Source organism: Malaclemys terrapin, chromosome 1 (assembly GCF_027887155.1).
Source record: "Malaclemys terrapin pileata isolate rMalTer1 chromosome 1, rMalTer1.hap1, whole genome shotgun sequence".
NCBI classification, from domain to species: Eukaryota; Metazoa; Chordata; order Testudines; family Emydidae; genus Malaclemys; species Malaclemys terrapin.
The window spans coordinates 211,387,198-211,531,376 of record NC_071505.1 but is presented as its reverse complement, the minus strand read 5'-3'; the positions used below and the strand labels follow the sequence as shown (position 1 = coordinate 211,531,376).

Here is a 144,179-nt window from a genome sequence, read left to right as displayed (position 1 = left end):
AGCTGCAAGTTACATCTCGATAAAGCTGCCACAGTTAATACATCACTTTTGCCCATGCATACTTGGCTCCCAAACCCCACCCCACCCCCGCGCGCGCGCACACACACACACACACACACACCTCTGCGTGGAGGAGTCCAGGGCCAGCTGCAGCCGTGCCATGCCTCCCCTCCCAAGATCCCAAGCCGCCTGGAGAAAAGCGTCTCTCAGACTCTCCTTCAGAAGAAGCTTTTGATATGCCCCATACAGGTTCTAGGGCGGCTGAGGAGGCAGTATTTGCTACTCAGCTTCCTGGGTTCATCAATAATCTCCCTATTACTGATGAACCCAGGAAGCTGAATAGCACATACCACCTCGTCAGCCACCCCAGAACCTGCATGGGGCATAATAAATCTAAAATTTCCCCCCAAAACCTTGCAACCAGGGGTCCGGCAGCCACAGCAGCACCTATTATTCCCGCTGCCCATGCTTGTTTCTATTCACAGTGTGATGCACCATGGGTAGGTATCCCAGTGTGCAACTCGCCACTGTCCAGTCTTTTGGAAAGTTTTGGCAATGCATGATATGGCAAAAACGAGTCATGTAGGGATGACTGGGATTGCAGGATCAAGTTCCCATCATGTAACTTTCTCCACCCCATAAGGCCATCTCTATCCCATAATTGTCGGACCTATTTTTAAAATCCCACGAATCCATGCAGGACTTGTGACTGTCCACTATCTCTGACAGAAGCCTGGAGCCTGCATAGGTTTGCACTATTGTCATGAACATTGCAAGCACAGGACGCGGGATCCTCTGGTATTTGCAGAGCTGCAAGAAGAGCCACAGGGAACATGACGATTTCCTGAAGGGCAGGTTGCTGTGAGACATGGTGAGAACCAATTCACGGTTGTTGCTGGCATTCATGGAGCAACTGCAAGTGATGGAGCTCTGTTTCTGGGCCCAAGAAATGAGCACTGATGGTGGGATCGCATCATAATTCAGGCTTCAGATGATGAGCAGTGGCTGCAGAATTTTTGGATGCACAAGGCCACATTTCTGGACTTGTACACTGAACTTGGCCCAGCCTGTCAGTGCAGAGATGCTAAAATGAGAACTGCACAGACAGTGAAGAGAGTGGCAATCGCACTGTGGAAACTTGCAACACCGGATTACTACCAGTCAGTGGGAAATCATTTTGGAGCTGGAAAATCCACTGTGTGGGCCATTGATCATCTTCTGCTACACAAGACTGTGACTCTCAGCAATGTGCAGGACATAATGGATGGATTTGCAGCAATGGGATTCCCGAGCTGTGCTGGAGCAATAGCACGCATATCCCCATTTTGTCACCAGACCATCTTGCCACAGAGTACGTCAACAGAAAGGGCTATATTTCTATGGTTATGCAAGTGCTGGTGGATCACTGGGGACGTTTCATCAACATCCGTGTTTGCTGGTCAAGGAAGGCGCATGATACTAGCATCCTTAAGAATGCAGGACTTCAAGCTACATGCAGGGACTTTCTTTCTCGACTAGCAGATTACCATTGGTGACGTTGAAATGCCAATAGTGATCCCGGGGGACCCAGCCTACTTTCTGTGGACAGTTCACATCTTACATATACTGGTGCCATCACTTACTGACAACATTGTCTCCTTTCTGCTGGTGCTATTACATAGAGTAGACTAGTTCACATAAATACAGTAATTACTACTTCTAAGGGCATTCTGCACCAAAAAATTAAAAATTCTGCGCACAGCATTTTAAAATTCTGCAAAATATATTTGTCAAATGTGGAGGCTCCAGCATGGCATTGGGGAGCACAGGCCACTGGCTGCACAGAGGTGGGAGATCACTGTACAGCTCCTGCCCTGGGACACAGACTCAGTGGTGAGGCTGTACCCAACCATAACACAGTGCAAGGACTGGGCCTGCCCCAGAAATACCCCAGGGCCCTGCCCCTCCGTGCCAGGTGCACCAGGTGTGGGCAGGCAGGATCAGCAAGGCAGGATCCAAGTGTGGGGGGAACCAAGTGTGGGTTGAGAGGGTTATTTGTGGGGCAATCTGGGTGCAGACAGCTCAGTGGGGGATCTGGGTGTGGGGGGATCTGGATGCACAGGAGTTTGTTCTGGGTGCAACAGTAATGGGACTCTGCAGGGGGGTCCAGATGAAGATGGTTGGGGCTCAGCGGGGGGGTCTGGGTGTGGGGGGTTCTTTGGGGGGTCCAGATGCTGGGGAGTGGGGCTCAGGGGGGTGGGGATCCAGGTGCAGCTGGTTGGGGCTCAGAAGGGTGGGGATCCAGATGTGGGTGACTGGTCCAGGTGCAGGGGGAATGGAGCTCGGAAGGGAGTGTTCTGGGTGAGGGGGCTGAGGCTCAGCGGGAGGGTCTGGGTATGAGGGGGTCTGGATGCCTGGGGGTTGGGCAGATGGGGGAGCAGCTCTCCATATAGTGATCCCTCCCCCTGCAGCTGAGGAGTAATGGGTGCAGGAAGCAAGGGTGGGGGAGTTTGCAGAGCATCCTGCAGCCTGTGGAGAAATCTGGGGGTGGGTCTAACCCAGACCTGGATGCTGTTCAGGTCAAGAGGAAGTCCCGTTCTCCTCAGCCCAGTTGGGACTAGCAGCTGAGCCCAGCACAGGGTAGGAGCCACCAGCCGAGTCTTCCCCAGTCTCACCCCCTACCCTATAGTGATTTACCTCTCTGACGGGTGCCCTAGGAATCAAAAACATACTGCTGGGGAGGGTCGCATGACTTCTCTTGTGGCTTCCCTTTGCTTCCTCGTCAGAAAGTCATTTTTCTGCTGGGAAGCAAAGAAATCCTTGGGGCACATGAATTCTGCACATGTGCAATGGCACAGAATTCCCCCAGGAGTAAATTACATAGAATAATGCACAAAAAAACCAAAAGAATATGCTTCTCCAAACTGGCACTCTTTCCACAAAATTTTACTTTCATTTACACTTCTCTGATTCTGGAGCAACTCCATTAAAGCAGAATTTGGCACATGATTACTAGTATCTACTGCACATTACTTTTGTGCTCTGCGAGCTGCACTAGCTTCCAGGTGAACAATATGGTGCTCATTTTGATCTATGAAGCCTTAAATAGTTTGAATTCTTATGAGCTGAGACTGGGTTTTTTCCCCTTTTCCTGACACATGAGTTAATCATAACCCTCGAGCTATACCTCATTTTAACTCACTAATGGAAACAAGCCCAAGTGGAAAACTACAGCATTTGCAATCAACTAAGGCATTCACGCTAACAGCTCCCTGATTTAAACAGGAACTGTGGGCTGGAAGCAAAGCACTCAGAGAAAGGAGGTCTGCCCCCCCTCTCCTTCTTGATCTGGCAGAATCTGGTTCTTATGACTCTCAGGGCAGGGGCGGTGAGTTGTATGGGCCCATGGTGCCTGTGCTCCAGGAATATTCAGAGCACGGGGGCACAGTTCCCCCAGTGTTTGGAGCTGGGTCTCTCCCCCGTCCCTGCCTGCCACCCCTGGGTGATTTAAAAGGGCCCGGGGCCCCTGCCGCCACCACCGGCAGTGCAGCAGGGCTAAAGAGACTTCCTGCTTGCCCACACAACATGCCTCTCCCAGAAGCAGCCAGCTATCAAGGGCTGCACAGTCACGCAGCGGGGAGAGGTGCCTCTCTCCCAACCCCGGGTTGCTGTGGCAAGAGAGGGCTGAGGGGAGTCCTCTCTCCCTGCCGCAGCCCCAGGGCAGCCTGCACCCCAAACACCTCATCCCCAGCCAGAGCCCTCACCCTCCCCGTACTGCAATCCTCTTCCCCAGCCCTGAGCCCCCTCCCACACTCCGAACCCCTCAGCCCCACCCCCGCCACACATTACCTCCATACTCATGCACACAACAAAATTCATTCCACACATGGATGTAAAAAATTAGAGGGAACGTTGGTCACAGACAGGTTAAGTAACTTAATCAGGGCTATGCAGTGAGTTAGCAGCAGTCAGAAATAGAACCTTAGGCTGCCTCCCAATTCACTGTTTCTGAACATTAGACAACCTGCCTCCCTGGGTGACTGAAAGGAATCTTGTCTTTTGTTTTCATTAGCTGGGAGATATCCCATCCTATTTAGACTTTTTTTATTTTATTTTTAAGGGAAATGAAAGTGTGGTTGTTTGCATGCATATGGTATGAGCACATTCATAAAGTCCACACAGGGAAGGTGCCTGAAAGAAAAATTCTCCAGGTTTAAACAGCCCTATGTTCTACATATTGTTGAATAAAGTGACCCAGTATGCTCTGTGTTCTACATTTAACAATTCTGAGAAACTTGAGATTGTCATCTGTAATTTCTTTCATCTGCAATTGTTAAAACTCTGCTTATCAGGAGAGTTGTGTCACAGTCTGGGTTGTCATAACTCTGTTGTGGCAGGAAGGGTTAGCCACCACACCCGCATTAAAATCTAAAGATGGAGTTTTGTAATTGCCTCTGAGGTTGTGGTTCAGATTTCAGATAACAATTTCAGTATTAAAATATTCAGCCAGTTCCAAGTTATAGATTTGATTGACTTTGGCGCACTCCTTTAGTTATATCCAAGTGGGCAGTCATCTCTTTAGAATCCACCTTAGAATTTATAAGAAGTGGTTAGTTTTATGACTAATTTGATGATTTAACTCATTAGCTGTCACAGCTCAGGGTTAGCTGCCTGCACCTTTGACCCCTTCTGTGATCTCTCTCTGGACACACTGTAGGAGTAGGATTTTATATTTGTATTAGAGGTTATAAAGATTGATGGTTATAATAATGTAGTATGTATTAAATGTATTAATGTATTATTTGATTTCATCCTGCCTGCCACCCTTTTTGATTTCAAGGCAGGAATAGACCAGAATAGTCCTTATGGCTGATTATGGTCACCTTTTGTTTTAGGATAAGAATTCATTACAGTATTTGCTATAAGGTCTTGCTTCTTGTATGCATTGCAAACTAAGTTGTATAAGGTTCTTTTGTAATCCCTTTAGTAACCATATAATCCTTTCTAAAATGTTATCCTTTCTGCAAGTCTCTGTAAAATTGTTTGGTGTGAGTAAAGGATGAGTGCATAGTTAAGGATGAGTGTGAAAGCCACCACAAATGTCCAGATGGTCAAGAAAAAGTGAGAGACTTGGAAACACCAGGAGACAATCAGAAAACATCCATTGTATCCAATGCTAAACATGTTAGCAGCATTGATGACCTCAGAGGTGAGGCAGGCACCCCGAAGGCGAGACAACACATAGAAGATAACGATGGGAAGCCCAACAATAACCATCAATGATAACAGCAGAAAACCCCAAGATTAACACCACTTAAGGACTAATGATTACGGGATGACATTGCAAAATGGTTACACCTATAAAGCTGGGATGTTTTGCCATGGAACTCTGGGTTCAGTCCTGCAAAGCCTCAGAGCATCAGATCGTGACCGACAGAACCCAGCTCCTCACTCGTGCTCAGTCTACCTGGCCATTAGATTGATTCAAGCTACGACAGACTGGTAACTATAAAGACCATCTGCAAGATTGTGTGTGTGTGTTGTGTAATTGAATGCATATGCTAACTATTGCATTTTCAATAAATGCAGCATATTGCCTATTTCCCTGAAAAAGATCCCATGTGCTTCTTATAATCAGAACAACACCCGCACCAGATTTTAGGCCTTGAACTTTCACCTCTCTGGGGTGGAATCCTGCGATTCTCCCACTCTCAGACCAGGTCTGAGGCTACTGTACCCTATGTACCAACTGGGATTCCTCAGCAGGAATGACTGGGTTCAAGACCTGAAAGCCTTCCCTTTAGGAGCGCTGATCAGTGTGTGAATACAGTGACCCAAAACAACCTTTTCCAAGTGAACAGTAGGAACACATCATGACAAGAATAAAGGGCTTTTAACATAAACAGTCTTCAAGCATATCTGTCTTACCTAAAGCATAGGGAGGCCTGGTTTCTCCCAGATAATCCACCTCTAGGGGCTGGAGGTTCACTCTGCTCCCCAGTGGCAGTCCCTGCCTCTCTCTCTCCCTTGTTCTTCAACATTTTATACATATTAATCCACCCCAAAGTTCTTTGTCTCCCTGTGTCTCTTGAACAAGATCAAACCAATTTAGATGGCCCACTAGGGAGGGCGGAGGTAGCATCTCACAGTTAATAGCCCTGGCTGGGTTCTTGCTGAGGAACTCTTATCTGGGTTATCAGTCTTCTCGGACAGTTGACTGACTATCCAGCTATTGAATTAACCCCTTGAAATCAAATAGTAAACCCCACAATAAAAAACAGACATATAATAGTCATAAAATGTTACAGGCAGCTCCTACATCCTTCAAATGGGGATTTAACCTCAATCCCATATTCAGGATAACTCGTTGCTTTAACCTTGATAGTGATTTGATAGTTGTATTGTTTTATTCTTAATTTAATAATATTAATAGGTAGCTTAGCTTTGATTAGAAGTTTTCTTGATTCTATTTTTCTTTTAGTGTTTGAATCAAATGTATAAAGAGATTCTGAGTCACACCCCTTTCAATAAGCAACATGGGTCCAAAATCTTTGAGGACCAGGGAGATACCAGCTGGCCAATCTAAAAGCCTGACCAGCTCCCCTAATTAGTTTTTGATTCTCACATTTCTTATACCTCTTTTTGGACTCTCCTCAGTGATGTAATCCAGCCTACTGCAAGGGCCATATGAAGCTATTATGTTGTTACTACGCTTTGATTTGTGTATGCCGTCTCTCCTCGTCTGTATGGTACCTATATTGACACTGGTCAATTGTGTTAATGATTTTCCCTTGTTCTTTTGAATAGCCTAATTCATTCCAGCCTCTCTTAAAGGAATGTAATGATCTGAAATTCTTAGCTATTCATGTTTGGCCAATTTAGGATGACCAGATAACAAGTGTAAAAAATCGGAAAGGGGGGGGGGGGGCAATAGGTGCCTATATAAGAAAAAGACCCAAAAATCGGGACTGTCCCTATAAAATCAGGACATCTGGTCACCCTGGGCCAATTACATCTGAAAGTGCTGAAAATTCTCTTTCTGCAGAGTATATCCATTTTTAGCAGTCTTTTTCCTGGAAAAAGGTTTTTATTGTTCTTAACTCAGAATTGCCTTTTTCTATGTTACAAGATCTTCATAACTTCCTAGGATTCCCCAGAGGACAGCTAGATGGAGATGAGCAGTGCCACTACAAAACCCTACATTTTTTAATATGGAGTTGTAAGAAAAATTGTCATGGATTCTTTTCAGAGATTAATAATCCCCACTGAACAATATGCCACTTTACGGTTGCTTAATCTCATAGTATATTTTGCTAATTTATTTTAAGTAGCAATTATTAGCTATAGATTTATTACCAATAGATTATAGGGGAGGGAGGTGGGAGTCACTAGAAAGGTACAATGATTGATGAGCTGTCTACTTATATCATTATCAATTCATGAATGGCCAGATCCTTGGCAATGGAGCTATACCAACCGAGGATCTGTTCTTAACACTTGAAAAACTTTTAACAAAGATGATTTAAATGATGAGACTACATAAAAATTTCTGGAGGTTATTCAATTCCCAAGCTTAAGTGAGGAGGGGTTTTTCCCTCTGGTTAACTAGAGCTCTGTCTAGATCTTCTTGAGAAGTTTCCTTTAACTCTTTAATTTACTGCATATTTTAAAGCTCAAAACCATCTTATTTCCTCTGAAAAACTATGGGTCAAATGCTGCCACCTTTACAGATGCTTGAAGAGAGTGGAACTACTCTTTAAGTGTTACCTAGTGTGAGTATATGCAGCACAATCTGGGACTCTAGATTTACGGGATTCAATCCAGAGAATTCCAGGCTCTCTTTTGTTACCAAAGGAAAGCCTGTGAGTTATTGGATTTCTGCTGAGACCAGATAAGTGTGAGGTCATTGTTTGTTTGTTTTTTCTATCTAGCAAGATGTTGGATGAAACCTAAACTTCACTATCTCCTTGGAAATACAAACATGAGCTGATCTCTTGAGGCAAGCTAATTTCATATGAAAACAGTCAGGGAGCAACCTTCTAGATTCAATTAGCTAATAACTCCTAATAGGTATAGGCCTATGGCCTACACCATTCCAATAAGTTCTTGGAATGTACTGAGGAAAACTTTTTGTTCCACACTAGCACTGGAAGGTGTAAATTCCAGTTCAAGGAGACCTACCCGCACTAGCTCTGATCCAGGTAACCCACTAAAAATAGAACAGTAACCGCAGCTGTGCGAGCAGTGGGAAAGGATAGCCAACCCAAGTACCTAGCTAGGGTCTCGGACAGAATCCTACTTGGGACAACTAGCCCCTCCCCCTACTCATGCTGCTGCAGCTACATTCTATTTTTAGTATGCCAGCTCAATCAAAGCTATAGGTATGTCCCCATAAGCTCCTTCCAGCTCCAGTGCAGACATACAGATGGAAGAGCAACATATCACATCGTTTTAGTTGAATATATTCCATCTAATACAGTGATTGCATATTTCAGTTTTATACTAACGCTTCACGATCACAGCTTCTAACCACCCCAATCTCCCTCCACAACAGAGACAAAGTAGTGTTTGGAATTAATCTACAGTAAGGAAAGAACCCAACAACAACTTTTGGCCCTATTGCTCTTTCAAAGGTTTCACCCTTTTGAATGGCCTTCTATAGACCACCAAATCAGGAGGAGGAAGTTGATGAGGCATTTCTAGAGCAAATAACAAATATCTAAAACACGAGACCTGGTAGTAATGAGAGACTTTAACTACACAGACATCTGTTGGAAAAATAATAAGGCAAAACACAAAATTTCCAATAAGTTCTTGGAATATACTGAGGAAAACTTTTTGTTCCGGAAAGTGGAGGAAGTAACCAGGGGGACAGCTGTTTTAGACATGATTCCAACTAACAAGCAGGAACTGGTTGAGAATCTGAAGATTGAAGGCAATTTGACTGAAAGTGATCATAAAGTGACAGATTTCATGTTACCGAAGAAAGGGAGAAATGAGAGCAACAGAATAAGGACAATGGACTTCAAAAGAGGAGACTTTAACAAACTCTGAGAATGAATAGGTAAGGTCCCATGGAAAGAGAATCTAAGGAAAATAGAAGTTCAGGGGGCTAGCAGTTTCCCAAAGAGACAATATTAAAGACACAACTGCAAACTATCATGATGCAAAGGAAAGATAGGAAGAATAATAAAAGGCTCCACTAGGAGTTCTTTAATGACCTGAAAACAAAATAAAAAAAAGTCCTACAAAAAGTGGAAACAAGGAAAAATTGATAAGGATGATTATAAAGGAATAGCACAAGAATGTAGGGACAAAATCCGAAAGGCTAAAGCACAAAATGAGTTACACCTAGCAAGGGACATAAAAGGAAATAAGACGACATTCTATAAATACATTAGGACAGGAGAAAGATGAAGTGAAGTGTAGGTTCGCTACTTAGCAGAGAAGGAGAGCTAATAATCAATGACATCAAAAAGGTTGAGGCATTTAATGCCTATTTTGCTTCAGTCTTCACTGAACAGGTAAATTGTGACCAGATACTGAATACAATATCGACAATGTGGAAGCAGAGAAAGAACTGTCATGCATTGCATCCCCTTCCTGTCAGTTCTTTCTCTGCTTCCACAACAACAAGGGGGAAGGAATGTATGCCAAAATTTGCAAAGAACAGGTTAAAGAACATTTAGGTAAGTAATAAGTATTCAAGCCAGCAGGGCCTGATGAAATACACCCAAGGGTAATTAAGGAACAAGCTGAAGCAATCTCAGAATGATTAGCAATTATCTTTGAGAACTTGTGAGGGATGGTGAGGTCCCAGAAGACTGGAGAACGGCAAACATAGTACCTATCTTTAAGAAGGGGAAAAAAAGAGGACCCAGGGAATTATAGACCAGTCAACTTACCTTTGATACCTGGAAAATTACTGGAACAAATTATTAAGCAATCAATTTGTAAGCACCTAGAGGATAACAGGGTTATAAGCAATAGCCAACATAGATTTGTAAAGAAGAAATCGTGCCAAACCAACCTAATTTCCTTCTTTGACATGATTACTGGCCTAGTGGATGGGGAAGGGGGTTGTCTACATCAGTGGTTCTCAAAGCCAGTCCGCCGCTTGTTCAGGGAAAGCCCCTGGCAGGTCTGGACGGTTTGTTTACCTGCCATGTCCGCAGGTTCGGCCAATCGTGGCTCCCACTGGCCGCGGTTCGCCGCTCCAGGCCAATGGGGGCTACGGGAAGTGGCACTGGCCGAGGGATGTGCTGGCCGCCGCTTCCCACTGCCCCCATCGGCCTTAAGCAGCGAACCACGGCCAGTGGGAGCCGCAATCGGCCAAACCTGTGGACGCGGCAGGTAAATAAACCAGCCCGACCTGCCAGGGGCTTTCCCTGAACAAGCGGTGGACCAGCTTTGAGAACCACTGGTCTACATGATATATCTTGATTTTAGCAAGGCTTTTGACACAGTGCCACATGATATTTTCATAAGCAAACTAGAGAAATGTGGTCTAGATGAAATTACTATAAGGTAGATGCAAAACTGATTGAAAGTCCATGCTGAAAGGGTAGTTATAAATGGTTCACTGTCAAACTGCAGGAGGGATGCATCAACTAGTGTCATGGTTCCCTCCCCACTCTGAATTCTGGGGTACAGATATGAGTACCCACATGAAAGACCCCCTAATCTTATATTCCACCAGCTTAGGTTCAAAACTTCCCCAAAGCACAAATTCCTTTCCTTGTCCTTGGATGGTATTGCTGCCACCACCAAGTTATTTAAACAAACATTCAGGGAGGGGCCACTTGGAGCCCTATCCCCCTCCCCCCTAAAATAGCCCCCCAAATCCCTTCATCCCCTTTCCTGGGGGAACTTGAGAATAATATACCAAAGTGAGCACAGACCAAATCCCTGGTTTTTAGGGCACTGAAAGTCAATCAGGGTCTTAAAAGAAGAATTTTATTTAAAAAAAAAAAAGTAAAAGAATCACACCTGCAAAATCAGGATGGAAGATAATTTTACAGGGTAAACAAAAAGATTTAAAACCCAGAGGATTCCCCTCTGACTCTGCTTCCCAGTTACAAAACAGGAATAAAATTACCTCTTAGCATAGGGAAAATTCACAAGCTAAAACAAAAGATAATCTAACTCATTTCCTTGCTAATACTTACAATTTCTGTAATTTTAGATGTATCATTCAGGATTTTTTAGGAGATTTTTTTCCTGCCCTGGTCCCTCTCTCTGTCTGAGAGGGCACACACAAAGAGAGCACAAACAAAACACCCCAGATTTGAAAGTATCTTCTTTCCCTATTGGTCCTTCTGGTCAGGTGCCAACTAGGTTAATTGAACTGATTAACCCCTTACAGGTAAGTGATTCTGTACCTCTGACCAAGAGGGATTTTATATTACTGCATACATAAACGTTGTTACCCTTCCCTTTATATTTATGACAACTGGGGTCCCACAGGTGTCTGTCCTGGATCCAGTACTATTCAATATTCATATTTTAATAAATGAATTGGATAATAGAGTGGACAGTATGCTTATAAAATTTACAGATAACATGAGGCTGGGAGGAGCTGCTAGCACTTTGGAGGATAGGAGTAGAATTCAAATGACCTTGACAAATCACAGAATTGGTCTGAAATCAACAAGATGAAATTCAATAAAGGCAAGTGCAAAGTACTACACTTAAGAAGGAAAAATCAAATGTACAAATACAAAAATGGGGAATAACTGACTAGTCGGTACTTCTAATGAAAAGGATGTGTCGTTATAGTAGATCACAAACTGAAAAAGCCAAATGGCACTTATACAATTGATCTAAACGTGCCTAAAAAGCCTAAATAATAAGTAAGGCTAAGATTTTGTCACGGGTATTTTTAGTAAAAGTCATGGACAGGTCACAGGCAGTAAACAAAAGTTCACAGAAGCCTGTGCCCTGACCCTAACTTTTACTAAAAATAACTGTGACAAAATGGGGAAGGAGGACTCCAGCACTCACCGCTGCCGCAGCTTCAGGGTCCCCCAGGTGCCCACGGCAGCTCGGAGATCCAAGGTCCCCTGCTGCCTGCAGTGGATGAAAGCATTGCCTGCCGCTCTGCTGCCCATGATGGCTGGGCACTATGGGGGGCCCCCTGCCACCCTCGAGGGCTGGGAGCTCTGAGGCTGGTGACTCTGAGCTGCAGGGCTCCCCTGCCACCCACACCGGCTGGGAGCTGTGGGGGCCCCCAAGCTCTAAGGCCAGTGGCTTGGAGCTGAAGGGGTCCCACCCATGGGGGCTGGAAGCTGTGGGGGTTCCCTGCTCCGGCTCAGAGCTCCAGGACCAGCAGCTGGGAGTTGTGGGGAACCCTGCCGCCTGCAGTGGCTTAGAGCTCTGGGACCCCCGCTGGCTGACAGCTCCAGCCCCACGGCTGAAGCAGAAAACGTCACAGAGGTCTCTGGAAATCACAGATTCCATGACTTCCATGATATAATCTTAGCCTTAATAATAAGCACTTTACTACATCCAGATAGTAACAAAACATTTATAAGCATTTGATCATGATACTTACAAACGGGCTACACCCAGGGGTGCTTAGACCTATATGGGTTGGCTACAATATGGTCAGGCAGATATTAGCAATGAACACTTCAAGAGTTTACTTTTTTATACTCTCAACAAACAAGTGATGCCATTGCCAAGTACTGACTTCAGCTAAAAGCCAATTTGAGACAGTTCACCCTTATTTCCAGTCTTATTCCAGATAAGATTTACAACCTCCTTTCTTCCCAAGCCCTTTCCTCCCATCCCGCTTGCTGTCCAACATTTATTCCATTGCACCTGTATTCACATAGGTATTAACACTGGTATGTGGGTTAGGAATATCCTTGTTGGCTCATTTTAAGACAAATTCTCTTTCTGTTATTTAAAAACCAACTGCAGTCATCCCTATAGGTCAGAGGCCTGCTTTTTAAAAACTTTCCCTTATCTCATTAGTTATTCTTTGAACCAGACATCCTCCCTACTTCATTCCTTCTGGCCTTATAACTTATTACTTTCAAGGCCTTCCTTCTATTTGCTAATCAGGTCTTTTCTTTACAACACATATATGTCTCCTGAACCAAACTTAAGCTAACTCTAATTCTTTAATTCCATATTTATCCTACAGTAGAACAAGTAATCAGATTGATCAGCAGCAAGAGAGATTTAGGGTAGAAGATATTAGGAAAAACTTTCTACCTATAAGGATAGTTAAGCACTGGAATAGGCTTTCAAGGGAGGTTGTGGAATCACCATCATTGGATGGGTTTATGAACAGGTTGGACAAACACCTGTCAGAGATCATCTAGGCTTACTTGGTCCTGCACTAGATGACCTCTCTTGGTCTCTTCCAGCCCTAAATATCTATGATTCTATTACAACAGTTGACAGGGAAAGAGCTTGCCATTGCATTAGGACAGCTGTACAACTCTCAGACAAGGCTCAGTGGAGTCCCCTACTGTCATTTTCAAAAGCTTGACCAATGTACTGTATGGCAATCTGATCAGGCAGAGTAAATCAGTAATTCCATTCTGCAGCAAGGTTAGGGCCAAATGGCTGAGGCATTTTATATTCTCTGAAGGAGAGCAGTTTCCTATAGAAACTCCAATGTGTCTGAAGAACACATGAAGCTCATCCATGGGTCAGTAGCCACAGGGCTATTGGGTTGAAATGAGCCATCCAATTTCACAGCCAACTTAGAAAATAGTGATGACACTGGGTACCACTATAATGAATTCGGACTAAACAGTGTAAAAGCTGCAAATTCTTATTGTTCTCACAAGAAGACATTGGCCTCTGGAAGACAAACTGCAGCAACATATCAGAGAAGCAATTTTTTAGTTACAAATGTGAAACCAAATTTCTTGCCAGATTTACCTCGGGTCATTAGCTGAATTATAATACTTCTGCTCTTCACAACTGATTCCCACTTTAATTTGATTTTGAGCACCTGATTAAATTTACCTTCTATGCAGAAACAGACATTTAATTTAGCTCCAGTTCTGTATTGTGCTCACACTGCAATGCCATTTTCATAGAAGCAGCTATAGTTAAAAAGTAATTCTCTCTCCAGCAACAATATATAGGTTGGCTTGGAAGGATAAGATTTTTATTGGTAAATGTCAGTAAACATCGATTTCATCATACACACACAAACCGATAAAAAAATATTTCCATCGATAAATGAAATTTACAGAAAGGCAAAGTAAGAAAAATACTGTTTGCGAACTTTTTACAGTTTGATTTAAGGACATTTATTTTGTATATTTTGACATGTGATGTTGACAATTTGTATTTTAATGGTTATAAGCTGTAGCGGGGTGATTACCCCGCTCCTGCCTGGAAGGGCTTAAAACAGTCCTGGCATAGGGCTGCAGCTCTAAAAGTTGGGCTGACTGGGGAAGTAGCCACAGCTGGGTCACGCCCCAATCAGGCCACAGCTGGCCTGTATAAAAAGGCTGGGAGCCAGGGGCCAAGGAGTCTCTCTTTGCCTTCAGAGGAAGAAGGGCCTGGCTGCAGCAAGCTAGACACAGGATACCTGAGTGGAGCAGGGCTGGGGAAAGGATGAGGAGCTGGGGAGCTCCAGGCTGGATAGCCCCAGGCTGCGGCCTAGTAGGAGGCCAAGGGGTACTGGGGGTTGCAGAGGGCGGCCCATGAGTAGGCCAAGGCAGCAGGCCCAAACCCAACCTTACCTGTGATGAGTGGCCTATACTGCAGTCTGCCCCAGGGAGCGGGGGATAGTTGGTGACTGGCAGTGGCCTTATTCTGAGGTGAGGTAGGGATAGTGGGTGGGGGTTCCTGGGGAGGGATGACCCTAAGACTGAGGAGTGTACTGCCAGGGGACAGCACCCCAGATAAAAGGGCACCGGATTCTGGGAGGGACACGGGGGCAAGAGGACAGGCAGATCACTGGCCTGCAGAGGGCGCTCCAGGATGCTGGAAGAGCTAATTCCCAGAAGTCACCAGCAGGAGGCGCCGCAGGGGTGAGTCTGCTCCTCTACATAAGCCTTAACTTTTTGAATCTCAATGTCTACGGTCATTAATTAATTAGTTTCTGACCCCCTCTCTTATCTGCCTCTCCATAATTTCCCTCAAACTGTGAAAATTTAAATTAATAAAAATTAAAAAACACAATTAAAAATAATCATCAATATTATCTGTCAAAAATGTAAGAAAAATAAAAAACAAATCCTGCCAAGCCTATATATGTTTGTTATTACACCCATCTGCTGTTTTGCTCAAGCTCAGAGATTTGTTAAGAGCTGGAGAATAAAAAATAAATAGGTGCCCCATTAAACATGTAGCAATAAACCATTAAAAACCTCCTGCAAACTGTAGCTTTATAAATCGAATGTCCCCAAATAACCAGTGTGAGGGAGTGCTTAGCACAACTTACCTTCGCTGGTTTACACTTTCCACTATGTATGAACCCACTACAGAATGTTATTCAACTTCCCCGGCACGCTCTTTGTTCTTGATGTCACAATCCTACTGAGGTTGGATCCAACATCTGAGGGTAAGGTACACCTTGTTTTGCTATAATATTGCACCAGGTTTTTTTCATTTATTTAGGACATTCTGGGTTGCTGGATCAATTTGTCATTTGGACAGAACATTGCCACCTCTGGGACAACCATCGGACAATCAGAGCCACTTAGGGTATGTCTACACTACGAAATTAGGTCGAATTTATAGAACCCGGTTTTATAGAAATCTGTTGTATACAGCCGATTGTGTGTGTCCCCACATAAAATGCTCTAAGTGCTCTAGTCGGCGGACCGCGTCCACAGTACCGAGGCTAGCGTCGACTTCCGCAGCATTGCACTATGGGTAGCTATCCCACAGTTCCCGCAGTCTCCGCAGCCCATTGGAATTCTGGGTTGAAATCCCAGTGCCTGAATGATGCAAAACAGTGTCGCGGGGGGTTCTGGATACATGTCATCAGGCTCCTCCCCCTCCGTCAGAGCACCGGCAGACAATAGATTCGCGCCTTTTTACCTGGGTTACCTGTGCAGACAACATACCACGGCAAGCATGGAGCCCGCTCAGCTCAGCTCATCGTCACCATATGTCTTCTGGGTGCCGGCAGACGTGGGACTGCATTGCTACACAGCAGCAGCTGCTAACTGCCTTTTGGCGGTAGACGGTGTAGCATGACTAATAGCCATGGGGCTGGCAGCCGTAGGACTGCATTGCACCAGCCCCTTGCCTTTTGGTAGAAGATGGTATATTATGACTGGTGTCCGTCGTCGTTGTACTGCAGTGGCTGTCAATCATGGGCACCTGGGCAGACATGCTACTGTCTCGATGATGATGGCTATCTGTCGTAGTATGCTATTTTCTGCCAATTGCCCAGTATTGTCTGCTAAGCACCCAGAAGAGGCCGAGGGCGATCTGGGTGCTGGCAGACATGGGGCTGGCAGACGTGGGGCTGCATTGCTACACAGCAGCAGCCCCTTGCCTTTTGGTAGAAGATGGTATATTACGACTGGTATCCATCGTCGTCGTACTGCAGAGGCTATCAGTCATGCTGCACCGTCGGCTGCCAGCTTAAGATGTAAAAAATAGATTTGTTCTGTATTCATTTGCTTCCCCTCCCTCCGTGAAATCAACGGCCTGCTAAACCCAGGGTTTTCAGTTTAATCTTTGGGGGGACCATTCTGTGTGACAGTTGTTTGTGTTTCTCCCTGATGCACAGCCACCTTTCTTGATTTTAATTCCCTGTACCTGTACGCCATGTCGTCACTCGACCCTCCCTCCCTCCCGTCCTCCCTCCTTCTCCTGGTCCGTCAGATACTAGTTTCGCACCTTTTTTCAGACCAGGCGCCATAGCTAGCACTGGGATCATGGAGCCCGCTCAGATCACCGCGGCAATTATGAGCACTATGAACACCACGCGCATTGTCCTGGAGTATATGCAGAGCCAGGACATGCCAAGGCGAAACTGTGGCAGGTTCATGGCGTGGAACGCCGATTCTGGGCCTGGGAAACAAGCACAGACTGGTGGGACCGCATCGTGCTGCAGGTATGGGACGATTCCCAGTGGCTGCGAAACTTTCGCATGCGTAAGGGCACCTTCATGGAACTTTGTGACTTGCTTTCCCCTGCCCTGAAGCGCCAGAGTACCAGGATGAGAGCAGCCCTCACAGTTGAGAAGCGAGTGGCGATAGCCCTGTGGAAGCTTGCAACGCCAGACAGCTACCGGTCAGTCGGGAATCAACTTGGAGTGGGCAAATCTACTGTGGGGGCTGTTGTGATCCAAGTTGCCAGGGCAATGAAAGACCTGGTGATATCAAGGGTAGTGACTCTGGGCAACGTGCAGGCAATAGTGGATGGTTTTGCTGAAATGGGATTCCCAAACTGTGGTGGGGCCATAGACGGAACCCATATCCCTATCTTGGCACCGGAGCACCAAGCCACTGAGTACATAAACCGCAAGGGGTACTTTTCAATGCTGCTGCAAGCCCTGGTGGATCACAAGGGACGTTTCACCAACATCAACGTGGGATGGCCGGGAAAGGTACATGATGCTCGCGTTTTCAGGCACTCTGTTTCGAAAGCTGGAGGAAGGGACTTTCTTCCCGGACCAGAAAGTAACCGTTGGGGATGTTGAAATGCCTATCGTGATCCTTGGGGACCCAGCCTACCCCTTAATGCCATGGCTCATGAAGCCGTACACAGGCAGCCTGGACAGGAGTCAGGACCTGTTCAACTATAGGCTGAGCAAGTGCCGAATGGTGGTGGAATGTGCATTTGGACGTTTAAAAGCGCGCTGGCGCAGCTTACTGACTCGCTCAGACCTCAGCGAAAAGAATATCCCCATTGTTATTGCTGCTTTCAGTGCGCTCCACAATATCTGTGAGAGTAAGGGGGAGACATTTATGGCGGGGTGGGAGGTTGAGGCAACTCGCCTGGCCGCTGATTACGCGCAGCCAGACACCAGGGCGGTTAGAGGAGCACAGCAGGGCGCGGTGCGAATCAGAGAAGCTTTGAAAACTAGTTTTGTGACTGGCCAGGCTACGGTGTGAAACTTCTGTTTGTTTCTCCTTGATGAACCCTCCGCGCCCCCCCCTACCCAGTTCACTCTACTTCCCTGTAAACCAACCACCCCACCCTCCCCTCCCCACTTCGAGCACCGCTTGCAGAGTCAATAAAGTCATTGTTATTTCACATTCATGCATTCTTTATTAATTCCTCACACAAGTAGGGGGATAATTGCCAAGGTAGCCTGGGATGGGTGGGGGAGGAGGGATGGAAAAGGACACACTGCATTTTAAAATTTTAACTCTTATTGAAGGCCAGCCTTCTGATGCTTGGGCAATCATCTGGGGTGGAGTGACTGGGTGGTCGGAGGCCTCCACACCGTGCTCTTGGGCGTCTGGGTGAGGAGGCTATGGAACTTGGGGAGGAGGGCTGTTGGTTACACAGGGGCTGTAGCGGCGGTCTCTGCTCCTGCTGCCTTTCCTGCAGCTCAACCATACGCTGGAGCATATCAGTTTGATGCTCCAGCAGACAGAGCATTGACTCTTGCCTTCTGTCTGCAAGCTGACGCCACCTATCATCTTCAGCCCGCCACTTGCTCTTTTCATCCCGCCATTCAGCCCGCCACCTCTCCTCTCGTTCATATTGTGCTTTTCTCATGTCTGACATTGACTGCCTCCACGCATTCTGCTGTGCTCTATCAGCGTGGGAGGACATCTGGAGCTCCGTGAACATATCGTCCCGCTTCCTCAGTTTTCTCTTTCTAATGTTCACTAGCCTCTGCGAAGGAGAAACATTTGCAGCTGGTGGAGGAGAAGGGAGAGGTGGTTAAAAAAGACACATTTTAGAGATCAATGGGTACACTCTTTCGTTACAAGGTCGCATTTTTCCTCTTATAGTGAGGGCCTGCCGGTTTGGTATGAGAGATCACTCACGCAGTGCCAGGCAACAGATTTCGGCTTGCAGGCAGCCATGGTAAGCCACAGTCTTTTGGCTTTTTTAACCTTCTTAACATGTGGGAATGGTTTCAAACAGCAGCGCCCTCATTTCCCATATCAAGGATGAATTGGGTTGGCCATTTAAAATGGGTTTGCAATGTAAAAGGAGGGGCTGCGGTTTCCGGGTTAACATGCAGCACAAACCCAAGTAAACCACCCCCACACACACACCTGATTCTCTGGGATGATCACTTCACCCCTCCCCCCACCGCGTGGTTAACAGCGGGGAACATTTCTGTTCAGAAGAGCAGGAACGTAATAAAATCACCCCATTTCAACCAGGTGACCGTGAATGATATCACTCTCCTGAGGATAACAAAGAGAGATAAGGAATGGATGTTGTCTGCATACCAGCAAACACCGGGACCATACGCTGCCATGCTTTGTTATGCAATGATTCCAGACTACGTGCTACTGGCCTGGCGTGGTAAAGTGTCCTACCATGGCGGATGGGATAAGGCAGCCCTCCCCAGAAACCTTTTGCAAAGGCTTTGGGAGTACATGAAGGAGAGCTTTCTGGAGATGTCCCTGGAGGATTTCCGCTCCATCCCCATACACGTTAACAGACTTTTCCAGTAGCTGTACTGGCCGCGATTGCCAGGGCAAATTAATCATTAATCATTAAACACGCTTGCTTTTAAACCATGTGTAATATTTACAAAGGTACACTCACCAGAGGTCTCCTGTGTGCCCTCAGGGTCTTGGGTGAATTCGGGGGTTACTGGTTCCAGGTCCAGGGTGACAAACATATCCTGGCTGTTGGGGAAACCGGTTTCTCCACTTCCTTGCTGCTGTGAGCTACCTACATTACCTCCATCCTCATCTTCCTCGTTCCCTGAACCCTCTTCCCTGTGTGTTTCTCCATTAACGGAGTCATAGCACACGGTTGGGGTAGTGGTGGCTGCACCCCCTAGAATGGCATGCAGCTCCACGTAGAAGCGGCAAGTTTGCGGCTCTGCCCCGGACCTTCCATTTGCTTCTCTGGCTTTGTGGTAGGCTTGCCGTAGCTCCTTAATTTTCACGCGGCACTGCTGTGTGTCCCTGTTATGGCCTCGGTCCTTCATGGCCTTGGAGACCTTTTCTAATACTTTGCCATTTCTTTTACTGCTACGGAGTTCAGCTAGCACTGATTCATCTCCCCATATGGCGAGCAGATCCCGTACCTCCCGTTCGGTCCATGCTGGAGCTCTTTTGCAATCCTGGGACTCCATCACGGTTACCTGTGCTCTCCACGCTGGGCAAACAGGAAATGAAATTCAAACGTTCGTGGGTCTTTTCCTGTCTACCTGGTCAGTGCATCTGAGTTGAGAGTGCTGTCCAGAGCGGTCACAATGAAGCACTGTGGGATAACTCCCGGAGGCCAATAACGTCGAATTCCATCCACACTACCCCAATTCCGACCTGCAAAGGCCGATTTTATCGCTAATCCCCTCGTCGAAGGTGGTGTAAAGAAACCGGTTTAAAGGGCCCTTTAAGTCGAAAGAAAGGGCTTCATCGTGTGAACGTGTCCAGGCTTAATTCGATTTAACGCTGCTAAAGTCGACCTAAACCCGTAGTGTAGACCAGGCCTAAGTCTACTGAGGGTATTTCTACACAGGGATAAAAGACACGTAGCACTGCTGCGGCTGGCCCAGGTCAGCTGACCCAGGATTGTGGCAGTCAGGCTGTGGAGCTAAAAATTGTTGGGTAGACATCTGCGGATCCTCCACCCTCACAAGATCCCAGAGCTTGGGCTCCAGCCTGAGCCCAAATGTCTACACCGTGATTTTTCAGCCCCAGAGCCTGAGCCCCACAAGCCCAAGTCAGCTGACCTGTACCTGCTGCACGTTTTTTATCCCTGTGTAACAGGGCCGGCACCAGCAAACCAGGCTGGGGTGGGGGGCAGCCAAAAAAATTTTTGCTTGGGGTGGCAAAAAACCTACAGCCAGCCCTGCTGCGTAGGCATACCCTAAAAATGTCTGGGGTCTTTTGCATCTTCCTCCCTGCTGCAAGTTTCCCAAACTGATGCTTTCCATCTCCGTTTTGAGATAGAAGGGAGGGATAGCTCAGTGGTTTGAGCATTGGCCTGCTAAACCCAGGGTTGTGAGTTCAATTCTTGAGGGGGCCATCTGGGGCAAAATCAGTACTTGGTCCTGCTAGTGAAGGCAGGGGGCTGGACTCAATGACCTTTCAAGGTCCCTTCCAGTTCTAGGAGATGGGATATCTCCATTTTAAAAAAAAGCTGCCTATTATGTTGAACTCTACTACTGCTGAAATTTTCTTTAAATAACTTCAGTGTGGTATACCATCTGGTACTAAGTTACTCTCCGTAAAATTAATTTTGCAAAAGTAAGCTCTACCACTTGTCAATTTAACTTACCATTCTGTTAACTGACTCATTCTTTTTAGCCTCAGATTTCTCATTAAATATCTTCCAAAGTCTTAGGGATGCTTAGCTTGAGCGACTTGCTGCCTCAGCTTCTCAGTATAAAATGAAATTCTTAGACGTGCAAAGGCAAAACAAAGAGCCACTAGTATCTTAAGTAGCACTTTACATATATAAAATCCTATCAGTAAAATTCAATTAGAGAGCTAATTAGAAAACACTCACACTGCCCCAAAACTACCATGCGTAGACAGATCTAGCAGCTGCAGCATACTATAGACAAAGGGTTGCTTTCCAGGACCCATCCAACAGCAAGAGAAGGTGTGGGAGTTAATGAGAAAAGAAAGTTCCCAAGTGAGAAACTGGGAAAGAGCCCATATTCTGAGGCCCAGGAGGTCTGCCATTAAAATTTAATATCAAAGTCCTGCAGTGAGCTCTGTGTAGATGGAGCTGTGCACCCATGCACTCATCGAAAGCTCACTGCAGGATCTGGGCCTAAAAATTTTCTTTCTGTGAATACAGATCATGTGTATTATGTCAATATGAGTTCAACATTCTGTATAAAAGAGCCACAAAGTCCCACTATGGAAAGGGAACTATTACTTCTCACTTTGTCCACTAAAAAAAATAAATTAAAAAAATTAACAGAGACCAGATCAATTTTTTTTAAAAAAACCTCAAATGCAAAACCACCAATCAGATGCTGTTTTCCATCCTAGCTACATAGCACTTAAAGATTTCATTTCAAATTCAAAGCTTTGGACCAGATCCTCAGCTAGAGTAAATTAGTGTAAATCGATTGACTTCACTGGAGCTAGGATGAGTTCTCAGTTAATTATTTTATCCTTATTTCAAAATTTTACTACATTAACATTTCCTGTCTGTATGTAACACATCTTGAGCAAACAATGCATACAAGGAGTTGATATTTCACTGCACTCTGGACCAGTTTCAATACTTAGTATTCAGAAAAGAAGAAAAAAATCAAATCAATGCTTGGACTGCAATTCCAGCCACATTAGGGCAATTACTTATAGGGTGTATAGCGTGGAAGAGTAGTTTTCAGGTAATTAAACACTGATAAACAAGGTAAAGTTTCCAGCTCAGGAGCTCAATAGGCTTCATTATAGCTTTTGTTTTTCATTGTGTTTCATTGCATACCATATTTTAGCAACAGCTGACACCAATTATATTCTGAGACCTGGTTTCTGTTGATTTATTTGTCTTTTTTCCCCTCCATTTTCTTTTTCTTGGGATTTTGATTTAACTTTTCATAGTCCATTGTTACTATAATAATCCCAGTCCTGTACTGAGCCTCTTGAGACATCTGACCAGAAAAGAAACACATGCTAGGTGTAATGGGATTAGAATCATTGGTGACTCTTCCTGGTTGCATTCTGTATATAGCTATGATTCTGTGAAAATGACTGTGGGGTGTGAACAACAGCATCAGGGATGATGGGGGTTGCAGGGAGCAGCCTGGGGAATCTGAGAAGGGGCCCTGAAGGAACAAGAGACAGTCAAAGAGACCCCACGAAGGAGAGTGAGGGGAGCAGAAGGGAGGGGCCGAGCTGTGGGAGTCCAGTGACGCGCCCCCCCCCCCCTACTGTCCTGAGCCTAGCCATGCAATGGCTGGCAGAGTCTCAGCAGCCCCTGTATCCAGGGAGAAAGCAAGTCCTGCAGCTGGTTCTGCAGAAGCTTGTCCAGTCCAGTCCTGAGGCAAAGACCTCTATGAGCTGGGCACTGCTCAGGTAATGGCAGCCCCATCTTGCAGCAGGCAGGGGAGTCCAGAGCTCAGAAGAGGACAGTTTGTTTGGGGGTTTTTTTGGTTTTTTTTTGGTGGTCTCTTTTTTTCTCCTTTTCAGTCAACCATTGACACGGGGCAGGGGGTGAAGGAGGAGTGGACCATTCCCCCAGTAGGGCTCAGCCAGTGTATTCACCTGTTTAGGACCTGGATCTTATCCATTCACTAAAACCAACTGGGGAATATCTAGTGACCTTTCAAACCACCATCTCTGTTGTAGAGGAAGATTTGGGGGTTGCACAAAAAAGAAGAAAAGAGGGGCACGTGTGAACACTGCTGTGATATTTTGTGTGGAACTCCAAGTGAAGTTATAGCTTGGTGGGTGGGGCATTATCCTCCTCACACAGCCCTTCTGGGGCTGTCAAACCAAAGAGCTGAGTTTCACCACTCCACAAAAGGGACTATTACCATTTAAAGTTGGGGGGGGGGCTTCTATACATATAGAGTAAATAGTTTAGTTTGCCTTTTCATTCGGGTGTAGGAAGTAGTGTTAGAATTCGTTTAGTCTATTTTAAAACCTTTCAGCTGCTTAGTATATTTTGAAACCCGCTAACAAGTTTTCTCCTGTTCCTGAGAAAGATAAATCTGTTTTACTTGATTTGGTGTTTTGTGTGTGTGCCCTTTTTAACAGTTTAATTAAGACACCCTTACCAGCATAGTAGCTTTATGTTACTTATTTGGAATTTAGTAACTAGGTGGGAGCACTTCACCTCACAGATGGATCCGACACAGGTCAGAGGAACAAGCATGGAGGAAGTATCCTGATGAGAGAGGGCAACGCAATTTGGAAGCTTCCTCACCACAGTCTCCAGTGTTCAGGCTCAGTCCTGGGAACTCACAAGCAGCTGTGATGTCCCTCAAGTAGGGTTGCCAACCCTCCAGGATTGGCCTGGAGTCTCCAGGAATTAAAGATTAATCTTTAATTAAAGATTATGTCATGTGATTAAATCTCCAGGATGACGTCCAACCAAAATTGGCAACCCTACCCTCAAGAGGGAAGGTAATTGGTTTGCAGTCTTAAACCCAATCCCAGAGTATTTTGGGTACCCAGTAGGAAAGACCCTGCTGGAGTAGTATCGGCGTGTCGCTAGACAGATGAGGGGAAAGGAAGTCCTCTGGAGTTACTAATGTCCCACCTGTTCCCATAGGTAGGGAACCATGGCTAGCCTGTTTCTCTGGGTAATGCCTGGGGCAGCGAGAGATGGGTAGCTTCTCATCCCACTAGGATAATTTAGGGTGAGGTAGGGTCCCATTTTACCATGCTCCTTCCCCTAATCCTGTTATATCTCATATGGAAACTTCTGTTGATTTTTTGAGGGGGTGGGAGCAGGGGAGTATTTTCCTTAATCTGAAATAAAAGTCATCTAGATAGCTGTCTAGACAATGGATTCTCCTAGGGGGGAAACAAACTTGTACAGAGCTAGTATTGACAGAGTTACAGCTACTTCTCTTCCTTGCCTCCTCCCAACAATGAAGACTCAACTGCTCTCATTAGAAGGTGCATCCCAACCTACCTCATTCTTAAAGCAATCAATTTCCAGGAGCTCACTGTAATCATATCATCAGCAAAGCCCTCATTGGGGATCAACGTAGGAGCACAGAGATCAGAATTTGAATGTGTTGAAGAATGCTTGACTGTAATGAGCCACCACTTTAATAAATAATTTGCTAAATATAAACATTCATGTGGTGAACTGTTCAATACATGTACCAAAGTAACAAGTCAGATGGGAACAGTGGGTAACTTGCGATGTACACTGCTTCTATCAGCAGGGGAATAAAACCCAATAACTTGAGGTACAGTCAAGCCTGATTAATGTCAATATCAATTTGCTACATAAATTTGAGACTTTACCTAAGGTTTTCCAATAAGTGAACTGATCTTCCAGATGCTGAAAATGAAATCACTGAAGCAGAGGCATTTTTTAAATAAACTTTAAGCTCAATAGTGAAATAATTATTCTAGTCTGCTCATAATGTTGCTCCATATAAAAATCACACACCAAAACTGAAAACATGGCACGCCTCTGTCAAGTGGTAGCAGATGAAGAGCACCTTGCATGTGGGTTTACTACTGCGTCAGAAGAGTGATGCAGAGTGAGGGTTTTTTCTTAGTGTAACTTCTTTTACACTGAACAGAGATGGTCAAACACTACACAGGCAATCTCTTCTTTCAGAAATCTCATCCAAAACACCAATGCCCAGTTCCCAGGAAGCAACTCTGCCCCAGGAATTGACTCTAGTTACAGAAGCTAAGGCAGAGAACAAATTCTTTCACTGTTTGCAGTGGCTCCCCCCAAAAGGAAAAACACCACAAAACTAACACTGCATTTCTCAAAGACAGCACTCACAATACTGAAGCCAGGTCCGCATTAAAGTTAATTTGACACAGCTATATCGCTCAGGAGTGTGAAAAATCTGCCTGTTCAGAGGGAAAAGAAGAAGAGTGCCTTTTGAATTGAGAGAAAGGGCATATGAGAGAGCATGGATGGGCTGGTTCAAACTGGAATGCTCCTCTATAGCCCAGAAGAAACCTTAGATGGACTATCTGATTCTCCGGGGACTGTGACACCAACCTTGCAATCTGGTGGAATGGGAGTTGATATGATGTTTATTCAGTCTAGATTTTGCCATTGGAAAAATGCACTCGCAAGGCAAACGTTTAATCAAACATGAAAACTGCTGAGTCCACTGATTGGACTGCAACAAGGAAAAGAGAAGCTACAGGTAATGTTTTGTTATTTCTACATTTTTATGACAATCGTGTTCCAGACACCCCAAGAGGGCATCAGGGTCTGACCAGCACAGAATATGCAATTGAATCAATTGGTTGTATACAATATTATTGCGTATAAATATATGTCAAATAAGATCTCATGAAAACTTGGCATGTTCTGAACCTGGTGGTCATTATGAGATAGTGGTGGTAGTCATCACCACCTGTCCTTTCCTTGCATAATTTGTTTCACTATCAGATTTCCCTCAAGTGAGGCTGCACTGAGTTGTAATGCCATAACCAGGTTTTATTATTAAACCAAGCATTCTCTTTTCCCTTTTTACTGAATTTTAGGTTTAGTACCTTTACTACACCAGCCTGCTTAATTATTTTATTTTACTATTTTGTAAAGTTTAACACTTGGCATAAAAAAAATTTTAACTTCTTACTTTTTAAAAAAAATTACTTACTTATTTTTCGACGTGACACAGTTTTGCAGATTTCTTTTAGTGTCTTTGTTTTCTGCTTTTTATGCACTTATTTTTTAGCTACAATTACTTTTTTTGGTTGCCCATGGGTTTTTATTTTAAAATTGTAATGACATTTAACACGTGTTTGCTATTCTCTACCAAGCATTCTTGTACACAAAGTATTTAAAATGCCTTTAAAATTTTCTTTTAAAATACCTTGTTAGACTGCATGGCAAGTACCTTATATATCTCTTTGCTTTTTTAGGCCCCCAATTTTATTTATTTATTTATTTTTAGACTTTTTTTTTAGATAACGGTTAACCTTTTTACTGTTGTTAAACAGGGCTCCTAATGTTCAGGATTAGTTTTTGCAACAAGTTTTTTGCTTCTTTGTTTTGCATTTTTTATTTAGCACTATTTGTTGGAGTTCCTTTTGTACTCAGCCCCAGTCTTCTCCTAATACTTCCCTGAGGAGTCCATAGAGACCTCATTTAGATCTAGTCCACTCCCCAGTGCTCTGGAAACCTTCTCAAGTTTACATTTGGATATTGCTAAACCGCTGGGTTGCGATCCTTGACAGTAAAGCTAAACATATAAGAAACTATACATTACCTGCCCAAGATGAATGGACTCTGATCATTATGTTCGGGTTCTCCCAAACCTCTTCCACTTGGTTCCCCAAGAACTCAGTTTGACTCCAGTCTTGTTACTCACTCCTTTATATGGCATACAGTAAAGCTACACAGCGTTGATTAGACTCAAATGTACAGGGTTGGTAGAGAGTATACCACCCATCCAAAGTTACACTGAAACTCCCTTTCTTTATATACCTTTACACATTAAATTACTTTACTTTCACTATATATTGCATTACAGGTTTGAAATTGGCTTGGTTACTTTGTAGGAACCAACCCCAGTACAGCATGCTTTGTCCCTGAGCAGACTAGAATAATTATTTCAATGTAGGAAATTTGTCCATTGTTTTATGCTACACTAATAGCAAAAGCCACGGAGAGACTTATTGGAGTAGCCCAATTTCGTGGCCTCACAACAAATTTTGAAAGACCTCCATGAACTGGGTCTCAATGAACGCGACTTTACTTTAGGTTCTTACCTTGAGGGAACCAATGTTATGTCAGGGTGCAAAAGAGGTGTACAAATGCATTTACACCAGAATTTAAACAAGCAAATACCTTACAAGCACTGCTTGAATCACCAGTTCCATCTGTCAAGTATCAGAGGGGTAGCCGTATTAGTCTGAATCTGTACAGACGTGTACCCAGAAGCCTCCTGCTACAAGACAGGCCCAAAAAAAGAAACCAACTGAACTCCACTGGCCATCACCTACAGTCCTCAGCTTAAACCTCTCCAACACATCATCAGTGATCTACACTCCATCCTGGACAATTATCCCTCACTTTCACAGACCTTGGGAGGCAGGCCAGTCCTCTCCCACAGACAACCCGCCAACCTTAAGCATAGTCTCACCAGCAACCACACACCGCACCATAACTCCAACTCAGGAACCAATCCATGCAACAAACCTCGATGCCAACTCTGCCCACATATCTACACCAGCAACACCATCACAGGACCTAACCAGATCAGCTACATCATGACCGGCTCATTCACCTGCACGTCCACCAATGTTATATATGCCATCATGTGCCAGCAATGCCCCTCTATGTACATTGGCCAAACTGGACAGTCACTACACAAGAGGATAAATGGACCCAAATCAGATATCAGGAATGGCAATATACAAAAACCTGTAGGAGAACACTTCAACCTCCCTGGCCACACAATAGCAGATGTAAAGGTAGCCATCTTACAGCAAAAAAACTTCAGGACCAGACTCCAAAGAGAAACTGCTGAGCTCCAATTCATTCACAAATTTGACACCATCAGATCAGGATTAAACAGACTGTGAATGGCTATCCAACTACAGAAGCAGTTTCTCCTCCCTTGGTGTTCACACCTCAACTGCTAGCAGAGCACCTCACCTCCCCTGATTGAACTAACCTTGTTATCTCCATACTGATTTATACCTGCCTCTGGAAATTTCCATTACTTGCATCTGAAGAAGTGAGGTTCTTACCCACGAAAGCTTATGCTCCCAATACCTCTGTTAGTCTTAAAGGTGACACAGGACCCTCTGTTGCTTTTTACAGTTCCATCTGGTGGTTATTCATGTGTGAGAAGAACTCAGTAGTGGCAGATGTTTTCTCAGTTATAAGTCTCTATACAAGCGAGCCTCATCTTACGCGGGGGTTCCGTTCTGCGGTTAGCGTGTGAAGCGAAAACCGCGTATAGTCAATATTACATTGAGTTGAATGGCGGGCGGAATCGCCCGCACTACAAGCACAGCATTAAAATTGTTATATTTATTTATTTATTTTGTTTTTGCCGACCGCGTAAAGCTGAAATCGCGCATGTTACATGCGCGTAAGATGCGACAGACCTGTACGAATTTTTTCACAGGCATGAAGTGAGTGTGCTGTACAAAGGCCAGCATCTGCAAACACTCAGCGAAACAAGATAAACTGGTCACCTGAAAACCTAGGAAATAATCCTCAATAATTTGGAAGAGATTCAGAGTATTCTGCCAAACTTTGCCATATCCAGTCACAATCTGCTCAATGAATCAAGAGGGCTGTTGGAAGTTGCAAAATCATCTGAATTCTTGTTCTTAGCTGAGGTTATGAGAATGATTTTGAAAGTTTTGCTCTTGTTCACAATTATCTTCAAAAGGAAATAATGCACCTTGCTAAAGGAGTTGAATTGATTGCTATGACCTCTGAAGAACTTCAACAAAAGACACTTTGGAAGGTTTTTTCTCAGAGATTTTGTCCAGGCACCCTGTTTTGAAAGATGCATGTAATGAAGCATCAACATTAAATTGTGCCACCAGAAGAGCCAAGGTATTTCCCCAAAGTTTCAAGATTCTAGGTTTCAACTTTCAAGAGTCACAGAGCACTTAGCAGGATTCCAAAGTGCAAATGAGCATAAGCAGTCCCAGATTTATCATGAACAGATTGATGAAACCAGTGGTGAATTGCAAAGGAGATTTTCTGAGAATAACTCCAAGTTATATAAAAGCTTGTCAGCAATCTATTCTACCAGCTCTTCAGACTTCTTGAAATTGGAATCATTGCACGCTTTGATTGACTTGCTTGGATTAGATATGAAGAAGGTGAAAGTTGAAATGGCTGAATTTAAGCCACTGATAGATAAGAGACATTGCAAAGAATTTGAAGATGTTCTAAATGCTGCAAAGGAATTAAAGGAGGCTTTCCCATATATTTTTCCTATATAGTGGTCTTGTTATTCAGAACATCAACTGCAGGTCGTAAGAATTCCTTTTCTTGTTTGAAAAGAATATTATCACACTTAAGGATGAGCATGATCCATACAAAAAGGGGGGTGGGGGACCCTATATCTCCTGTCATAGGAAAGTGATTTGACCTCAAAACAGAAACTGGATGTCTTTGAGGAAGAATTCAGACACTATTATCAGATTTCAGCTTTAGTTGCATGAACAGTCTATACTTTACACAGCACTTTCATGTGAAGAGCTATACTTTTATATTTCTGAATCTTTGAACATTTTGAATGCTTGAATATTTGTTATACTGAACAATCACATAAATAGGAATCTTATTTTTTTCTTATTTCACAAGAACAAAGTTTTTAAAAAGGCTTCTGACTGAGACTGCATGTTTCACTCAGTCTATGAACTCCTGAAGGCCACGCACAACTGCCCCTCTCATCAACTGCTCCCCGCGTTGATGTCCTGGCTATGGAACTGGATTTAGCTCTATGCATTCAGACAGGCCACAATACCATATTGAACAGAGACACTGACTCACACACAATAGTCTTAAAAATAATATACACTTTTCCCAGTTTGTCACAGCATGTACATAACGGTGGCTCAAGCTTTACTGGGGGCTGTCTCGTCATGAAAAATATGACCTCCTAATTCACAGTATCCTAAATATAAACAGAACTGCATAAAGGGGGGTTCAAAACAGTTCCAGTGGAACCAGGCCTTGGCCTGTCAAGGGCCCTTAAAGGGCTATGGGCTTTGGGAGCAGGGGTGATAGAAGTATACCCCACCCCCCCAAACAATCAAAGTCTTTTTTTTTCCTTCTGTCAAGGCCCTAGCCTTCTCTATTTAGTGCATCCTGAATGGTGTGTTCAGAGTCCTGTTTAGTGCTTTGTAGATTTCATTGGCATCCACACGAAAACAGGGAAGGGTATTATGGAGGCTGTTTTGGAGAAGCGAAAAAAGATGGTTTAGATATGGCTGATTGCAGAGGACAATGCTATGAGAACTAACTAACATGGCTGCACCATACAGTGATGTTCAAAACTGAATTCATCAGGTAAATCAGTATGCACCCTTCATCCCATATGCTATCCACTCACTGAATCTTGTTGGAGAGGCTGCTGCAATGTGGTTCTACTTTTTTTTTTTTTTTAAACTGTTTTAACACTGTATACCCCGTTTTCTGTTTCTACTAGTGGTTGGGATGTGTTGAAAAAGCATATTAGCATGACATTAAAATGCCGAAGTACGACAAAATGGTCAGCAAGGGTAGAGGCAATTCATCCACTACAAAATCAGGTTGAGGGCATTCTTGATGCTTTAGATGAGATCAAGGTTTCACATTATTTTATGCCAGAAATTAAGTCAAAAGCCAATAGCTTACAAACAAACATTTCAGAGTTTTCATTTCTTGTTTTGGCCAAGGTGTGGTATATTTTCTTATAAAAAATTAACACAGTGAACAAAAAATTGCAGAGTTCAGATCCGGACATTCAAATGGCTCATGGTTTAATTGGTGGCCTTCAAGACGCTTTGTCAGAATTAGTCTGCAAGGTTCATTGCACATAAGAAGGCTGCTTCTTCATAGGCTAAAATGTTAGGAATATCCACACCGTTCAAAGAGAAATGAGTTTGAAGGAGGCAAGTCATGCCAGGTAAACTGATGAAAGGTCATCAATCCTGAAGAGTTCTTGAATGTGAGGTTTTCAACCTCATCTTAGGCTCAGTACTAACACAATTGGATAATAGGATGCATAAGTACAATGGAGTAAGAGAAAGGATTGCTTTTTTGATGGGCAAGAAACTGAAGTCTCATCAGCGAAGGCATGCTCGAAACCTAGGAAGCGGCTACCCCGAGGATTTAAACTCAGAGTTTTGAGTGTAAGACCAAACTCTTTGCCAGTTTTTACAAGAAAATCTTTGAAAGTAACTTCAACTCAAAGGTGCCTATTGATCTCCTTAACTATATTCACAAGATGTCGTTGGATGTGAATTTCCCTAACACAGAAACAGCACTGTTTATTTTTGCTGTCTTGCTGTAATCATAGCAGTTAATGAGAGACAGCAAACTAAAATTACCTATGAGTGTCTGTAGTGATCTCAGAATCAAGGCAGATAGACTGTGATGGGCTAATTAACGAGATTTCTACAGAGAAGGCTCAAAAGGTTCCTTTGCAAAAATACTTAGTGGCGATTGTTGGGTTTTTTGCAGCAGACAAGCGGACGGGGGGAGAATGGGGGACAGATTTCAGTCATCAAACCAGGACCAGAACATCCTTGGCATGGAGCTGAATATTAAAAAAATAAAATAGGTATTCAAGCAAGCCATGTTGGTTGTGAAAGTCCAGAATTATTTGAACTACAGTGAATTGACTGCATCATTTTCACTGCTGGAGAAAGAGATCTGTACCTTACGCTCCCCACTTACAGAATCCTATGATCAAATGAAAACACCCCTCCAGCCTTAAGACCCTGGATCATCATAACTCCTACCCCTCTTGCCTAAAGGACTGGTTAGCACTTAACAGCATGACTCCACAGACCTATTGTTGAATAACACAAGGCAGGCCCTCCCTCTCTTGAGGGATATAACATTAATTTTCAATTTAAAACTTAGTTTCTGTTGCTTCATTCAAGAAGGGATTTTCTTCCCAGTACTTAACAATTCTGATGTCACTAGAAGGAGCTTGGTTTTCATACCTGCTTCCAAAGGATTTTAAAAAAAAAAAAAAAAAAAGAGCATGTTGATTAGTTTGATTTGCATAGTAATATTATTAATGAGATATTGAGACACCTCATGGCATATGCCAGCAGCAAAGAGAATACAGAGAGTGTCCTTTTCTTCCAACAATTAATTTTATTGGAATTAAGATTACAGCATTATCTCTAAAGCTAAGCAGTGTGCCGCTGCTCCCTTGAAGAGCTTCTGCTTAGAACCTTTGCCAGCCCCTCCAGCCTGGCTACTTACTAGAAATTTTTTTTAAAGTGTATATATATCTTTATATGTTAAAAGGTGCTTCTATCCTAAATAACACCTGCACAATAAGGATAGACTTACTGCCTTTTAAATAATGTTTAGATGAAAAATGATCATTTATCCAAGAGTTTGTTCTAGCCCCTGGCAGCTAGAGACTCCAAGGATCAGGACCCCATGGAGCTAGGCACTGTACACACACAGTCTAAAAAATACAGGCGAGTCTCATCTTACGCGGGGGCTCCGTTCCGCGGTTAGCGGGTGAAGCGAAAACCGCGTATAGTCAAAATTCCATGGAGTTGAATGGCAGGCGGAATCGCCCGCACTACAGGTACAGTATTAAAATTGATATGTTTCTTTTTTTTTTTTTTGGTTTTTGGTTTTGCTGACCGCGTAAAGCTGAAATCGCGCATGTTGAATGCGCGTAAGATGCGACAGACCTGTAGCTCTTTATCTGTTCCATGTAAAATTATAATTGCACGCTGTATAATGTAAGGAGCCTTAATTCTACAGCATGTACAAAATTGCAGTGTGTGAAGAACATGACAGATATCTGTAATATTTGTATGATTATTATGTGACTTTCTGTTTGCAGATTATTGTGTTGCTGGCTAAAGGATAAAAAGCAGGAAACAGTAGACAAAGAATTTAGATACGGTTAAAAGACAGCCCTGATGAAGAGGGGGGAGGAGGCAAGGGTCTGCAAGAAGCTGACAGATGCCTGGGTACCTGGGATAAATTGGGCCTGTGTAAGTCCTTAGGAAAATGCTAAGCTGTAGGTAAGACAATACATGTGTAGGCCTCTTGCTGTTTTAACTCTTTGCCCTCTGATTGCTATGTTCCCATGGAAAAATAAACTCGTTCTGGTGTCACTGCATTTTCCTGATGATCACAGCTTCTAGAAGGACGTGTCTGGCAGGCACCAAACCCAGCTGGGCCTGATAAGGAAACGCAAGTGGTGAACAGGGGTGCTGTCACCTGGAGACCCAGTCTAAAGGTGGGATGAATCACAGGATTGCAGTCTGAAAGAAGTGCAGGTGCTGGGCTTGTCAAAAAGGGATGCCCATGGAAAGACTGAGGGAGGGGCCAAAAATACAGCAAACCCTGAACCATAACACAGTTTCAAATGAAAACTCCTCTTACACAGTAGAATAAAATCACCTATTTGTCAAAATCTGTTTGAGAGCTGATGTAAGTGGTAGAGGAGGTTGGGGGCAAGATCAAATTGACCCACACACCAGGGGCGGCTCTATGTATTTTGCCGCCCCAAGCATGGCAGTCAGGTGGCTTTCGGCAGCACGCCTGCGGGAGGTCCGGCTGGTAACGCAGATTTGGCGGCATGCCTGCGGGAGGTCTGCTGGTGTCGTGGCTTCGGCGTACCCGCCGTCGAATTGCTGTCGAAGCTGTGGGACCGGCGGACCTCCCGCAGGCATGCCGCTGAAGGCTCCCTGACTGCCGCCCCCCCAGCAACCAGCACGCCACCCCCTGCAGCTTGCCGCCCCAGGCACGCACTTGCTGCGCTGGTGCCTGGAGCCGCCCCTGCCACACACACATTTTCCTTTGTTGTTGAAGCATTACTCAGAGTGGAGAAAGGGGAGGAAGGACTTTTGGGACCCCAAAGAATTGAGGAACATGGGCGGACTGACCATTTATACCCTCCCTCAATGGAAGCTCCCATTATAGTTTTACATGCGACAGATAAGAACCAAGAAAATAGTTTCTAGTCTGCACACCCATTACCTAACCCGATGAGGCCCTAAATTCTACTGTAATATAAATAATTAAAAATAATTGTAACAAAGTACTGATTTTCGGACACCTGATACAGACCAGAGACTGAAAATATGAGACCAAACCACTCTTAATCCCTATCTATGTGTATGAGTGAATTAAAAATACTTTCTCATAGTACCTATTGACAGCATTTAACTTTAACACCCAGTTTGACTGAAATTTAATTCACCTAATGCTGATTTTTTTTTTTATAAAGAAAGCTTAAGTTTTAATAGTGATAGCTAAAAATCTGCCTTCAATCTAAAGCTTTCTCAATGTCACAGCTCTGGAGCCAACAGACAAATAATCGTGTAAAAAAATAGTACTAAAAAACTAGAAACAAGCTCTTCTTTTTCCAGTTTGTTGTTGCAGATTGGGTATCCAGTATTTTTTCATCTAAGACATTTCTTCTTCCTGTGATACAGCATAGCTCCTATGGAACTGGGTCATTTAATAAAATTAGTTGTAAGGCTGGCTTACCCAGAACTTACTTTTCTTAGGAATACCAGCGGTCTTAAAATCTTTGACGTTTAAACAGTGCTTTTCTTCTATTAAACCAATATAAAAGCAGGATAGATCTAACACTGGCTCCCACCCAGTACTTATCACAAATGATACACCGTACATTTTGGTAAGATGGCTGCAGCCATGAAAAGACTCTGAACTATCAATTTCAGTATTAGGATTATAGTGTCACTTAAACTCAGAGAATGCCTTGCAGCAGTAATGAGAGTTGTGTGCATACATCAAGGAAAGAATATACTGATAACATTTTATTTTCAAATCAATTGCACAGTTGGTACTAGCCAATAAATGTTTTTTACCACATGAACTTTTAGCCTGCTGTGCTGAAGAAAATAGCCATAGCATTTTTTTAAAGCACTAATGTGATGTATTTCATTTTATTATATACATTAAAGAACAGAGCAGCAGTAGTAGGGAAGTCAGCTCCACTCCATTCCAATAAATATTTGAAAAATGTAAACTTATTCTTCTTTATTTTTTTCATTCCTTACAGATAGATAAAATTATAGGATAAGAAGGTGAACCCCTTAGATTGTAACTAGGGCAGGACGGCACAGTTTAAGCGTAGCATGTTGTATCTTGAAACTGTTCTGCTTTTGTTTTGTGTGCTACACCTTTACATTTTTTAACAAGTCTACCAGTCTGTAGAGACAGCAACCATTGTTGTTCTTACAACTGCTCTACCACCTTGTTATAGAGGAGATGTGCACAAAGCTCTCTTAAAGATTTTATTTCTGCTGATTTACTTGAACCTGAAATAAGTCTCTCATATGGGAAGGGTGTGTTTTGTTCTTTATGGAGAGAAATATAAACTGGCCTCTTTTTCAAACTTAGATGAGGGGAAGTAATGATGGATTCCTTTTTGCCTCCCAGAGTAATATTAGTGGTTGGCTACTGAGTGGTTGGCAATTTCTATAAGCATGGGATTTAATTCACAAGCTTTTAGGTGATCTTAAGGGATCTCTGGAATCTGTTAGTATGACAATCAAAAAGATTAGTATCTGAACAAAACATTGGGTGTTGAGTTCCAGTGTAGAAATTTCAGCCTTGAACCATGTAGAGGTTATCTCAGCATTGATGAGAGATAATAAGCATCTGACCAATAGATACTTAAGGATAAATGAACCCACTAGGGCCTGAGTCAAGAGATGTGCCTATGTTTCTTGGGCAATGGTGCCAGATTGACTTGGTTTACAATATCTGGGGTAATCCCCCTGGCCAACAATACTTGCAAAAATTACCACAAAAAGAAAGTTCTAAAACTGTAGCAACAGCACAGGTTGAACTTGAAATTTGTGGATCTCTACAATTTTATAGCAAAATATAGAGATGTTTGGAGAAGATGAGGATATTAACATTCCACAATGACAAGATCAGCAATTACTCATATTGGAACACACACCCCACTTTTTAAATACTGCACAGTGATTTCTACAACAGTAAAAAAAAGCTATTTTAAGATATAAGAATGAAGGCCATTGTGCTATACACAATCAAGCTATTTCCAGACTAGAGATGATGGCCTTTTGTTTAAGTCCCAGAAGAATGGATTAAATTTTACATTGTTAAAGCAGAAATTAAAAGCCAATATTAATTTCAATTCTCCAGATGGATCATTTTAAGAGGTATCTTTTGTTGTAAATTTCCTTCTCCTTCATCCAGAATTGTATAGCTATCTCCATTTTATTATATCCTTCTTATTGAGGGAATATTTGTGCTATTAAAATAGTCTCCTCAGTCAGAAACATAATGGAGAAGACTTGTTAATGAAAGATTTTATGGGGTTGATTTCATTTACTGTTAGGGAGAATTCTGAGGAATCAGAATAGCTTGTGTTAATGAGTATTTAGTATAGCTGCTTTTCTTCCAGCACATATCTTAGAAAAAATACTTTCTGATAGTAAATAATCACTTTTTTACACCTGATTGTAGGACATTCTCTCATCTATCATTTTAAAGTGTAAAAATAACAGGATGCTGCCATCTAGTGAGCAATGCAAACGTGAGGAGCACTGAAGAGTCTACGTAGTAGTTTAGACCAAAATCATTTCATCTATTCACACATGTCCAAAACACAGACACATTTAGATAAAGAATAATTCAGTTGTATAACGCTGTATGTAGAAAAATGGTCATATCAGAAAAGGCTTAGCCATTCCAATGGGATTCTAATATGTATCCTTGACTCAGATGTTTTTAATCCGAGTTGACAAATTACAGCCTCTCATGAGGTATAATAATTGCTTGCCAATGCCAGGACACTAGCATTAACATTTGCAGAGGATGTTGTTAGACAATTGTTATTGTTGCCTCTTGGCCCAAGTAGTTATAAATTAACCAATATTTAGGGCCTTGCTGGGTTGCTTCCATGAGGAGGAGAAATTGATTATATGAGACAGGTGTTTCTTTGGTGCAATCCTTTTTATTTAGAAAGAATGTACACAAAGTTCTTTTTCCATTAACACAGGAGGAACAAACAACAGGAGACAGTGTCCTTCCTCACAGTTCCAAGCCTGCCTTGCCAGACAGAAATGTGCCCAAAAGAAGCTCTCTCTCTCCTGGCCACCTTACAGGGCAATGTTCACACTGCTTCCGTGGCTTCCTGGTTCCTTTTACACACACTCAGACAGACAGCTGTAACCAAATTCATGTTCCAGAACCTCCCATTTGTAACCAGTTTCCTCCCTGCTTCCCCCCTGCAAAAAAAATAAAAGGAAAGAACAACCCAGGCCACACGTCTCAGCTTCTACTCAGAACTTGCCATGTGGGTCTGTTCTTTGGGTGGTAGCTTCTTTTCAGTTATCATGAAAGAAAGAGGCATTTAATTGCTTCCTCATTTAGCATGAATGAAAGGTGGCTAGCACATCCATCAGCTTCAAGTCAGAGCTGTGATTGTTCACAGATCAAAAATGACAGCCATTAACACCCTCCAATACAACACTGTTCTAGCCTGAGAGATTCTGGGTGTGGGTTTCTATAGGGCTCCATTTGTATTCTGTGTCTATGAGGCTTGTAGGCGAAGATCATGAGATATTTCATCTGGGATGTCATTGGCATCTGGATGAAACGCAGCTCGTTTTTGATAGAACCCAGTTGACGTGGTATTTCTATTTTCCCATTAACTGGCTCAGATAGGGACTTGGATAAGTTGGCTGAAGTTCAAGCCAGATAAGACAGAAGTGATGTTGGGCAGTTGAGGGAAGTGTCAAAGGTAGGCTTGGGTACCACTCATGACACTGGCAATGATCTTGAAAGCTCTACATGTCTCCTGTTCTGACTATGTGAGAGATCATCTATTTCCCCATAGGCTGCCTCAGCAGTTGAGGTTATTGAAGGTGCTTGTGCTAACAAGTCTCTAGATTTGAGCAGCTCAGAGCTAGAGTCAGTGTGTTGTCAGAGGAGAGACCAAGTTGCTAGCATTCTATTTCCCCTGCCCACTAATCCAACGGAGCCATGGTCTGTTGAGCTTCAGGGCATGATATAATATCATCCATCGCTTCACTCAAGCTTTTGTTGCAGTGGAGAGTGTTTATGGGAGTATTTTCAGAGTCTATCAGGCCTTCTCGGCCTTCTGTTGAATGCGTCAGTACTCCGACACACCCAGCTGAAGGAAAACCCTTTTAGGCAGAGCTACCAATAAGATGGCCTTGGCTTAAAGTGCTGCAACTAAGCAGTTGCCTTTAATGTTTGTTCGTTAGTTTAAAGGTGCAGACAGCCAAATTCTGAGTGTGATATTTTTTAACTGTTTAAAGACTGATCCTGAGCTTACAACATTGGCTGCCTTGCTCCAGACCTATAAACTGAGGCTGGGAGTACCTGCAATGCTACATTTGACCAGAAGGGGCATGACAAGGCGAGTGAGTTTTTTTCCATAAGTCAATATGATTACGGGTTCTCAAAAATTGTTCATATGCCCAGAGAGACCTGAGTTCTTTAATGTAGTTTTTGTTTGTTGTTTGTTTTTGTTTTAATGCCATATAACTTAGGATACAAAATAAATACACTTTTACCCCTCAGCTAAAATTCTAGTGATAGTTGACACTAAACCAACCGAATTCATTGGGGCAAGCAGATAACATTTGTATATCTTGCAGGTCTCCCTTATGCAAGCAGAGAGCTCTCAGAAGTGGAATGTCAAATGTAGAGGGAAGTTTTCGCTGTCATGTGAGTGTTGGAAAGCACTTTATGAGTTAACCTAGGACTCTCAAGAGCTAGAAGTATTGATTACTCTTCTTTGTATGCCAAGTCACCATTAATAAAACACTTATCTCTGTAACAACCACATGGGCCTCTCTGTGCTTCTGATAAACTACAACGCATGAGGTCAGAGCTGGCTAAGTCCCACTTGCATACAGAAGAAAGAACAAGAGGAAAGGAAGAAAGATTAAATGGAACTTCTCTTCAAAAAGGGGAAGTCTGTTTTATTTACTTCCAAGCACTGGAGCAGCCCCCACAACAGGGAGTATTTTAAACTAGGGAATAAGAACATTCTTGTTACACTTCTATACTATCAAAGATGACAGGTTTAAGAACAATCCTGTTATATTTAATCAGCCAGTTTACATTGTTTTAGCTTATTGTCAGCATTAGCGGTGGTAAAGAGTCAGGGTGAATTTACTGTCAAAACAAAGATCCTGCCTAGTAATAAGAACAGGAGTACTTGTGGCACCTTAGAGACTAACAAATTTATTAGAGCAGAAGCTTTCATGGGCTACAGCCCACTTCATCGGATGCATAGAATGGAATATATAGTAAGGAGATATATATACACATACAGAGAACATGAAAAGGTGGGAGTTGCCCTAGCAACTCTAAGAGGCTAATTAATTAAGATGAGCAATTATCAGCAGGAGAAAAAAAAAACTTTTGTAGTGAGAATCAAGATGGCCCATTTCAGACAGACAGACAAGAAGGTGTGAGGATATTTAACATGGGGAAATAGATTCAATGTGTGTAATGGCTCAGCCATTCCCAGTCTCTATTCAAGCCTAAACTGACGGTATCTAGTTTGCATATTAATTCAAGTTCAGCAGTTTCTAGTTGGAGTCTGTTTTTGAAGCTTTTCTGTTGCAAGATTGCCACCTTTAAGTCTGTTACTGAGTGACCAGAGAGGTTGAAGTGTTCTCCTACTGGTTTTCGAATGTTATGATTCCTGATGTCAGATTTATGTCCATTAATTCTTTTGCGTAGAGACTGCCCGGTTTGGCCAATGTACATGGCAGAGGGGCATTGCTGGCACATGATGGCATATATCACATTGGTAGATGTGCAGGTGAACGAGCCCCTGATGGCGTGGCTGATGTGATTAGGTCAGGCTCTGTTGCAAGGATAGGTTTGGGTTAGTGTTTTTGTTCTGTGGTATGTGGTTGCCGGTGAGTATTTGCTTCAGGTTGGGGGGGGCTATCTGTAAGCGAGGACAGGTCTGTCTCCCAAGATCTGTAAGAGTGAGGGATCATCTTTCAGGATAGGTGGTAGATCTTTGATGATGCACTGGAGAGGTTTTAGTTGGGGAGCTGAAGGCGACGGCTAGTGGCGTTCTGTTATTTTCTTTGTTGGGCCTGTCCTGTAGTAGGTGACTTCTGGGTACTCTTCTGGCTCTGTCAATCTGTTTTTTCACTTCAGCAGGTGGATATTGTAGTTTTAAGATTGCTTGATAGAGATCTTGTAGGTGCTTGTCTCTGTCTGAGGGATTGGAGCAAATGTGGTTGTATCTTAGAGCTTGGCTGTAGACAATGGATCGTGTGGTGTGTCCTGGATGGAAGCTGGAGGCATGTAGGTAAGTATAGCGGTCAGTAGGTTTCCGATATAGGGTGGTATTTATGTGACAATGACTTATTTGAGGATACAGACTAACACGGCTGCTACTCTGAAACCTGCCTAGTAATACTTACCTTTACGTATTTTTTTCTGTCTCTCTCTGCCCCCCTTCAGAAGCACTTTGCAGTCAGCACACACGCGACTGTTCCCATCAGTCTAGCCTTATTAAGAGCCAAAAAGGATATCACCCTTCTAATTGGTAATTTTAATTATAGTCATTCTACTCAGTCCAATAACACTTATGAAACAGCTGTTTTCTATCATCCTCTCTCCAGCAAAGGTTTTCTATCATCCTCTCTCCAGCAAAGGTTTTCTCTCATGCATGACAAGCAATGTCAGATATTTGTTAAAATGCCCTTGTAGACTTATTTACAAGGACAAAACCAGCTGCCAATTGCAACAAAGTATTATTGAATATCAGGGATCTGTTCCAAGAAATGGTGACAAGCACCTTGCTACAATACACTAATGCTAATTTTGTTCACAATATTTTCACATTAGGTAAACTAAAGTTAAAAAGGTACTTTACTAGTACACGAAAGTGGCCATAAATTCTATAACCTTATTCAAACCACTAGAATATCCTACATCCCTGTCTGTTTCAAGGACACCAACCTGGAACTGAGAAAGCAAGGGAGAGTCAAACTTGAATGGCTGAGCTATGGTGTTACAAAAGCAAATACTTTCTTAGAACAGAATAGATAAGTACAGTGGGACAAATACTGCTCTCCTTCCATTACATTCAGCCAACCCTGCTAACATCAGTACAAAGAGTAACCAAGCTGAATTTAGTCCATTGTTTCTACCATTACATTTTCCCACCATAAGTTAATTAGAACAGTTTAAAATTCAGTCTGTAATTCAAGGACTTCATCCCCTAGGGAAAGATGGTGTCTATGCCCTTTTGTTCATTGGGGGATGGGAGGGAAATCACACATCAAGAACTTGGATTTCATTTACAAAATGGTTAACGTTTATTTATCACTTTTAGAAAGAAAATCTTAATAGCTCTACAGTAGCCTAACCAGCTAGTAGCTTTGTCTCAATACCCTTTCCCACATCTCCATTATCTATATATATACACACTACATAGAAGCACATGAACCTTAAAGGAATGCTGTGTAATTTACACAAAATTCTGCAGGCATGAACAGCTTTTGCCATTGACCTGCAGCACTCTCGCTACCTACAAGAGGCCTGATTCTCCTCTTTCTACACCAGTTTTACAACAATTTAACACCACTGATCTAAGTGAAAGGAGAAAAGCTCAATATCACCAATGTATTTATGTTCCAGAATTCACCTTTTAGTTGCTGATGTCAATATTGTGCAAAGTACATACATCATAATCCCATCCATTTTTTCTGCTTAGAATAGCACAAGTCCATGGGCCTTCAAAACATCAGGAGAAGGGGAGGGGAGCAGGGATGATTTATATACTAGTCATCTTGCTAAATGCTACTGCATGGGGTGAAGAAAGGAAAGAAAGAGCACAGCTCTGATAAAAAGAACAGCAAGCAGAGAGAGAGGTCTACACTAGCACTTTTGTCAGTAAAACTTTGGTTGGTCAGGGGTGTGAAAAACACACCCAGCACCGACAAAAGTACCCGCTGACATAGCTACTGTCACTCACTGGGGGTGGTTTAATTATGCTAGCAGGCGAACTCTCCCGCCAGCATAGAGCAGCTAAACAGGAAACCTTACAGCGACACAGCTGCAGCAACATATCTGTGCCGCTGTAAGGTCCGTAGTGTAGACATAGATTGGGGGAGGGGGGGAAATCTAGTGGTCAGTTTCACTATAGGGCTCAGTCCTGCAAGGTAGTCAACACTCTGGGTCCCATTCTAGCAAAGTACTTTAGCACACGCTTAACTTTAAAGAGATCAGTAGTCCTTTTGATGTCAATGAGACTCTGCACATCCTTAAGTGGTCTGCTGGATAGTGACCAGAGTGCTTGACACCTTGCAGGGTCAAGCCCATCATGGCTAGCTGCAACTTAAACCGCCTATCCTTGAGAAATGAGGGCACTCACTCTTAAGTAGCAAGACTAAGAAGGAGATCAGCTTCTCCCTCCCTGCTAACAAAGGGCTTTTTTAAAGAGATTTATTCAGAGATTTGGCCGCTGTCAGCCCACTGTGCAACCCCCTGATATTGGCATACATGGTCTGTTTGGGATACATTATTATTATGATTATGCCATTAGTGTGAATGGCGCTATACAGGCAAAAAAGACTTGTCTCTGTCCTGAAGAGCTTACGTGGAACTTAAAACAAAAATGGCAAGAGGAGGGAATAAAACTTTGTGTTGTGAGAAGTGTAAGGGAATGTGAAGTAGGGGACAACATTAACATCATATAGTAGATTAGATGAGTAATATGCTTGTCCTGAGGGGGTTGTGATTCCCCCCCCGCCCCCAAACAATATAATTTTTTAAAAAACCCATCTTTTTAAAAAATTCTGTGTGCAGGACAATTCTGAAGTAGAAGGGGTAAGAAAGTAGTAGGAATCTGGCCAAGTCATGGTGCATAATGATGGGTGCACTTGTATGCTACCCTTCTTCCTCTACCACCCTGTGCAATTTCTTTTGGGTCTATTTAGTTTTTACAGACACTTTTGTTATTTATAATTTAGCACAAGAGGTAAAGTATACTAATAGTACAGGTAGAACATATTTCCTTCATTTAAACCATGAATAATTCATTTCATGTTTTCAGGCAGCCACTGCGAGCCACTGAGACCTTGTGATGGAAAAAGCAAACCATATGGCTGTCTAAGTACTTCTTTATGAGCTAAATTCATTCGCTCAATCTTTATTTTTCTTTAGTTTCTAATTTAAATGCACTCTTCTAGCTTAGATATATAAAGGCTTTCTTCTTTTTTTATGGATTTTTAGCAAAGGAAAGTGTTAACGGGCCACTCCATCTTGAATGGTCCCTTGAAATGTGTGTGTTAACTATGTATGCTAACCAATCTGTTCCACTTGGTATTTAGCAGTGACGCTGAGGCTACATCTATGGGCACGTCTTCACTACCCGCCAGATCGGGGGGTAGCGATCGATTTATCGGGGATCGATTTCTCGCATCTAGTGTAAAAGCAATAAAATCGATCCCCGATCGCTCTGCCGTCGACTCCGGAACTCCACCGCAGCGAGAGGCGGAAGCGGAGTCGACGGGGGAGCGGCAGCGGTCGACTCACCGCCGTCCTCACAGCCAGGTAAGTCGACCTAAAATACGCAACTACTATTCGCGTAGCTGAAGTTGCGTATCTTAGGTCGATTCTCCCCCCCCCCCCCCCCGAGTGTAGACCTAGCCTATGTATACTACAGCACTTGCAGCAGCACAGCTGCACCAATGCAGCTTCACTGCTGTAGGGCTTGTGGTGGAGATGCTCTAAGCCAATAGGAAAGTTCTCCCGTCAGTTTAATTACTCCATCTCCCACGTATGGCGGTAGCTATGTCAGCAGGAGAAACTCTCCCGCCAACATAGTGCTGTCCACACTGGTGCTTAGCTCAGTATAACTTATATCACTCAGGTGGTATGAATTATTCACATCCCCAGAGCCACATAAGTAAGTTGTACTGTAGACAAGGTCTGAGTTAGTTTCCCTGACCTGAAGAAGAGCTCTGTGTAAGGTCAAAAGCTTGTCTCTCCCCAACAGAATTTGGTCCAATAAAAGATATTATCCACCTTGTCTATCTAATAACAGCAGCTATAGCCAAGCATTATGTAATAAGGCCCTATATGTTAGTGATCCTTATGCAATCAGCTGCCTCAAAATCTTTCCAGTAAATCATGACTTACAATATCCTTGCTTCTGCCTTTAGTGAGCAGTCTGACAGCCGTGATGAATTATGCCAAATGACATAGTTTTCTCATGATGGGAACCAAAGTCTGCTCAGCATCAGACAAAATCATTTTCATGTGGGACTTAAACCAAACTTGAACCAGGGTATCCAGAATAAAAAGGTAACATACCTGTTAGCCTCAATTCTGTTTAACCAAATTTTTCTTTTTCTGCTGCCTGCATTGGATGGAACTCAACTAAGAGCTGTCATATGCACAGCCAAGAGTTTGGATCCCCTAACCACATATCAAATACTGTTGTTTAATATTTGTAATATGTTAGCATCGAGGGGTCTCAATACAGGTCCCATTGTGGTAGCCACTGTACAAACATATAGTAAGAGACAGCTCCAGACCTAAAGAATTACAATCTCAAACAAAAGGCAGATAAAGGGCCTGTCTTAAGCCATGTTTCTCTGCACTTATACACTGCACTTATACCCTTATGCACTGGGTATTTTTGGAGTAAAGTACATCATTTGCCATTGCATATGAAAATTAAGACAGAAATCCATTTGTACTGCAGAGGGTTTTATGGGGTTTTTCTTGTTTACAGTAGAAAATTGTACCACTTTGACTACGTCAGTTTTAGTTACATTGGTGACGTCCCCTTGTGTGACACTCTTATTTTGGTTTCAGAATACCTTGCCTCAGTTTACCTTAACTGATTTAACTAAATGAGTTTCTAAACTGATTTAATTATAGCACTACAATTTTCTCCCGTAGATAAGGCCTCAGTCACGAGGATAACTTTGTCCCCGTGTAATGTACTATGGGTGTGGGTGTGAGTGAAATTGGATCAGCCACTAGAGAGAGTGACATAGATAAGAGAAGGGACCTACTAATACTGCCAGCTAAGGAACACCTTTTAAAATCTTTCAATTCTATGTCCAAGTTTATAAATGGCTGGTGTATGCGGACTTTGGCTACACAGAGTTCTGGACTGTAGAAGCTACCCTACAGAGATCATGCAGGGGGGAAAACATAGCTGGGTTCCTTCTTAAACATGGTTGCTGCTGCTTTCTGCTATCGTGTGGCATCACTTTCTGTGAAAGATGGGTACCAGGAAACTTAACAAGGAGTCAGGTTTCAGAGTGGTAGCCGTGTTAGTCTGTATCAGCAAAACCAACAAGGAGTTCTTGTGGCACCTTAGAGACTAACAAATTTATTTGGGCATAAGCTTTCATGGGCTAGAACCCACTTCATCAGATGCTACTGATTAGATGCTTCTGTTTTAGCCCACGAAAGCTTATGCCCAAATAAATTTGTTAGTCTCTAAGGTGCCACAAGGACTGCTCGTTGTTTTAACAAGGAGTGTTCCTGCTAGTCCTCACCACTACTGTGCAGATTGCCTGAGAACTCCGATTTACACGCATGCGCGCGCACACACACACACATTGAGATCTGAACATCCATAGGCCCTGATCCTTTTAACTGTGATCATGTGTTAATATTGATGTAAAGTACAAGATGGGTATTATATTAGTGAAGCTCTCACACTCTCTCTCTCACTCTCTTTTGTTATATCCATCCAATTTTGGCTTACCAAATCAGGAGACGGAAAATTAAATTTTCTGAAAGCTAACAGTTTGCATAGTGGCGCTATAGATTTTTTTCCCTCCTTCTGCCAAAATTCCATCATTTTAACTGGGATAAGTGTGTCTATCTTGGATGTAAGTGGGTACCTTAACAAAACATGGAGGAGAAGCTAGATGCTTCCTGGATAGGTGATCCTATAAAGAATTATTTTTCCCAGAATTTTTTATTTTTATTATTATTAGGGGGGTGGCAGGTCAAGGAATGAAATTATTTGAGTGAATAAAATGTTGCTTTTCCTGTGGCCCACATAATTTATTATATATTATCTTTAATTATCAGACATGAATTTGTGATATTTCTCTAACATAAATTATCTGACAATACACATATGCTCCACCACCTTCGATTATGCTCCTTCTCAGTTAGTCTGTCAGAGTGCGAATTCTAGCCAAAAACAAAACAAAAAACAAACAGTGGTTCAGCTGCTGAGAACTTGGAGACTCAGACCCAGGGCATGACAGGAGGGGAAATCATCTACCAATCAACATCTGATAGCTGAGTGAGGAGTTGTGGAAGCAGAGAAAAGGGGCATTTGTGGGAGCTAGAGGCAGTGTTTAACTCGTAATGAAAGAGGTGCCAGGGTTCAAGGAATGATTTAATTTTAAATTTTAAACGTGTTATGACTTTGAATGTGCAGCAGTATTATTGTCATTACTTAAGTTAAGATTCTGTCACGGGTATTTTTAGTAAAAGTCAGGGACAGGTCACGGGCAATAAACAAAAATTCAGGCAAGCCCACAACCTGTCCCTGACTTTTACTAAAAATACCCTGCGGGGAGGGACAAACAGAGCGCTGCTAGTGCTTACAGCTGTTCCAGGGGCTGTTGCTCCAGGGCTGGCCACTGGCTCCAGCAGCCCTAGGGCTGACCGCGAGTCATCTGTTCCGTGGCTTGGAGCTGGTCGCTGATCAGCTGTTTTGGCAGCCACCGCTCTGTCAGCCCCAGGGCTGACAGCTGCTCCCACCCTGCCCCAGAAGAAATCCTGGAGGTCCCAGAAAGTCAAGGAACCTGTGACCACCATGACAGAATCGTATCCTTAGTCATTACCGATTACTATAATACCGCTGCACATTCAGTCATAACAAGTTTATTTAAAAGTGTAGCCTATTGTACGTACCAGTTGAACGTACCTAGTGTACGTACCAGTGATATTTACAACCACATATTCTTCATCATTTATAAAGTAGTAGTTTGTGTAGAAAAATAAATTTAGAGCAACTGCAGCAAAAAATTAAAAAATATATGTCTGAATGTATTATCTAGCTACAGACTTATCCACCTTTGCTCTGGCTTTCTTCCAAGTGTTATTACAGAATATTATTCTCACACCTCCCTCATTCCCTGCCCTCTTGTAACAACCCTCCCCCAACACACACACATTTTCTACAACCATTCTTAGTTCAGTCGAAATAACAATAACTGCAGTATTATATTGTACCAATACTTAGCAACCAGGTATGGCACATTGCAATAACAACTTTTAAATAAATCAATAAAAGTTGTCTACTTTGTCTTCTATATTATTAAGGAACACTGTTAATAGAAATCAACAAATTATATTTTAGTATGAAATTAACAAATGTAACGAAACTTTAAAGAAAAAGATTTTTCCTTACCTTAATCCTGCAGTGATTGGGAGACATTGTACTGGATACAGTTCTGTGGTTTACATCTCCAGAGAAGTCCATTAAATAGCAATATTTCACTGGCTAGCCTCCTATTTTCTCGCCTTGCTTCTGTCATCGGCTCCTCTGCACCCTTTGTGTCATCCAGGCACCCAGCTCTGAAGGCAGTGCAGAAGGAATGGTGGCATGGTATGGCTCCAAGGCTGGAGCACCTATGGGGAAAAATTAGTGGGTGCTCTGAACCCACTGGCAGCCAAGCTCCCCTCACCCTCGCCCCATGTCCTCCCCCACCCCCCGAAGCACACCACATCCCCGCTTCTCCGCCTCCCTCACAGTGCTTCCCCCCGTCTGGGAGGGAGGAGGAGGAGCAGGAACATGATGTGCTCAGGAGAAGAGGCAGGGAAAAGGCGGGGCCAGGATTTGGGGAAGGGGTTGGAATAGGGGCAGGGAAGGGGCGGGGCCACATGGAAGGGGTGGAGTGGGGACAAGGGTTGAGCACCCAGGGGAAAGCGGGGAATTCAGCACCTATGCTGGCGGCGGCACTGTCTTCAGAACTGGGGGGCTGGAAAATGGCAGCTGCTGGATGAGTGCCAGCAGCAGTGCAGAAGGAAGGTGGTATGGTAACGGGACCCACAGGACAACAGGGAGTTACTTTTTACCTTATTGTATATGAACTCTGGTTACTAGAGAAGGGACCTGAGCTGAAATCCCGCATCCAAAGACTGAACAAAACAGGATCAACCCTTTACAACAGGGGTTCTCAACCTTCTTCTTTCTGAGGCCCCCACACGTGCAACCGGTAACCCGGCCTCCCAAGGAGGCTAACCCCCAGCCCTCCCCTTGGGCCCAAGGCCCCCCTTCCTCCGCAGGAGCCCAAAGCACCCCTACCACAGCCCCAGTCAGTAGCGTAGCTAGAGGGGTGCAGGGGAAGCAGTTGCTTCCCCTCAGCACATTTTTCAAAAGCCCACGCCTTAGTTAGGTGGGGTCACCATGACGTCAGCGGGGCCCACGCCCATCAGCTGTGTCTCCTAGCAGGAGGGAGACAGCTGATTGTGCGGCAGGGAGGGGAAGGGAAGAGCTGGGCTCAGTGTGAGAAGCCAGCGGAGAGGCATGCCTTCTTTAGCGCTGATCAGCTGTGTCTCCCAGCAGGAGGGAGACAGCTGATTGCCCGGCAGGGAGGGGAAGACCTGAGCTCCAGCAAGCTGGGCTCCTGCAGGCAGGCTTTGCCGGTTTCCCACAGCATGTTGCATTGCATACCCTGCCCCCTTCCTGCCGTGCTGATCCGCTGTCTCCCAGCCGGAGACAGACAGACTGCTAATCGGCGAGGCGAGGGGGAAAGAACTGAGCTCCAGGAAGCTGGGCTCCTGGGGAAGAGGAGAGGCTGGGGCCTTGAGGAAGAAGGGGATCGGTTGGGGCATGCCCCTATAGGGGGCAGGGGCACCCACCCCACCCAATTGTTTATGGGGCCCTTGAGAGCCCACGAGCCATCAGCTGTTCGGCCGGGGCGGGGGCAGTAAGGTAGCTGGCTAGGGGAGTGTGAGTGCTAGCTGTTTAGCTGGTTTTTGGCCACCAGCCAATCAGCGAGGGGAACTGCTCCTGGAGCAAGGGGCTGAGATGAGCTGAGAGACCCTGCCTCCTTCTCCTACCTGCTTCTTGTGGCACTGTGGCAGGTGTGCTTTCTCTGGCTCTGCAGCAGCAGCTCCTAACCTCTCACCCATCTAAAGGCAGCCAGTAGTAGCAGCAGCTGGTAAGTGTATTTCAAAGGGGGTCTTTCTTGTGGTGAGGGTGGCTTGGGGGGGGACTGGAAACCCCCCCCCCCCAGGTGGCTGTGAGAGCCAGCACCTGGCTGCTGGTGGGATGGCTGTCTGCATGGTGGGGGGCAGGAGGTTCAGCCAGAGGCATCTCCAAAAACATCCCCTGCACCCCCCGCAGCACAGAGAGACTGAGAGTACCAGCCCCTGCCGGGCAGCTGGACCAGGACAGGCATGGGGGGGAGGCATGTCTCCTGTGGGGTGTGGTGTCCCTGCTTGCCCTCCCTGCCCAAGCAGAGACGCCTGCTTCGCAGAGACAGTGGCCATGTAGTGTGCTTGGTTCCCCCTCCCCGGCATCTGGGTGACTGCCTCTTAGGGGGTGAGGGGTGAAAGGGAAGAGACAGTGGGGAAAGGATAGGGGTGGGGGGGTAGGAGAGGAAAACTGAGACTATGAGGGGAAATCTTCATAGCTACAATCTCTGCCTTGGGGGTGTGGATGGAATTGTCTCCCAAGAGAAGGCTGGAACTATCTGCTGTGCTCTCTGTGAGCTGAGGGGTGAAAACATTATATGTGTTTAGTCCATGTGCTCTGGCAAACAAGTCCAGGCACCATGTTGGGGGGTAGGGAGAGGTAGCCTGATTTTCCCTCTCCTATCAGGGGAAACCTGAATTGTCTCATAAGGGAAGGGCTTGTGATCATGTTGGGAGGAGGGGGGAGGGCATTGCTGAGTCCCAGGGTTGAGTAATTGTCTGGTGGTGAGGGTCATTAAATTACTAATTGTCATTCACTTGCTGCATACAATGGCTGGTGATGGTTGTTTAACATCCACCCAGCCATTTGGTCAAGTGCCTTGTTTCTTGAGAGTTGCCTTCTGTAACTTCTCTAATTTCATCCCACACTTCTGTGAGTACAAATTCTGGTTCTAAAGACCTGGTTCCTGGATCCCACATTGCCTGGCACTGGGATTGGGAATTAGTGCTCTGACATGCAACTCCTCTTATTGTGCCAGTGTAGATCCTGCTGTTAGTACAGCTGTTTGCAGGTGCCCTTGTGTTTAGCTGAACCTTTGGACTCAGTTTAGTGGGGATGGACTCAGAGACTGAGCGCTAAACTGATCCTAGTGTGCTTGTACTGTGAATTTTTGGCATGCACATGTGGCTATATTTATCTCATTGAGCTGGTACTACTTCCTTGGGGTGATGATGACATTATGCTAAGATGAATTGTGAAAATTGTGTCCTGGTGTGATGGTCACTCTGTGCTGTTCATGTGAAACTTGCATTTTTGTATGCTGTGTTGGTGTAGCTCTGTTGTTCCCAGGAAATTAGAGCCACAAGGTGGGTGAGGTAATAGCTTTTATTGGGGCAACTTTTGTTGGTGAGAGAGAGAGAGACAAGCTTTGGAGTTTTCATGGAGTTCTTTCTTCTTCCTGAAGAAGAGTTCTGTGAAAGCTCAGAAGCTTGTCTCTCACCAACAGAAGCTGGTCCAATAAAAAATATTTTACCTCGCCCACCTTGATATATATTACCCCCCATATTACCTCACCCAGTTTTTCAGGAATGAGTTTTCATGATGACATGGGAAGTGCTCTGACGGGTCCTGACTTCTTTGTATCCGCCCCTGTAGCTTGCACTGCAGCCCAGTACCTGGGGGCTGGGTGCCTGCAGCACTGAGACTCTGCCAGATCAGGGACTCACAGACCCAGCTGGGAGGGGAAGGGCATTTCCTCCTCGGCCTCTCTCTCTTGCTGCCTCCTTTTCCCGAGTGGCCTCATGATGCACAGAGCCAGCATGGCTAGGTGCTGCATTGAAGAGTCTCCCAATGCAGCCTCCCATCCCCTCTCTCCCATGCGAACCCCCAACAGACCCTGCCCACCTCTGTCCGATTGTGTCTCTCATGCAGGGGACTGTGCCCCCCCCCCGCCCTTGCTCCTGTGTGCTGCCTGCTTCCAGGGGCCACAGATTGCAGAGCAGCCCCCTCAGGAGAGATGAGAGGGGCTGTTCCACCGGGTGCGTGCGAGCAATGGCCCCCTCACAGCAAGATGCTGCGCTGCCCCTGCCTCCATCTGGGTGGTGACCCTGGCCTGAGGAGTGCGAGGCAGCATGAGCTGAGCATGGGGGCTGGGGGCCAGGCCAGCAAGCCTGATCACTGACACTCCAGGTGTGCCAAAGTGCAGAGCTAGTGCTCCGGGCTTCTCCTTCATTCAATGACACATCAGTAGGACTTGCTTTTTTCGTGCAGAATTTGCCTTTCAGAAAGCAAACTAGTCCCCCCGCCCCCAGCCCTTTTCATTGGGATCCTGGGGGCTCAGGTCCTGGGGCAGCATTGGGATTGCATTAAGGGGTGGGTACTGAGGCCGTTGCAGTTGCTTCATAGATTATCATATTGTTTTGATCTGATCTTTGAAATATAAAATAAGTAAATAACACGTGTTTTTATTATGTTTTGATTTTAGATACAATACTGTAAACCTTTTTTTATATTTTAAATGCAAAATAACACACGTACTTAAAATAAAAACACAAGAATTATATTGTTTTATAAGTACAAAATAAATATGTATAACGAATTTAAAAGTATGTAACTAGTAATTTGATATGGCGGCGGGTGGCGCCTTTTTTTATGTGTTCGCTCCCCCTGGTGTTAGACCCTGGCTACACCACTGGCCCCTGTGCCAGCTGGCCGGGGGCAGGTGGGCGAGGCCCCAGCAGCCCTGGTGCTCCGCAGCCTCAGTGCCCCCAGCCCGGGAGCTCTGGGTGTCTGGGCAGCATGGTCGCATCACCCCCAGCCCTAGGGCAGGCAGCACGGCCCAGCACCAGCTGTCCCAGCGGCCCCGAGTCCCTGCAGGAGGCACGCTGGCCTGGGGGCGTGGCCACAGTAGGCTGTTTGGGGAGGCACAGCCTCCCCTTGCCTACGATACCAGCTGCCCTTGGGTCCCCCCAACATGCTATAAAAATGCCACTTCCCTCCTGTGTCACAATAGCGGGTTTTCTGCATATAAAAGCCAGGGCCAGCATTAGGGGGTAGCAAGCAGGGCAATTGCTTGGGGCACCACGCCACAGGAGCCCCTGCAAAGCTACATTGCTCAGGCTTCAGCCTTGGGTGGCGGGGCACAGAACCCGAGCTTCAACCCCATGTGGCAGGGCTTTGGCTTTCTGCCCTGGGCCCCAGTGAGTCTAATGCTGGCCCTGCTTGACAGCCCCCCAGTGGGTCTCAGATCCTTGGTTGAGAACCATTGCTTTACAATACCCCACATTGATCCAAATCTTGCTGCACAGACCTATCTCTCTGCCTTTTTATGTGTGTGTGTTAGCATCTCTTATGTTACTTGTGGAGTCCCCGATCTGTGCACTCACTATAACTTTGTGAGGTGCCACCATATCAGGAATGCACACTGCTTACAAATGGATGTTGGAAGAAGAAATCCCAGCCAGTGTCTAGCCTGAGCATATATGCACTGCAGCTCTGACAAACGCTTGAGGGTTCTGGCTTTTAAAAAAAACACTAACACTTTCACAACACTTGTATAGCTTTGCCAACAAAGTCTCATTGAAATGAATCATTGACTGTTGTCAATGGTGGCACAAGATCTAGAAATAGCAGTTTTTCAGGATAGTTGGTCAGTACATTTGATGTTTGAGACTGGATAGGAGGAAAGGGAGAAGTTGGAGGGGAAGGAAGAGAGGGGGCAGCATGTGCCTGTGTGTGTGGTGGAGGGGAGAGGAGTGTGTAGGAGGGGAGTGGGAAGGGGCTCTGTGTGTGGCAGAAGAAGAGGGCAATGTGGGGAAAGGAGTGGACAGAGGCAGTGTGTATATGGGAGGGGAGAGGATGGGAAGGCAAGGCAGGGGGAAGCAGTGGGAGGAGCTGTTGTGTGTCTGTTGGGAGGGGAGGCTGATGGGGTGTGGAGGGCAGGGCAGTGGAGGCAGCAATAGGAAGGAGTACAGGGTGTGTGAGGAGAGGAGGACAATGTGGAGGAAGCAGTGGGAAGGAGGCAGTGTGCATATGGGATGGAAGCGGAAGGGCGGGCGGGACACTGTGAGGGAAGGGGCTGTGTGTGTATGGGATGGAAGGGGAAGGGCAGAGGGCAGTGTGAGGGAAGTAGAGGGAAGGGGCAGTGTGTGTACGTGTAGCGGTGGGGGTGTACGGTGGAAGGGCGCAGGGCAGTGGGGGAACAATGTGAAGGGGCGGGGTGTGTGTGTGGGCAGAGCTCCGCCCCTTGTTGGCCCCGGCGCTGGCTGTTCCCGGGCGCGGGCCGGGGGACGTGCAGTTGCTCGGGCGGCCATGGAGGCGGCGCGGCGGTGGCTGGCGCTGTGCTGGGCGCTGGCGCTGGCGGGGCCCGGGGCGGCCCAGGAGCAGGCCCGCGCGGAGGAGAAGTGCCATTACTACGCGGGGGGGCAGGTCTACCCCGGGGAGGCGGCCCGCGTGCCCGTCTCCGACCACTCCCTGCACCTCAGCCAGGCCAAGAGTAGGTAGCGGCGCGGGCGCTGCGGGGTGGTTAGGGATGTTGCTGAACAATTTCCCGTCTCCCCACCGCAGCCCCGTCCCCTCCCGCTGCAGGGCTGCAATCAGTGGCGCTCAGTGCCCGACCCTCCTGCCCTGTCCCCTCTTCCCCCCCCCCCCCCCCCCCGCGGGTGCAGGGTGACTGAGGCCCCAGGCTAACACCGCCCCCGCTCCAGTAAAAGGCTCTAGAGAGTGGGGTTCCCGTGTGGGCCCGTCAGGAGCAGAGATCCCAGCTGTGGGGGCGGGTGTCTCTGCTGCTTCCCCCGGCCTCAGTTTCCCTCCACTTGTGCAGCGGAGGCGGCGATCCCTCCATCGCAGGGCAGCCAGCACCCAGCTGCATGAACGCTTGTAAAAGGTGTTGTCTGCCCGCCCCCCAGGACAAGCCCTTGCGCAGCATCTCAGCAAAGCGGCCTTCCGGGGAGCCCTTTTTGCGATGAGGATAAAAGTGGCCCAAGCGGGCTAACCTAGAGCTATTGGTTATAGTGCAGCTTGTTTGGTTTAGTGGCAGCCCGTGTGTGCAGAGGGGGAGGGGGGGTTATTGCAGTCTTAAACTGTGGTCCCTTCACTCTGCTCCCACTGTTTGCTTTTCTGAGCCAGATGCACAGTTCACTGCTGCTAGGGGAGAAGGCCACGTCAGACAAAGCCTATTGGTTTAAAGTGTGCAGAGCCCTAAGCAGCTCCCTCACTGCCGAGTTTAAATAATCTGAAAATCAGAATTTACTCTGCTTGAGGATTTTCACGGGGTAGGGGGAGGTATTTAGTACCATGGCCCAAGTTTCTGCCTTTTCCCCTCGTAGTAAATAGATAAGTTAACATTTCTGCCAAAATACAGTTTGTCAAAAGCAAAGGAGCCTGTTTAGGGAATCAGAAACCATGCCAATGGACAGCTACTAGCAATGAGGAATATGCCACTCATTAACCCCATCTGTAGAATTAAATAGTTTATATACACCATGTTAAACTCTTTTTAAATAAAGGGAGATTCTCTAAATAGGAGTAAATTACAGTTTTAGTCCTAGATTCCAATATGTTGGAATCCTTTTGGATATTTTGGTTGCTCGTGATGCACATTAGACTATTGCAGTGTTTCCCAAACTGGGGTTCGCAAAATGTTACAGGGGGTTCTCAGGAAAAAATTCCCTAATGGCGGACAGAGCTGTCCCTAGGGACCCCCAGGCAGCACGAGGCCAGCAGCCCGGAGCCCCTGGACTTCCAAGAGCTAAGCAGATCAGAGCAAACGTATCTATCACACTGAGGAGATTTAAACTTCAAGACTCCTTATAAGAAATGGAAAGGGAGGTGGATATTTTTTGCTGTTTTTAAAATTAAATAGGCAGCTAGTATTGTTTTTAAAATTATTATGAAGAACAAGTTTAAGCTTTGTTGTAATGTGCGTTGTTTGCCTGGACTGCTCAAGACCTGAATGATTATGTAGGAGGAACTCTTTGATTTGGCTTCTTAAATACCTTCATGCTGTTTCACATCTGATACTCCTTGATGAAACATAGGAGCCTTGTCTTATAACAGGCTTATTCGAAGTGATACAAGCTATGGAAGTGAGATCTTGGAAGAGTGTTGTTGTTTTCATAACATCATAAAAATACTGTAATGATTAATAATAAATAGTGTGTAATAAGGATGTCACAAAAACAAATTTTATATTTCCAAGATCACTGCTTTCATAATTTATACTCGGGTAAAGGAGAAAATCCCTGGAAACATTCATTTTTAAGAGGGGGCTTCGTGGGACTTGACATTTTAGTGAAAGGGCTTCACAGGTTGTTAAAGTTTGGGAACCACTGGACTATTGGAATTTGTGCCTACCCCAGGTTATGTTATGGAAGTTCTAAACCTCTGCTTCTGTAACTTGCTTTGTGCAGCTACATTCCTATCGCCACACACAGCCTAAATGAACTCACTGGAGCTCCACAGCAGCCACCCCATCCAAAGCCAGTGGCACAATTGGAGTGCAACTCTAGATCACTTTTCTGTTTATCACTGAATAAATAGAAAAGTATATTTACTCAGTTACTTATTTTGTTAGAGACTCAGTTTTGTTCAGATGAGGTATTTCAGTTATCAAGCAGTAGGATGGATGAACATAGACAGATTTCTGCCTAATGGAGGGCCTCTGCAGAACAAATTTAATAGGATTTTAAACTGGGTCAGACACACTGTTTTTCAAGATTCGATTTTGAACTTTGTATAGTGTGTTATTTGAATACTAACATGAAAAATCTTCATCTGTTCTTGCAATTCTCCCCCTCATTCCCCAATGAAAGTCTCTTCAGTTTGTGGTAACAATCATTTGTCATGGTTGTTATTTGTACTACAATGGAGAGCTTGGGAAGGGAATCAGCAGCAGAGTAACAGATTAACTCTTTAACAAAGGTGCTGTTTTCATTGAAGGGGCAGTATTAAAGAATGAGGGAAGAGAAGTAATGTAAATAATATACAGAATACATTGGGGTTCTCATTAAGATTTAAAATATTTTATGAACTAAAGGGTCACACTGTGACTGGTGAGCTAGCTACATGCGCTACTCTGGCTTCTGTAAGTGTTCTGTGTACAAAAGAATGGTAGGATATGACCAAAAAGTTAGCTGCAGCAAAAGTCTCCTAAAATTAGACTTAACAGTCTTGTTTGTGATTCTGATTTTTTTTGTTTTGTTTTGTTAGCTATATTTAGAGAGCTCTCATGTGAAGTTATTACATTGGCGATTCAGGGGCAGATCATTTTAATTGAATTATAGTTAAGGGGTTTTCTGACACCTGTTTAAAATGGTCACCCGTTCTTAGAAATTTTCAACAATTTTGTAGTCAAGTGAGATTCCCAGTTACATTAATCTATAGTAGAACACTGGGCAGGAAATGTTTTTCTGTTTCACAAAAGTTTGAGATTGCCATTTTCCCCATGCTAAATCTGGATAAAAAGTTAATCTCAAATGTTCACAAATTGATCAAAACGTGTTTAGATTTCAACCTTTAACTTTTGGAATAAGTTAACAACATTTCATATAGTCATTTCAAATTGAAATTTCTTTTCAGAAGCATCAAAAATTTCAAAGTGTTCAGAAAAAATTTGAATCAGGAGATTCATTGAAACCAACCTTTTCCCACAGATAGTTTTGTTTTCCACAAATCAGCATTTTGACAAAAAAATGTTTTGTCAGAAAATTCCCAACCAGCTCTAAATAGAAATGTAGAGCTTGCCCACACTTGGAAATAGATAGTGTCTTCCCTCTTATCTCCAGAGATTCAGTAGAAGAATATTACTGAGAAATCTCAAGGTTTCATAGTGAAGAATTTTACAAAACACTGACAGCAAAGTGCTACCATAAATAAAATAAACTAGACTTGTCAAATGAAACATCTTGTGAGGGTTAGTGTGTATGGGTAATTTATAAAAATGTGTACAGTATAAGTTACTAGAGAAAGACTTTGGTATGTGTACCAAAATTTGTGGGCTGTGCTAATAAAAATAAAAAGACAGTGCAAGTTTTTAATGCCATTATTCATGTACTAATGTAGGTATCTTATAACTAGGCTAGTAAGGATTTGATTTTTAATTGGTAAATGTTGGTAAAAGTCAATTTCACCATACACACAAACTGACAAATTTCCATCAATAATAATCAAAATTTACAAATAGGCAGAGTAAGAAAAATGCTGCTTGAGAACTTAGTTTGATTTAAGGATATTAACTTAGTATATTTTGATGTGATGTCAACAAAAGCTTTAACTTTTTGAATTTCAACATCTGCTGTCAAATAGTTGTGTAACACCCTCACCCATAATTTCCTGTAACTGTGAAAGTTTAAAATCAATTAAAAAAAAACTAAAAATATGCTTAAGCAGATATCAAAATTATAAAAAAAATAAAAATCAAACTCTGCCAAGCCTACTTATTAGCAAAACAAGGTGGATGAGGTAATATCTTTTATTGGACCAACTTCTGTTGGTGAGAGAGACATGCCTTTATGCTTGCACAGAGCTCTTCAAGTCTGGGAAACTAACTCCGCATCATTGAGGACAAAGTGGAACAGATTGTTAACTACTTATGCTAAACACACATTTCAAGGGACCACTGGAGGTGAAGTGGCCCGTTAACACCTCTCCAATCGGAGGGAGGAAATGGGGACTGGAAGAAAGCAGCTAGAGGGGTTGTAAGTCCTTAAAGATTATTGTAATGAGCTATACATCCAGTGTCTGTATTCAGTCCATGTCTAGCAAAGTTATGAATTTAAGGTCCCAGTCTCATCAGTTTTCCTTTGTGGATGAGGACTGATAGGTCAGCGATCACTCTATCAGTCCTCATTCTCAAAGGAAAACTGCACAACATTTCAAAAGACGAGCCTGGGACCTTAAATTCATAACTTTGCCAGACACATAGGCCTGGTCTACACTGCAGTTAGGTCGAGGTAAAGCAACTTACATCGACCTAATTACATCAGTGTCTACACTACAATCTTGCTCCCATTGATGTAAGTGCTCTACTACACTGATATAACTCCATTTCCTTGAGAGGAGTAGGGCTTATGTTGGTGTAGTTAGGGTGACTCTAGACATTGCAGGTTACTTACATTGCCTGTTGGCTGCCATTCTTGTCAATTTCACGACTCCCTGCTAGCGCTGTGAAATTAACAAGAAAGCCCAGCTCACAGCCCGGGCTGTCACCCTGGGTGGGTGGGGAGCTCCAGCTAGAGCCCGGTCATCCTCTTCTGCCAGGCTGCCGAGGGGGCAGCTGCATGTAGAGCTGGAAGCCCAGGCTCTCAGCTCCCCTCATTACCTCTCTTAAGTTGGTGGAAGCGCTCCTGGTGAGGACATGTGTGCGCCACCAACAGAAGGAGGGTTGTGTGGACATGAACCACTGCAGTAATTATTGTGGTGGCTGTAAGTCGACCTAATATAGGTCAACTTAAGTTTGTAGTGTAGACATGCCTAAAATTCATGGATTGAATATAGACACTGGATTTATTGCTCATTACAACATTCTCTCCCTCCCCCCCTTTTCCTCACTATGACTGGAGGGGTGTTAATGGGCCATTTCATCTTGAGTGGTCCCTTTTTTAGCATAAGTAGTCAACACATTTCAATCTGTTCCACCTTGTATTTAGCAGTGACACTCGGAGGCTTGGTCTATACTACATACTTACTTCAATATAACTACATCGCTTGGGGTGTGAATCTGAGCAATGTTGTTATACTGACCTTAACCCCATGTAGCAGTGGTGGGTAACCTGCGGCCCATCAGGGTAATCCACTGTGGGCCCGAGATAGTTTGTTTACATTTGGGGCTGCCCGCAGCTCCTGGTGTCTGCGGTTCGCCATTCCTGGCCAATGGGAGCTGTGGGAAGCGGCGCAAGCCGCAGGGACGTGCTGGAATCCACTGGGAGCTGCGGGCATCTGTGCAAATGTAAACAAACTGTCTGGTGGCCCGCCAGTGGATTACCTTGATGGGCCGCAGGTTGCCCACCACTGCCATGGAGAAAGCATTATGTCAGGAGGAGAGCTCTCTCCCATCCTCTTAGAGCATCTTTCCCAAATGTGCAGCATTGGTGCAGCTGGACTAATGTAAATTTGTAGTGTAGACCTGCCCTGAGTTAGTTTCCCAGACCTGAAGAAGAGCTCTGTGTAAGCTCTAAAGCTTGTCTCCCTCACCAACAGACGTTTGTCCAATAAAAGATATTACCTCACCCACTTTGTCTCTCTTAATATCCTGGGACCACAACACGGCTACAACACTGCATATAAGCCTACTTATAACAGATACTGTGCTGTTGACAATAATTGTCTAATATTAATCAGCATGCTATTCAATCAATTCCAAACATTGCTTTGAGCAGTATAGTAACTTACCCAACAATATATGCTTGACATTTCAGTCATGTTTAAATCCCTTCAGTTTGATACTGGATCACCAACACACTGCCCTCAGGCATGGAATGCTCAGTGTTCTGTGCTTTGATATTGAGAAATGCTACTTCACTGTACTTACAGTTTGAAAATCTCCAGCACTCTGGATTAGTCTGTGGTAGAGTAGTGTGTTATACCTCCTAAAAAGCAACAGAGTCTCCTGTGGCACCTTTAAGACTAACAGAAGTATTGGAGCATAAGCTTTCGTGAGTGAATACCCACTGCGTCTGACAAAGTGGCTATTCATTCACGAAAGCTTATGCTCCAATACTTCTGTTAGTCTTAAAGGTGCCACAAGACTCTCTCTTGCTTTTTACAGATCCAGAATAACATGGCTACCCCTCTGATACTGGACACCTGTTATACCTCCTGTAAGCATGTCTATAGTGCAGTTTCACTAATGTTGTTTTAGGTCCTGTCTAGACTATCAAGTTTACACCAGCACAGCTGTACCAATGCAGCTGTGCTGCTGTAAGATCTCTTGTGTAGCTGCACTATGCTGATGGGAGAGCTCTCCCATCAACATAACTAACCCACCTCAAATGAGTGGTGGTAATTATGTCATCAGGAGTGTCTCTCTCCCGACATAGTGCTGTCCATACCGACGCTTCTGTTAGTAACGGATGTCGCTCCGAGGGGTGTTTTTTTCACACCCATGAGCAACATAAGGTATACTGACAAAAGTGCTTGTGTAGACATATCCTTAATCTTTTTCTGCTGCGTAGTCTGAATATTTTTGTGCAATAACCACTAAGTTAGTTTATAGATGGGTTGCACTAACAGACAACCTACATATTTTAAGCATTTGTGCCTTGAACACATCTTCTGTCATGTATTTCCTGCAGAATTAAATTTTAGAAAACCAGTTTTGCTAAGGAGTAAATATAATGTGAAATTAAACCACTCTTTACTCATGGCACATAAGTTATTTATAGCAAAATATAATTTACTGAAATCAATAACTCCAGTAGTCATACATCATTCAGTGCAAATCAGCAGCCAGTAGTAATCTTGTAATGTGTTAAGGGGGTCATGGTAAATGTGTGCAGCATTTTCTCTCATGCAGCCTTATCCTTGGCAATATTTCAAATGGTTCAGAAATTTGTGAACACAAATCTATTGAGTTATGTATGCATCTTGAAATGTACATTTTTTTTTAAACACAGCATGACCCCAACATGTGGTGTGCATTCCTCCTATGGAAGGTTGAAATTAATAAAGTTTGATTATGTAAGTCATGCGTCCTACAAAGTGTTTTTTACTGTAAGGAAACAGAGACATCCATCCAGAGAGGAAAACTGTCCTTGGACATGTGTTACCTGCTGAACAGCCTCATTTATGTACGCATGCTTCACTTTATTCTTATACTTCAATTTGGATCTATATTTTATGTTTCTAGTTTCCAAGCCAGCACCTTATTGGGAAGGAACAGCAGTAATCAATGGAGAGTTTAAAGAGCTGAAATTAACAGATTATCAAGGAAAATATCTTGTCTTCTTCTTCTACCCTCTTGACTTGTAAGTAAAACTGATGCAGACATACCAAGGTATATATTTCCCTCCTTCCCTCCCCCCCCTCCCCGCCACCTTCCTGAATTTTGGAAGTGTGTTGATTAGAGTCAGGGAACATTAAGATGTTGATTGCAACTGCACTTGACATTTTGTAATTCTATAGCATTTTACTGGGAAACATTTACATTCCTTGCTACCATACAACTCATTGCTGCAAATGGAAAATGCATACAGGAAAGAGTAACACCATCTCTTATCGCTTCACTTCATACTCCCTGGAAGACATTTTTAGGGAGACTGATTTCCTCTTACAGACTTTTAAGGATGTTATGGGATACATTTAACTTAAATTATTGGATGGACTTTCCTTTCATTACACTATTGTAACTCCACTGCAGTCAATGGAGTTACTTCTGATTTATACCAGTGTAATAAGAGGAGAATCAGGCCCCTTGTTTTCTCGAAATGAGGAACAAAACATACAGTAAACTAGTAATACTCATGTAGCACTTTTCATCACTAGAACTCAAAGCTCTTTACAAAGAAAGGGTAAATAGTAGAGACAGTTAGCTGCTCTGATAGTGAAAATAATTGGAATCCTGACTTATTTTCCTCCTAGCCTCAAAGCTTGAACAATTGTGACCTAAAGTGTAATTTTGTGCCTAGAAGAAGCAGGAGGAGGTCAAATGCAAAATAGCTACAACTTGCATTACTATTTTCCAGGAAATCATGACATCTGTTTCTCTGCAATTTGGTGTGTCATACTTTAATCCACTTATTCCTGTACAGTTTTAAAATCAGTGATTAATTGTACATGTAGCTAAACTGTAAGTTGTAATATTACTAAATCAACACAGACTGCATTTTCAATCTTATTATTCACAAACCACTTGCACATGGTTTGAAGATAGATAATCCATCTGTGAATGTATTTATGAATGCTGTTAGGAACGCAGTTACTTGCAAAGTGAAAATTATTTTAATTGTGTATATTGGATTCCATCTGTAAATAAAAACAATAGTTGTGATAAGTAATTCACAATTTATCTATTTTATATACTGCAAACAATATCTAGCTTCTCTGTAGAAACTAATTTAGCTGTGTATTAAGCTAACTGAAAAATCACTCCTGGATATTCTGAGAATTCTGAATTTACTTTGTTTTCAATTTTTTAGCACATTTGTGTGTCCAACTGAAATTATCGCCTTCAGTGACAGAATTGAAGAATTCAGAGCAATAAACACTGAAGTGGTTGCATGTTCTGTTGACTCACAGTTCACTCACTTAGCATGGTATGTAGCCTACCCATGTGTCTTTTACAGGAAATTATTGGTGGATACATATGAGATTATGGGTTGCTTCCCCAAATTCACATACTCTGTCTGATGCACTAATATTGTCAAGTAAATATTGAATGATAAGGTGTGATGCTGTGTTGAATAAAAATTGGCAAGTAATAAAACTAATGGTAAGAAATTCAAAAATAAAGTTTATTGTTGAAGGTGTCAAAGTAAAAGTGATGACTTTGGTTTTACCATTAGAATAAATTGTTCATTACAAATTATTCATCCAACTTTATGATAAAACATTCTATGTTGGATTAATACCAAAGAAATCTTCACTGGGGTTTTGTTGTTGTTTTTAATTGTGGGATTTGGAAGAAGGACAGGGTAGTTTGCAGGGTGGATAAAAATCAGTGATTAAAAAAATAAAAAAAAATCTGAAATCTTTTCATTTAAATCTGCTTTTTTTCCTCAAAAAGCATTTTATCAAAAAAAATCCATCTAAAGATAGTTTCAATTAATATACATTATAGCTCAAAGATATCTCATCATGGAATAGGGATTATAAATTCTAATTCTATAGTATGACACAATATATTCATGTAATGTTTAAGAGAAGTTTTGTAAATGAGTTCCAATAGTTCATGGATTAGGGACCCAATCTTATGGGGTTCCACAGGCTTCTGTATAGATTATTTAGGTTAATCTTTCTATCTACCCAATGGGACTCAGTGCTCAGTCTAGACGATACCATCAGAGATGCTTAGTTTTGCAGATCTCATATTGTGGATTTGTGTCTCCAGAGGTAACATGCTTGTTAACAGCAAAAATATTTTTAAATAAATAATATAATAGAGGTGAGAAATAACAGACCTCAACTCTTTTGTCCCTCTGCAAATTTGTGTACACAGAGTCAATCCCTTACCTCTCTCTAAAAGTGAAAAGTTTCAAAAAGTTCAACGAATAGATGATTATTGGGGACAGAATAGATCTGGACAAGGAGAAGAAGTTTGGAGATAAATGTGAGAAGGGAGGGACATATGCTTGTTTTGTTAAATTATTATACGTTTGCTGTTGAAGAAAAAAAATCCAGAATACATAACGTTGTTATTTTAGTTAAATAAAACAATTTAAATATCTGTCTGGTGATGTTCTCCTTCTAATACAGCAGGGCAAGAAAGTCCTCCAAATATTAATGATAGTTCACCTCTCAAGGACTTCATAAATATCGGCTTCAATTACCTTTGGTAAATGAAATAACCAAACAATCATTCATTTTCTGATATAGCTATAAAACTAACCTGAAAAGTTTTCAAAATAAATCACTATTTAAAAATGTATAGTGTGTACCTTCTAAAACAAACTTACATCTATCGCTGAGTTGTGAAGAATATATATTAAGGTTATAACAACCAACAAGAATGCACTTATGTAGAAAACAGTGATTAAATAGAGTCTTCCTGACTCATGATTGACTTAAATCAAATCCACCCTGGTAGTTTGGCCACAGAGAGAGAAGGAGGGTGTTTCAAGTGTAAATTAAGCATGGAAGGAGGCGTGAAGAGGAGATTAAGGCAACTGTAAATGGACACATTGAAGGAGCGTAGGAAGCAGGTTGGAGCAAACAAGTAGGAAAAAGAAAAACAGAAATATAAATATTCCTTCTGCAAAAAAGCTGCATGCAAGAGTTACTTGTATGTGGAATAAAAATCTCTCTGAAGAATAAATGTGCATCTCTTTTGTTTGTCAAAGGATTAATACGCCACGAAAACAAGGAGGACTTGGACCAATGAAGATCCCACTCCTTTCAGATTTGACCCACCAGATTTCAAAGGATTATGGAGTATACCTAGAGGACCAAGGGCACACACTTCGGTACTACAAACCATTATGGTGCATTCTGTCTTGTTATAGCAGTGCATTCTTCCAGTTCCATTTAAAGGGGCACTCGGTATTGGCACTTCTCTCATACTGTTTAATTATATACTATGTTCATCACAGTAGTTAATCTGAACATATACTGGGTCTATTTACATGGATAAATACAGGCAATTTTTCCACCGACTGTTGATAACTTAGCTGAAATTGTATATTAAAGCTCTTAGTCCACAAGGAAATGTTCCTTAATTAAAAAAAAAAAATGGAAATTAACTCACAATGATCTATTGTGCATGTAAAACTCAGAGATTTAAAGGTGAACTGAAAAGCTTTATCCTGCCAGAATCTGAATTCTCAGTTCTGGCCTTTTCCTCCATTACTTGCAGTGTTTTGGTTAGGAGTAACTGAACCATGAACTCAAGATCTGGCAAAGAACTGTCTGTTAGATGTTTTGTATTGACCATCTTGCTGCTGACCACAGGTATAAATCTTGTCTAGTGGTAGTTGTGGCATTGTTTGATAAGTAGTATTTCTTGCCCATTCATTTTCAGTGTTCTTTGTTAATACTACAGATACTCATGCTTGAAACAGATCAGTGTCCCTTACACTGCAGTTACCTGATCCTGTAGTGAAAACATTGTTTTGTGACATTAGATCTCCTGTCTGGACAATGTTGCAAATTCAGAATTGCATCTTTGCTGCAGTAAATAGGTAAAGAAGGTGGACTTGGAAGGAGCAAGGTCCCACTTAAATATTTGTCTGATTAGCTAATGTGTAGAATAGGGATGTGCTGGCTGCCGCTTCCCGCAGCTCCCACTGGCTGGGAATGGCAAACCACAGCCACTGGGAGCTCCGGGGGGCCGTGTCTGCGGACAGTCAAAGTACACAAAATGTTTCGTGGCCCACCAGCGGATTACCCCGATGGTCCACCTGCCGAAGGTTGCCAACCCCTGCTGTACAAGAAAGTGAAACTTAAGTGGACTTATGTTCACCTTTTGAAAGTAACTTTGAAATGCTCTTACTATAGCTGCAGAAACTAGGATTAAATAGCCAATTTTCATTATAGCAAAAGATTAGCTGTGGGGTTCTTCAAGGTTTTATATTTGGTCCACTGTTTTTTAATGCTCTGTATAGGTAGCAGAATTTTCAAATGATAGTTACTTAGGTTTGTCAAAAGCAGAGAAGGATGTGAGGAGATTGAGAGTCCTAACCAAGCTAGATGAATGGCCAACACAATGGCAAATGAAATTCAGTGTCAATAAATGCTAAGTAACTATTCATACACCTTACCAAGGTTCTAAATCAACTGTAATAGCTCAGGAAAGAGCCCTGGGAATCATTGTGACCTCTGTTCAGTGTATAACTGCATTCAAAAAAGTAAACAAGATATTAGGATGCATAAGGAATAGGAAGGAGGATACTATGCCATTATATAAATAAATGGTGCCATCTCAACTGGAGTACTGTGTGCAGAACGGATCACCCCATCTCAAAGAGGAAATTGCTGAATTAGAGGGGCTTCAGCGAAGGGAGATAGGAATGAGCAACAGCACAGGATACATCTGCTTTGAAGAGAAACTGAAACATTGGCATTATTTTCTTCAGATAGGAGAAGAATAAGAGGGGATACATTCAAAGTATATAAAATAATTAATGGTAGAGAGAGGGTAGGTCAGGAACTTTCTCCTTGCCTCATAAAAAGACCAAGGGAAAATTCAGTGAAATGAGAAGGTAGCAAATTCAAAAATTGATATAAGGCAATACTTTTTCACACCACACCTCGCTGGAACTCATTGCCAGAGGAAGTCATTTGCAACATTTAAAACGGGATTAGATACTTCTATGAATGTCAAGAATATCCGGCATTGTTATAGTTAGTACTAAAAAATTTGGAGGGATACTGTACCTCATGCGTCAGGATTTAAAATCAGTCTTTAAATATTATAGGAATTAATGTAGGGGGCAAATTATCCCACATCTGCCTACTGTGAGACAAACCTCCCCGCCTCCCCCCGAAGCCTCTGCTTCTGACCATTGTCAGAGACCGGAAACTGGACTAGATGGACTGAGTCTGTACATTCCTATAATATCATGCTGTCAACCCTGAACGAGCATTATCTCACCAGGTCTAGATATTTTAAGTGTAACAAGTGCTTTTGGTTTATCACTGTAATTTTTTTACTAAGGACTGTGCAACTAGCTTCAACCACATAGATTCTAAAGGCTCTTAGGTTCTCATTTATACAGTTCAGCATTTTATAATATCAGTGATCCACTTATCAAGCAGTATAGTTAAGGATAAATAGTGTTCAAGACTTTCATATGAAGTCTAAAATCTCAAAGTGCATATAAAAAAGTTCTTAAGCATCATCATATCACTAAAGAAAGATGCAATCTTATGTACTTGAACTTTCAGAAAGCCTTTGACAAGATCCCTCAAAGGCTCTTAAACAAAGTAAGCAGTTATGGGATAAGAGGGAAGGAGGTCATCTCATGGTTAAAAGAAAAAAACAAACAAAGGGTAGGAATAAATGGTCAGTTTTCAGAATGGAGAGAGAGGTAAATAGTGGGGTCCCCCAGGGATATGTACTGTGCTGTTCAACATAGTCATAAATGATCTGGAAAAAGAGGTAAACAGTGAGGTGGCAGAATTTGCAGACAATTCAAAACTACTCAAGATAGTTAAGCCCAAAAAACAGACTGCGAAGAGTTTCAAAGGGATCTCACAGAACAGGGCAACAAAATGGCAGATGAATTTCAGTGTTGGTAAGTTCAAGGTAATGCACATTGGAAAGCATAATCCCAACTATACATTCAAAATGATGGTCTAAATTAGCTGTTACCACTCAAGAAAGAGATCTTGGAGTTATTGTAAATATTTCTCTGAAAACATCCACTCAATGTGCAGCAGCAGTCAAAAATAGCCAACAGTGTTCGGAACCATTAGGAAAGGGATAGATAAGATGACAGAAAATATTATAATGCTACTATATAAATCCAGGGTACACCCACATCTTGAATATTGCATACCATTCTAGTCACCCCATCTCAAAAGAGATATTTTGGAAAAGGTACAGAAAAGGGCAACCAAAATTATGAGGGGGTATGGAACAGCTTCCACGTGAGGAGATATTAAAAAGTCTGGAACTTTTCAGCTTGGAAAAGAGACAACTAAGAGGGGATATGATGGAGGTCTAAAATCGTGACTGGTGTGGAGAAAGTGAATAAGGAAGTGTTATTTACTCTCTCATAATACAAGAACCAGGGGTCAACCAATGAAATTAATAGGCAGCCGGTTTAAAACAAACAAAAGGAAGTACTTCTTCATACAACGCACAGTCAACTTGTGGAACTCATTGCCGGTGGACATTGTAAAGACCAAAACTATAACTGGGTTTAAAAAAAAAAAAAAAAAACTAGAAAAGATCTTGGCTAATCTCCATGAAGCTCAGGGATGCAACCCAGTGCTCGGATTGCCACAAGCTAGGAGTGGACAATAGGATGGATCCCTCAATGAGTGCCTGTTCTGTTCATTCTTTCTGAAGCACTTGGCATTGGCTGCTGTTGGAAGACAGGCTACTGGGCTAGATGAACCCTTGATCTGACCCAGTATGGCTATTCTTATGTTCTTACTACTTTCTTAATTCTGACTTAACCTTGCCTAGGTCACAGCAAGATCTGAGAGCACTGCAAACTGAGGGCACTTTCAGTGAGAGATGGAGTTCTTTGGGTCAATGAAAAGCATCTCCTCTAAATGAGGCTGGTATTGAAGGACTCCAGAGGTGGGGGAGGTTCGATCCTTCGTATTCTGGGTGCATTATAAATGAGAAAGTAATGTGAAGGGAGTTACAAAGGAAATTAAAAGTTGACACAGAACCTGTGCTTAACTTGATTGTGTAGTGCTTGGAGAGATCCAGACACTGCTGATCTAGTGTAGGTATGCTGCAGTATCTGGACACCACAATGTGTGTAATAGAGATCGATATCATTAGGTTTATATCTAAAAGAAAAATTCCATGTTTTTGCAGAGGCCTTTTCATTATTGATGATAAGAGGGTCCTTCGACAGATAACAATGAATGACCTTCCCGTCGGCAGATCAGTGGATGAAACACTTCGTCTAGTACAAGCATTCCAGTACACTGACAAACATGGAGAAGGTACCTGTTTTCAATATTTTGGCAATGGGAATTATACTGAGGTCTTAGTTGGAAGGTATATTTTTAGCTGTTAGGAAGCAAGGCATACTGCAACATTTGATAGCTTCATGGTTGTTACTGAGCAAAGTTTTCTGTTCCCCTCATTCAAGATTCAGTGGACCTGATTCTCCCCTGCCTTGCACCTAGTGTAGTGTCCCAAGTGAATGCAAAGTGGTTGTAATACTACCAAATCAAAACAGTAGCATTTACACCCATTTTCCACTCATAAGCATAAATGACTGGGCAAGGTATGTGGCAGTGAAGATCAGGCTCAGTATTTTAATAAATTTAGACAAGCTGCAATTGATCCAAGAGGCACTGCCAGTGTAATCTTAATGTTTGGGGTTTTTGTTGGAGGGGGGCGGAGGGAGAGAGAAGACTGGTGTCCCAAGACAGTACTTTGAGTCAGTGAAAAGAATCTCCCAAAATGAGGTTGGGTTCGGTGCCCAATGTAATGGAGACTGCAAATTCCTCTCTCTTCTCTTAAAGTAAATGATTCTTAGATGGTGTAAACTGGCATAGCTCCATTGACTTCAGCTTTTTACCTGGACTTCAGGGGGCTGTGCCAAGTTACACCAGTTTAGGATTTGGCCCATAATAAGCTGTTCAATTTTCATTATTAACACATGTATATGTTCAGCTGTCTAATCTTCCTGCTCTCAATTTAAAGTGTTGGTGTTTAAAAGCAAACCTATGGAAAGTGACACAGCTGCAATTCATTCTAAGGTTGTCTACACAGTGCAGTGATGCACACTATAGGGGTGTGCTTTCTGAAGCAAACTAATGTGTGGCACATCAACTGGTCTGCATAGATCCTGATGGTGCGCGAGCCAGGTTCCCTAGCGTGCTTTAATGTAGTGCAGTTTGAAACATGTTAACATGTAATGTAACATTATCTGTATAAACTGCTCTATTTTGCAATTCAGAATTGAAAAGATACTTAAAGGCAATGAGCATTTTGATTAAGGAGATAAAGTCCTTTTTGTTCAGCTTCAAATAAAGCTGTGTCTCGGCTTACGCAGTACTGGATTCTCCCTGTGAAGCACGTGGAATCCTGTTGGGTTTTGCTGGATTTCTGTGGCAATGCATATCTATTTCATTGGACTCAGTGCAAAGGCTAGGAAGAAGAATCCTCCAAGGTTTTTATTATGTTCACCACATTTCAGCTGGCAGCACTGTCTGCAGGGGATAAAATGCCTGTGCTCCAGTTGTGGAATCCCAGCTGTGCAGGCAGATCCTTGAGCCTTTGCAAAGCCTCATCGAAACCAATGAAACTCTGCCTGGGCACAAGGTCTGCCCACCCATATGCAGTTGCAGGGTCAGCTCCATGGTCTCACCTAGGTTGTACATGAACAACTGAGCAATTGCAAGAATGGTAAATATTTATTTTTATCATTCTAATCCTTTTACATCCTAAGCAGGATATCAAACAAAACACACACATTCTAGAGAGAGAACTTTAGTTTTTCTTCATTGTTACTGTAATACTTGCCTCCTGGTATTAGTTTTAAAAAAAGTTGTACCCGTCTCCATTTCCACCTGATGGAATTGCTGCTCTTATCTTGGCACCATATGTCCTCATGGAATGGGGATTCATCTTCAGAATGGGAGGTACTATTACTTTGCCAGTAAATTGACTAATAGACTGAAAACTGAAAATCAGAACCAACATATACCCAGCCAAGCAAGGATTTCCCATTTTTGGCAAATGGAACAATCCAATCTGCCCTGAAAATAGTATCAATATGAATATTTTAGGGATACTGTCTGATGAATAAGCATGTTACATATTTGCAGATATTTACAAATGGTACCTTCTTGCTATATTACTTAAAATTCAAAGATTAGTTTTTTATGAGAATGGTTAGAAAACCAAGTAAATTAGAAAAATAATTTCTTTTCTACAAGGTCAACTTCCATTTTTCTTTTTCTTTTTTTTTTTTTTTCCAGTTTGCCCTGCTGGTTGGAAACCTGGCAGTGAGACCGTAAGTCCGTATTTATATTCAGCATACATTAATTATTTTGCATGATTAAATAAAATTAGGGACCCAATCCTATCTCCATTGAAGGAGAAAGCAAAATTCTCATTAACTTGAATGGAAGCACAATATCAGGCCCTGTGCATTGTGATATTTTTATAAGTTCTTAATCTGTTATCATTGGAATTTGATTGACTGATTTATTACAGTATATAATGTTTGCAGTATTGCATTTTTCATGCAGGAAATAAGTTAATTTCTTCATAGCAGGAGTTTCCTTCTCCCTCAACTTTCCAATGTATGATCAAAACCTCAAGCACCAGAGAGTTGAGTTGAGGGAGAATTTCCTTCCTATCCTGCAACGCAGGTCAAAAGAGAGTTGGAAGCTCTCTGAGGAAGGGGCTATCTTCTCTGTCTTATCTGTACAGTGCCTAGCACAATGGAGACTTGATCCTTGATTGGGGTTCCTAAGCAGTTCCTCAGTATAAATAATCTCACTTCTCAGGCCATTGATTAATTGCCCACGATCTGGCAAAGCACACTATCACGGTTAGAATTGTAAAATGGAATGCATTTTGCAGCACGGTATCTCTTTTGTTTCTTCACACTAACATGATTATGAGCCAAAGAGCAAGGGCCCAGTTCAGTGCCCACTGAAGCAACTGAATTCAGTGGGTGTTGAATCGGGCCCCAATGGAACAACGAAAATGTTTTTCTAAGGCTATGTCTACACACACATCTTATGTTGGCATAACATACATCACTCGTGTGTGAATAAGCCATCCCCCTGAGCGACATAAGCACTCGTCTGCGCAGCACTTTGTCAGCGGGAGAGGCGGGAGAGGGTATGCCGTTCACGGGGTGGTTTATTATTCCGATGGGAGAGCTCTTTCCCGTCGGCATAGAGCATCTTCACCAGACATGCTGGTACCAGCAGCGCCACTACAACGGTGTACATGTAGACATGACCTAAGAAACTGGGTTACGGAAGGCTGCCAGCTACAATATTACATCATTGGCATTTATTGGAAGCTGCCCTTTTTTCTTCTGCTGCTTGTTTCAGCTGTTGGCATAAACAGCATTATGTAAAAAAAAATTAAAATGAAAATAAATAAAAGGTGCCTTGAAAGAAATTCTATAAGGTTTCAGTAGCAGCAAAAAATTGAAGTGGTCTTTGCACCTTTCCTTGAGTTGGTAATACATGACAGCATCAAATACCACATTTTGGCAGGGCCATGAAATGTGTTCGTTCATATAGACAATGGGCTTATTTATAAACAATAACATTTTCAGAACGTCAATAGGATGCTAGTGATATAAACTGATACAGCATTATTAATAAACTGTATTCTAGTAGCTTCTGGAGTTTCCAGCCAAGATCAAGGTCCCATTGTGCTAGTCACTGTACTGACACACATTAAAAGACAGTCCCTAAATTGTATCTACATACAAGATCTCGAACAGTGCATGCAGAGAGCCAGAGTGTCTGTAGCGCCTCTAGTAAAAGTTTGACTTTTGACGTCAAAAGTTCATGCGTCTGATGAAGTGGGCATTCACCCACTAAAGCTTATGCTCCAATACATCTGTTAGTCTTAAAGGTGCCACAGGACTCTGTTGCTTTTTAGTAAAAGTTGCAACTGGCAACATTTAAGTGGCTAGCTTTGCTGCAGAGCAGCAGACCTCTGCATTACAGTGCGAAACAAGCAGATGCTGGGAATTATATTCATGGGCTAGTTGAGATTTGTCTTAGTGGGGAAAACTGGCTCTTTAGATTTTTATGGTGCAAGTGGGTTATAGGATGGCATATGTATGGCATTGGAAATCATGCATTCCACTACCTTGGCTAAACTGAATAATCTGTCCATTAGCAGCTGACAAGTGAGTGATTTCCCGTTCTTAGAAGGGTCAAGCCTATGAATACACTTAATAAAAGGGAGACCAGTTGATAGCAGTAATAGATTACTACTTTATAGCAGCTGCTGTTTCTGTACACCTGTGGCTGACAACTGACTCATTGCTGAGAATATCAGGCCGCAAAAAATGTATAGCACTGACGTAAATACAAGTAAGATGTTCTCTTTACTTTCTGTGCAAAAGCTGTAGTGCACTTAAACAGCAGAATAGTTCTGCAAAACACTCTTCAGAATACATTAACATCTGTAGCCATGCCTTCTAAATGTGTTTGATTTAATTAGATCAAACCTGAAGATGCCATGAGAGCGTGGTGGCCAAGACAAGAGCTGTAAGTAAACTCTGAGGCACTTGAGTACAGATGTTAATTTATGGAAATAATTCCAAGTTCACTTATGGGGAAAATCAGACTGGAGTACATTCTTTCAGCAAGGCAGATTCTGGTTCTTTCTTGAACTCCACTTCCTCCTCCTCCACCCCTACTGCCCTTCACTGTTTAGTGTTCATTAGAGATAAGCAGTAATCTTAGATCTGAACACGTGAAAGGTAATTTCTAAATGTAGTGTGTGACCATTAATGCCACAATATGAGGTAGATAATATTTTGTTCCTTTTGTTTTTAGACCAACACTTTCACTTTCTTTCTCACACAGATAATCCCAGATCCAGCTGGAAAACTGAAGTATTTTGATAAACTAAACTGAAACTTGCTTCTACTGCGCTACACAAGTCACATGCAACTTCAAGTTGTCAATAAAATTACATTAATTTTGTTATTTCCATGCATTTGGCTGATTTATAGTGGCTACCAACTGTAGTTGCTTTCGCAAAATACAGGTATTCACTGTGCAGAGACTACCACTAGCAGAAGGCGAAGAAAACATTTTTCTTCAGTCAAATGTTAAGAACCAGATTCTCAGCAAGTATAAGTCAGCGTAGTTCAACTGAAATCAATGGAGCTACACCACTTTGTATTAGCAAAGGATCTAGTTTTATCTGTTTAATTTTTTTTAACGCTTAAAACTTCTGGGGTACATGCTAATATAAAAGGAAGATTCTAGTGTATTTAAAATTCCAATAGTCTGGGGATGATCCTACTTTCACACTAGGACTTGAATCTTTTTCCTGTTCCTCTAAAACTGTTTTCATAGCTCGTAATTTAGAACAGGGGAATTGTAGAGTCTTTGGGGTTCATGTGCACACATTTCTTCCAAGAGACACAAACATCACCTCTGAAACATTCTTGATCATCACCAGAACTTGAAATTCCTCCTAAATACACATCCTATGCATGGGTGCTCTTCCCCCACTTTGATCTCTTTAACATAAGGTCATGAATGAACCAACAAAAAACACACAGCATTGTATGCAGTCAGCAAAACAGCATCTGATATTATGAATAGTGTCCACCTCTCTTCCTGAAAATCGTAGCGTGATCCTTGAAAGAGTAAAAAGTGACTTTCTACATTGCCACTGAAGCTGCTTATTCTTATACTGTGTCGGGTTAGAATTTGATTTTTTTCATATATACAGAATGATGATGAGGCAGCATCCCAGGCCCCGGACATCCGGATGGAATTTAATTTCACCAAACTGTACAATAGATTGTTCTCACCAGTGAGAATTTCTTAGATGGGGTGAACTTTTCTGGGCAGTGAACAGGTATTCGTGTAGCACCTAGTACAATAGGGACTCCATCCTGTGCAAAGCCTCGGGGTGCTGTTGCAATATAAATAAATGCACACTGGCAGGTAAAACAACCCCGCAGCAAACAAAACTTCTCCAATCCTCAACTCAGTTTCTCCCCAGATGTCTGGGAAAGAAGAAGAGCCTTGTGCCATGGCCAAAGGCCAACAGTGCCGAGATATGGTGTACAAGACAAGGGAGGGAATTCAAAAGCTGAGACTGTCTTGCGGCAGCCCCCTCATTTATAACAAAGGAGCTCCAGCACATTGCTGACATCAAATGCAGCTGAATTGCAGAGAGGGAGAAACTCACACACACACACAATGTCTCAGATCCGTTAGCCTTTGCCTATGGCACAAGGCTCATCTCCCAGATGTCTGGGGAGAAATTGGATTGAGAACTAGTAAGGTTTTGTTTGCAGAGGATTTGTTTTATCTGCCAGTATCTATTATTTATTAGTTAGCCATTGCAGATGCTGGAGCACCATGTGATGTATTCCCAGTCTGAAGCCTCTCTTTATAAAGAGACCACAACCTTTTCTATGTTTCCAGCTTCCATATGCTCTGTGTGGGCAGTCCCTGTAGAGCACATTACAACAAAACAAACTAAACAACAAAGGCGTGCCTGACACTGATCAGGGTTACATCAGAGGAGAAAGGTCACACTTTTCATCAGCCCAAAATGAAAAAATGTGCTGTTGACCATGGCAACTCCTGGCATCCACCAGCAGCCCAGAATTCAAAATGGATCTAACTTGTGATCATATATTACAAAATAGTGGCTTCCCTCAGAAGATATATTTATACCAGTATAAGTTCTGCAACTCTTCTGTTGGCTTCTCCCAACTCTCAACGCTCTGTTACATCTAACTGAGACCACAGTCAGACCCCAAAGCTCTCCTGACACTGCCCCAGCCAAATCAAACATGACAGAGATACAGGGTTGGTTATCATCAACATATTGAATGCATTTCAGCTTCCAGCCACTCACTAACCCAAGCTTCAGACAAAGTCAAGTGACAAACCCCTGTCCTGCACCAGCAGGTCAGGGTGTAGAAGACACTGAAGAAATAATAAAATGATGGCAACATAAGAGGCCAGGTAGTGAAAGCATTTCAGGTCGGGAACGAGAAGGGAGACCAAAACAGAAAGTACTCAAAGCTTAATTTGTGCTAGGGCTGAGACCCAGCACCTCCAGGCTTGGCAATTCATTGCCCCTGGGCTATCTGCATATGTTATGAATAAAAAAAAATTGCTTAAGCCCCAGCATCTCTTCCATTACAAATTAAGTACTTACTGGATAGAGTCAAAGTAGATACTGCAAGGAGAAGTCACTTGGAAAATGGCAGTTTTAGGCCTGGAGATGGTTGGCTCTGCCAAATTTAAAGGGCCAGCCCCAGAAAGGCATGTTTGAAAACTGGAAAAGAAGTGCTTATAGGAAAACAATGGTACATGAAGAAATGATTCAGGGCTCAGACAGCTAGGTAGAGAGGGTAGCTAAAGATTGCTGCAAAGACTGGAAGAGGCTGAAACAAGCGTTGGGTGCATCATTAGGGTTGAAGGAGTCTTGAAGCCATAGGGCTGGCTCACAGGATTAGGGTTGAGGGTCCTGGACAGTGCTGCTATATCGTGATACCAACTTTTCCCAACCTAGCACTAAAACTTTCCCAAATCTGGTGAAAAATTCCCAGATAAAGTTTTTTACAGTGCTTCTATATCCTGGGAAATTTCCCAAAACCTGGGAATTTGTGAGTAAAATGTTTCAACTTGGGAAATTGGGAATTTTAATTCAAAACATTTTACTCACAAATACCCAGATTTTGGGAAATTTCCCAGGATATAGAAGCACTGTTGAGGGAATGGAAAGTCATCTGTGCGCCAGCCCTTCCTCAGCTGTGCTAGTTGTAGCTTGGATAAACTTACGGAGCTAGCTCCAGCAAAAATTAGAATGCCCTTAACCCAGCCCACCTGATGCTTCATTTTCAGACCCTAGGCAATAGGTGGCCTCTATCTGTGAAACCACTCCTCTCATCATAGCTGTTTTCAAAGCACCTTAGGGTGGTGTGCACTGGTGGCTAACTAATGGGGTGAGAGTTGGACTTGTAACACTTGGTATACTTTAATAGCCTTACAAGTGGATGCAAGCAATGAAGGGCAGTTTCCCTGCCTTCTCCTGGGAAGGATTGACTGGGGAATGGTGGAGACTAGGTTGAGCGCACAAGAACAGAAACTGATAACTGAATGCAGAAAATAAGTGTGATACCCCAACCTGAGCTAATGTGTCTACCTCTGAAGTGTTGTCTTCCAGATCCGTTAATACCTCGGCATCCCAATAAAATACTGATTTGCAACTGAAATGTGGGGTGGCAAGGTATCTACGAAAGAATCTTAGATTTGGTGGCAGTCACAAGATGCTTGAGATAGTTGTGTCCTTCATGCGACACTGCACAGTGCTTAGCAATTTTGTGAGCTCTTGCAGCAGAATTAATTAGTGGAATAATACAGAATCCCATCATACAGAATCTAGCAGTAGTATTTGTCTTGGGCAGAATCACACAGACAAAAGCAGTTTAGAGAGTGTTTTGTGTTGGGCCGTGCCTATGTACCCTTGGGAAATAGATGGTTGTAACCTCTTCCTTCTAGAACTGAGCAAATAATTGATTTTTTTACAGTTCACTGGCAGCTTTGAAATTTTGAAAATAAAACGTGGTACCAGTTGAACTAAATTTTAAAATGACGAAACATTTTTGGCAAATCGAAAGAGTCAGTTTCAGGTTGAACAAAACATTTCATTGGACCTAAAACATTTTGTTGCCAAGTATTTTTAAAGAGTCACAAAGCAGCCTCCTTTCGGACCTTTAGTGCAGTGCTTATGGGGTCTCACGAGCCAAGTGGGAGACCCAGTTTCACTCTCTATCTTCCCCACTGTGGAAGAGAGATTTGAACTTGGATCCCTCACAAGAAAGTACCCCAGCCACTGGCCTATTTGAAATATAAGGCACTTTTAGCCTCACCTGTTGGTGCTGTTCCATTGTGTATCCATAGTAAAATAGCCTTTGGCACAGGGATTTGAATCTCAGTCCCCTACCTCCCACAGGACTACCCTAACCCAAAGACTACAGGAGAGGCTTGGGTAGGGCTGTCTCAGTCTCTCATTTTGAAGCTGTTCCAATTTGTATAACTAACTAGTCAGCAAAAGCAAACAGAGCAAATGATGCCATAGGTGAGTTGTGAGGGTGTGCTCCTACCCTATGAGAGGACCCAGTTCAAAAAACTCTCTCTCCCCCATGCAGCGGGGGAATTGAACCAGAGTCTCCCAGGTGGGTACTCTAAATGGTGCAAGGGAGGCCTCTCACTTTTGTGAATAGTACCTCAGTCCCCAAAACTATTTTTTTAGATGAAATTGGCCACTTCATTTCACATTTGCAAATAACGTCAATGCCCCATTTTCAGCATATTTACTATTAACATATTCTCAGACTTCTTTAATGAGATATTGGCCAGAGGAAGCATCTCTTTCACTTCAAAAGCCCACAAGCAATGGGATTCTCTGCCTTCTGTTCCACACTGTGGTAAGGTGACTAGTCTAAATTTTATCTTCACTTTCTACCTCTTCGCATTCAAAGAATATCAGATCTGGTATGCAAAAGCATGATCAAGGCTCATGTTGCCCCTCCATATGGTGTGGTATCTTTTTGTTGCAGTACTTCTCTATTCCACCCAAACTGCATCCAGTGGGATAGCCTATGCACTTCCTGATGTAATCAAACCGCTTTGTCCCGCTTCAAGAAAGGAATTGTAGGTACTGAGGTAGTCTGGAGGCCAAAGCTGAAAAATGCATTAGCATAAATGGGTGCCATTTAAAATATGGTTTCAAAAAGAGCGAGAGAGAAAAAGAGTGTGTGTGCATGTTATGAATCCTAAGAAAGCAGATAGTTAGTATTGCTAGTGGTCAGAGTATGGGACCTGAAGCAGGACAAGAAGATTCCTCACTATACCTCTGACTCATTATGCTCTGGATCAAGGTACTTTTACCTCCTTTTGCCTCAATTTTCCCCATCTGTAAAAGAGATTATACCTAACTTCATGAAGCAGCTATGCCCTTAGATGAAAGTCAGTAGATGGACACAAACTAACTATGGGTCTTTTGAGTTTAAGTCTGATAAAGCTGAGTCCAGCACACCAGCAGGTGGTGCTACTCATGCATATTATCTGTTCTGGACTGATGGTCTCAAAAACAGTTCAATCTTCAGCTCATTGCCAATCCATTGTACTGGGACATGAGCTCCACTTTCCTGAGATTTTAAAATTAATAGAACAAACCTAGTTTCTAGGCTGCCTGTTAGAACAAACCCACACTGGGTGGATTTAATATCTGAGATTACACACAAGGGGCCAGCTTGTGCCATGCCCTGTCCTGCCTGCCAGTGCAGTGCTGGAAGGGACCCAGTGCCCCTTTAGTCCTCTTTTGCCAATGTGTCATACCGCATGGGGTGGCTGGCTCTGTAGAGCAGTGGTTTTCAAGCTTTTTTTTCTGGCAACCCAGTTGAAGAAAATTGTTGATGCCCACAACCCAATGGCACTGGGGATGAGGGGTTTGGGGTGTGGGAGGGGCTCAGGGCTAGGGCAGAGGGTTGGGGGCCAGGGATGAGGGTTTTGGGGTGTAGGAGGGGACTCTGGGTTTGAGGGGGCTCAGGGCTGGAGCAGGCGGTTAGGAGGGTGCCCCCACCCACAGAGGGACATAGTAGATCTACAGCAGTGGTTTTCAAAGTGTGGGGTCGCGACCCAGTGCTGGGTCACGGAATGTAAGGCACTGGGTCACAGCGGCTCTGGTCAGCACCGCCGACCGGGCCGTTAAAAGTACTGTCGTCAGTGCTGCCCAGCTAAGGCAGGCTAGTGCCTATCTGTTCTGTCACTGTGCTGTGCCCCGGAAGCGGCCAGGTCCGGCTCCTAGGTGGAGGTGCGTAAGCAGCTCTGCGCAGCTCTCGCCCGCCGGCACTGCCCCGCCCCAGCTTCCATTGGCCGTGGTTCCTGGCCTATGGGAGTGCAGAGCCAGTGCTAGGGGTGGGGGCAGTGCGTGGAGGACTGTGGCACAGCATGGTCTTTAAGCCATTTCTTCCAAGTCACAAGCTAATGTCCTCACCGCTGGCCCAACCTTCATAGTTACTTTGAAGTAACATCTGATTGGAGCACAACTCTAAGTCAAAAACACCATAAACTTGACAGACACATAGCACTTCCACTACTATGCATTCCGCCAATGTGTACAAGTAGTTCAAATTGTTTCTCCCCAGAAGCATTACCTTGCCATTAGCGAATTTCATCTATAATTGTGTTGCCCATTTTCCTGGTGCTGGGTAAATCTTAAGTTATTTGCTCAATTTTGAGCTAACTAAAACAAACGTGTTATCCACAAATTTTGCAACTTCACTGAATCATTAAATAGCTCTTCCTAGTGCAGAGCCTTAAGACACCTCATTAGTAAACTCCTGTCATGAAAACTTAATATTTATTCTTAGTTTTGTTCTCTCAACTAATTTTTAATCCATGACAAAATGCCACCTGTGATGGGTTGCCCCACTTTAAGGTGCTCCCTGATATACTGGGATGTCACTGAGCCCACCTGGGCCCCTTTTACCCTGTCTTGCTGAGCCAGGCTCTTAAGCCTCCTCTGGCATACACACAGGCAGGGCCACACCCAGTTGCAGAAAGACAGACGCTGAGATCAGCTCTGGGAAGACTTGCCCCAGCACTCAGGTGCCCACCTCCCTTGGAGTGCAGACCCAAAGGTATATTGTCGTGCACTGTATAGACAAATCTTCACAGCGCAAGCTCATAAAAATTCACCTTTTCCCTCAATGTGAAGAGAAATATGGACAACTTCTTGCCCCACACTGTTAGAAATTGCACAAACTGGGTTTAATAATAAACAAAACAAATTTATTAACTATAAAAGGCAGATTTTAAATGACTATAAGGGATAGCAAACAGAACAAAGCAGATTACTGAGCAACTAAAACAAAACACACATACTAAGCTTAAGATCTTAAAGAGACTGGTTTCAAGAAGTAATTTCTCACCCTAAATGTTATTTTAGGCAAGTTGCGGAGTTTCTGTAGCTTAGAGTTCCAGTTATTTCTTCTCACAAACTGGACCCATCTCAGTCTGGATTCACCCCTGCCTTTCCTCTCAGGTTAGTTCCTTTACCTCTTCAGGTACTTTCAGCAGTCCTTCTTCTTGGGTAGGCAATGGAGGAGAGTCAAGATTAACCACCTCCCCAGCCTTAAAAAGGCTTTACCTAAGGCAGGAAACCTTTGTTTGATCCCCATCTCCCTACAGAGGAAAAGTACCAGCAGTGTCCAAAATGGTATTTTGATCTTATCACCTGATTTGGCAGTGTCACAGCTACATCCCCAGATGCTTCTCAGGAAGGAGAGAGATTAGTATCTTCACAGTCTTATTGTTTCTTCCTAATGGCCTATCAAGGCTGTGATGGCCAGTTGTCTGGTGAGTGTCTCACAAATACAGACCCAGTTTTAATTGTTACACTGTCAATATTCCTAACTTTAAATACAGAAATTATATATGTATACAAATAGGATAATCACATTCTGTAAATCAGTCTTTCCAATGATACCTTACATGGGCCACCTTGCATAAAATATATCTTAGTTATGCCATATGCATAACCATATTTCTATTACAAATATGGGGTGTAACTTCACACCATCTACCTCTCACCTGTGACTAGTGTGACAGACCCAGACCAGTGGGGTGCAGGAGTCTGGTAGAGGGCAAATATACTGGTCACTGGATGAGTAGTTTTCTGTTCCCTGAGTGACCAGAGCAGGGGCTGCACTAGAGTAATCAGGAACCTGCTAGAACCAGTTAAGGCAGGCAGGCTAATTAAGACACCTGGAGCCAATTAGGAAGAAGCTGCTAGAATCAATTAAGGCAGGCTAATCAAGGCACCTGGGTTTTAAAAGGAGCTCACTTCAGTTTGTGGTGTGAGTGTGAGGAGCTGGGAACAAGAGGTGCAAGGAGCTGAGAATGAGGGTGTGGTGCTGGAGGACTGAGGAGCACAAGTGTGATCAGACACTAGGAGAAAGGTCCTGTGGTGAGACTAAGGAAGATGTTTGGAGGAGGCCATGGGGAAGTAGCCCAGGGAGTTGTAGCTGTCATGCAGTGGTTACAGGAGGCACTATAGACAGCTGTAGTCCACAGGGCCCTGGGCTGGACTCCAGAGTAGAGGGCCGGCCTGGGTTCCCCCCCAAACCTCCCAATTGACCTGGACTGTGGGTTCTTCCAGAGGGGAAGGTCTCTGGGCTGTTCCTAAACCCCCATGGTGAATCTCTGAGGCAAGAAAATCTGCCAATAAGTGCAGGACCCACCAAGAGAGAGGAGGAACTTTGTCACACTAGCTACCTTAATATCCATCACAAGAGCCTTTAGAAAGTCAACTACCTTAAAGCAAAGCCATAAAAAAATAAAAAGTTTGTATGTAGTGGTCCCTTGCTATCCGGTGGGGGAGGGAGGCCATGCCACCTCACTGTGTCAGGCAACAGTAGTTGGGCTCATGCCCCACTGATTGGGGCCAAGTAATCAGCAGCCTACGGCTCTCAACCTGCTGGCAGGGAACACAACAGTTAACAATCTGGGCTCTGACCCCTGGGTAGGGCAGAGCAATAAGTAATTATTAATCCAGAGCCTCCTGACTAGGACTGACAGCAAACAGTCTATGGCTCTGGCCCTCTGGGTGGGGCAGAGCCATGAGCAGTCTTTAGCCCAAGCCTCCTGGCTAGGGCAGACAGCAATACAAGTCTATAGCAAGGCCTTCTGGCTTCAGGTGAGTAGGGCACCGCCCCAGGGGTGGGGTTGGCAGCAGGGGGACCCTGGCCCACACTACTCCACTGGGTCCCAGCCCAGGGCCCTATTAATGGAATATGGTCGCACCATGGGGTCAGCAGGAAAGCCACCGAAACACACTACCTCGCTTCCCAGCAGCGCAACTGGACTGAAGTCTGGTTCCCCTGGGCTATTTCCTACCTCACTTAGTTTGTGTCGCTCCATCAAGCAGGGGCTATGTCTTGCCACCTCGCAGTTGGAAAGTGGCCGCTTCAGTCATTCCTCGGTGTCCTCTGCCTCTTTGTTTGTAGGGTGCTGGTCAGCTCAGCTGTCAGTCTGGGATCCTGTGGGGATTGCAGCTCCCAGAAAGATATCTGCTTCCTCTAGTGGCCCAACACCAACTGAGCTCCAGAGCGCTCCTCTTATATTTCCTCTCCTGTCCTGGTACTTCCAGCCAGGGGATGGGGTACATTTGGCTCTGCCCATCAGAGGGAGGGGAGTGGTCTCTCACTATCCAGTCCAGAGGGAGGCCACTCTGCCTCACTACACTGTACTATACAGTAGCTCTTATTGAACATAGCTTCTACCAAAGGAAATGAAATACAGACAAATGAAGGATTGTAATGCTGCAATTAAGAGAAGAATGATAGCAGGAAGTACACAGTAGCTTTTAAAAAATGAAAGTTCCTGTCAATATGAATTCATTTTATTGAATACACTAATTATTACAGTAAGTTGTTCCCCCAAGAACGATTAGCAGTATATTTGCTATTACTATCATTAGGCCTGTCTGGTATTGGTAGTCATTTTAAAGTAGGGGTGAAGGCTATATTTTGGTCATTTAGTTGGGATACATTATTTTTATTATACAAAATATTTAACATTTTTAACTAATGCAAAATTCCATTCCTGCAACATCAAATATATCTTTTACAACATTATACACTGGATTTGTTTAACTCCATACAATTTGATCTCATGTGTGCTCGTATATAAACACGCACATTAACATGACATGCAAATTGTAACAAATTTCTTCTAAGCAGATAAGCTTCAGCTGGCTGAGAGTCAGAGATGGAAATACATATCACAGATGAACTCTGAGTACATGCTACCCCACTAATATGTTCAACATGAGCAGTCTGGAGACACCCTACACTTCCTAACTGACAAAACTGAAATAACCAGACACACAAATAATGTATATCCATTGGTTTATTTGTTAATTACAGTATACAGATAGTTATTCATACATGTCTATCATTACTCTGATTGGGGTACATCTCTAAGTCCAAGTCATCAGGAATTTTATAAACACAAAGGGCTTCCACACTTACACATTTTATTCTATTCTGCATTTGCTAGGTTGGCTTTCTGGACTTTGGCCATAGCTACTGAGGGCAGTTTTCCATTTTTTGTTTTAAAAAATTACGCTAAAGGTGAAGTTGGAAAATATGATGCTTTATGTATATAGAGTTGCTGCTAAAAAACAAAAAAAGAATGGGGACAGGACTAGGTAGCCACTCTAACTCATAACTGTTATGCAAGAAACAGACAGGATTACTGTGCCAATGTTAAAGTGTAAGAAGTAGGGGGCTACTGATAGGTCTTTCTGTAGTTAATAAACCAGTGTGCTTGGGTTGAAGTATTAGGGAATTTCATTTGAGATCACAGAGTTTGTGCAGATCACTTTCTATTAATAAAATGACAGATTTTCTATGAGCTTGTACTGCACAGAAGGAAAGAGCTGGGCAGTACAAGATGCACATTTCTGGGGACAAGTCTAAAACTGAGAATTTGCTGGTGTCACTCTCCAATATAATTCAGGAGCGACTGGCTAGAGCACTCATATCATTCAGCTGCGAGTGATTTTGCATGCTAGAGGCTGTGTGTGAACAAACCAGGAGTGGTTGTTTCCACAGCAAAGCAGTGTGAAAGGCACCCCAGATTGGAGAACTTGGGAATGTCACAGTAACACTGTACAGTTGAATTTTGTTTCCTTTTAATATTAATGGGAATGAGCTATACTAAATTCCTTTTAAAAACAATGGCCTGACTTTACTACAAGCGGAAGAGTCCACCAGGATTCTGAATTTCTCAAATGTTTTTATCCTCAAATAAGATCCTACTATAGTGCTTAGTTCTATCAACGTATTCCCTTTTTGATTGCTGAGTCAGAGACCAAGATTACTTGCTTCTTCTAATGGCTTCTCCACATGGTGATGTAAATTTACACTCCAGCTTGCTGCACACTAAAATCGCTTTGGGATAAGATTTTAGACTTGTTGATTTTTAAGGCCAGCTGGTACCATTAGATCATCTAGTCTGACCTGCTGGATAACATAGGCCAAAGAATTTCACCCAGTTAACCCTATATTGAGCACAATAACTTGTTTTGCTAAAACATCTTTCAGAAAGGCATCCCCTATGGATTTGAAGACATCAAGAGATGAAGAATCCACCACCTCCCTTGGTAGATTGTTCCAATGGTTAATAACCCTGACTCTTAAAAATCAGTGCCTTTTTTCTAATTTGAATTTCTGAGTATAACTTTCAGCCATTGGTTCTTGTGCATTTCTCCACTAGATTAAAAAGCTCTTTAGTACCCAGTATTTTCTTCCTCATACATTGTAATCAAGTCATCTCAATCTTTTTGATAAGCTAAACAAATTAAGCTATTTAAGTCTCTCTCTGTAAGGCATGCTTTTCAGTTTTCAAAATAATTTTTGTAGCTCTTCTCTGCACTTTTCCAATTTTTCAAAACTGGTCATAGAATTCCAGAATGAGTCTCACTACTGCTGTATACAGAGGTAAAATCACCTCCCTACTGTACTCACTACTTCCCTGTGTATACACCCATGGATCCTATTAGCCCTTTTTGCTACATCACATTGGGATTTCATGTTGAATTGCTTGTCCACTATGAGCCCTAAATATTTTTCAGACACTACTTTCCAGGATACAGGCCCCCATTCTGCAGGTATGGCCTGCATTCCTTGTTCCTACATGTATAACCTTGCATTTGTCTGTGTTAAAATGCATTTGTTTGAATAGGTCCAGCTTACAAAGTGATCAAGACTGCTTTGTATGACTGCCCTATCCTCATTAATTACCTCTCCACCAACCTTTGTAGCAGCCACACATTTTATCAGCAGTGATTTTATATTTACTTCTGCATCATTGATGAAAACATTGAAAAGCATCAGGCCTAGTACTGAGCCCTGCAGAATCCCACCAGAAAACCTGGTAATGATTCACCACTGACAACTTCTTTTTGAGACCCATCAGTTAGTCAGTTCTTAATCTATTTAATATGTGCTTTATTGGTATTGCATAGTACTAATAAAAAAATCTAATATTACATCTATTATCTATATTACTCTTTGGTGGCTCCGTTTCAGTAACTGCCTTTTACTGACTGGATGGGCTGTCTGTGTTTTGCCTCTGTTCCTTCTGATCTTCCTCACAATGTCTTGTCAAGGGTGTAATGTATATGTCCGTTTCTAGGCTGCATGCTTCCACATGAATTGTCCCTTTTCTTCTTTTGCTGCAATACAGGTTTTTCTAAGGTACTTAAGTGGAGATTGTTCCATCTTCCTCCACACCTATCCCACCGTTGTTCTCAACCAGATCTAAGGGTATGTCTTCACTACCCGCCGTAGTGGCGGGTAGCAATCAATTTATCAGGGATCGATATAGCGCGTCTCGTTAAGACGCACTATATCGATCCCCGAACGCATTCACCGTCGACTCCAGAACTCCACCAGAGCAAGCAGCGGTAGCGCAATCGACGGGGGAGCCACAGCCGTCGATCCCGCGCCGTCTGGACCCCAGGTAATTCGATCCAAGATACTTCAACTTCAACTACGCTATTCGCATAGCTGAAGTTGCGTATCTTGGATCGATCCCCCCCACTAGTGTAGACCAGCTCTAGGGCTTCCCTTTGTAGTCCATTTTATAGAGTTTCTATTATTTCTTGGAGACTTCAGCTGGTGTCAGAGTCCCTCTACAATGGAGCTCTGCTTTGCATGTCATACATATAAAATAACCCTTTGGTGTAGTGCTTCATTATTGCCCACCTTAGTACCAACAATAAACAGTCTATAGTCCAGTTGAGGATTCTTTCTTCAAGCAATACTCTCTCATCTGGTTGGAATCATTCTGAGTCTGAGAACACTGCTATCTTTCCACCTCAGGACCTGGCCTTAAGCTGCTCAACAGGGTCACTGGGCCCTGACTTCTGCAAGGTTAATGTAGTGCCCAATTATTAAAAAGGGAAGGAGGAGGATTCGGGGAACTACAGGCCAGTCAGCCTTACCTCAGTCCCTGAAAAAATCATGGAGCAGGTCCTCAAGGAATCAATTCTGAAGCACTTAGAGGAGAGGAAAGTGATCAGGAATAATCAGCATGGATTCACCAAGGGCAAGTCATGCCTGACTAACCTAATTGCCTTTTATGACGAGATAACTAGCTCTATGGATGAGGGGAAAGCAGTGGACATGTTATTCCTTGACTTTGATACGGTCTTTCACAGTGTTTTTGCTGGCAAGTTAAAGAAGTATGGTCTGAATGAATGGACTATAAGGTGGATAGAAAGCTGGCTAGATCATCAGGTTCAACGGAATGTGTTACCTAGGGAGGTGGTGGAATTTCCTTCCTTAGAAGTTTTTTAAGGTCAGGCTTGACAAAGCCCCAGCTGGGATGATTTAGTTGGGTATTGGTCCTGCTTTGAGCAGGGGGTTGGACTAGATGACCTCCTGAGGTCCCTTCCAACCCTGATATTCCCCTCCACACGTACACAGCACTCTGCCAATAGCATCTGTACTATATTTAGCCTAAAGGCTTTCGGGAATAATTCTCTCAGGAATTTGCCCTAGTCGTCTTTTTTTCACTGAACCACTTATATAAAAGAATTCAAAAAGGAGTATACAGTATTGGTGGGATCTCCCACATACAGATATCTGTAAACTTCACATTTAGCCAATTCATTCATTGTAAAAATTAGTTTGTCCTCAAAAGAAGTAAGAAACACACGTCATCAATCCTTCAAACAAGGACTGCAGCAACCTTGTGAGATCCCATCAGCAGACAAATACACACGATTGCAAAGATTATGTTTACATAAAACAGATGTGCACATCACACTGTCCTTCTGCTGCCCAGATGCACCTGTTCCCAAGAACCAACAGGAGGCTGACTTTAACTTACACAGGACCCTGGGTCAGATTTGCACACAAATGATCAAACAGGATATCAACATCAGCAGCCATCATTTTAGAGAGATGATAGCTTTCCTGTATCGGGACCATAATGAGAAGCACAAGTGTGTGTAGGAGAGAAGAGATGGGAATGGTGACAAAATTGAGACTTCTCTATGGTAGTATCCCTTTAAAGTTTTCTGGACTATAGTTTTCATCCCTCTATGCTAACATGAACAGCCTGTCAGAGCAGAATTTTAAGAAGCTATGCATCTTAACTGTGGAAGCTCTAAAGGGAGAGTAGAGGGGAAAGCTGTACAATATCACAGTCAGCCTACAGCTAGTTGTATAAATAGTGCTAAATAATTGTCTTTTTGTACAAAAACAGACCACTTTCCAATATGCCTACACTGATGACCACACTGCATTAAAGAGCAGGAATACCATTACTGATACACTGTGCATAGGAAGCTAGCAATCTTTGACAGAGGTTTCTCCAAAGCTAACAATTTGCTATGGTGCTGCAATAGTTTTCTCCACTTCTCCGGTTTCTTTCGTGGTGGCACTGAAGTGCCGCTTCCCATCTAAATACAACATGGACTCTGAAATGACAGGAAGAAAGAAAAGAGATAAGAGTATTTTTTAAAAAGGGTCACTTTAAAAACACAGCCTCTGGAGTGTACTGGGCACTACACAGAAGGCCAAGTTTGAGAAGCAATATGAAATACATTTGCATTATGGCAGGGTATAGAATAAATACAGTTTAGCAAGAAGGGACATTTTTTGTGTTACTCTACTAGTAGTAGTAGTCTATTAAAAATTAAGCATGCTCCACCAGCAGACAGAAAATAGGTCTTTCCCTTCCAAGAACAAAGTTTTAATGAGATGCATTAAAATTGCCACTTACCACCATATGTTTTTGGGACAATCTGTGGTACCTCTCTTTCTGACATAAAAGTGAAATGGAAGACGTTGGTTGTCTTGTGCTCTCTGGTATCTGAATCATAAACCTCACTGTGTACTCTAATCTGGATATAGTTTTCTTCTGTATAACAAACCTAGACAGAACAGTGGACACAGTTATTATTTTATCATTTACACCAAAGAAAGGGGACAAGACGGAAGAAGAGTTAATTCCACTTTCATAACTCATTGTTCATTGCCAATGATTGATAATGAAGATATCAAGCTGAATAAGCTTTATGGCTGTTTGAAAAGAGACCAACTCCTACCTGTGCAGAAAGCAGTAATAGGGATCCAATCTCAACTGGTCTTTGAAACATGATATCATCTACAGCTACTACATAAGGTCTGGAACCTCTGTAGAGAAAAAAAAGGCACTTAGTATTCAAGAGCAGCTACTTGTCTCTGCACAAGTTAAAACAATTTCAATTATCTTTAATGCAAAATTTATCTGAAACTGAGCCACATAAATATAAAAAACAGTAAGAATTGCTAAAGAATATTGCCAGGGTGCCAAGAAGAAAACAAATATCCTGAGGGAATGCCAGCACAGAGGTGATACATGTACTCCTGCCACAGTACTGGCTCCCATCCTCTTCTACTACACCACATACTATAGCAACATTATGTTCTAGAGTGGAGGTTCTCAAACTATGGTCTGTGGACCACCAGTGGTCCGCGAGCTCCATTCAGGTGGTCCACGGATAGTTCCCTCTAAGGTGCGCGCCTGGGCAACCGCACACAAGAAAATGAAGGGCCACCCACCTAATCAGTGGAGTTGTGCAGGGGGTAGGTGGGAGGGGGCAGTGGGGTGAGAAGAGGGGGTGGGGGGAATTTGGGATGTGCAGGGCTGCGGCAGCCAGAGAAAGAGGCGACTTTCCCCAGACCAGGACTGTGGCTGCCAGGGAGAGATGGCCATCCTTCCCAGCCTCAGCTCTGTGGCTGCTGGGGGGGGAGGAGGATACCCTCCTCCTTCCCAGCCCAGCTTGGTGGCTGCTGCGGCGGGGGAGCCCCCCCTCCTTCCCAGCCCCAACTCAGGGGCTGCCATGGCGGGGGAGAGGGGTGGGAGAGGGAGAGACCCCCCCCCCCTTCTTCCCAGCCCCAGCTCGGGGGCTCCTGCGGCGGGAGAGAGAGGACAAAAAATGTTAATTATTAAAGTTTTTTTATATAGCGCTTTTCTCCAAAGGGCTTTACAATAGTTAGCTAATGGTACAAACAACATTTGGAAAGATCTAAGTGGTCCACCGAGACCCTCAGCAATTTTCAAGTGGTCCATGGAAAAAAAAAAAAAAAAAAGTTTGAGAACCACTGTACTAGCGTCAAAACACAATTTTCTGCCACTTTTGGTTTGTCTAGTCCTCTTCACTCAGGCCTCACTCCTGCAAAAGCTTACACACGCACTTAACTTTCAGTATATGTGTAGTCCCACAGATAGTGAGGGCTACTCATGTGCTTAAAGTTGGACAGGTTTGTAAGTGTTTGCAAGATCAGGGACCTAGTCAGGTTTCTAAGAGTAAGTGGCAATAAGGTAAAGTTCATAAACCATTCATCAAATCACAGATGTTACAAGATGTAATACCTACAAGAACCCATATTTGACATTTTTAGCTAGTGTGTGTATCTCCAAGAGTTAGTGATAGTAGCACAGAAAGGCACTTTATGTAACTGATAGAATTTTGTTTTATTTTTATTTTCCCAGAAACTGATTGTAAAATCTGAGCTTCAAGAGTCTGGTATGCAAATTTAGAGTTATTTTAATGAAAAGTCTGTTCTGACCCAGATTAGGCTAAAGTTACAGCTGATGTGCCCTGCTGTTGGAATAGCCACTCAAACATCAAACCCTTTTCTATCCCAACTATACATATTTTCCATTGACTGCTGAACTGTTATTTTGTAGGTCAGTTCCCCCTATCCCATTAATAAACACACAAAATATTCTGGAATACACAAATACTGAAAACCTGAAACTCACCCATAGCTGCAGGCAGTAGCCCATCCCAGCTCAAATGCTTTCCTCATGAGAAACCCCCCAAAGATTCTATTGAAAATGTTTCGCTCCTGCATTTAGAAACACAAACAGCAAAGTGACAACAATATGCATGTACTCACACAACACAGTAGTAAAGCCTGTCAGGTTCATTTGTATTCTTGTTTATGGGATTATACATAGCTCCTATAACGAGTATTTGGCAGCTGTACAGCACAATTAAAACATATATAGATGTCTAAATGATTCAGCGTGCTTACTTCTTAAGAGCTCAACTCATCCAAAACAAAATGGATTGGGGGGAGGGATAGCTCAGTGGTTTGAGCATTGGCCTGCTAAACCCAGGGTTGTGAGTTCAATCCTTGATGGGGCCATTTAGAGGTCTGGGACAAAAAAAAAATAGTTGGGGATTGGTCCTGCTTTGAGCAGGGTCTTGGACTAGATGACCTCCTGAGGTCCCTTCCAACTCTGATATTCTCTGATTCTATGAAAATTTAAAAAAAAAAAAAAAATTGTGGTCAGCCCATCTTAAACACACTCTGAAGAATCTGTCAGGTGTTTTCACTTTTGTATTTGTACTACTGGAATTGTACATTTGCTGAGCCCTAAAGATAAACCTTTGTAACTTTAGGGTTTGCATTGCACAAATCTGTGACCCTAGCTGATATATTCAAATGCTAATTTTAAAAGAATCTTATTCATGGCAGACAAAAGCTGTTAAAACAATATGACTGTTCAGTCAAAATCTTGTGCTCTCAAATTAGACAACTAGGGTTCCCACCTTTCTAATGGCTGGTAATCAGACCCCCGAGGCCCCGCCTCCTGCTCTGCCTCTTCCCCCCCCAGATAAAAAAAAAAAAAAACAGACATCAGGGCTTGTTAAATGGCACCCAGATACACAAGCCGAAACTCAGACTGTCTGGGTGAAAACTGGATGGGGGGCAACCCTAAGACTAACAGTGATGGATACTGTCTCTTGATCAACACCCATTGTTCTCAGGTGTCTGTGTAGGAATTTCTTTACATAAAGATATCTCTTCTGATAAATAAAAAGAAATGCTAAAACTCTTACATTTAGAACTATATTTAAACGTCAGAGTAAAAAACAAAAAAGCCCAAGTTATATGTCTTAAATCCGCCAACCTTAAAGATGATTCATAACTCATTCATTATGACTTTGGTAACACATTAGTATTCCTTCAAATACCTGAGGATGGCAGATCTCCAAGCCCTTAAGTTTTGCATCTTCCATCCATACTGAATTGGGTGGTAGCACACGACTCCGAAAACTTACAGTCCTGTAGAAATAAGGGGTTTTAGGCAATACACTCAATATCCAGCTTTAACAGTGCTCAACAAGGTACAACCGCAAAAATAGAAAAACCACTTGTGTGTGTACGCACACCAAGCAAGCCAGGATTCAAATGGAAAAAATGGAAGAAACATATGCTGTTTCAGACAGACCTCGAAAACCACAACTTGATTAATGCAAGTGTCTAGTCTAAGGCCATAGTCCTTCAAACATGTATGCTCATAGTTAACTTTAAGTGGATCATTTCAGTGGGACTGTTCACATGAGTAAAGTTAGGCTCTGATGCTCAAAATGTTTATGCATGTGCTTATGGGGAACCATTGCTCATAAGACCATAAAAACCTCTCAAGTATCCTGACCGGAAAAATTTAACTAGCAAAAAACCCCAGCCAACCATAAAAATCCATTCTACACTCCCTAAGCAAGTCCTTCCCCTTTTTATTAGGGCAGCAGTTTTCAACCTGTGGTCCGTGGACCCCTGGGGATCTGCAGACTATAAGATTTCCAAAGGGGTCCGCACCTACACTCAACATTTTTAGGGGTCTTCAAATGAAAAAAGGTTGAAAACCACTGTATTAGGGTATAAGAAGATGCAAAATGTCAGATGAATTAATCCTAGATACATAATTTAAGATTTGCAAATTTGTCTAGGGGATTTACACATACATCTGCTAATTTTAAATGGAAGATGTGTCTAAATCCACTATGTAGTCTTGAAAATTTCAACCATGTTAAAAACTAATTTTAAGATATTGGAATAAATAAGAGCTCCTCTAATGTTATTTCTTTAGACATTACAGAATTTTCTTGTGTACTGTTATTCCTGCTTTGTATTAATAAAGTTAGTTCAAGACTGGCTCTGTGTGAGTGCACGTGTCTAACTCTGCAGCTACTCCTTCAGAAAGCTTAAAGATATCATGCAGATAGAGGGATTTAAAAAAAACCAACCTAAAAATACAAATGGTAATAAAATGTTTCCCTTACCCTTTTTTGTCCTTCCCTTTCCTCCTCTCTCTCACTTCACTTTCTGTATCTTACTTTGAATTTCCTGCTGTCTTTCCAGAGTCTCGTTTCACTTCAGATTAAAAATATTACTAATTGTACAAGAATTATATTTTCAGCTTTCTTTCCCCTCTATTATGATCCCTTCACTTCTTAATCTTTTCTAATTCTTTTCAGATTATTTGCCCCCATTGCATTTTTTTAAATCTTTCATTCTGGTTTTCTTGTCTAGAAATCATAATATCTCTGTATCTCTCTTTCCCAGCCCCCTCATAATCTGTAAAATCATTATGCTATGTAGTAAGTCTCACAGGGTGCCAGAATCTATGTTTCCGAAACTCTTGGATCAGCAGGTGAAAAATATTATTATAGCCAAGGAACACCTCTTCCCTTTAGAAGTCTAGACAGTTATTAAGGCACAAGACTGCAATGCCACTGCAATAGCTCCAAGAGCCCCATAGGGGGTTAAATTCCTTCTTGTGGTTAAGCATGACTAATCCTTTTCTTAAGATTATTCTATGCTGCTTTCTCAGAAGCCATCTACTCTAACCTTGTTGTTTTATTCTTGATTGCAGCTGCTGCATAGCATTAGCTTTCTTGGATGGCACAAAATTCCATTCGGGAACATATGTGGTATACCAGCACATTGATGGTGCTTTGTGCCTGTATCCCAGGTACAGGAGACAGCATCCAAGTGTTTAAGTGATGGGATAGGGAAGCAAAAAGTATCTGCATTCCTTCAACCCTTACAACTGAGCATTCAACTGCCACATTACCGTCCCTTCTTGCAAGTTATTAGTTCTTCCCTTACTTGCCTTGTGTCCAGTGTATTAAGGAATATGTTATGAACAATGGTTCTTTCTTCTGCAGTGGGAGCCATTTTCAGTAAGGATGCTGTGCTGAAATCAACCCTCCTTATCTTGTTCACTAAAGAAAAAAAATTCATTGAGCACAAAGATTGCAGAACATCACTTGGTTTTAAATTGGTTTACAAAGGGGTCAACTCCTCTCCATTTTAAAATTCATCACCAGAGTAAGTGATTTTTGTATTCACAGTCAGACTTAGAAATTTGATTTTAATATTTGTCTGCATTAAAGAAAAAATATAGGGTGTAATCTGCTCCACTGAAGTCAATGGAAGTTTTGTAACGGACTTCACTGGGGCTAGGATTTCACCCATACATTTTATTTAAGTGCTTTATTTTGAAATGGTCACTTAGCTGGTTTGCCAACAGAATTTGTTGGTCTTATAAACACAGCAATGTACTGCAGACCCATTATTCACATACTAGGATATTCATTTAACCACTACAGATTGATTCATACTAAAAAATGCAAAGGAACTGAATAGTGTGTGACACATTTCTACTTTTTGTATCATTGGCAGTATATAATTTAATTATTTACTAAAGATAGTGTAGAACTTTCAGGGAAAAGGAGCTTTTAAGAGTCTTCTGGTATTTTATTTTTGTACACCTTCAAAAATAAACAAAACAGGGGACTTTAAAAAACATAATGTAACGAGGCTTTCGCAAGGATCTGTACCTTATACTTTTTTTTTAAAGTTGGCTTTATCGTGACAAGTTCAAAGGGTCCTGATACTGCAACCCACCCCTCATATCTCTTTCAATAGCATTTCTGTGGTTCAGTTAATTAGCTGCTCATGCATTTGGATTTCCCCACAAACTTGTGTGGTTACTGTGTATATGGTACAAAGAACCAAATTTATGAGGACATGAGTTATGATGAAACCAGTTATGGCAGCCCACAATTTTCAGATTTTAACTTAGTTGGCTATTTTAACTCAGAGCAGTTTTGAACTCCTCTAAAACAAGGTATTTGTGAAGCAAACTTTAATGAAATAAAAAAGTCACCAAGGGTGAGTAAGAAAAAGAAAAAAATCAGTCATACACAGTACATGCTGCCACAAACCCCAAAGATTTACCATGCACATACAGAAAGCTAACAATGACTTCCTCTCTATTTTATGTCTTGTGCAGTGAAATATACTTAGGATATAAAGGAACAGTCCAAAAACTAGTCATTTTGGTTGCCTACGGTTTTGGGTGCCCAAGTTGAGATACTGAAAGAGCTCTATTTTCAGAAGGTGATGAGCACCCAGTTGTTGAAAATCAGGCCCCTCTAAAGTGTCAAATTGGTCATCCAAAGATTAAAGCACCGAAAATTGAAATCACTGAGATTTACGTGCAAACTTAATGATAAGCATGTGCTTAAATGTTGTCCTGAATAGGGGCTTTAATTGGTAAGATATTATGTGATTCAATTTAGATAGTATAGCCCTCAGTGTGCCACAGTCCAAATATGAACACAAGACAAGATGCAGCAGTTCAGGAAGTATGATTTATTTAATTAACATATCTACAGTTTCCTTACTCTCAGTTTAGTTATTCAGTATTTCTGATGTACTACAATAGCGTATTAAAATTGATACAACTAGATATGGTCTAAAACAAAACCTTGTATCTGAGGTAAGGGTGAGGGGGAAAATGTTTCAAAATCCAGATTCAAAATTCATGGTTTGGACTAATCTCGAGGTACTAGCAGGTATGTGAGGTGGAAGTAAATTTGATCTTAAATAAATTAAGAGCAACTCTTGCTAGTAGAATTTCTGAACTTTACGCTCTCTCGATCACTGCAATGAATCTATACAGTTTTCCACTACCATAAAGTATACATGAAGTATTACATACATTCTCCTTTCCTGAAGATTTCTTCCTCCTCTGGGCCCTCAGGAATTAATGGATTAACAAATGCTGACCTATGGATATGAATTATTTTTAAAGCAATATGCTTTAGAAAAAATTGTCATGTAAATACACAGGGGAAAGATCAATAGACATTCCTTCGTCCACATACAATCTAAGAGAGAAAGACATAGCTTTATCCCAGATAAGATGACATCTAAAGAAATAAATACGTTTCATAGGATGGCTGGTGACACCGGAAGGTCACCCATTGACTTTAGTGCTCAGCAGATCTCAGACTTTGTTAACAGTTCTCTAGTAGAATTAAAAATGAGTCCTCATAGCATTTATACTTCTTAAAAAGTTAAATGATGACCAAATTTTCATATAAGAGATTACTGCAGACTGAAACCATTCAGAAGTACAGTAAATTCAAGCTGTGATCTAGGATTGTCTAAAATAATGTCTAAATTTGTCTAAATAGTTGTCTAAAATAATGAAATGAAAGAACTTGAAAAAACCTGTAGCAAGCCTTCTGCCGTAATCTATTCATTTCAGCAGTGGCCTTATCAGCAACCAAAAGCTGTTTACCACACATACAGCTTACCAAATAAGAACATTAGAAGCTGCCTACAGTCCAATTCATTTGTTTATTGTGCTGCACAAATCTACAATGCCTAATTATATAGATCAAATTAACATACGAATCTTTCACAAAGCAAGATGACTGTTTACTCTTAGGAGCCCTCCCTCTCCATAATTTGGAGAAGTTACTTCTGTTCTTAAATTGTTACATTATGTTCAGACTGGATACAAAAAGATACATATATGCTATGTTTGCATCATGCTACACTGCTGAGGCAGCTTCTCTCTGTTCCCCAGATTTGCTAACTTTCCAAGCATGCTGCGAAGTCCAGGTTTTCTCTTTCTGTTCTCTGACTACAGAGGACGGAGCTGGGCTGAAATGGTCTTTTTATATTATTTTGTATGTTTTATTTTTTGGAATAGTTACCCAGATATGAGATTAGGAAGGATGGTATATTGACTGGAGAACTAGCCTAGAACCTAGGTTGCCCATGGCCAATTCCTACTCTACCACAGCCATCCTCTCTGATCTCAGTAAAGTCACTTACTCTCTCTGTACATCACTTTCCTGTCTGTAAAATGGGAATAATAGCACTTCCTACCACACATGGGTGTTGTGAGGATAAATACATTAAAGACTGTAAGGTATTCAGATACTACAGCCACAGGACCCATTTAAGTACCTAGGATAGATGCATTATAAACTTGAAAAAATAAACATGTGACCATATTACTATGTCAAGGACACCGAATTATTTTAAATCACAAAAATATTTTTTTATTATTACGCACACAAGAAGTTGTTGGACCTATTATGAATAGAAAGATTTAAGATTTTTGAAAATTGCAAATTAAACAGGGAAGAAGTAGAAGTTTTAGTTAAACCTCCCACAGCAATGCTAGTGCCCTATAGGCCAAAAGAGAAAAGATCAGTTTGTTTGTTTTAAATGACCAAGCAAAATAATATGTGGGAAGTAAGACCAGCAAGATGGGGAAATGTAAATTCGAATTTTGAAATTCCTTCAAAATCATTAACCGTCCTAGTTATTAGTTACACAAGTTTGGGTTGACAGAGTCCTCTAAGGAATTCCCAGAATTTTCAGTATGGTATTAAAATTATATTCGTGAGTGACCATTTACATGTTGAGGATCAGCCCTTCCCTCCCTTGATACAGGGACCAATTAATTCTCATGGTTACAGTAGATTCCTGGTGGGTTCCAGATGAATTTTCCTTCTGGCGTGTTTTAATCAGGTCTATTGTTTAAATTCAGGGAAACACCATTTCTAGAAATGGGTCAAATACCAATTATAGTTTGAAAACTACTAACAATACTCTATACAGTTCTGAGAAGCTAACTGTAGACCTCCTCTCCCTCAAGCTCTCCCCAAAAGAACCTGAAAATATACTATTTCCTAACAAAACAAAACAAAAACAACAACAAAAAAGGGGCAAGTATATGATTTACTTATAACTGAAGCACATGTAAAAATTAGAGCATTTGCCACTTTCCAACAACAACAATCTGGTATTCCTAGTGTCCCACACAGATAAATTACCTCTTGTTTTCTGGATCACGGGCCACCATGACAAAGGTTGCATCTAACACAGGGCTGTAAGTACCATCATGTAACTAAAACAGGACAAACAAATCCAATTTTAATCTCTACAAAAAAGTGACATTGTTTAACAGGCCACGCAGTTCATACTAATAATGCAATTAAGATGTTGTTTGCTTTCACATTTCACCCCTTTCCAGTTCTCTTGCAATGGACCTAAGACACAAGAAGTGCTCAGCATAATATTCTATTTCAGCAGAACTGCCATGCAACTATTTAGCAATGATACAAGTTATACAATTAGTATAAAAAATGGCAACAACTCTAGTTACCAATTAGTTCCCACTTCCATTCCCAAACAACCCCATGGAAAAATACCATGACAACAATCCATCATCACTGCAGACTTGGCTACCTAATGCCAGCACAGAGAGGAATGACACATTTAGTAACAGATAATCCCTTATCCACTAACAGTTGCACAGTACAGCCATTAGTTTTAAGAGATAAACTGGATCAAAACTGGGTTTTTATATTTGTTTTTCTGACGTGTAGGATGTATTTTGAACAATTCAATTGCCACATTAGTATTTTGTAATGGAGCTGGACAAATAATTAATTGTGAATAATACATCATATTCATTGGCAGCTTTTCACTAAATGGTTACTAATAAATATTTTTTCCATTATTTAGCCAGGTATATTTTTTGTAGATCAACTGTACTCCAATTAAAGTATCTTATTTCAACACTGTTTCCAGTGACATTCATGAATTATCTGTCTTACAATGCTAAAAAGTCAAGTTATTTTACACACTAGAACATATCAACACAATACCTTTGAAAATTGATCTGAAATCAACAAGATGGCATTCAGTAAAGGCAAGTGCAAAGTACTACATTTAGGAAGAAGAAAAAAATTAAATTACAGCTACAAAAAGGGGAATAACTGGCCAGGCAGTGGTGCTGCTGAAAAGGATCTGGGGGAGAGGTGGAGTTGTAATGTATCACAAAATTAATACAAGTCAACACTGTGATGCATTTACAAAAAAGGCTAATATCATTCTGGGGTGTATTAATTGGAGTGTCATATACAAAATATGGGCGGTAACTGTACTGCTCTACTTGGCACTGTGAGGCCTCAGCTGGACTACTGTATCCAGTTTTGGGCACCACACTTTAAGAAAGATGTGGAGAGACTAGCAGAGCAATAAAAACGATAAGGTTTACAAAACCTGACCTCTGAGGAACGGTTAGAAAACTGGGCATGTTTAATCTTCAGAAAAGAAGACAGGGGGTGGGACCTGATAATGGTTTTCAAATTTGCTAAGGGCTGTCACCCACATAGACTCAGAGGCTTCAAGGCCAGAGGGCACCATCAGAATCATCCAGTTCTCCTCCTGCACACTGCAGGCCACAACCCACCCATTACTGAGGTAGGCCCATAACCTCTGGCTGAGTTACTGAAGTCCTTAAATCTTGATTTAAAGACTTCAAGTTACATAGAATCCACCATTTCTGCTAGTTCAAACCAGCAGCTGATCCCTGCCCAACACTGCAGAGGAGACAAAAAAAAAAAAAAAAAAACAGTCTGACCTGGGGAAAAATTCCTCCTGACCCTAAATATGGTGAGCTGTTAAACCCTGAGCACATGGGCAAGATCCACTGGCCAGACACCTGGGAAAGAATTCTCTGTAGTAACTCAGAGCTCTCCCCCTCCAGAGTCCCATCTCCGGACTCTGGAGATATTTGCTAATAGCAGTAGCAGACAGGCCATAGGCCATTGTAGGCAATCTCATCATACCATCCCCTCCATAAACCTACCAATCTTAGTCTTAACACAAGTTAGGATTTTTGCCCCCACTACTCCCCTTGGAAAGCTGTTCCAGAACATCACTCCTCTAGTAGTTAGAAACCATCTAATTTCAAGACTAAACTAATTGATGGCTAGCTTATATCCCTTTGTTCTTGTGCCAGCATTGGCCCATAACTTAAATAACTACTCTCCCTTCCTGGGCTGTTACAAAGAGGACGGTGATCAATTGTTCTCCATGTCCACTGAAGGTAGGACAAGATGTACTGGGCTTAATCTGAAGCAAGATTTAGGTTAGATCTCGGGGATAACTTTCTAACTATAAGGATAGTTAAGCTCTGGAATAGGCTTCTAAGGGAGGTTGTGGAATTCCCATCATTGGAGGTTTTTAAGAACAGGTTAGACAAACACCTGTCTGGGATGGTCTACGTTTACTTGATCCTGCCCCAATGCAGGGGGCTGGACTAGATGACCTCATGAAGTCCCTTTCAGCCTTAAATTTCTATGATATCCCATTTCAATATCAATTCTAAACTCTGGCATTCTAATCTGGGTATCTTTTGATGTTAAAATAAAGAAGAAAACATTTCCAAAAAGCAGGGAGGACACCTTTGTTGGAGGAGAAAAGAAGGGCTTATGGATTGCCATGTTGCATTAGACCAATGGTCCATCCTATCTCCAACAGTACCAGGTACTTCACTGGAAGATATAAAACACCTACCATAAACAACTATGCTTTGGAAAGGAGAAAACAGGGAAGTATATTCTTAATCTTAGACCACTGGTAGTCATTTAGTTCCTGAAGCACAGGGGTTGGTAGCCCTTCTAAAACAGATGATACCCTCAGTGTAATTTAGGTTTCTAATGTTATCACTCATAATTCCTTCTGAGGTGTCCAAGGTATTTTGGGAGAAATGAAGAGAGTTTTCTGCTATAGAAAAAATAGAAGTCACTGACCCCAGCCTGAAGCATGTGCATCTTCACTTCCATTGAGGTCTTCCCAACCCAAGAAACATTTCCAGTGAATTTGATATCACAATCTGGGTATATGACCTTCTTGCACAAATCTAGAATACACATGACAATGTGTTAGAGCAAGATAACTGAAGTTTAGTATTTAAAAAGCAAGGGTATGGATTCTCCTAGGCCACTTCACACTGAGTATCCAGCACAAAGTGGCCATAAAATAGCTAGAGATGGCCAGTCAGTATTGCACCCAGTGCAGGGCAACTCTCTGCTGGTGGAAGCAGCTCAACCAGCTTCTATACCAGCCACCCCTCCTAACATCAGCATAAGGGGAAGAAGCAGCACACAGAAGGAAACAGCATGACAGGCTACAGTAAAGTTCCACTACACACCATCCTCCACTGGTGTAAGGGTCTTTCCCTGTATCCCTATAAACTGGCTCCCTGCAGCCCTATAAACTGACTCCCTGCAGACAAACCCAAAATGCAGCTCTGATGTGGTAAAGAATGAGGGCCACAGTGTTTCCTGTTCACACAGCAAATTTATTCTGGTATTAAATCAAGATTAGTTCTAGTTTAGAATCATCAGCACTGGACTCACATACACACTGTTGGTGTCACCAGATGGCAGCAGGTCATCATAATTGACAATTAGAGTTAATCAATTAATCTTTTTTTTAAATGGTTTAATAGATTATATATACATAGTGAAAAGGGAAGAACTCCGCTCTATTTCCGGCTCTGCTATTAGGCTGCTGGGTGACCCTGGGCAAGTCACTTCACCTCTCTGTCCCTGAGTTTCCCCATCTGTACAAGGAGGATAATGATATGGACATCCTTTGTAAAGCACTTTGAGATCTACAGATAAAAAGTGCTATATAAGAGCTAAGTTATTATTTTTTAAGTACCATTAGTGTGCTTGGTTACGTACTGTACAAAATCAAAGCTGAGTGACACTGCTATAAGCATAAGCTTTCGTGAGTAAAAACCTCACTTCTTTGGATGCATGCATCCGAAGAAGTGAGGTTTTTACTCACGAAAGCTTATGCCCAAATAAATCTGTTAGTCTTTAAGGTGCCACCAGACTCTTTGTTGTTTTTGTAGATACAGACTAACACGGCTACCCCCTGATACTTGACTGCTATAAGCCTCTTTCTTGGAAGACAAGCAACACTGGCCTGTCAATATCTAGAAGACTGACTTGATTGATGCAAAACTGAATACAGAAAGATGAAATATTAACTTTTTAGAAGGAAAGGCATCAGAAAAGGCAGAATAGTATCTAAGGAGAACATATCAGAATTAACACCAAACAATTTCACATAAACAAAGGAGGAAGAAATCAGTTTCTGCTGGAGATAAGCAGTTAATTACTAAGTGTTCATAGAACAGACCACCATTTTTCAGTTGATCAAATGACCACTTACCAATTTTATCCACCAGGGCTGTAACTATTGACAAAGGAGATCTCTGAGAAGCTTCATGTTTCGTGTGAGTGTAACAAATGAGAACTGTGGAGAGATCAAAGTTATCTGTTCTCCATATATTTTAAAAGGGATTTTAAAGAGTGGAACAAGCTTCACAATGTAGTCATTGTGATACAAAATGTAGGGCACATGTACAGTTCAAACAAAACTGAGGACAAACAAGACTACATCCTGGAGGGTTAATGACTAAAGTAATTTAATCTGCTTACAAAACTTTATTCACCCAGAGCAAGATAATTTGGTATGTTCTTTCAAGTATACCCACTCCTTAGATCAATTTCACATTGCACTGGATCATTTTAAGTGTTTATACTGTTTTGACATGATGGAGATTTTTGTAACTGAGGGTATGCATACACTGCAAATAAAAAAAGTTTGTTCTTAACACAGTTAAAATAGCAGTAACTCAGGTTAACAGCTTGAGTTCATCCCCAGGCTCTCCTATAGGCTTTAATTCAAGCTCCTAACCCAAGTTAAATGCTAAGTTGCCATGTCTTCACTGCTACTGTAACCTGAGATAGCTAACACAAGTTAAGAACACACCATTTTTTGCTGTAAAGCAGGAGTGGGCAAACTTTTTGGCCCGAGGGCCACATCGGGGTTGCGCAACTGTATGGAGGGCCAGGGAGGGAAGGCTGTGCCTCCCCAAACAGCCTGGCCCCCGCCCCCATCCATCCCCTCCCACTTTCCGCCCCCTGACTGCCTCCCTCAGAACCCGCAACCCATCCAACCTCAATAACAGCAAGGTAACGTACTGAAATTAGTCTAACTCAACTCAAGACTCTCACTAGAACTAAGCTTTCAGACAGCTTTCTGTTCTGAACTGCTCAAGGCCATCAAAACATTAGTGATGCTCATTCATCTGATGACGAATGGCATGGTTTCAAAACATTACACCTTCACGTGAAAATTGGTTCCCACAGCTATGAATATTTCCTAATTGGGTATATGACCTTCATGAACCAAAACCTTTACATGCTGGGCAGAACAGATAGACAACTGTGGGATTTGTGGTATTATTTTGAGTAATAATGGAGATATCCTATCTCCTAGAACTGGAAGGGACCTTGAAAGGTCATTGAGTCCAGTCCCCTGCCTTCACTAGCAGGACCAAGTCCTGATTTTGCCCCAGATCCCTAAGTGGCCCCCTCAAGGACTGAACTCACAACCCTGGGTTTAGCAGGCCAATGCTCAAACCACTGAGCTATCCCTCCCCCTTTGAGTGCAAATATGTTCCCACACTTCTATCAGCAACAAACCACCTCTTTTAGCAGCAAAGCAAAAGATTAGAATCTCAGTGTCTTTAAAGGTTGGATGTGAATGATCCTGCACAAAAGCAGTAAGAAAACCATAGAATCAAAGGACTGGAAGGGACCTCAAGAGGTCATCTAGTCCAGTCCCCTGCACTCATGGCAGACTAAGTATTATCTAGACCAGGGGGAGGCAACCTATGCCACACGTGCCAAAGGTGACACGCAAGCTGATTTTCAGTGGCACTCACACTGCCCGGGTCCTGGCAGCTCTGCATTTTAATTTAATTTTAAATGAAGCTTCTTAAACATTTTAAAAACCTTATTTACTTTACATACAACAATAGTTTAGTTATATATTATAGAGACTTATAGAAAGAGACTTTCTAAAAACGTTAAAATATATTACTGGCACACGAATCCTCAAATTAGAGTGAATAAATGAAGACTTGGCACACCACTTCTGAAAGGCTGCTGACCCCTGATCTAGACCCTCCCTGACAGATGTTTGTCTAACCTGCTCTTAAAAATTTCCAATGACTGAGATTCCACAGTATCCCTGGGCCATTTATTCAAGTGGCAATGCTCTAAAACCTGAGCAACATCCCAAGTACCCTCAGTGGGTGGTGGTTAGTTCTGGCTGACAAGCGATGAGATGACAGTCCAAGGCAGAAACTTCTATGCAGGCCCCAGCAAGAATTGAACTTGCAGCCCCTGGTTTACAAGACCAATGGTCTAAGCCCTGAGCTACAGAGCCAGGTCCCTTGTTACTGTTTCAATGCTGATTTGTAAATGAAAAGTCTGATTGAAAGACTTCCTCTCCTGCTCTCAGCACCACCTAATGCCTCTACAGAAAGTTCAGGGACTGTTATATATGTGGTCTCACTCCCATGCCAAACAACTCTTACTTCTCCACACTAGACAATTTCTACTGACACCCCTCTTCCCACTTTTCAACTTTCTCCTCAGACAAAACTACTCTACCTCCTGCTGTTTTTAAGAGAGAAAAACATCCAATTTAATATGAATTTCTGTACCCTGCCTCCTTCCTTTTCCACCCTGCACACTGTCCCTCATAACTCAAGCATCCAACTCAGAAACACACCTCTTATTCTCTTTCATTAATCTCTCCAAAACCCAGGAACTGCCATATCAAATCAGACCAGTGAGCCATCCAATCCTGGTACTGGCCATTCTTCTGGAAAGGATACTTCAATGGAAAGTATAAAACACCTATAAAGGGACCTCCATTAACTGCCCCTGGGAGAATTTTTTTCCTACTTCCAGGCAGTTAGTGGTTAGTTTATGCCTTGAAACATAAGGGACTCTCTCTTCTAATTTTATTTCCTGACCAATGTAACTGTAGATTTTCTTCCTATAAAAGACTAATTATTTATTTAATCCTACTAAGCTCTTGTATTCAATAACATCTAGTAGCAGTGAGTTCCACTGATTAATTATGTATTGTGTAAAAATTATGTATTGTGTAAAAAGTATTTCCTTTTACCAATTTTAAATGTATTGCAATTCAGTTTTTTGGGGGTATTCTCTTGTTCTTGTATTAACAGAAAAGGTACAAAGCTTCTTCTTAATTCTCATTGTGATGTTGCACTCCATATGTTTTAGGAAATATGCTAATGAGTGTGAATATAATGTAACTGGAATATGCTTCATGCAAAAGGTCTCTTGTAAGGTATCATTACAAAGCTTATAATCTACTGAATGTGTTCATCCCATTTGTTTGCCTGTATTATTTCTATGTCTGAAGTTAGGAGAATAAGATATGAACTTGTGTTACTGATGTAAACATGTTAAGTGGAAGCCATTAAGGGTGCTTCAGAATCAATGAACTGTGAATGGGTTTGTTTACCTGCAAGCCTTCCTATGTAGTGTCTTCCAGCTACTAGGTAATGAAGGAGGTCTTACAGTGATCATGTCACCTGAACTGGAGTCCATCTTAAACCTGGTGCTTTTCCATTTAGAAGGAGGGTTGGGAACCCAGAGAGAGACAAAGGATTCCCGCCTTGTGCCAAAGCTATAAAGGGGGGTGGAACGGAACAAAGGGGGCTACCAGTCATGAGAAATCCCCTAGTTATCACCTGAGCTGGGACTGACAAGGGCTGTACCAGGGTAAAGGAATGGGCCTAGACTAGGAAGGAGTCTAGTCTGTGAAAGGAACTTACTGGAACAACTCTGAGGATGAGATTTTACTTGTAAACAGGTTCTTAATATATTAGGCTTAGACTCGTGCGTTTTGTTTTATTTTGCTTGGTAACTTACTTTGTTCTATCTGTTATTACTTGAAACCACTTAAATCCTCTTTTTTATACTTAATAAAATCACTTTTGTTTATTAATTAACCCAGAGTAAGTGATTAATACCTGGGCGAGCAAACAGCTGTGCATACCTCTCTATCAGTGTTATAGAGGGCGGACAATTTATGAGTTTACCCTGTATAAGCTTTATACAGAGTAAAATGGATTTATTTGGGGTTTGGATCCCCTTGGGAGCTGGGTGTCTGGATGCTGGAGACAGGAGTACTTGCTGAGCTGTTTTCAGTTAAGTCTGCAGCTTTGTGGGTGTGGTTCAGACCCTGGGTCAGTGTTGCAGCAAGTTAGCGTATCTGGCTCAACAAGAGAGGGTTCTGGAGTCCCAAGATGGCAGGAAAACAGGCTCCGAGGTAATCTCAGCACATCAGGTGACCGTCCGAAGGGACTCTCTGTGACCGACCCTGTCACACTCATCATCTCAGATCTCCCTGCTGCTCCCATCTTTACAATGCCAGAGCAGCCCAAAAATTGAATATCTTTCTCAATGGACATCATTTGAAACACAAACCCCACCAGTTTTTCTCAGAGTAACCTTTGATAAGTAGGTCACATATCTTAATCACCTGAGGAAAACTGCTATGGTGACGACGCATTATAACCTTCTAGGCAAATTCTAGGCCAGCACTTCCAGAGGAGCAAATGCTCAAACTCTCTGATATTTGGTTTAGCCCTCTATTATTCTGCAGCAGAATACAGTGCTCCACTCTGGCTCCATTTGTCTCACATCAAGTCGGCTGACACATAACTACACTCAACCATGCACATCGTAACTGGGAAAATTCGACAACACCAGCTCCCCACATTAAGCAACATGACTTCTCCACGCATACATCATCAGGCTGCTACAGACAGAATGGTTGAGAAGAGCAGGACAAACCAGACACCACTATATACACACCGCTTCAACCACTCAAGAGCATGTTTGCTCTCAAGGAACCTGTTGTGGACCCACTTGCCCTGTCTAGATTTCTCTGATGTTGAAGTGGCATGAAAAATGGTCTGCAGCTGACATCAGAAACCAGTCTCTTATAAATGACCTGACACATGTCCGTGGCTTTGATTTGCCACACCACTCATGGCCTTTTTGAACCAATTTTGAATAAGCCAGGGTTAATATGAAACCAGCCAGCACACCGGGGGTCAACAACAGGATCCAACTAGCGGTCACGGCCAAAGACAGACAGCATCACAAATCACAGATGACTGCTCTCTGACCAGATTTGATTGTGGTCTGAAGGCTCTGCGCTTTGCTGATGAAGCTGCTGTACATTCTCTTGGCAAGCTCCAAATCCAATAAGAAGTCCCTATTCCAGTTGACATGGCTGATCACTCCTTAGTCTGTGATTCCATGCTTTCCTGATTCTCATCCCCTCTGGTAATCCCATCAGTGGCTCCTGTTATTTCAAACACACCAGGCTAAACTGTGGAACCCATGGGATGACTTCCAACCAACTCCTGACACTGGGGTGGGGGGGTGGGAACAGACAGCCCTTTCCCAAGAGCATTTTTCTTCATAGCTTCCTATTCCATCTAAAACAAACCTCTTTTAGGAACATTTACCTGCATGCTACTCTTTAAATTTGGCATAGGCAAGCAGCTGAACCATTCTGCCTCTGGCTACTCCTTACCCCATTTTCCTCTCTTCAACTGTATTAGATTTTTCTTCTGGAGGTTGTAGCACATCCTCACAGACAGAAAACATCAGTATACTACAATCAAAGCTGTGTTATCCGACACTTTACCAACCAGAAAGCTCTATAAGCCGGCATTTCTGATCTTCATTGAAAGTGCGGTTTATAGCCCGGTTGGCATGGGGTCAGCAGGCTCCCTACCTGGCTCCGCATGGCTCCACAGAAGCAGCGATATGTCCCTGCTGCTCCTAGGTGGAGGAACGGCCACAAGGGGTTTGAAGTGCAGGAGGGGGTGTGGGGCGTGGGCTCTGGGAGGGAGTCTGGATGAGGGAGGGGGCTCAGGGCAGGGGCACGGGAGTGGGTGACATGTCCCTGCTGCTCCTAGGCAAAGACGCAGCTAGGCAGCTCTTCGCACTGCCTCCGCTCCACCCTGAACACTGGCCAGCCAATGGGAGCTACAGGTGCAGCACCAGCAGTGCACAGAGCCGCCTAGCCGCGCCTATGCCTAGGAGCAGCAGGGACATGTCACCGCTTGTGGGGAGCCACCCGAGGTGAGCACCGCCTGGATCCGGCACTCCGCACCCCCTCCAGGGCCCCAACCCCCTACCCCAAGTCCCCTCCCACACCCAAACTCCCTCTGAGAGCCTGCGCCCTGCATCCTCTCCCGTGCCCCAACCCCCTCCCACACCCAAACTCCCTCTCTCTTATTTAACAAGAATTTTTTAATTACCAGCACCCCCAACTCTCCCAACATGCCAGATAACAAAGCTTTTACTGTATATTGTTCTGAAGTAATTCATTCCAAACAATAGCTACATCTTCAAACAGACATTTGCTATCTCTTGTTCTAATACAGTAACAGTAGATTTGCATTAAACATAGGTACAGTTACATACCTCCTAAGCTGTCAAGATCTTCAAGAATTCTTCCAAACCTAGGACATAAATAATGAGAATTCAACTACTACGTTAACAGTAGATAAGCAATTTTTATTTTTCCACATGCATAAAATGATTGCCTTGTTACCTCACACTATTATGTACATTCAGATATTTTTCTCTTAATTCAGGTTGACTTCCTAGAGGTAAAATAACCTCTATGTAGCTATCACTCATTTTCCTAGGTGGCAAGTCTTCCTGCTGTTTGGCCAATAGAATATGTAGGTCTTTTCTTTCATGCATTGCTTGCACATGGTCACTGAGAAGAAAAGAAATTGAGAACATCAGCAGAATACAGGATGCAACTCTCCCCAAAATATGCCATGCTGTAGATCAATGTTTAAACAAACAAAACAGCAGCAGTGAGAAAAAAGTATATATTATACCAGGGATCACACGTCATGAGAGGAATAGAGACATACAATACATCACAATCAGAAATGTTAAAAGCAAGTAAACTAGGTGCAAACTCTTAACGAACAGGATGTGATGGTTTTATCAAATAAAGTAGCGTACTTTGTACAAGAGAGTTAAATAATTAAATAAAAATATATGTCCAATTCTGAATGATGCAAAGCTGTTAAAAAAAAAAAAAAAAAAAAAAAAACCTGCGCTGCTTTAAAGAACACTTGATTTCAAATACTTTATTTTAAGGAAACATAATTTAACCTAATGATTTTTGTACAGATTCTTATGGCTCACATTTACTATAGCCCAACTCTTCCAACATAAAAAATCTGTTAAATTTACTAGGTCCAGATTATCACTTTACAATCTGCCTTGAGTAAGGAGACCAGAGAGGGAACCATGACTCCGTTGCTATTCCCTCCTCAGTTCTTCTCCCTATCCCCCGCCAGCACTTTGTTCCAGGAGAAAAGTAACCTGCCAATGTTCTACGCCAACAGCAGTTTACTTTCCCTGCCATACCAGCTCACCTGTTCTGGCCAGAACATTGATGGAAGGTGAAAACCAAATCTATCCATTCCCTAATCCATCTATGCAGAAAAAGGCACGCTGCTCCTGCAGAGGGTGATCTCCCCACAACACTGTCATCCATGAGGCAGGTAGCCTGTACAGGGGAATAAGGAGACACCTCATCCCACCTTACTTCCCTGCAGAGATGCAGATGGCAAGTAAAACTCTTGCTCTAAACATCACTCCTTACATGAGCCTCAGAAGTTCCCTCCTCTTAAAAGTGCAACCTAACTTTAGAAAGCATATATTTTATAACTCTTCTAAAGTCAATACTAAATCTATATAACAAATGGGTATTAAATCTGTTAAACGTAGGAGAGTTCAAATATAATGCTAAAGATATTTTCTAAAACACTAATCTGTTTCTTGGACCAGGCACATCAAACTATTTTTTTTAATTCTCACAATGGATCTATGCCACAAAATGGATCTATACCATTCACATATGTGCAGCATGACCTTTTGTGCATGTTATAATACAGTACTATGCGCCATTGTGCATAGCAGAGTTGGTCCCAAGTTTCTAACAAAAGTTTGGGGGTGGGGTTTTCTGACTGAAAAATGCCATTTCAAATGCAAAACCCCACACTTTTTCAAACAATTGGACTCTCTCTACCCCTGTTTTCCAGTGGAAAGAAAGGGGGAGGAGGGGAGGTAGAGAGAGAGAGAGAGAGAGAGAGAGAGCTTTTTCCCCTCACCAAAACCTATTTTGAAATGTTTTCAAAAATATTAAAAGGATTAAAATGTTTAATCAAAGAAACCAAAATTTTCACAGAATATTTTGAGTGAAATAAAAACTTTCACTGCTTTAAAAATATTGTGAAATGTTATTTATTTTTTGACCAGCTCTAGCGCATATCAGAGTTCACAGAGCACATAAGAAGTTACAGTTCCTACTCCAAAGGGTCTACATCAGGGGTAGGCAACCTATGGCACATGTGCCGAAGGCGGCACACGAGCTGATTTTCAGTGGCACTCACACTCCTGGGTCCTGGCCACCAGTCCGGGGGCTCTGCATTTTAATTTAATTTTGAATGAAGCTTCTTAAACATTTTTAAAACCTTATTTACTTTACATACAACAATAGTTTAGTTATATATTATAGACTTGTAGAAAGAGACCTTCTAAAAACATTAAAACGTATGACGCGAAACCTGACAGAGTAAATAAATAAAGACTCGGCACACCACTTCTGAAAGGTTGCTGACCCCGGTCTACATTCTAAGTTAGACAGCTGTACAGACACGGAATACACCAGACTGCTAAGTGAAGATGCTCTATTCTTTAGTTTCTGTGGATTTATCTCTAGGTTGGACTAACAGTGAAACGTTTCAGGGAAGATGCAAAATTTTAAAGGAGAGGTCTAAATGAAATTGATAGTCACAGGTGCAAATTCAACAGTTCATAAACCTGTAGGAATTGAACAATGAGATCCAATTATATTCTGTTCTCCACCCTACTCCTACATTGCACTTTTAATAGACATATTAAAGTCTCCTTTGAAGTCAATGGCAGAACTCCTATTGCCTTCAAGGAAGCCAGGCTTTCACCCCTAAAACTTTTAGAAAAATTCACACTTTCATATACATAGATGTAAATATTAGGGGTTATGCTCTCTATAGTATATTATAAGGAAATAATATTCCTCAAAACTATCAATATTTTTAAATGCTGCAGTACTACTCTTAAAATATTATACAAATACTCCATCCATGTATCAACTGCTAGATGACAAACATTCGCAGAAAGGAAATCTTGAATTAGCTAAACATAGGATCAAGCACAATCATCTAATACTATAACAGGTTTCCTCCAAAATGGTCCAACCCTCTGTATCACTCATTATAAAAGCCACGTGTAGACTTTTCACATCAGCAAAATTGATACAAACAGCCATTAAGTAGAGGAGAATCTTGCATGCGTTCTATGGTCCAGTACATGCAGCCCTAGAGTTAGACATACAAGAATCTTAAGACCCGATCCAACTCCCATTGAAGTCAATGTGTTTCTATTGACTTCAACATGTTGAATCATATCCGTAATCTAGATTATATGAATATATTTAATAATTTTATACACACAACAGCACAATAGAGTTGATGTAAATGGTCTCTCAATTTTTGCAGTTCATTGGGTAAGAAGAGCGTGTTCATAATCTCAAAAATACTATAAACCCTACACATACAAACAAGATAGACGGATCTTGTAATGTAAAATGGCACTGATTTCCACAAAAGATTCATGAACTAAAATGTCATTACAACAAACTTAGGGCATAGTTACACTGCAATCAATGGGTATAATTGCAGCTCACGTAACCATACCTTAGCTAGCTTAATCTGGCTAGTCTGGTACCAGAGCAGTGAAGATGAGATGCATGTGCTTCCGAGTGGGCTGTACAAGCCTGCCCAAAGCCCTGGGTAATTATTTACACAGCAAGCAAGCACTTAAGCATGCACTGCTGTAGCTTTGCTGTTCTGGTCCCAAAGCTAGCTCGGGCATGTCTACACGAGCTGCCACCTCAAACTTTAGCCACTAATTCAGAATTCAAAAGCCTTCAGTTTTCATTGTTTCTTCCAGCGTTAGCCAGGTGTTTTCCCACAGGTTAGCTGTATAATGCTGTCAACCTCCACTGCTGTGAAAGTGAGTTCTCTCAAGGGTATCAGAAATGAAAGAAAAATACATTCATGTACACTGTACCTCCAGTTGGTAGAAGCTCCCACTATAGCACTCAATCTGCTTCGCACTGAAACAAAATCAAAGCAAATCAGTCAAGTGACAAATGTGAAGTTGCCTGGTGCTAAAAGGTGCAATCTTCATCCCAAGAACAGGAAGATCAAGCAAAGTCATGCAAACAGTGGCTTGAAAACTAGATATTGTTGGCCAAATTCACTGCTGGTTTTAGTAGATATATCATGATCTTGAGATGAGTTAACAAGACTCTCTCCAGTTTAATAATGTAATTAACCTGGATTCTTTTTATCTTAGTAACATGATTCTGTAACCAGTTGTGTACAGCAAGGACCAACAGAAAATGCCTTCAGAAAATTTACTAATGCAAATACAAAAGTTGTTAGCTTTTTGAATAACTGAAAAAATGTGGTAGATCAATATCAACCTGGGGAATTAGAATATGGGGCCATTTCAGCCTAAACACAAACAAATCCTGGCTAATTCACAGACTGACAAGAGGCAAGACAAACCCAAAAGGGAACAGTGCAGCTGAGGAAAAAAGGAAAATTTCTCTTTTTTAATCAATAATTTCCAAACAAGGACAGGCAGGGTCAGTATACTGGCTTTCGCAAGCAGGGACTCGTCTCCCTTGATGTAGAAATGCAGCTCTTAGCTGGGTTTACACCAGGGCCGCAGTGTGGCCAACGGATATGCTGGCTGCCGCTTCCCTCAGCCTACATTGGCCTGGGACAGCAAACTGCGGCCAGTGGGAGCCGCAATCGGCCGAACCTGTGGATGCGGCAGGTAAACAAACCGGCCCAGCCCACCAGGGTGCTTACCCTGGCGGGCCGCATGCCAAAGGTTGCCTATTCCTGGCTTACACGCAGGCAGTCAATAGTACTTCTACCATTGCCTGCACCAGTGAAACAGTTCTAGCATCTGTGCAAGGATGTGAGATTTCTTTAAATTTGGGGTGAAAAGGCAGATTAATGGTTCTGCTCTTTTCTCATTTGGGACTGCCAAGTTGATCCTAGGTCTACTCAAATCTAGGGACTCTACTCTGTGAGTTCGGTATATGCACGGTGTGTTCAGTGCCTGAACTCATCCAGCAACAGTTCATAAATTTCAGACAGACAATGACATGAAGCAGTTTACACAAGCAGGGCAACCTTGCCTCCTTATCAAGATTTTTAGCAGGAAGAGAGAGAGGATTTTAAATTATGAAGACAGAATTAAGGACATATCAGGGAACAGTTATATAAAGAACAAAAGCAAGACACAGATTCAGCCACTGATATCACAGCAGCTGATCCTTCACATTTTTTATACAAGGCAAATTAAAATCATTACACATAGTCTTGCTTTGCACATTCCAGACTGAACACTCAAGCTATTTGTATTAACAATTATCAAAAGTATATTTTGGATTAAGAAAAATTCTATGACTAATTTTACACCAATAAACCTTAACCAAAAGAAACGCTTAAAAATTAACTAAATAAATTAAGCCTCATCAGTGGCCTATTCTTATAAGAAGAGCTACTCCACTGAAGTCAATTAAATTCCACTCATGGAGCCAGCAGTGAACTTGCCCGAATATCCATTAGAGCAAAGCAGCATTAGAATGTACACCATCACAACATCTACAACCATTTTTGTACTCATTTTTGTACTATTGTGCAAACTGAAAGAAAAATAAATGTTTTCGCCCAGAATTTCTGTATCTTGATTTGAAGAGAAAGTTGTAGCCATTTCTAATTGTAAAGAGAGTGAGGCAATAAACTATTAATGACTTAATTCCCAATCTTGCAAAAATTTACATGTGCAAGTAGTCCCATTCACTTTTGTGCAACTATTCACAGATTTAAAACACACAAGTGTTTGTAGGGTAGAAGATTTAGTACTTTCATTTTGATTACACAAAATGTAAAAGGAAAATGTGCATAATTAATATTATTAAAATGTGAGCAAACCAAATCCATTCCAATTTACAGATTTAAAACCAAACAGTACTTCAGAATTTGTTTAGTGAGTAAATTCTATTATTCATCTACTCCCTTCTTCATTTAACAGGCTTTCAAGCAATTAGAGATAATGCTCCCTAAACTTCCATACTTGATTTACTATTTTGTTTTATTACACACTCTAATCGCTTAACAGTATAAAATATTAGTAAACCATCCATGAAAGCAATTGCTTTATTTGTGACAGAAATGTTATGAGATCACGAATGGGAGGGGGTTCACGAAATGTTACAGGGGGTTCTTGGGAAAAAATTCCCTAATGGCGGACAGAGCTGTCCATAGGGACTCCGGGCAGCACAGGGCCAGCGGCCCAGAGCCCCTGGACTTCCAAGAGCTAAGCAGATCAAAGCAAGCATAGCTATCACGCTGAGGAGATTTATACTTCAAGACTCCTTATAAGAAATGGAAAGGGAGGTGGATATTTTTTGCTGTTTTTAAAATAAATAGGCAGCTAGTATTGTTTTTAAAATTATTACAAAGAACAAGTTTAAGCTTTCTTGTAATGTGCGTTGTTTGCCTGGACTGCTCAAGACCTGAATGCTTGTGTAGCAGGAACTCTTTGAGTTGGCTTCTTAAATACCTTTATGCTGTTTCACATCTTATACTCCTTGATGAAATATAGGAGCCTTGTCTTATAACAGGCTTATTCTAAGCAATACAAGCTATGAAGGTGAGATCTTGGAAGAGTGTTGCCGTTTTCATCATGTAATAAAAATACTGTAATGATAAATAATAATTAATAATAAATAGTGTGCAATAAGCATGTCATAAAAACAAATGTTATATTTCCAAGATCACTGCTTTTTATAATTTATACTCAGGTAAAGGAGAAAATCCCTGGAAATATTCATTTTTAGGAGGGCTTCGTGAGACTTGACATTTTAGTGAAAGGGGTTCACAGGTTGTTAAAGTTTGGGAACCACTGCTATGAGTCAATCCATATGACCATGTGGCCCACACTATACAAAAGTTTGAGCATCCCTGCTATAGAGTACTAATAAAGTGATGCTGCATCAATTTCAAACTCTTTGTTACAGCTCCACTGTAACAGTATTCACTCAAACCAGAAAAGGTTTTCTAACTTAAAAAAAAAAAAAAATCACTAAAGCTGTTTAGTATAAATAAAAATACTATGAGTTCCTCAGGTCAAGAGAGAATATTGTAAACAGCAATGAAAGTGAAAGCTGAGGTGGTATCAAGATACAGTTTTCTTCCAATTTGAACAGATGGAAATTTAAAGTAGCCTCAGAGACAGCTGACAGCTAGGAAAACAAATCCCAATGTTTCAGTGCATGTAGAGACTTTTGCACAATGTACAAGAAATGGGCTCTTTGAAGACCAGAGTACTGAAAATAGTTTTCTATCAGCACAGAGAACTCTCCCACCAATATAGTTCTGTCTACATCGGTGCTTAGTTTGGGATAAAGAACAGGAGTACTTGTGGCACCTTAGAGACTAACAAATTTATTAGTCTCTAAGGTGCCACAAGTACTCCTGTTCTTTTTACGGATACAGACTAACACGGCTGCTACTCTGAAACTAGTTTGGGATAATTTACGTTGCTCAGGTGTGTGGATTATTCACACCCCAGAACACCGTAAATTATACTGAAGTAACCTGTAGTGTAGACAAGGTCAGAAAGTTTAGGAAGACAGCAAGCCGGTCCCTGGAATCAAAAAGGTTAAGAAACACTGCCCTAGAGAATGTGAAGGTAATCAGAGGCTGAGACTGTTAACAGTATTTACTAGATGCACTGACATCTAATTTCTATTAAGAGCGAGAGTAAGCTTGCCATTAGTTTCAAGTAAGTTACACAGCAGTATTCCCCAAACAAAGCGCCATATTGCGCCACCATTTTTTAAGCCGACCTTGCTATTGATTTCAGTGGGAGTTGCAGGTACTCAGCACATCTGAAAATCAAAGTTTTTATTTAGATGTCTAACTGAGGCTTTAGGAGTCTAACTTTAGGCAGCCAACTTTGAAAATGTTGACTTGGGTCTTTCAACAAAAGCAGACTAGAGTTGGTATGTGGCATCTCTTTAAATTATCAACATTGCTTCAAATACCAAATCAAAGATTTTCAAACTTGAGTCCTTAAAGTTAGGCTGCTAAATCCATATATAGGGACCTAAATAAATAGCCTGAGTTTTCAAGAGTATTAATCGGTTACAATTCCTATTGATTTCATTGGAAGATACAGGCACTCAAAACTTTTCAAAAGTCAGGCTGCTTAAATTCCTAAATACGGATATTGAAGCGTGACTTCAGGCACCTAAGATGGAAAAAACTTATTCCAGGGGCTTTCCTGAGTATACTTCTGTTTATACTTTTTGGGCCAAATCCTGCAATCTCTACTTTGACATAAATAAGAATTTTGCCTATGAGAGATTTACATGTATAAGAACTGCAGGATTTGTGCCTTAAAATATAAATGATTTTATTATGTGCAGATTTTAAAAAAATGCAAGTGATCTAGCATGCCCTTATATCAATCAGCACATTGTATATATGACCTGTGACAATATTTCTACCAATAAGATTGGAACCATTCACGTGTCACAGTTAACAGTTTTAATGACCACAGGGATGACTTGTGAAAGTTGACAGAGAAAAATATTAGTTTTTGTTTTTCATGAATCCTCAAGTAAAGTTAGATAGTAGCAAGATAGCCTTGAAGCAGTTCTGTAAATATTAAAATGCATGCTGATTACCACCACACACCATTATTCACATGAATGGGTAAGTGTCCTGTGGAGTGGAAAAAACAAGTTAGATAATCAATACCACCATAAAACAAGGAAAAGAGTATACTTCTAGTCACGGGTTGTCTGGTCATTTTTCCCCTCCAAATTCCACTTTGCACATGCACATTAGTATCTAATTGTAGGCAACTTGTCTTCATTCAGTTACATGGTTAATTTTAATATTAATTTTTGTTAAGCACCAGTAATGACAATATCCCTTCCTGCCCGGAAGAGCTTACAGTCTATCACCGTGATCCTGCAAACATTTATGCACATGCTTAACTTGACACATGAGAGCAGCCCCAAAGATCAGGGCCTCAACAGATGTAAATGGGGAAGAAAGTATGCAATAAGGAGGTCAGAGGAAGGAATAACATGGAGTATTTTTTTGGAGAGTTGCGGAGGTGGGGGAGGATGATCTTTAAAGGGTTGTTTGGTTCACCTCTTGTGAGGATACAGAAGAAGTGAGCTTTTTTTTTTACAGAAGGGATTTGAATGGAGGTCGGTAGTATGGAAAAACAAGTTGGGCTGAGCATCCAGCACTTAGGAGACAGCTTGGAAAAATAGATTAATATAGTGAATGAGAATGAAAGAAGGACAAGTTATTTATATGTAGCAATGGAAGTTTGCATGGTGTTTTTACAGGCAAATAAAGTTACAGGTTTAGAGTAGAACCTCACTAAGCAGTAAGTGTTATAATATACAAACCATCAATTGCTCCCCATTTCTCAGTAAATAACCAATAACAGAGTGCCCCTAGAAGCTTTTACAAAAATGTACTGTACTGTATTACTAGCTGGTACTGTTACAGCTAAATCTAAAATTACAATCACAATAAATGAACCAAGTACAATTTTCATTAAATACCACATGCAGTATCCTTGCTTTTCTTCCCCTCCTCCCCACCTCTCAATTACGTGTTTGCTCATTTACTAACACAAATCTCCAACATTCAGTACATCACAATAAGTAACCCAGTCATTAGTACAAATGAGAATTTCTATTTAGAGAATGACTGAAGGATTAGATAGTATCAGACACCAGCAGAATCTCAGAGGAATTATTTGTGTCCCATTTCAGTCCCTTTGTTCTATTTTAATGTACATGTTAAAAAATAAGAATGGCCATATTGGGTCAGACCAATGATCCATCTGGCCCAGTATCCTGTCTTCCAACAATGGCCAGTGCCAGATGCTTCAGAGGGCATGAAGAGAACTGGGCAATGTATCAAGTGATCCATCCCGTTGTCTACTCCCAGCTTCTAGCAGTCAGAAGTTTACGGACACCAAAGCATGGGGTTGTGTCCCTAACCATCTTGGCTAATAACCACTGATGGATCTATCCTCCTTGAGCGTATCTAATTCTTTTTTTAATCCAGTTATACTTTTGGCCTTCACCATATCCACTGGAAACAAATTCCACAAGTTGACTGTGCATTATGTGAAGACGTATTTACTTTTGTTTGTTTTAAACGTGCTATTGATTTCATTGGGTGACCCTGGATTCTTGTTATGTGAAGGGGTAATTCACTTTCTCCACATCATTCATGATTTTATAGACGTCTATCATATCCCCCTTTCGTTGTCTCTTTTCTAAATTGAACAGTCCCAGTCTTTTTAACCTCTCTTCATATGGAAGCTTAATCCTTAATCATTTTTGTTGCCCTTCTCTGTATTTTTCCAATTCCAACATGTCTTTTTTTTTAGATGGAGCAACCAGAACTGCACACAGTGTTCAAGGTGTGGGCATCCCATTGATTTATATAGTGGCATTATGACATTTTCTTATCACCTATCTCTTTCCTAATGGTTTCTAATATTGTTAGCTTTTTTTTACTGCCGCTGCACATTGAGCAGATCCTTTCAGAGAACTAGCCACAAGCACACAAGCAAGAGATCTTGGAGTCAAACAGTTAATTAAGACTCCTAGACAAATTGGAGGATTGGGCCAAAAGAAATCTAATGAGGTTCAACAAGGACAAGTGCAGGGTCCTGCACTTAGGAAGGAAGAATCCCATTCACCGCTACAGGCTGGGGACTGACTGGCTTAGTGGCAGTTCTGCAGAAAAGGACCTGGGGATTACAGTGGATGAGAAGTTGGATGAGTCAACAGTGTGCCCTTGTTGCCAAGAAGGCTAACGGCATATTTGGCTGCATTAGTAAGAGCACTGCCAGCAGATTGAGGGAAGTGATTATTCCCCTCTATTCGGCACTAATAAGGCCACATCTGGAGTATTGCATCCAGTTCCTCCCGCCCCCCCCCCGAACCCTCTCACAGAAAGTATGTGGACAAATTGGAGAGAGTCCAGCAGAGAGCAACGGAAATTATTAGAGGGCTGGGGCACATGACTTATGAGGAGAGGCTGAGGGAACTGGGCTTATTTAGGCTGCAGAAAAGAAGAGTGAGGGGGGATTTGATAGCAGCCTTCAACAACCTGAAGGGGAGTTCCAAAGAGGATGGAGCTCGGCTGTTCCCAGTGGTGGCAGATGACAGAACAAGGAGCAGTGGTCTCAAGTTGCAGTGGGGAAGGTCTCTAGGAGGGTGGTGAAGCACTGGAATGGGTTACCTAGGGAGGTGGTGGAATCTCCTTCCTTAGAGGTTTTTAAGGCCCGGCTTGACAAAGCCCTGGATGATGTAGTTGGAGTTGGTCCTGCTTTGAGCAGGGGGTTGGACTAGATGACCTCCTGAGGTCTCTTCCGACCTTAATCTTCTATGATTTTGTACGTATAGTTGGGATTATGTTTTCCAATGTGCATTACTTTGGACTGATCAACATTGAATTTCATCTGCCATTTTTTTTTGCCCAAGGTGGGTGAAGTAATATCTTTTATTGGACAACTTCTGTTGGTGAGAGAGACAAGCTTTTGAATCACACATATGCCCAATCACCCAGCTTTGTGAGATCCCTTTTTAACTCTTCACAGTCAGCTTTGGACTTAACTATTTTGAGTAATTTTGTATTGTCTGCAAACTTTTCCACCTCACTGTTTACCCCTTTTTCCAGATCATTTAGAAATATGCTGAACAGCACTGGTCTCAGTAAAGATCGTTGACCTCTCTCCACCATGAAAACTGACCATTTATTCCTAACCTTTGTTTCCTATCTTTTAACCAGTTACTGATCCATCAGAGGACTCTCCCTCTTATCCCATGACTGCCTAGTTTGCTTAAGAGCCTTTGGTAAGGGACCTTATCAAAGGCTTTCTAAAAGTCCAAATACACTATATCCACAGATCACCTTTGTCTACATGCTTGTTGTCATCCTCAACGAATTCTAATAGATTGGGGAGGCACGATTTCCCTTTACAAAAACTGTGTTGACTCTTCACCAACTTATCGTGTTCATCTATGCGTCTGATAATTGTGTCCTTTACTACTGTTTCAACCAATATTCCTGGTACTGGAGCTAGGCTTACTGGCCTGTAATTGCCAGGATTGCGTCTTGAGACTTTTTTTTTAAAAATGAGCATTACATTAGCTATCCTCCAGTTGTCTGGTACAGAGGCTGAGTTTACAGATAGGTTACATTGCACAGTTAGTAACTCTGCAGTTTCATATTAGAGTTCCTTCAGAACTTAGGTGAATACCATCTGGTCCTGGTGACTTATTACAGTTTAATTTATCAATTTGTTCCTAAACCTCCTCTACTGACACTTCAATCTAGGACAGTTCCTCAGATAAATCATCTAAAAAGAATGGCTGGGATGTGGGAATCTCCCTCATATTATTTGCAGTGAAGACAGATGCAAAGAAGTCTTTAGCTTCTCCACAATGGCCTTGTCTTACTTGAATGCTCCTTCAGTATCTCAATCATCCAGTGACCCCACTGATTGTTTGACTGGCTTCCTGCTTCTGATGTACTAAAAAAAAAATTGCTGTTAGTTTTTGTGTCTTTTTGCTAGTTGCTTTTCAAATTCTTTTTTGGGCTGCCTAACTGTAATTAGTATTTGCATTTACTTTCGTTTAAAAATTAAAAATTAACGCTTCATGTTTCATATTTAATTGTTATAAATCTGATTAAAAACAGTATTTTAATATAAAATAATACTGATGTAAATTTTCATAATCCATGGTTCTGATCAGATTAAAGGATTTTCATATATAATTTCTTATGTATAAAAACTCAGTTTTTCTGGAGGATATTTCAGTTCTATTCCTCACTTTGTCCTCTTCTTGCCCATCCTCCCCCACCATCCATATGTCCCCATTCTCCAGTTACCCTCCATCCAGAACGCATCCTCAGGGAAAAAGGAAAGGTGTCTTCCCAAAAAACAGACATGAGCTTTCCGCTTTTCCAGGCAAAAAGGACCACGCTGATACCCTGAACTTGTATGCTGCATTCACACAGTTTTACCATTAGTTCAACACATGTGCAAGAATTTTACATAAAAGAAACTGTCAGAAACTATGTCTTAAATAATATGAACTACACTAAGGGATATGCTCTTTACAATACATCCATGTCACTCCTTAATGGAAGCTGCATGAGAGTATTAGAACGAAAAGTACAATGCACTGTATTTAATGCTGTATTTAATGTTAGAGAAGTAGATATTGTTATAAGAAAATGTAAAAAGGGAACTTTTCTGCTTTCTCTGTGTGTTGTTGACATAGCTTTCAAAGGTTGTAAAGAAATCAGAAAACTGGTTTGCATCCTATCTACAGTGGATTCTTGGTCTGTATAGATAACTGGGAAAAGTGAAACAGACAATGTGTATTTTTTCTAGATAGATACAAGCAAGACAGATTAGGAAGGATAAACACTGACTGGACAGAACTAGTCAGCAACTACAAGGCCATAACAAAAAGATATGTAACAATACAACAACAGTTGAAAGAAATAATGAACACATGAAAGCAATGGTTAAATAAAAGATAGCTAAGGAGGTACCTGTTACTTTTTTATTTATTCTGCTAAAACTATATTAGAAAACATATTTAGAATGGAATGTTTGCAGATTAGGTAGTTTAAATAATTTGTGCCCATGCAATGTTACAGGACAAGGTATAAAGAATGCATGTTTAACAACGGGAGGTGGAGCAATGCAGGACTTATACCAGATTGGACCAGATGCCAGAAATAGCCTACCTATGCCCCAGGGCTAGGTAACTTATCATTACATTATCCTGCTCTATCTACTTTACTTATGCTTTATGCTTGATTAAGGTGGTAATATATTGTCCTAACATTTTACTATTACAGCGTTAAACTAGTTAAGCTTAGTAACTGATAAGGACAGTGCTTTTCACCCAACAGTATAAAGGAAAGAATAAAACCCTTTAATGACATGATCTTCCAAAATTCAACCAGTTATATTACCTTCAAACATGTCTGGAGGAGACTGGAAGCCATTAGTCATGGATGTCAGTGCCCTAGCCAGAAGAGGAGCCTTCCTTACAGTACACCATCTGTAGACATTAAAGGAATTAAGCATCATTCAAAATTACTGCAGTGAAAACAAATGAGAAAGGTACACACTATTTCAGAGACTCATTTAATCATTTTCATAGAAGTTTTTTTTTCAGAAGCAATGCAATAGTTTAAACATATTATAGGTGGAGTTGGCTAAATTGCAAATTGACATGTGCAGAGAATTAGTAAAAGAGACAAGTTTGCATTACTTGTATGGTAAAAATATGTTGAGGAGCAGGGGGGAAAGTAAAGCCAAATCAGGTATGTTGTTTCCCCACAGAAAGAACTGTTGAATTTTTCATAACATTGTTTGGAAGAAGTTGTCAATGAAGCATATAAACAGTGGCCAAGATTTTCAGAAATGCCTCATGAGTTTAGGTTCCCAATCTGAGGCGCCTTAAAGGGGCTTGGTCAGTGGAGACTGCAGTTGGAAGTTAGGAACCTACATACCTTGGTGGATCTGGGCCTTAACGTTTCTGTGCCTCAATTTATCCATTTGTAAAATAGGTATAGCAACACTTCTAAATCATTTTGGGATTCTTGGACGTACCTAATGTTTTTACTAAAGTGAACATGAGTTTAAATCATTTAAGGTAACATTAATAGGGAAAATGTAAAATTTACTGAAATAAAGGTTTTGTTTTATTGCAGTAAGACACTAATCTGGAAAAGTAAAACAAACAACAAAGGAGGCTTATTGATATTAGTTAAAAAGCTATGTCATTTCAGGTCACTGTCTCACAGAGTGCAAGTTCCTTAACATTAGGGTGGATGCTCAGCACTGAAATCAACTGAAGTTAGGAGTCTAAACACCTTTGAGGATCTGGGCTTAAATGACTTCCTTAAGGTTACATACTGAGTCAGCACCAAAGTTGCTAGATTTTTTTGAGTCCTGACTTCAAGTTTCATAGTTTGTTCAACGAAGCAACATTGTTTTTTCTGATAAGATACATTGTTATTGATTTGTATTTGCATGTTCCCCATATTAATCTCAATAGGCCAGATAGTCCCTAAAGAATCAGAGAATATCAGGGTTGGAAGGAACCTCAGGAGGTCATCAAGTCCAACGTCCTGCTCAAAGCAGGACCAATCCCCAACTAAATCATCCCAGCCAAGGCTTGGTCAAGCCTGACCTTAAAAACTTCTAAGGAAGAAGATTCCACCACCTTCCTATGTAACCCATTCCAATGCTTCACCACCCTCCTAGTGAAAAAGTTTTCCCTAATATCCAACCTAAACCTCTCCCACTGCCACTTAAGACCATTACTCCTTGTTCTGTCTGGTAAAATTCTCACAGCAATCCCCCATATTGTCCTGTCAAGGAACAGGGTTTGCCTGTCCCTCAACCTCCTGCAGAAATGGCCAAAGGGTTCACCTCAAAAACGGGTAGGTCTTCAGCATGTATAATAGGGCAGGGCTGTCTACATAAAGATCATGTATCGCCACACACTATGGACCCTGCACCTCTCTAGCTGATTTAACTAACAGGACAGTAAAAACACTAGAACAATGCCCCCCAAACTGTGGGGCGTGCCCTCCTGGGGAGGGGGCAGAGAGAGCACCACTCAGTTCCACTCTGCCCCCAGCTCTTTTCCAGCCCAACCCCCAGCTGTGGCCCCAGGTCCTGGCTGCAGCTCTGCATCCAGCCACTGCCCCAGCTGCTGGCCCCAGTTGATGCCCAGCCTTGGCCCGTGGCTCTGAGCCAGGCTGCAGCCCCAGCCTCAGCCCCTGGCCACAACCGTGGCCCCAGCTCCCAACCAATCTCCCAGGTGGCATGGACATGGGTAAGGAGGGGCAAGACGTAAAAGAGTTGGGACCACTGCACTACATCTCATCTGCACTAGGAACTGCTGCAGTGGTAATGGTGGAAACTTTATTTTAACATCCCCTACTGCAGTCACTGTCTTTGACTCCAACAGACACTTTTATTAGCAGAGCCCCCAGGTGATCTATTGCTTAACTCAGTTCACATTCCTATAGGATTTTAAAATACAATGGCAAGTACTTTAGGAGGAAAAAATGTTTTAACATTTAAGACCATATTCTGGCCTCACTGACCCTGTATAGGCTCAGCCCATTGGCATCAATAGAGTTGCACAGGGTATAAATTAGGGCAGAATTTAGCCCCAAGCATTACTAGAAAAGGGTTCAAAATCTGCCTGTTTGGTTTGTTTGCATTTCAGTTCAAACAGCTTGCTTGGATTTAAACATTCCTCTACAGTGTTTTCAACTCAAGTAGTACAGCTTTATGATAGTCCAGAACTGCAAAATTAAGTTAAATACTGAAAATGACAGTACAGCTCTTCAATTTTCATTATCTAAGATGAGTGAAATGCAAAAAACAAAAACAAAAAAAAGCAATTGCCATTAATAGCAAAAAAATGCATTTGTCAAGCTGAATTATTTAATGAATGATTTGTAAAGCAGCTAATTTAATATCTATGTAGCCTGGTTCGTCACTGCCTTGCACACTGTGTAGTTATCTGTAAAACGCTGCCGAATCACAGTGCAAGAATCAGGTCTGTGTATTTTAACCGGATAGTGCCCATCTACAGAGTGAAGCTCGTTAGTACGTGGCTGGGATTTTGACGGCCTGTCCGTGCACCCTGGCAGCGGAGCCGACGATAATGTTGCAGCTGGACCTTACAAGGGGGGGGTGAAATTTACTTTGTGATTTTTTCACGTGAAGCAGCGTCGGGCAGGCGCGAGCCCTGGGGACCGGAGACCAGTGACCGCCCCCCGCACAGGGCCAGACACGGCACCACCAGGCGGGCGCGGGAGCCAGGGCGCAGGCAAAGGCGGCTCCCTGGGCAGTCCCGCTACCCGCCTCCGGCCCTCGGGCTCCGGGGGACTCCGGCGCCAGCGCCGCGAACGGGCCGACGATGCCCCGCAGAACCGAGCGGAACCCGGGGGCTCCCGACGGGCACCAGGGGCCAGCGAGCGGCTGCTGCTCCCCAGGCGGCACAACGGCTCCGCCCGGCCCATGGCTGCCCGGGGGGCACCGGCCGCGCTCGGTCCCCTGCCGAGCCCCGGGGCGGGGGCAGCGGCCTGTGGCCCTGGAGCAGCTCGTCCCCCGGCCCGGCCCGGCCACTCACCTGAGCGCCAGCATCCTGCCCCCGAGCGCCGAGAACCGCCGCCCCACGGCGGGAACTCAGTCCTCCAGCACCATAGACACGCAGCAGTGCCCCCGGCGCAGAGAGCCGCCGAATCCGTTTTTCTGTCTATGGTTCCTTCCGTCTGCCCCCCACCCCCTCCGTGCCTACATGGTTCCTTCCATCCCGCCCGGCGCTGTGCCCTGGCTTCTGGTCCGCTGTGCCTGGCTGCCGCGCGCACTGAGCTCTGCGCTGGCCGCCGGTTTCCCGGCACGTGCCCTTCAGACTCCTCTCCTGTGCCTCGAAGGCTCTGCCCCGGCTGGCCCCTGCATCCTCCCCCAGCTCTCCGTGCCCTGCCTTGGTGTCATTGTTAACCCTGCCCCTACAAACAGAGCCTGCCTCCAGTGAGCCCTGCATCCTCCCGCCCTCTGTGCTTCAGCACGCACTTAACGAGCTCATCTGGGGCTAGCAACAGAGGAAGGGCCGTACTGAGTTAGACCAGTGGTCCCTCTAGCCTAGCATGGTGTGTAGCAGCAGCTGATGCCAGGTGGGAAAGTTATTTACTTGTTCCCATTCTATAATAACTAAGGGCCACAAAATGAAAATAATGGGCAGCAGGTTTAAAATAAATGAAAGGAAGTTCTTCACACAGCACACAGTCAACCTGTGGAACTCCTTGCCTGAGGAGCTTGTGAAGGCTAGGACTATAACAGGGTTTAAAGGAGAACTAGATAAATTCATGGAGGTTAAGTCCATTAATGTCTATTAGCCAGGATCACAGACGCCAACTTTTGTTGGCACCGGTGGGTGCTCACCCCCCCGACCCCTACTCTGCCCCCTCCCTGCCCCATTGGATCCCTCCCCAAATCACCTCCCTGGCCCCACGCCCCCCCACAACCCTGCCCCCGCCCTGCCCCATTGGATCCTTCCCCAAATCCCCGCCTCTTCCCCAAGCGCACCGCATTCCTCCCCCCTCCCTCCCAGGCTTGCGCGAAACACCTGTTTCACGGCGCAAGCGCTGGGAGGGAGGGGGGAGAAATAGGACGCAACAGCCCGCTCAGGGGCCGAGGCAGAGGTGAGCTGGAGCGGGGGGGGGGGTGGTTCGGGGAGCTGCCGGTGGGTGCTCCAGCCCCAGAGCACCCACGGAGTTGACACCTATGGCCAGGATGGGTAAGGAATGGTGTCCCTAGCCTCTGTTTGTCAGAGGCTGGAGATGGATGGCAGGAGAGAACATAAGAATGACCATACTGGGTCAGACCAAGGGTCCATCCAGCCCAGCACTGTCAGCAGACAGACTGCTGGGCTGGATGGACCTTTGGTCTGATCCAGTATGGCCATTCTTATGTTCTTATGTGCTTCAGAGGGAATGAACAGAACAGGGCAATTATCAAGCGATACATCTGCTGTTGTCCACTCCCACCTTCCAGCAGTTGGAAGTTTAAGGATGCCTAGAGCGTAGGGTTACGTCTCTGGCCATCTTTTGGCTAATAGCCACCCCTGAACCTATTCTGCAGTCATGAGTACAATGTAGCTATACAGAACTGGGTGCCAAGTGTGAAAACATATGGCCCCTCATGACAAATGGGAGGTGGTGGGAGAGCCAGAAATCCTGACTGGTTAGTGCAGATTCTGTATGTGCCTGTGAGTGGCTACACATCCATATGGGTTTTGAATCAATTATTAGCTTCCATCTATCCTGGGTTCTCTGTAAATTGTGTTTTCTTCAAGCTGGCCAAACCTTCCTGTTGAGAAATAGCTAAGGTGGATGCTTGCATTGCATCTTGCCTCAGTCATTTAAACTGAGCAGACCTAGTGACATCTGATGCATGGAGCGTCAGATAGGATAAATGAAACTGAGGGGAGCAAAGCAGGTGTGTGTGGAGTGGGGGATTCATTCTTGCCTTCTGCTAAAAATTGGCTTCTTTTACTTGGAGCTCATCAAGGGGTTTTGTTTGTTTTGTCATTTGACCCGAGGGAAAGCAGTAACAGGTCACTGTTCAGAAAAGGCACCATATCTTCTGATCCAGGCACCAGCTTAACAAGCAGGTGCTTGGGGCGGCCACTTCGGAGAGGGGCGGCACGTCCAGCTGTTCAGCGGCAATTCGGCGGACGGCCCCTCACTCCTGCTCGGAGCGAAGGACCTCCCGCCAAACTGCTGCCACAGATCGCGATCACGGCTTTTTTGTTTTGTTTTGTTTTTGTTTGGCTGCTTGGGGCGGCCAAAACCCTGGAGCTGGCCCTACCTTCAAGTTCAGGTGTTTCACATCTGGTTTATTTTTCTTGGTCCCCACAGCCATTCTTGGTAGAATTCCCATGCAATCTGCTTCTTTCTGGCTGATTTGTAACCGCCCTGTCCTTCCAACCGCCTGTTTCCCACGCACACCTTCCCCCTTTTGTTTTATTTAAGACTCAGGCAGAGTTGTAGAACCTTCTGAGCAGGGCCGGTGCAAGGATATTTTGCGCCCTAGGCGAAACTTCCACCTTGCGCCCCCCCAGTTTATTGAGGGGCAAATCCCAATAAGCTTTTATAGATCCCAGAGGCCACCCTGCCCAGGGGCCAGCTGTGCTCAGGGGCTGCTCCCCAGACCAGGTTCTCCCCTCCCCGCCCCCTGAACTTCCCTGGAGGGTGCACAGTCCTCCCGTGAGCCCCCCCCACCCCACCCTGGCAGCCCCCACCCCGAGTCCACTCACTGGCTTTGCCGGGTTTGGGCCACTGCAGCAGCTCAGCAGGGAGGAGCTGCCTTCTGGGGGCTCCTGCAGCAGATGCATGTGGGCAGAGGCCCCCGTGTGCCCCCCCGGTTCCCTCCTCACCGCGCTCAGGCTCTGCGGCTCCTGGGAGTGTGAGCCACCACTGCTGCCCCTCCCGGAGCAGGCTCAGGGCCCCGTGCCCCAGTGGCGGCTCACATGCCCAGGAGCCACAGAGCCCGAGTGTGGCATGGGGGGTGCACGGGGGCCTCTGCCCGCATGCATCTGCTGCAGCTTGGGCAGGAGGGGCGGGGGGCGCGGCTGCTCCCCGCTAGTGGCACCGCCGCCTTTGCAGGGCTCCTGCCCCCCTGCGCCGCGCCAGCTTCTCCATGGCTGGGGCTCGCCGCCCCTGCAAGCCTATGCTCTGGCTCTCCAATGCCTCCGGAAGGCGGCTTCTCCCTGCCAAGCTAGGGCACCACTTTTTGGCGCCCCCAGGGATCCTTAGGATTTATGAGGCCCTATGTAGTATTATTAAACTGGTGCGCCTATGCCCGACGGCAGCCTGAGATTGCAGCCCAGCGGAGGCAGAGGCGGAGGGACAAGGCAGAAAGAATAACAAGACGCCCGGCCCGCCTCACGGTGGCGGAGAGTCACAGTTCCCCGCAGAGACCCCTGTACCCTCTCCCTCAGGCAGAATGGACATGCAGAAGGTACCTAATTAAAAGCACTAAACTTGGGAATAAAAAATGTCAGTCAGGTTTTTTGATATGTTCTGAAGTTTGTCAGACATTTATTTGCAAAAACTTTGTAGTGAGGGTGAGTCAGCTGTCTTACTGAATACAACATTAAATATTATGGAATACATGATGCAGCTCTTCTCTGTTTTACATTTTGTTAATCAGTATTTCTAAGCTGATTTTATATTTTAAATGTACTCTTAAGCCTTCATAAAGTAATCGTTCCAGATTACAGCATATTTAACTCACTGAAACAGACATTATTTTAAATTAATCAGTCACAGAGGTTTAGCATGTTCATAACAATGTTCATTGCTTTTAGAAAAAGGGAACACTAATTTACTGTGTGTGATCTAGGGTGACCAGATGTCCTGATTTTATTGGGACAGTCCCGATATTTGGGGCTCTCTCTTATATAGGCACCTATTACCCCCCACCCGTGTCCTGGTTTTTCACACTTGCTATCTGGTCACCCTAGTGTGATCTCCATAACAATACACATGTTTATGAAATTTCACCAACTTTAAAAAATATGTTTCCAAAGATTTTAGGCATAACAAAGGATTTTATATCTTACTAAGGTACTGATTTTGCATAAAACTAGTTCATCAGATAGTCAGAAGTAAAGAAAGGGAAATTCTATGTCCAGCTATCTGGAAGCAAAGGGCTGTTGCTTCCTTCAATGGGGGAAGGGGGGGAAGAGATGAATGGAGAAATGGTTGGACAGAAAGGACAGGAAGACTTTGGAAGTAAGTTTTTTTCTATAGTAATTAAAATGTGTATTTTAGATAAGGGTGGTCTTTTGAAGAATTTATTTAAAAAAAAACATATGTCTGAAGATCCAAGCATTTAAGGCTAAAGATGATTGTGCATCTAAAACTCTATGCAAGGATTTTTTTTAGAGATGTGATTTTATAATATTCACCAACTCACAAATGAAATATTTTTAAAGCAAATTTTAAACTAAGGTCCTGTAGACTGACATGTTCTGAGTAAATATTACAGTCACGCACAACTCTTTTTATCAGTACATTCAGAAACTGACAGTAGATACCTGGGGGTTGGCAAATGGCTGTTAAATGGCTCTTTAACAGTTTCAGTGTTGTGCTAATAGGTCTGGCAGGCTGTAGACTTTTTTTCTTTTAACTATTAGATCCCCTTCCCAGAAAGACTCAGAGCCTGCAGGAAGGGTCAGAACAGGGATAGGAAAACCAGGGGGGTGGACACTAAGACCCAGTTGTGCCTCAAATTTTCAGGTGCCCTACCCAGCTGCCTATGCCTGAGGAGGGCCCGGGCGCCCCCAACCACTTGCCGCCCTAGGCCACTGCCTAGTTCGCCTAGTGGTAGCACCGGCCCAGCTTCTGAGGCATGCCTCCAAAATCTCAAGAGATTTGGTGGCATTGCATCCATGGGTATCAAAGCCACAGATTACTTATAAACAACTGAAGGAGAATATATGATGCAACCATATATCATTATGGGTGGATGTTTGTCATTGCTAATGTGAAAATCATGGAGTCCAGGGTTTTTCATCGCTTGTTTTACAAATATCAGCAACTTTTGATAACTAGGGATTTGTTAATCTTTTTTAATTCCATAGAGTTTTGAGAAGGAAATAGATACATGTATGTATAATTGAACCACAATCTCACCATTTCACTTAAAATCAGGGTTTGCTTCAATTGCAGTCCTCACTCCATCTGGAAACAGAAGGATATTTGTTTTCACCAATCTTCTGTTTGAATTCTTTTCCAAAGTTCCTTTCCCACGATAAATACTTAGGGAGGATTAACAGTTGTCTAATTGAGACATGTTAGTGGATTGTCAAGTATATTTTCCCCTTTTATTTAATCTAGCACTTGGCAGCATTATAACAATGTTATTAAATCCAGTGCAGGTTTCCTGAGAAAATGTTTAATCCATAAAAACAAATTAATATTTGTTGTAGCTAGGTTCATGGAGCAATACATTGGTGGATAAGATTAACAAATTTATGGTTTTCCATACACACAGAGCAAACAAATACAAAATAAAGATCATTCCAACTGAACGTATTGAAAACAGCAAATGAAAATGAACAAAGGTAAAAACTGCATGAGAGAGCACAAGGTGCAATGACAGACTCTACTGAGCACTAAGAAAAAAAATCTCCCCCCACAGGTTGACTGTTAAGAAATTTAAGGATGCAGTACAAAGAAACAAAGCCATCTCACTTTCATGGCTACACAGACAATAAAAACAACTCTGAGAAACTTATGTATCAGAACTATAAGGATAGATGTTTGCCAATGCTGTCATGAGAATCATAGATTCCATGATTTTAAATTGTTCATTTAAAATATCAGTGACATTTACTTGGGATTTTTGTGGAGGAGAAGGTGATCAAATAAATATATGCCTTGTTTAGAGCCTTAACACAGATGTAATCAGGATTACATGAGAAGCTATAAGAGAAGAGGGTATTATTTATTTCAGTAAGTAGTAAAAGCAGGGATACTAAATTGTTTATATATTTCAACAGCAATGCCTTTCATTAATCTCTCACCCTTCTTCTCTCTTTATTTCCTTCTTACTCATGAAGAGTCACTTCCTGTCTGACTAGACTAAGGCCCTGACCTTACTAGACCCTGTAAACATGTTTGAAATGTTTTCAAACAGTTATTGACCACTATTGCCAACTCTTGTTATTTTAGCACAAATCTCACAAATGTGGGTTTTTTCCTTCTTAAAGCTCCAAGAGATTGCATGAGAATCTCAGCTTTCATTTTAAAAAAAGAAAAGTATCTTCCCTCATGGTTGCAGAGAAGAACTTGAAAACATGAACCAGGTGAAGGCACTGTGAAGGCTCAAACCAGGAGTCAACCCAGCATTTTTTTTTTAAAGTCTCAGGATTTTTAAGATATTCTCATGATTTGTGGGGGAAGGGAGCTGACTCAAGATTTTTGAACATTTTGGGTTGACAATACTAATAATGTCCATAGATGACTGAAACATGGTCTGTCCACACTCAATTCCAAACTGTACAGTAACTCCTTGCTTAACGTTACAGTTATGTTCCTGAAAAATGCTACTTTAAGCGAAACGATGTTAAGCTAATCCAATTTCCCCATAAGAATTAATGTAAATAGGGGGGATTAGGTTTCAAGGAAATTTTTATATATATATATACACACACACACACACACAGAGTATAAGTTTTAAGCAAACAATTTAATAGTGTACACAGCAATGATGATTGTGAAGCTTGGTTGAGGTGGTGGAGTCAGAGGGTGGAAGGGGGTGGCATATTTCCCAGGAAATGCCTTACTGCTAAATGATGAATTAGCACTTGGTTGAGCCCTCAAGGGTTAACACATTGTTGTTAATGTAGCCTCACACTCTACAAGGCAGCACAAATGGAAGGAGGAGACACAGCATGGCAGAGAGAGACAGAGACACACTGTGTGTGTGTGAGAGAGAGAGAGGGAGAGACAGAAACACAGACCATGCGTGAGAGACGCGCATTTCCCCTTTAAGTTTAAGTTCCCCATAGACGCCGACTTCTAATGGCACTGGTGGGTGCTCAACCCCCCTCTGCCCTGGGCCCTGCCCCAACTCCACCCCGCTCTGCCCCCTACCGCCCCCATTCCAACCCCTTCCCCAAAGTCCCCGCCCCAACTCTGCCCCCCTCCCTGCCCCTATTGGACTCCTTCCCCAAATCCCCGCCCCGGTCTCACCTCTTCCCCGCCTTCTCCCCTGCACAGCAAGCAAGAGGCTCCCAGGAGCAGCTCCAAGGCAAAGGGCAGGAGCAGCACATGGCAGTGGGGGAAGGGACAACTGAACTGCTTGGCAATTGATAGCCTGCTGGGCAGCAGCCACACAGGGAACTTAGGGGAGTTGGGAACTGATGGGGAGGCTGCCGGTCCACCCTGGTTCCAAGCCCCCACCAGCTAGCTCCAACGGGCTGCACTTCCTGCAAGCAGTGGACAAAGCAGGCAGCTGCCAAACAATGTTATAAATCCAGTGCACTGCGCAACTTTAAACGAGCATGTTCCCTAATTGATCAGCAACGAAACAACATTAACCGGGATGACTTTAAGTGAGGAGTTACTGTATTGAAAGACTCTTAGAAATCTGCTGGAGGCTAGAGCATAGTTGTGATCAGCATGGTTGGGGTCTAAGAAAAATATTTCTTCATCTTAGAACACCAAAACACCAATTAATTTGCAGGCAGGGCTTAGACAGTTGCAGCGGGATCCACAAAGGTAGTCATGTGCCTACACCCCAAACTTACGCACCCAGTTTTGGCTCCACTACTAGCCACAAAACTTCCACTGAACCCTGTAGTGTCTAAACACAAAGCCTAAGTTGTCAGGATAAAAGCTTTCTCAGTGCCTAAGTTTCTTCCTCTGAGCATCCACACTGCCTCCGTCCTCTAGGTGTCCAAACACCTATCTCTCGCTTATTGAGACCCAGAGTGAATCACAAACTGGGAGAAGACAAGTGTTTGACCACCTATATCAGGGGTAGGCAACCTATGGCACGCGTGCTGAAGGCGGCACGCAAGCTGATTTTCAGCGGCACTCACACTGTCCGGATCGTGGCCACCAGTCCAGGGGGCTCTGCATTTTAATTTAAATTTTAAATGAAGCTTCTTAAACGTTTTAAAAACCTTATTTAATTTACATACAACAATAGTTTAGTTATATATTATAGACTTATAGAAAGAGACCTTCTAAAAACGTTAAAATGTATTACTGGCACGTGAAACCTTAAATTAGACTGAATAAATGAAGACTCGGCACATCACTTCTGAAAGATTGCCGACCCCTGACCTATATCATGTGCAGGGCCTAATCTAGAAGGCAACCTCTGAGATGGATTGGGTTCCATTCAGAATTTACTCACACTCTTTCTCCCAAGTACCCATCCCTGCCCCATCCCTTCCTGCCCAGTTCCGCTCCCTCCCCTGAGCATGCCCTGTCCCCACTTCTCCCCCTTCCTCCAAGAGCCTCCCGCATGACTGCAAAACAGCTGATTGTTGTGGGTGGGAGGCACTGGGAGGGAGGGGGAGAAGTTGATCAGTGGGGCTGCCTGCGGGCAGGAGGCGCTGGGAGGGAATGGCTGCCAGTGGGTGCTAAGCACCCACTAATTTTTTTCCATGTTCTTTTTCCATGTTAGATGGGGAGCACATATGGCTCCCCATCTAACATGCTGGCTTTTGGGGACCGCATTCTTAGGCACCTGTGTCTCCCTATTCATTGTACTATAGAGGAGCCTAACTCAGGCTTTGTAGATCACAGTTTTGTTCCTGTGATTCTCTAGACATATGACACACAGCGGTGTACTGGCTAAGTCCCTTAGTGGATCCCACCCTTAAGCTCCTGTACACATTTCAAATAAGTTATTTAAACTGCTAAAGGACCTGTGTCTGAAAGATGCTGAGCTCTGACAATTCCCATTGATTTAAGTATCTCATTGGAGCCAAAGATACATCAGTTGTGCACACAAAAATATGGGTAAAAAAAAAAAATATCAGAAGCCTTGTTTGCACTTGGAGGCTGATTTTCAACCTTTTTTTACCCATTGTTTGTATTCACACTAGGTGATTTGTGAAAATAATCAAGTACTTAACTGCCACCTGGAAAGATGCGCTGAGACCACTGCACGCATCACCGAGCAAACAGGAAGGGGACTTTCAAAATTCCAAAAGGAATTTACGGGGTGGGAATGATGGTTGGTCACCTGAGGGCAAGGCAGTAGAGTTCAAACTGATTACCAGCGAGGCAAGGACAGGCATTGTGAGACACCTCCTGGAGGCCAATCACAGTGCTGTAATTGACCAGGGTGTCTACACTGGCACTGCGGCGCCGTACCCCCGGCGCAGAAAGCTGTATGCTTTTCATCAGGGTGATTTTTGTTCTGTTTTTTTACAGTGCTGCAACTGTGCAGTTTCTGCACACTAATTGGCTTGGCAGTGCATACACCTCTGGAGTTACACCACAGAAAGCTGCTTTACTGTGCAGAAACTTGCCAGTATAGACAGGACCTCAATGATTGTTGTTTTTTTATCGGAGCACCTTCCTCAAACTGTAAACAGTGTTTCTGCAATGCTAAGTTAAAATTCTGGTAGAATTTCTACTTCATGTTGGAGTTATAGACCTGTGACTCTAATTAACTGTGACTGCAAGCTGCTAATAAAAATCTTAGAAGAGAGACTATAAACTCTCATAATCACATAATTATTTCCTGTCAAAGGAAGAGATTATGTAGTTGATAATACCAAGACGGTGCTGTTATTCAAAAGCTAGTGTCAGACGGGAACTGTCGCGGGGCGACAACTCATCAGCGCAGCACCTTCTGCTGGTCGTCTCGGGAATTAGCTCTTTCCAGCCCAGAGCGCCCTCTGGAGGCCAGTGGCTCAGCCGCCACTGGCCCCCATGTCCCTCCTAGACCCCAATGCCCCTCTACTTCAAGGTTCTGTCCCCAGCAGCAACCCACTGTCTCTGGATCTCCCCTCCCAGGGGAACCCCCAACCCTCTATCCCCATCTTGCCTCAGTGGCTACTGCCAGTCTCCATCTAGCCTCCGCTTACTGGGGCAGACTGCAGTCTGTAAACCACTCATCATCGGCAAGGGGGGTTAGGATCTGCTGCCTATCTCTGGGCTGCCTCTCTGCAGCCCCAGTACCCTTTCATAGGCCCTTAACTAGGCCTGCAGCCTGGGGTTTTGCTAGGCTAGAGCTCCCCAGCTCCCTCAGCCTTCCCCCAGCACTGCTCCACCCTAGGCACCCTTCTCAGCTCCCAGGCAGCCAGGTCCTTCTCTCTCAAAAAGCTAGCGAGAGAATGTCCTTTTTCTAGTCTCTGACCCTCAGCCCTCTTATAGGGCCGGGCATGGCCCCACCTGTGGCTGGTTTCTCCCAATCAGCCTAGCTTTTTCCCCGCCCCAGCCCTCTCCCAGGGCTGTTTTAAGCCCTTCAGGGCATGAGCGGGGTGACCACTCCGCTACAGGAACCCAAAGAGGCCTTTGCAGCCAATCCCGACAAGACCTTTGATATGATCAAAAGGGTTTTCCTCTATACCACTCTACTGATTTGAGAAGAGTCATAAATTGGATTAAAGAATCTATGAATCTATGAATCTATGAATTAAAAAAAAAAAGAACAAGTTAAAAATCACTTAGAAAAGTTAGATGCCTGCAAGTCACCCGGGCCTGATGAAATGCATCCTAGAATACTCAAGGAGCTAATAGAGGAGGTATCTGAGCCTCTAGCTATTATCTTTGGAAAGTCATGGGAGACGGGAGAGATTCCAGAAGACTGGAAAAGGGCAAATATAGTGCCCATCTATAAAAAGGGAACTAAAAACAACCCAGGTAACTACAGACCAGTTAGTTTAACTTCTGTGCCAGGGAAGATAATGGAGCAAGTAATTAAGGAAATCATCTGCCAACACTTGGAAGGTGGTAAGGTGATAGGGAATAGCCAGCATGGATTTGTGAAGAACAAATCATGTCAAACCAATCTGATAGCTTTCTTTGATAGGATAACGAGCCTTGTGGATAAGGGTGAAGCGGTGGATGTGGTATACCTAGACTTTAGTAAGGCATTTGATACGGTCTCGCATGATATTCTTATCGATAAACTAGGCAAATACAAATTAGATGGGGCTACTATAAGGTGGGTGCATAACTGGCTGGATAATCGTACTCAGAGAGTTGTTATTAATGGTTCCCAATCCTGCTGGAAAGGCGTAACGAGTGGGGTACCGCAGGGGTCTGTTTTGGGACCGGCTCTGTTCAATATCTTCATCAACGACTTAGATATTGGCATAGAAAGTACGCTTATTAAGTTTGCGGATGATACCAAACTGGGAGGGATTGCAACTACTTTGGAGGACAGGGTCATAATTCAAAATGATCTGGACAAATTGGAGAAATGGTCTGAGTTAAACAGGATGAAGTTTAACAAAGACAAATGCAAAGTGCTCCACTTAGGAAGGAAAAATCAATTTCACACATACAGAATGGGAAAAGACTGTCTAGGAAGGAGTACGGCAGAAAGGGATCTAGGGGTTATAGTGGACCACAAGCTAAATATGAGTCAACAGTGTGATGCTGTTGCAAAAAAAGCAAACATGATTCTGGGATGCATTAACAGGTGTGTTGTGAGCAAGACACGAGAAGTCATTCTTCCGCTCTACTCTGCTCTGGTTAGGCCTCAGCTGGAGTATTGTGTCCAGTTCTGGGCGCCGCATTTTAAAAAAGATGTGGAGAAACTGGAAAGGGTCCAAAGAAGAGCAACAAGAATGATTAAAGGTCTTGAGAACATGACCTATGAAGGAAGGCTGAAAGAATTGGGTTTGTTTAGTTTGGAAAAGAGAAGACTGAGAGGGGACATGATAGCAGTTTTCAGGTATATAAAAGGGTGTCATAAGGAGGAGGGAGAGAACTTGTTCACCTTAGCCTCTAAGGATAGAACCAGAAACAATGGGTTTAAACTGCAGCAAGGGAGGTCTAGATTGGACATTAGGAAAAAGTTCCTAACTGTCAGGGTGGTTAAACACTGGAACAAATTGCCTAGGGAGGTTGTGGAATCTCCGTCTCTGGAGATATTTAAGAGTAGGTTAGATAAATGTCTATTAGGGATGGTCTAGGCAGTATTTGGTCCTGCCATGCGGGCAGGGGACTGGACTCGATGACCTCTCGAGGTCCCTTCCAGTCCTAGAATCTATGAATCTATGAATCTATGAATTAAAATACTAGAGAGCCATACACACTGGTGCTCAGAAATTATTTACCTTCATGGCAATTAAACTTAGACAGTGGGTTGAGAAAGGACTACCCTGTGTTCTCACTCTTCCCCATTCTGTTTGTTTTAACCAGAGAGCCTTTGGTGAATAAAAGAGGAGGTCAAATGGGGGGGTCCATGAAATCTCCCTTAGGAAGAAAGAGAAAAAACAGATGTTAGGGGGCTTATTCCTTCACCCTCTCACTTCCCTGGTCCTTCTCGCATGAACAGAGAGCAACAATACCCAAAGTCCAAAGGCGCAAACAATTCAATGTTTATTGGGGTGAAGTTCCAGCAAGCATGATTCCAGTTTCCTTCCTCAGTGTCCCCCTTCTCAGCTCTGACACCACAGAGCCTTGCCCGTGTCCCTGTTCCCATTCCCCCCCTCTTAGCGAAACATGATTCCAATTCCCCCACCCCCATTCCCTGTTCCCATTCCCCCCCCCCCGCACTTCCTGATTGACTGCAGACTATATAGTAAAACTTGAGTTCTGCTTAGCTATACCGTAACCAATCATTTTACTGAAATTTAACTAACCAATCCTAACATGCTGTAACGTGGGTATTTAACCACCTTAATTGGTTTACACCTAACAAAACTAATTATACAGCAGACAGAAACAATTACAGAACCAGACAGAGACCATGCAAATAAACATACAAAACAATACAGAAACAAGGATTTCACATCCCAGCTATTGATAATTGAGTTCTTGCCAGACAGGATGCTATCACACTAAGTTTCCTTTTACATCTTCTAGGCTCTTCCCTTTCTCTGGAGGTGATAGGAATATCAGGACAGGATTGTATTCCTAACAGCCCAATAGCACCTTCTTTTAATGTGACTAGCTTGGAATGTGAGGATGTGACCGTTCACGAATCAGCTTATGGCTGCCTCTGCTGCTTAGCCAAAGGCCTTACTTAGTCTAAGAACAGAGCCTCACTGTATGAGAAGGCCGTTACACAGACAGTGATTTTAATTCTCTCTTTTATACCTCTATAACTAGCTAAGTGATAAGAATACACGTAAATTCTTAAAGTATAGGCCTTTACAGACAGGCCTGAATATCTATATCCTAACAACAGAGTTTGTTCAATTAACTCCTAGCTCTGAGGAACCCAAATTCATACCAGATTCAGGGAAAATTCACATATTTGGGTGCAGGTGAGGATATTATATCAATACAAATAGTCTTAGTGATGCCATAAACTCCCTGAACCAAATTCATTTCTGTGCCACTGTTTAAAAGGGATCCTGCAAGGATTTTATTTATTTATTTTGTAGTTCATGCCTGAACAGTACTCTTAACTTTGAGGAGAGGATATGGGGAAAACACACCTTTTTATGACACATGGGTCACCCAGGGGTGAAAGTAACTTAAAGGACTTACTGGTATGCTGGAGTCCTGCGCAGGGGGCGGGGCCTCAACCGGAAGGGGGTGGGGCCTTTAAATCTGTGGGCCCTTTAAATCCTGGGGCACCAGTGGTGATTTAAAGATGCTCTCCGTAGCATCTGAAGCCCTGGGCCCTTTAAATCACCACCAGAGCCCTGGGCCACCACTGCTGCCCTGGGGCTCTGGCAGCGGGATGCCGGTGGTGATTTAAAGGGTCCGGGGCTCCGCTGCGCTAGCGGCGGCTAGAAGACCCAGGGGTTCAGCTCCGGGGCTCCGTCAGCGGGGCTCTGGCAGTGATTTAAAGGGCCCGGGGCTCCGGCTGCCGCTACCTCAGCCGCTGCCCCGGACCCTTTAAATCTTGATTTAAATCTTGATTTAAAGGGCCTGGGGATTTAAAGCCTCTTTGAGCTGCCGCCGAAGAGGAAGAGAGGGATCGAAGGACCTGCCGCCGAATTGCTGCCGCCGAATCAAGGGGCGCCATTGAGCTGCCGCCGAAGTGCCGCCGATCTTTTTTGTTTGGTTGGTTTTTTTGCCGCTTGGGGCAGCAGAAAAGCTGGAGCCGGCCCTGCCCTGGGGTCCCTTCCCTCCCTGTCAGTGGGGCCCAGGCCATAGATTGTGCCCTGGGATTTGTGGTCCTGTGGGATGAGGCTGTATAAAAGTGAGAGCACTGTGCAGAATTTACTGGCCACTATAGTCTGTGGACTGCTGCTCTGTGCTCGATGGGAGGTGGGGTGTCAGACTTGCTCAAATGTGTCAGAGACCCAACACTGTTAAGAGCAGCTAGCAGAGATTCTCCCGCAGTGCCGAGGAGCCTATGGTTTGGGTGCCAGAGGGGAGATCTGTAGCCCTGCTGTGCTGCTAAGCCCGAAGAGGGCAAAGTGGGTGTGTGCCATGCAGGTGAGCAGCAGTTAGTTAGTGTCCCCACGCCCCGTGGCAATCCCTGTTGTTTGGGGTGTCACTGCCAGAGGGCGCTGCCGGCCGCGCCCTCCGGCCTCACGCTGGCATGACGCACGCGCCGCGCCCGCAGTTTCTGGACAAGTGAGGTAATGCTCGGGTCGGGAGCGCTGTGATTGGCTGACGGCCTGTCCGGGGGAGGGGCCATTGGCGGAGGGGACGGAGGAGGCGGGGCCTGTTGCCGATAAATAAGGGCCGCCCGAGCGGCCGCCTCCATACAGCGCGGAGTCGGGAGTGCGCAGTTGGGCCGTGGTCGCCGCCGCCGCGCCATGCTCGGAGCCTGACTGAGCCGCCGCGCCGGGGACACGAATGAACAAGCTGCTGCTGCTCCTGTTCACGTACCGGGGACTCGCCAGCCGGGGGGGCCGCAGGGGGAAGCGCCGCCGAAAATGGCCCCGTTCCGCATCCGCAGCGCGCGGCCCGAGGACTGCCCCGATCTGCTGCGCCTCATCAAGGTAACAGGCTGCGCGCGGGGGAAGGCGGGGATGGGAGGGGAGTGTGAGGGGAGGGGAGGAAGGTGGGGGAGGCTGGGGGGAGGGGAGGAAGGAGGAGGGGGAGACTGGGGGGAGGGGAGAGGAGTGTGTGGGGGAGGGGAAGATGGGGAGAGACTGGGGGAGGAAGGAGACTGGGGGGAGGGGGAGGGGAGACTGGGGGGAGGATGGGGGGGAGGGGGAGGGGAGACTGGGGGAGGAGGGGGAGGGGAGACTGGGGGAGGGGAGGAAGGAGGAGCAGAATCTGTTGTTCTTGTAATCAGAACCTTTGCACCTGTTGCGCCACAGGGGATAGAAATTCTCTTCCCCCCCCCCCCCCACTCCCTGTTCCTGTGGTTTTGTGTGCCCAGCACCCAGCCCTTCTTTGCTGGAGTGTGGAGGACACCTTTGCCCTCCTGACTTGGCAAAAACAAGTTGTTTGTGTTCACTTCACCTGCAATGGGCTGCTTGTTCTTCACTCTCTGCACAGGGAAAGTGGTTTCCTCTCAGCGCTGCTTTGTATAAACAGCACTTGGGTAAGAAATGTCTTCTCTACACATGGAAATATATTTGTTTACCTATATTTTTTTTTTCAGGAATTAGCTAAATATGAGGATATGGAGGATCAAGTAGTCCTGACTGAAAAAGGTAACGAATTAGCAGCTGTGAGTTTGTTTTGATGATAGTCCCACTATAGTTAATATATAATGTATATCAGCTTATTGTCATCTTATAGATCTGCTTGAAGATGGCTTTGGTGAGCATCCTTTCTACCACTGTCTTGTTGCAGAAGTGCCAGAAGAACAGTGGACAGCTGAAGGTAAGACATCCTGCTGCTTTTTTAAAATCAGAAATGCGCAGGGTGTATGTAACATTATTTAAAGCTACTGATTATACATAAAGCTCCAGCTGTGAATTTGGGTAAGAAGAAAGTGTTTGAAACAGAAGAACCATTATGTTTTTCTAAAGTGATCAACCATCCTGAAGACCCTGGAGACCAGGTATAATATATATGATGTACTGTAATTCCATTTCATTAAATGGTTGTTCTTGTTTGACCCTAATTTACCTTAATGTAATCCTGTTGAATCACATTTTTTCTTTAATTTGTCCCCAATCTTCAGGTTACAGTCTCTAGCTTCGCCATGTACATGGCCCTTCCGTGTACATGGATGGGCGGGGAGGTAACTAAAAGATCCGTTACACAATAAAGTAGATGATCATGATACATGAGGTAAGGTCTAACAGGGACAAGTACTATTCCCAAGCATTTACCGAAAAACACACGGTAGATCAGAAATTCTGAATGCACTCTCTTCGTATGAGTATGTGCAAAGCATTATGGCTAACAACATGATTTGAATTCTCAAGTTTTAGGACTGAGTGGGATGATGTTGGAAGAGGGTACCAGTTCTGCACTGACTGGTTGGCTCCTCTTACAGGGTGAGCCATAGAGTTGTTTCAAGCAAACAAGGAAAGCTGTTGGCCAAAGTAGATATCTTTATGGTGCCCAGGATAAAGGAGACAGACTACTACTTTATCAGTGGGAACACAGTTGAGGCAGTGCTGGAGATGCCATTATGTTAACTAATGGCTGCCTGTGAGCACTCCTGGTTTTCCCACTGAGCAATTTTTGAGAAATATTAATTGGAAGACAGACTTTAAAGGTGTGTGGTTTTAGATTCTACTATTAGTGTTGTGTTCTGATTTTTAAGAAAGCAGAATTGAGTTAACTGCCACCATATTCTGAACTGCCGTGTAAAATGTAAACCAATTTATAATCCAAAGTGGACATACTGATAAATCAGTAGGGTATGTATAATGTGTCTGTAGCAGAAAGCCTTAGTTGTTCATTGTTCGCTATAACTGTAAACACTGCCTTTGAGGAACCAGAAGGATAATCTTCATTCCACAACACAGATCTCAAGCTATCAGAATTCTATTTTACCTACACCTCAATATGCTTATTGCAAACTTCCATTCTTAAATCAGGCTTATAACAGTTAATAAATAATAGTTGCATGTACAGAAAGACCACCTAGGTATTTAGGTTACATGCATGTAAGCTGAAATGTACTAATCTTGTTGCCTTTCAAAAATAAGGGGTTTTTTGCTGATGTAATATAATCCTTTGTTACAGGACATCTTATTGTGGGTTTTGCCATGTACTACTTCACTTATGACCCATGGATTGGAAAACTGCTGTACCTTGAAGATTTCTTTGTAATGCCTGAGTTCAGAGGTATGTTTTAAGGAATAGCTTTTAAAAGTATTGTTTATTGTATTTGCTTTTTTTAAAAATTACAACTAACATTTCTTGACTTTTTAGGACTTGGCATTGGATCAGAAATTCTGAAGAATCTGAGTCAGGTAAGTAGTTTTTTCTTTCGCCATTAGATTTTTAGCACAAGACAGCAGAGAAGCAAGTCTGTCTGTCAGTTGTCTGAATTAATATTACCCTTTAACAGAACTTGAAAGTGAGTGATTCAGTGGCTGTAGTAAAGTGGATAAATGCACATATAGCGGCAGGCTTATCAGATTCCGTTAACTAGTGGCTTAGTATCTGTCTGATTCTTCATAGATGCAGAATTGTGATAGACACAAAGGAGGGGAAACTATATTTAAAACAGTTGCAGACATTTTAGTAGTGGTGTCCACTTCAAAATAAATCATATTGCTGGGGACTCTTGCCTATCAACAGTGAGTGGAAGGATAGATTTGTGTACATAACAAATAAGATTGCTATATACCTAATAAATATACTGGTTATATGTTTGTAGGTTGCTCTCAAATGCCGCTGTAGCAGCATGCACTTTGTAGTCGCAGAATGGAATGAACCTTCTATCAGGTTCTACAAGAGAAGAGGTGCTTCTGATCTGTCCACTGAGGAAGGATGGAGGCTCTTCAAAATCGACAAAGAGCATCTGTTGAAAATGGCAACTGAAGAGTGAGGAATTATTCCAGCAAATGACAAATCTTATCCCTGAATCATACTCTGAATAAAGTCTTGCCTTGCTTTCTGTACAGTTTGTAGTGGAATAAATAGCATGGACACTAATTCCAAAGCTCCATTACCAGTGCTATTGTAGTATAATTGTTGCTGTTGTCATCTGGACTTGAAACATCAGTTTTACAGGAAGTGACATCTGTGGAGTCCAATTTATTTGCTTGTAAACATCATCCTTCACCAGTGTGGGCTAGTGATCTTTCAATGTATATTGAATAAAACTTCATTGTTGTGAGTGTCATTCAAATGTGTACAATGTACACACTGGCAGGGTTTTTGTTTTAATTTCCTTTTATAAAATAAAGTATAGTATTTTCACTTTAATGGCATTAATGTAGTGTGGTTGAATTCTTACAAGTAAAGTGGCTTTCATTTGGTCACTATTTCCTACAGCAATAAATAACTCCACTGCCAATCAGCATCACAAGGACTTGAAAGCAGAGTTTTTGTTGCAACTAATGTAGCTTCCAGCGACTACGTATCTGTCCACCCTTCCAATTTTGGATTTTGTAGCTCCTTTTTTAAAAAAACATTTTTCCCCCAAATGAAAAACAAAACCAAGGGAAAACTAATATGGAATCTAAGCTTTTTCTCTTAGAGTGGAAGTAATTAGAGGCAATGCTGTTAAGATCAGGAGGTAAAGAGGCCTTATCTAAATTGACTGAAGAGTATTTGTGAGCATTTTGCACCAGCCTTAACTAAGTTTTTGTTAAAACCAATTTGAACACAAGAACAGGTGGTGGGGTTACTTGTAACTAGCTGCTGTCCTTTTTAAAGAAGCTGTTTGAAAGATACCAAAAAATTGTCATTGTACACAGGGCCAAAAATGCCCAAAGAGGGTTATCCTGTTCTGTAGTAAACAATTTTAAGGTGGGGAGAGAACTTGAGATTTTTCATAAAACTAGCTGAACTCTACACCTGAACAGGAAGGCAGAAGGAAGTGAGGTTGATAATGAAAGCAACACACCAGGGTTATAGTTAAAGTAGCTTCCACTTGTTTTCATTATATTTGGTGCTTGGACTGGCTGAAATACAAAAACTAACTTCACTACGAGAGCCTTACCTACATTAGAAGGGTTGTTCCAGCATAGTGAAGACAGTAAATCTCTATAGAGGTGGTTATACTGATTAGCTTAATCCCCACTAGGGTTTGTACTGGTAGATTGATTTAAAAAAAAATCACCAAAAGTTACACCAGTACAACTTTTGACTATAGAATTAGACCTGCATAAGTGGTTTTGGG

General features: G+C 42.9%; 3 protein-coding genes across 8 annotated transcripts; 2 read left to right on the top strand and 1 right to left on the bottom strand.

The window, feature by feature from the left end:
- Positions 1-53,787: 53,787 nt before the first annotated feature.
- On the top strand, positions 53,788-73,525 carry PRDX4 (peroxiredoxin 4). Of its 2 annotated transcripts, XM_054006097.1 has the most exons (8): positions 53,788-54,038; positions 61,389-61,506; positions 62,677-62,793; positions 64,537-64,659; positions 68,691-68,821; positions 70,811-70,845; positions 73,035-73,081; positions 73,403-73,525. In XM_054006097.1, the coding sequence occupies exons 1-8, from the start codon at positions 53,855-53,857 to the stop codon at positions 73,404-73,406; spliced, it is 759 nt and encodes a 252-aa protein (XP_053862072.1). In that variant the 5' UTR covers positions 53,788-53,854; the 3' UTR covers positions 73,407-73,525. The 2 variants fall into 2 exon arrangements, with proteins under 2 accessions (XP_053862072.1, XP_053862066.1); XM_054006091.1 differs by lacking the exon at positions 73,035-73,081 and having other exon boundaries at positions 53,790-54,038.
- Positions 73,526-83,476: 9,951 nt separating this feature from the next.
- On the bottom strand, positions 83,477-125,248 carry ACOT9 (acyl-CoA thioesterase 9). Of its 5 annotated transcripts, XM_054006044.1 has the most exons (16): positions 124,927-125,248; positions 121,739-121,827; positions 116,396-116,422; positions 111,678-111,723; positions 108,091-108,261; positions 107,961-107,998; positions 101,794-101,877; positions 100,359-100,468; positions 97,590-97,663; positions 95,453-95,520; positions 93,557-93,668; positions 91,635-91,725; positions 90,413-90,498; positions 88,710-88,797; positions 88,385-88,535; positions 83,477-88,079 (listed from the first exon to the last, which is right to left on the bottom strand). In XM_054006044.1, exons 1-16 carry the CDS (start codon positions 124,938-124,940, stop codon positions 87,991-87,993), a joined length of 1,338 nt encoding a protein of 445 aa, XP_053862019.1. In that variant the 5' UTR covers positions 124,941-125,248; the 3' UTR covers positions 83,477-87,990. The 5 variants fall into 5 exon arrangements, with proteins under 5 accessions (XP_053862019.1, XP_053862035.1, XP_053862027.1 ...); XM_054006060.1 differs by lacking the exon at positions 116,396-116,422; XM_054006052.1 differs by lacking the exons at positions 111,678-111,723; positions 116,396-116,422 and adding an exon at positions 108,938-109,071.
- A 14,431-nt stretch (positions 125,249-139,679) lies between these two features.
- On the top strand, positions 139,680-143,265 carry SAT1 (spermidine/spermine N1-acetyltransferase 1). The gene is made up of 6 exons (XM_054016494.1): positions 139,680-139,914; positions 140,526-140,577; positions 140,666-140,749; positions 142,070-142,171; positions 142,259-142,299; positions 142,710-143,265. Exons 1-6 carry the CDS (start codon positions 139,849-139,851, stop codon positions 142,878-142,880), a joined length of 516 nt encoding a protein of 171 aa, XP_053872469.1. The 5' UTR covers positions 139,680-139,848; the 3' UTR covers positions 142,881-143,265.
- The last annotated feature ends 914 nt before the right edge of the window (positions 143,266-144,179 follow it).

Coding starts and splice junctions, on each gene's coding strand:
- PRDX4 (XM_054006097.1), top strand. CDS start 53,855: ATGGAGGCGGCGCGGCGGTGGCTGGCGCTGTGCTGGGCGCTGGCGCTG. Junction 54,039..61,388: donor GCACCTCAGCCAGGCCAAGA/GTAGGTAGCGGC, acceptor TTATGTTTCTAG/TTTCCAAGCCAGCACCTTAT. Junction 68,822..70,810: donor CACTGACAAACATGGAGAAG/GTACCTGTTTTC, acceptor TTTTTTTTCCAG/TTTGCCCTGCTGGTTGGAAA.
- ACOT9 (XM_054006044.1), bottom strand. Junction 97,664..100,358: donor TGCACATGCTTCAGGCTGGG/GTCAGTGACTTC, acceptor GTCCTGTTTTAG/TTACATGATGGTACTTACAG. Junction 88,080..88,384: donor TGTCCCAAAAACATATGGTG/GTAAGTGGCAAT, acceptor CTGTCATTTCAG/AGTCCATGTTGTATTTAGAT.
- SAT1 (XM_054016494.1), top strand. CDS start 139,849: ATGGCCCCGTTCCGCATCCGCAGCGCGCGGCCCGAGGACTGCCCCGAT. Junction 140,750..142,069: donor AGAACAGTGGACAGCTGAAG/GTAAGACATCCT, acceptor CCTTTGTTACAG/GACATCTTATTGTGGGTTTT. Junction 142,300..142,709: donor TTCTGAAGAATCTGAGTCAG/GTAAGTAGTTTT, acceptor ATATGTTTGTAG/GTTGCTCTCAAATGCCGCTG.